The sequence below is a fragment of the Rhopalosiphum padi genome, chromosome 2 (genome assembly GCF_020882245.1).
Source record: "Rhopalosiphum padi isolate XX-2018 chromosome 2, ASM2088224v1, whole genome shotgun sequence".
Taxonomy (NCBI): domain Eukaryota; kingdom Metazoa; phylum Arthropoda; class Insecta; order Hemiptera; family Aphididae; genus Rhopalosiphum; species Rhopalosiphum padi.
Window position 1 is genome coordinate 26,770,637 of NC_083598.1, and position 140,662 is coordinate 26,911,298.

A 140,662-nucleotide genomic window follows, 5' to 3' on the forward strand; every position below is an offset into this window, starting at 1 on the left:
AATAACTGTATGAAAATATTAGGGTCTTTAAATATTAAAAAAAAAAATTACCAAAATCATAATTTTAATAAATGCGCTGTTAAACGATAAAAGGGGGGTGAAAATACTAGTCGGATCACCCTGTATATGTGTATGTATGTATATAGTACCGCGATCGCATCGATCGGCGGCGTTTTACGGTGACGACGTCGGCCGCCGAGCTGGCGAACGACGATGGGCATGCGCCTCGGTCGGATCATGTACACACATACACGAGCACACATACACACACGCGTACGCCTTAACGCCGCACGTCCAGTGTTCGTTGGAATAGTGGGTACCGCAAGCGCGTGCAACTGTTGATATATATATATATACTCTGTCAAGTATTACAGTTCGGGCGAATTTTTTTTTTTTTTCGTTCCGCCGCCGCCGTGCAGTGGGAGCTCCGAGTCCTTTCAGTATTCGCGTCCACTCGTCCCCCGAAGGAATATTATTATTATAGTGTAACCGGTGGCGTACCTCTACACGTCGTCACTCAGTATTTTACGATTATCGGCGAGAAGAAAACCTTTCAGCTACGCTACCGCAAAACGATAAAATAATAAAATATTATATTTTTTTTAATACTGTAGTATATTAAATAATTTTGTCCAATTCGTCGCCAGCGCCGGACCGAAGATTCACAATGTCTTTCTTTCAGGAAGAGAACGACGAGTAAGTGTGATAGTATAATTTGATATACTTAAGATAATAATATTTTAACAAAATTTAAACTAAGAGCCCCGTCATATAGACAACATAATACATACATTATAATATGTATTATGCATCGTCTCTAATAGCAACGTGAATAATGTGTATCCAAACGTGTTCGTTCGTGATCGTATAATCGTATTGTTTATGTTACATATTGTATAATAGTAATATTATACCTTTAATACAGTTGTTTACCTTGCTGACGAGTTATAGACTTATATATCTCATACTCGACATAATAATAAATAATAATATTATCATAAAGCGATTCGTTCCGAAATATATATATATATATAACTACCTACTTGTAACTGTCGTAACTGTTCCAAGTGTATCGTGACTGTATTAATTTTTAATGATAAAATAAAAAAAGAACGATACGATTACATTATTGTATACCTATACATAAATATATAAATTTATCACTTATATATTTTTTTAAATTAATAGATTAATGTCAGGTACACATAATATTTTACTATATTTTATTTAAATACACGCGCAAAAACATTTAACTATATAGTTTGTACGATTCTCGGAAATATAAAAATATTAACTGCAGGTACCTATACCTATAATGCAATAATATTAAATTTAATAATATTGTAATATTGATTATTATATTGTGTAGTTTATTGTTTAAAAACCAATGTAATATAAGAAAAAAATATGTTTATTATAATATTATGTTTGGTAAAATGTGATTATTGAAATAAATATTAAATTATTTTTAAAATTAAAAATGACATAGAAATATGTAAGTACTTTAAAATACTATAAGGTATATTGTTGTAAAAACTAAAAAGTACATTCAATGTAAATTTTAGATATTCCTGTATTAAAATGAATACTTGAAAAAGAAGTAAAAGTAGACGTAATAATGAATTAACTTTTTTAAAAGACTTTTAATAAACTCTTACACAAAAATCATAAGATGTTCTTAACCTTTGATGTCCGCAGACAATATAGAAATAAACAACTAACTAATATAACAATGGAGAGTAAAAATCAATAGTGTGAAAGTTTCCGAGGTTTTGACTAAAAAAATAATAATTCAAATTTTTATTCAAGTATAGGTACTTACTACCAAGCAGTATGATAGTTAATTACTATAAATTTAATTTTAAATTTGCAAGTAACATTGTTAAACATTTAAAATTAAAGTAAATTTATTAGTAAATATTTTGTTTTATTTTAAGTTAATTACAACTTTCTACGCAAAAATTGCGAGACAAGCAAATAATAAACCTTGAATTTATGTTTGTTGTAAACATTGTGTTGAACAACATTATAATGCGTTGTACAGTATACAACGTATAAACATTTACTATAACATAAACACAGTAACTTATTATTAATAATAATTTAATAATAATATAATAAGCCGATTTTGGTATATATGTTTTACAAAAGTTTATCTGTATACGGTATACCCATTCAATTTTATCATGAGACTGACCCTAAGCATTTGGGAGATTTTAATTAGCATCTATGTTGTTTTCATATAATATTACATTTTATTAAACACATAGACTTTCTAGATTATTCAATGAAAATAAATCTTAATATTTAAAAAATTAATGTGGCTAATGTGCAATTAGTCATACTATATCAATTAGTTTTTTAATATAATCTGTAGAGTATGTATAGTATAACGTTATTAACTGATTGGGGTTAAGGTTTAAAAATCATTAATTGTATGCGCGTAATATAAAAATAACAGAAAGGTCGTTGGTGTTACTATGTAGGAGTCCAGTGCTCGAATTATAGGAGGAGGGCAAGGGGCGGAACTCCTTTCAATTATTTTATTTTATTTTTAGGCACCTCTTCAAATTATTTTCATTAGAACGGGAGGACGGGACTTTTTCTAGTTAAAATAACACTGTAATTTTGTAATTTTTATTTCGTAAATTAATATCTATTTAGTAGATTCAATTTAATGATTCTTTTTTTAATGATATATGATAATTATTATTTATTAATAATGCGATCAAAAGCACTAACTAAGATATAGTATAATATCTTAGTCTGTGGTCAAAATTTTTTTATCTATTTATCATTATTATAATTTATGATTAATTAACTTTGATAATCAGTTAACTTAAAATAACCACGTGATATTATTATAGATAAACGATAATCACATCATATAATATCTCGTATTATACTTCTTAAGAATTACCAGTTTAAAGACAAATACACTCAGTTACTTAGAAATTTGGATGTAGTACCTAGATCAAAACAATAAATTGGCTTGACAAGTGTAATATTTAATACAGCGATAGTACCGTCGGGCAACTAGTAAAAACATTTCAAGTTTATGAAAAGCCAACAAATTATACGTGAAACAATACGTGGCTTTTGAGAATTTAATGATACTAACAATAAACTTTGTATACAAAATCTGAACCCTCTGTTAACCGCAATAAAGACAATTGCAATATTATCAAGTGAGCAAGAACGTGATTTTAGTTCTATATGAGCAATTAAGTGACTTTCAAAAGGAATGCGTTAAGTTATATCCATATTTCTTCCCTAATGTTAATAAAATGTGTTAAACGTCTAGTAAAAAAATTTAAATTAGAATCTTATGTGTCATTTTGGATAGGTATGTAGAGGGAAGATATCTGCTGAAATAGAATTTGTACTAAAAGAAATAATGCTGAATTAAATCACATATGCCAAAAATTATGGAATTCAATTTAACATTTTTTTTAATGAATTACCTAATTAGTTAGAAATGTTAATAATGTTAACCATTAATTTTTGTCTTAATAAATGAAAAATAAATTAATATTTATTGTAATTGATGGTAAATTTTACTTGTATTTGTGTATTAAATTTCAACTACCCATTATTAAAGATGGATAGTTAAAGTTGTAGAGGGCGAAGTTCTGAAATTCCTGAATTTGCTCCGATAGACGATATCTTATGTACATTAAAATTATTAGGCTGCAATTGTTATAAGAAATGGATTATTCTTAATTTTCAATTTTTATATTTAGTATTGGTCAAAATAATAGTAGTATTAACAATAAACTTTCAATCAAATCCTTATTATTTTGTCGAAAAAATGTCAATATACAAGTTATGTGATTTGAATATTAAATAACAATTATTGTCACATTTTATGAACACTAAGTGTGTCTACGTGATAGTATAAATAATAAAATATATAACTATATTAGAAACATTCAGAATTACATAATATAATTTACAGACTATATACTCAGTATATTCGTAATTATTTTCTATGCAAATAAATTGAAATCTTTTCAACAAAACATATTTGAGTGTTTCTGAGTTTTCAAGTTTAATATATAAGAGAAAACGTTTTAATTATACTATTTTGCTTTAGTCAGTGTGTGAGAATAATTATTCAAAAGAAATATAAAATATTTTTTTCATTGTACATACTTATTATATTTTATATTAAAATTTGGATATTATTGCAATTGTGCAGTTTACTGTTTTTAAATGAAACGAAATAACAATTTGGTATAATAATATAATATGTACGCTGCAAGTAAGAGCTGTTACTTCTCTAGAAATCTCGAATTTCCTAATACAATATTGTAATTTATAGTTACACAAAATAAACTAATAATACTGTTCGTTTTTATTAAAAACTAACAACACATTGACTGAAGGTTATTGAAATGTATTTCTATGACTTCAGTAATAATATGAACGCGTCAACAATTCTTTTGTCAACACTCATAGGAGCAAATAGTTGCAGTCATCGTTTGGTAGTAGTTTTTAAAACATATCTACTTGCATATATCTTTAATATACTTACTTAATTTAACAAGTATTAAACGGAAAATATGAGTCGATAACCTTGCACGTGTTTAATATAATACAATAATATTATGCTTCTTTCTGTACACTGTGTGTATGCGTATTATTGTAGTTGTAATACAATAATAATCATCATCATTCATGACCAATAAATTCCAGACAATATATTAACTAGTATTATAGCTAGGCCTATACTTAAATAAATTGGCAGAACAAAATGCACGCTTGAACTCTTAACTCTAAGCGTTCTATCTTGTACATACTAGTAAGTAGAAGGTATAGTCGGTATAGATAATAAATATAATAATAATATTAATTAATGTACACGCGAACGCGTATATAGTTTGATGATTTAAAACCACGTGTCCGCGGGTACCCATGAATGATTTAACAAGTAGTAGTCGCCATGGCTGTACGAGGTATTGCATTTATCGTCGAAACGTTTTTAAACACTTACTATAGACGCGCTTGTTTTTGATCGTCCAGTTATGAAATTAATTTTGTAGACGTTATACACGTTTTTTTTATTTTTATAGCGACGATGAGTTTATTATGTGAAATGTTCTTTATTAATAGAGGGCAATGTATAGACTACAGCAATATTATAATATAGTGATCACGATAGTAAATTACCGTTTTGACTAGGTGTTAAAATGCACAACACTGGTACATTATTATACATAAAGATTGAATAAATAATAATGTGAGTATATAAAAGCTTTTACATTATTATGTATAATATACTTACACTTATTAGTTATTTCGATCGAAGAAAATTACATTGCTAAAACAAAATATGTATTTCAGTGGAAGTTGAACTATATCACTTTAATATATTACGGTAATACACATAATGTATAATAATACATAATGGCTGTAGTGCGTGTAGTATGTATATTGCAAAGTTATGCACTTAAATTGACTTTCACTTTTCCAAACTTTCTTTCTTATTCCATCAAACTGAAATTAAAATATTCTGCAATCATTATTACAATTATATTACATACATTTATTATATTATGAAAATATAATTTAGTATATTGATATTGTGTATATTATTGTTAAAATAATATCATTCATACCCCTTATTTAATAATAGTTAATACAATATATAATAAGAGGAACATAAATTATGCATGAGAGTATTATGACTAAATTACATTTGAAAGTAATTATTTTTAATTTTGTAAGCATAATATGTAAATAAATATTTATAATATTTAAATATTTAAATATCATTAATGACTATAATGATTAATGACCAATAAAAAAATAATAGTGTAAAACTTATCTTGATTTCATTATGATTACAGGTATGAAGATGTAAGCACTGTGATGGTGCGAAACTCTCATCTAGATCTCATGGATCAAGATATTTTATATCATTTGGCTCTAGGAAGTGGTTCACATGATCTAAGAGCCATGTTCGGTGATGTTAAGGTAGTTATGAATAATCTAATTTTTGTTATTTTATCGAGCGCAACTATAAAATTGAAACCGCATTTTATTAAAATGTGCATCCATTCAATAATTATTTAGTATGCGTTGTACAACGTTTAAATTTTAAAGTAAATAATTATTCATGGAAAAAAAGGATAAAAAGAGGAAAAATATGCAACCACTCTGCTGTACAATAGTTGTTTTATAGGTTGAATGTATTTCATAATTGAGTAATAAATCACTATAATGAATGAATTAAATTTTAAATAAATAATAAATTATTGCATACGAAAAACAATTTTCAGCGTAGACTGTCAGTCAGCCTATATTACTAAGTTTATTTTATTTTACTATTAATAATACGGTAGGTAGGTTAAATTAATTTCTTCCGTAAACATTGCATTTATTATATTATTAATATTTAATGATTACAATTAAGTTCTGAGTTAATTAAAACTTACCGTAGAACAGTGTAAATAAAGTTCGTGGTATAGATGGGCAATCAGGCAATAGCATAGAATTAAACTAAATGTTATAAAAATGAAACAAAATAAAAAACACCACGTGTTTATTTTTTACTTTTGATTATCCAGAGTACCAACTAAATTCAATTTATTACTAAGAAGAATATTAAAGTTGAAAATTTAAGCATTTTTACTTTTTACTGGATGACACACACATACCGCTCCGCTCAGAATTTAAAATATGATATTATATAATCATTATAGGCATATGCCAACATACACACACACACACACACACACACACACACACACACACACATATATATATATATTATATGTATAAAAATAAAGATTAGATTATAACGTGTATGATAATTTTTCCAAGTATATATTTTATTTACCTTAATGAATATTTTTAATTAATTTAAAAATTGTTTTATATTTTATAGGTTGGTTTATTACTAGTATAGTACTATAAACGTTAGATATAGCTTTTTTTTAAATATTTTAATATTGTATAACTATTAACAATACTTTTTACTATACTTGATAATAATTATATAATACAATTTTTATTTTTGTTTCATATAAAGTAAAAAAAAAAATAATCGAAACAAGCTGCACATTTATCCGTGCATTAATTTGAATAATATAAATATGAAATAATGAAATCTATACTGGTGAACAGTAGTTTTCTTTGTAAAATAAATAAAAGGCTATGCATATTTGCTAGTAACCATCACATTAATCATGGATCTTATATTAAAGACACATTTCAACTAGAATTAAGAATTCTAATACATTCTAAAATATTTTTGATAGAGATTTATGGTTAAGCATAACCATAAGAATTATCCTTTAAATCACTTAATCCTACGACCTTTGGTGAAATTATATTAATCAATTCTATCTTAAATTTTTAAGACGAAGCTACTAATTTATTATAATCTCAAATATACACGCAATGTATAAAATAATTAATTATTTTACGAACATAAGAATGTCACAGTTCCTAATCATCTGGGAATTATAGGTCTTATAAAATAAAAATTAAATACTTATACATCAATTACAGATAATTAGGAATATCCGAGTAAATTATTGACCAATTTATTTTCCTAGTCTAGAAACAACATCGATATCAGTATAATTAGTAATTGCCATTTTTATAGTAATAATAATATAATAAATAAATTAAGCCAGTAAAAATTTTAAAACATCTAACCTATCTAATCGAAACCCTTTATAGACTTAAGATAAATCAAAGATGAATACAAATTAATGAAAATAAATATGGACAATTAGCATTTATACAAAAAAAGAAAACCTTGCAAGTTATAAAAGCGTTCTCGATATTTCTAAATTCCTAATTACTTTTATTAAATTAAAAATATTGTATGTAACAACTAACAATTAGTTATTATGCAGTACGTGTAGTAGAAAATAGGAACGTAATGCATATTTATATAGTAGTTATTAATAAGCTATAAACTAATGAGTATAAAATTATTGATTATTATTGATTTTATTTTTACTACATAAGATGTAATATAATCGTAATTATCTTCTAATCAATATTTATTTTTGATACTTGTTACATGATTTTGAGATATATTTGTTTGCTTATAATAGAATAAAAAGTTTGAATTTTTTTTTATAGTTTGTATGTATGGGTGGGACACCAAAACGCATGGAACAATTCGCTTATAGATTAATGGAAGAAATATCATACAAAATACCTACAGGTACCACGTTGCAGGACATCAGTCGATATTCGTACAGATACTCAATGTACAAAGTAGGCCCCGTCTTGTGTATAAGCGTAAGTACAATATTATTATTATTATAATTACAGTAAACTATTAATTGTTATAAATAAAACCATGTGTATTACCATGTGTATAATATTTTCTACTCGTTGTTACCATCTAAGGAAACCAATCAATTTCCCCGTTTCGCGTTGTTAAAACAAATTGTTTTTTATGTACGGTATTTATTTTTAGCATGGAATGGGCATGCCTTCGGTGGGAATTCTTTTACACGAGATCATTAAACTGATGTTCCACGCGAAAGTCGTAGATCCTGTTTTCTTTAGGATAGGTACAAGTGGTGGTATTGGGCTGGAAGGTGGAACCGTGATTATTTCCGACGAAGCTGTGGATGGAACTCTTCAACCACATTTGGAATTGGTAAGTATATTACGTCTTGTATTTTTACATATAAATGTATAATATTAGTTGAATTGTATATCAAGTATTTCTTCCATGATCGTATCACTATTGTAATTATTTATTTGAAAAATATTACCTATGCAGCAAATTTTGGGCAAAACTGTGAGAAGGAGTTCGGTTCTTGATAAGAAACTGCAGTGGGAGTTAAAATCGCTAGCGGAACCGGATGACCCATACCCAACAGTGATCGGCAAGACTGTATGCACTAGTGATTTCTATGAAGGTATAAATTATAAATTATACAAATAAATTATTATCATATACTATTACTAATGTGCTCCGGAGTCCGGATGTAAAGGCTTAATTGCTATCGCGTTATTTAGTTATCTAAAAAGAAATATGTCTAGACGCCCAGGAATCCTATTAATATGAAAAGCTATTGATTATATTGATATAATATATTCACGAGCTCATGACAATATTATAATATTACCGTATTTAAACTGGTCTGGTAATAATTTATTATTATCAGTTATAGCCTTGGGTATGTAACATATTTATAAAATTGATATCATATTATAAAAATAAATGGTTTTTAAAAGCTTTGAAATATTTTCTCTAGTCTAATTTGTAAGTTAATTTTTTTATGATAAATTACTATTTTTTAAGTGTAACCTACTTACCTACTACTTTTATGTGATATCTTATACATAATATATTTATATATATAAATAATAATATAACAAATATATAGTAAATATTATAACTTAAACAATCATTAATTTCTACAAAATATTTTTAAAATGTCAAATTAAAATAGTCTAAGTTGCTTAAAAGTAATATTTGTTTTTAGTTTTATTAAATAATATTGAACACGATTATCAACCTAAACAGCGTGAAATCGGGAAAAATTGAATTTCTGGTTGCCAGGATAGGATTTAGAATTGTCATATTTTATTTTACATATTATATATCAAGGAAAACTTTTTTTGTATACTTTTATGGGAAAAATCTACAGTCGACCACCTGTTTTAATATCATTTTTTTCGTAACTGAAATTCTTTCACGACTACACACGCACAAATATACGATGGTCAGATAGAGTAAAAACTAACTGGATTTACTAAATGTTATACTCGTAAATCGGGATGAGTAACCGACAAACTAGTCTATTAACAAACTGTATTATTTAATAAATATTGAAATTTAATCGTGAGACAATCGGTGTAGTCATGGACAATAGTTAATAGTATAAACTTTATACCAACATGACATGTTAAATGACTTAACGATTATTGATTCTATAATTTTGAGTTTTGAGTTTTTTTTTATTCTAAACAGGGTGAAGAATGTATTAATTTTACAGTAGTATATGGGGTATTTTAGATTATGAGCAGAGCAACGAATGTATTGATTTTAAAACAATGTATGTTTTTGTGTCTGAAGATACCTACTTTTTATAGTAGGAAAAATTAATTCTTAATTTTCAACTGCAAATTGCAATATATTTCCCTAAGTCTTATCTTTGCTAAGTAAGGGCCTGCTGGTTGCATACTATTTGGAAATATGGTTAACCGCTGTATAAATAAAAAAAAATATATGGCTATACGAGGTACTTTATAATATAGCTCTGCAGCCGTAGTGTCACTCCAACAAAAACCTATAATAATATTAAGCAATTATATATAAAATAAAATGATAAATAAATTGAATAATAATTTTATAATTTTATTTCGAAATATAATTCATAAATATTTATTATTAATTTTTCGTTTAAACATTAAAAATTAAAAATTTAAGTAGAGAATAATTTCCTTTGTGTTGCTTTTATTCAATAAACTTGATGGGTTTTTGAATTCATCTTAACTTATGATGTTACGATAATTTTAAGTGTCGAAATGAAATGAAAACATTTTAACAACTTTACAATATTATGATAATTTAATAATAGTAGTTTAATTTTATATATACATAAAATACAAGAAGTCATAAAATGTTTCACAACTGAAGTATTGTTTGTATAATTATCACGTCTCTTGGCAAAAACAGTAAATAGATTAAAATTAATTACATTTTCGTAGGTCAAGGACGTATGGACGGAGCATTTTGCGACTTCACAGAAGAAGAAAAAATGGAATACTTAGAGAAATTAAAATTCAATGGTGTAAGGAATATCGAGATGGAATCTTTAGCTTTCGCTGCGCTCACGCACCATGCGGGAATTAAAGCAGCCGTGGTTTGTGTCACACTGTTGGACCGACTAAAGGGAGATCAGGTAAAATATTATTAAAATTTCAGTGGTTTTCGTTTAAATAACTGGTCCTTATAAAGTTAAATTTTGAGTACAGGTCTCAAAATGTTTGAACTGTTTTATCATTTCATCTGAAATACAAAATAATAATGGGATTAGGATACCTAATTAATATTTTTACAATCATTTATTGAATTCATATTATACTAATATATGATAGGTATATATAAATATATTATTATGCAGTACGTTTATTATAAATTACGTTTTTATATATATATTCATAAAACCTTACATATGAACACAAATTATTAAGTTTATGAATATTTTATTGACATAAACATACTCGATGTTTGTAAAAATAATAGGAGTATTTGAAGATCGAATAGGTATTTAATTTAGTTTAATTTTTCATTTTGTGTAGCAGTTAGATAATTGATAAACATACTTTAGTGAATAACAATATTTATTACCACATTAGAGGTAAATGAATACAGATGAACAAATTAGAACGGTTATACACATTAGATGACAGGAGGTATCTGAGTCCCCTAAATCCACACCTGATACACACACACGACACACACATACATAAATATCTATATAAGACAAGTATATACGCGTATAATACATGTATATTATGTATAGGTACACTATACGTCATATACACTCCCCAAAACTGTGATTTTCTTCACCTCCTATTATATAATCATCATTCATCACTCTTTTTCTGCAGCTAACAAAAATAAATTTAAAAATTCCTTCTCTTTCCTTAATATTAATTTCCTATCACTGTCGTGTTTATTTTGTATCATCATGTTATATTGTTATTACAAATTTACAACTGTTGAATTATGCGTTTGTATTTACAGATCCATTACCCCAAAGAGGTGTTGGACGAATGGCAGCAGAGACCCCAAAAATTGGTATGCCGCTATATAAAGAAATACCTTTCAAAACGGGGTTTGATTTTGAACAACCATTGTGGATCGGTGAACGTTAAGAGCCCGAGGAGGTTTAAGCTCGTCCAACAAGAATCCGAAAGTTATGACTAAATCAAACGATTCAATATAATACGCTTCTGGACGTGGGCTTCAACACACGATACACGCCTAAATAATGTTATATTATCCTATAACCGTTGACGATAAAATACTACTTATCTATACACGATACTTTATGTATATGATTTATGCGGGTTCGTGTTTAACGACGCTATTTTATTCCAATTATTTCTTCTTTTTAAAGACTTTTTCATACTTAATATTATATTCTATCTTTATATTATACACCTATATATACTACATATACCTAACCTAACATTAAATACTATAATATATTCTACGATATAATATATCCCATTTAAAATATTTTTGAACGTTTTGTATATTAACTATATGTGTATTAAGTATAATTTCTCTTATAATAAAATCTTAGAGTACTAGCGATATTTTAACTGGTAGAAAACTAAATTACTCACTTATATACGATTTACATATTATTTCATATAACCTAGTTTTACTCAGTCATGTAAAACCTACTTGTTTAATGTCTATATATACCTATAGTTAATTATAGTTGTACGATTATACTTGAACATCACGTCTTCGCAAAATTTCATAATAAAAACGGTTTTTTAAACAACGTATATTATTTTATAAAGCCTATGACTACATTATTATTGCTCAAAATTCGTTTGCACGTAATTCCAAACACCAATAAGTAGGCAACTAATAATGATACAAATACAAATTACAATAAACAACCTGTGTTATGTAATAAATTTACTCAGTTCAGATTTTTAGACTAAAACAATAATATTAATGTATTTTAGCAAATTTAGGTGTAATAAAAGTAATTTTAGTATGTTAATAAATGGCACTGTTAAATGTACCTATTATTGTTATACAATTGTAGTTTAGTTGAATAAATATTTTTTAAATACCGATTTTGCAGATCTTAATATCTTATTGGACTTTTTTCAATTTAAATTATTTATTATAATACAAAATGACCTTCTTGTAATAATAATTATTTAGAGGTGATTGTTAATTATTGTATTTTAAAGTTCAGTGTAGCCTCATATATAAGATCATGTTAATTATTTTTACTGTACATTTTATGTAATTACAAAAACCAAGAGAACTGTATATTATATAAAACGCACAGTACATTTTTGACTAAATGTAAAATTATTTTTAACATAATATAACTATTTATGTAAGTGTAACATATTCAACCATATATAATAACTATTATTAGATCGTAATCGTCAATTTTATATGTTATTTAGTTAGAGCATTTATAAATCAACGATTTAGACTAGATTAATTTAATTACCATACATATATATTAAATATATAAAAAAAAAATGTAAATCAACAACCATTACAAATAATATCATACCTATTGTATACATTTTATAATTAAAAATATATACAAGTTTGATAAAAAAAAAAAAGTATGGCATAAAATACCTAGGTGTTATAACATTTGAATTTCGGTTCATCTGTTTCCGGGAAAACCCGAAAATCCTAGTTCATTGATGATATCATCAATCTGTCACACCTACAAATAATTATTTCCGTGGGTAAAAAGGTCTTTTTTTAATTGGTGAGAGAGTGGTGGTGCATCTATTTCAAAATAGTTCTGCTCAATCATACTGTCAGTATGATACTGAGCCCAGCAAGACGACAAAGGCGCTTGAAATGATGAACTACCTATATAGAGCCGACGCTCGACAGTCGACAACATTGATCAATAGAAATTAATTGAACATGATTTTCTTCTTTTAGAGGTCAGAGACCAAAAGTTTTAACAACTGATATCTATTATTTTTAATTTATATCTGTGATTATTTTATTTGAATCACTCATCTTATTAATGTACACACCGGGTGATTCTTTTATCGAAGAACAATCACACATATTTCAAAAAGTTTAAAAAATATATGTATTTATTCTCTCTCTCCCGTTAACAGCCCTGCAAGGACTTAGTTGACAGTAATTTTTCATTCTTTACGATATTCAGCTTTTATTTCATTTTAACTCATAGTATGTTTTATACCTTTTATCCTTCACTACTTATCTTATATATTGTAGCGGTGGTCTTTCTCTACTCTCTTTTTCTCTTCTATGGATTCCTCTATTACTCTTCCTAGCAAATTGTTATGTCCTAGACTCGTAGCGTTTGTCTAATAAACAATTAGGTAAATAACCTTTTCTAATCTCCAGGTCGTTTAGAAAGCATCTTCCTTTTTCTTCTTTACAGAAACCGTCCTTGTTTGGTACACGATTTATCTAATTCATTTTAAGAATTTTCCTGTAGCGCCACGCTATGAATGTCAGTACCTAATTTATTTTCTTCAGCAAATCTATTTTCCTGGAAGTAAGTTGAACTTTCTTTCTTGGAAATGCTCACCGTGCTTGATGTAATCTGCATTTTATTTCTCTCACCATCTTCCGTTACTTGTTACTATACTTCCTAAGTACCTATTTATTTTCATCGACTACTTTTCCTGTAGTCACTAGTGTGTCACCATTTAGTTTTATATCCGGCTTAGCTATTTCGTTTCAACTACAAACAAAGATTTATTTATTTTTATATAGTATTCTTTGTCGTTAGAATATTTCGTTAATCATCTTCACTCTCCGTTAGTATTGCGGTATCATCCGTGAATCGAAGCATATCTACTTTTTCGTTTTGAAATTATATTTCTACTTGTATTAATTCGCTCACTCTGTTAACGGCTTCTTGTGCATAAATATTAAATAAACATGTTGATAAGGAACATCCTCGACATATGATTTTCTTAATTACATTTACGTCTTATTATATATATATTATGTATATTATATATTTAGAGCTATTTATTACGTAGGTAGGTACCAAGGTGGATATATATATATCTTCACCTTGGTAGGTATTATATATTTTTATGGTTATCATTTGGATATATAAATATTGAATTTTGTACGAATAATAATACACTAATGGATCAGTTAATATTAAAATTCAGTTTTATAAATACTATAAAAATATAGAGGTTGATGCACAGTTAAATATTGTTCATATATTATTTAATTATTTAAATATAATGTACCTATTATAATTTAATTCAAATTTAACACATCCATAACAATTATGTGTTATAAATGTATAACATTATGTTTATACATTAACATTCACTTATAACTTACAAGTTCAATTTATGTGATAGGCTCCTGCCGCTCCTGGCTCTGACCACAGGCACCGACCTGTAAACATCATCATAGTATCATACATTGGTGTTTTTAAATATAACGATTTGACGAGATTAACCTGATGTTTTATAATTTGTGGGTTCGGCCACTTTGGTAATTAGTAAATAGTAATAAATAATTTGTGTATATTGTATGGAATACGGATACTCTAATAATAACTAAATGCCATTATGAAATACAAATTCACAGTATTTAAATCGACTTCTAAATTTAATTTTCCAATGTGTGGCTATACTGTGGTATAGTTAACATCTTATCAATTATTGTTTACTATCAACAATATTCTATTTATCAACAAATTAAATTTTCAAAATACAAAAACTGTTTTCTGTATTTTATTTACTTGTTTTAATGTTTTTTAATAATGATTTTAAAACACCATTAAAAATACACAAAAGCGATGAAACTACTTTAATTAAATTAAATTTGATTACTTGATATTTTAATATATTATATATTTTCATTTTATCTAAGTACAGCAAACATCTAACAGTAAGCAACTCAAATGCAAACACATTTTGTTAATTTTATGATATACAATATTGACTATATATAAGAGTTAATTAATAGGAATATTTGATTTGTTTTTCTTCTTTAATTTGTTCGAATTCCAATTTATAATTTTATGTTTAAGTTTTTGTAACAATGTAAAATAAAGTTATTTAATTCAATAAAACAAATGCTATTATTTGTTTTAGAAATGTCTGCTGGAGAAGTGGTTATGGAAGTGCCAACAAGCTTAAAGCGTCTTGCACGATTGGTTGTAAGAGGTTTCTACACTATAGAAGATGCACTCATAATTGACATACTGGTTAGGAATCCTTGTATGAAAGAAGATGACATGTGCGAATTATTAAAATTTGAAAGAAAAATGCTTAGACAACGTATATCTATACTGAGAAGTGAAAAATTTTTACAAACTAGATTAAGAATGGAAACTGGTGCTGATAGTAAGGCACAGAAGGTCAATTATTATTTTATAAATTACAAGGTAGGTAATGTTTTATTAGAATTTAATAGTTTTAAATAAACTAATATTGTCAAATATACATTTTTAGTCTTTTGTGAACATGGTTAAGTATAAACTTGATTGTATGCGAAAGAAAATGGAGACACAGGAACGTAATGCAACAAGTCGAGCTAGTTTTAAATGTGTTCAGTGTTTTAAGACATTTACCGATTTAGAAGTAAGTATGCAGTATGCATAACAATTTTCTTAAAATTAATTTTAATTTAAATATAATTTATTGAGATAAAAATTAACTATTATAAATAGTAACAGGTAAAAAGTATTTTATAATTTTAAATATCATTCAATATTTGCATTTCTTTAAAAAAATAAAAATAATTAAATTTCTATTTGGGTACCTATATTATTATTATCCATTATTGTTTTGTTATATTATTATTAAAAAAGATAATGTATTCAATAAATAATTTTACTAACAGATTTAATTTAATTAATTTAATTCTGAAGCTAAGTATTAATGTATTAATAAATATTATGGTGATGCGCTATGTTAGTTGGTGTAACAATTGGTAGGTGTAAGCTATTTATGTGCCAACAGTATTAAAATGGGAATATATTATAACTTATTACCTTAAGGTTGTAAAGTATAAGTATTGAACTAAAAATGTATAAATATTTTTTAAATTTTGATTTTTAAAGTAAATCTTGATAAAAAGAAGTTTAGATTTCATTAAAAAAAAAAAAAAAAAATGCTTACGGTTACATAGGATTATTATTTACTCAAAATTAAAACATCAATCTGCTCAAAAAGTGTCACTGCTAGTGAATTAATTTTACCTAATTACCATGGTTTGTATTTTATATTTAAATTTGCTTATATGTTAATTGTTTCTTTTTTATAAATTTAGGTTCTTTATAAATGTTTTAAAAAAAATAAATTCTTATAAATTATTTAAGGATATATTATATTGGGGGTATGTTATTTGGTATACCTTCATATTATTTACTATAAAAAAAATTCTGTTTAATATTTAAAGTGATAAGAGTTAGAGTATCAAATATAATTAATACATGTTGTATGTACACCTATGTCTTTTTAAGAAGCATTTTAAATGAATATTCAAACATTTAATTTTTTAGGCTGATATGTTATTTGATTTTCAAACCAATGAATTTCATTGTACTTTTTGTGGGGAATTGGTTGAAGAAGATACTTCAGTTCTACCACAACAAGATTCTCGTGTAATGTTGGCTAATTTCAATGAAGTTGTAGAACCTTTTTATTCGATACTTCGTGAACTAGATGGTATCCGTCTTGCACCAGAACTTCTTGAACCTGAACCTACCCGTATTCTGGGGTACTTGCACTACACTTTAATTAGGATAATTGATATTAAAAAATAACTACATAGTATAATAATTATAAATTATTTTGTAATGTTAGACTGGAATCAGCAACACAGTCTTCTGGCAGTAAACAAACGAATGGTATGGAACGATGGGGGCCTGATAAAATGCGAAATATGGACTCAAATAGTTCTAAAATGGAAGTTACTATTGGCGAAGACCTCCAAGATAATCGTCCAGTTATCAAAGAACGGCCTATATGGTTAACAGAAAGTACTGTTGTAGAAAATACTTCTACTCGAGTAAGAAATAATTTTTCATATTTTATATTTTTAAAGTACATAATATTTGTTTTTATAGTGCATTACATTTTTTTTATGATACAAATTTATTTGTTTTATTTGTAAATTTTATTTCATAAGATAAAATGGTTTAAAATAATTAAACTATGTTTAAATGTAACATAATAAAAATTATTTCTGTAAAAGATTTATTATATACTACATATCTTTAAACCATAAAATAATTTATCAATGGAATTATGTATATATATTAGATTTATCTAATGTTATTTTTGTTATACTATTTTGGGCTGTAAATAGTTTGTTTAATTCCAACAATATCAACCACTCTAAATTGTTATACCATACTAAACGATCAACTATGTCGTAGCAAAGTGAAAGGATAGGTTAATTAAAGATTCCTTGCATTTATAATTTAAATGAAGTCTGTATTTATAATTAAGTTTTTAGAGAATATACTATTATGTAAAAGTTTCATCACTCAATGATTCTTCAATCAAGTCCTCAGTCTTCTTTTAAATGTAGCTAATTAATTTAATCTTATTTCATATTAACATAAAGTTAAATTTTATAAACATAATTTGTGTTCATCGTAAAAAGATATTTACAGATTGTACTAACTATAAATTAAGAAAAAAAAAAAATATTTTGAGTGTCCCATATTTTTTAGTTACTGGTCAATAATAATTCCTAGATACCAATGTTATTAATGTTTTAAGTTTTTTTTTTAATAACGCTATGTAAATTGTTTGTTGAAATTATTTTACATTTTTAATTGAATTTCAACGAGGTTGAGTTTATTTATTTTTTCATGCTTTATCAATTGGTAAATGTTATTGATTTAGTTGTTTATTATAGTTTATTATTCTTAAATTGTGTGTCAATAATTTAAGGTTTTACCATCCTTATGAATATTGGCCTCTGTGTTTTGATGTATTAATATATTGTGTTTATATACTTTTAAAGGATTCAATTGAAATGGACACTAAAGATCAAACTGAAGGAGCTCCACTTGAATTCACTCCTGATGTAGATATAATGACTGTCTTACTGCAGCATGAAAAACGTGCTGATCAAACTGATGGGCCTGGTAAGAAAAGTGGACAGGACGTGGATTCAAGTGATGACGATTTTTCAAAAACAATTAAGAATGAACCATCTATTGGTTCAGGTAATAAAGTTATATTAATTATTTAAATATATTCTGATTAGTAAACATGGAAAATATTTAAAAAGAAATCTATAAACAATATATTGTATTTATATAATTTTTCAATAAATATTTCTGTAATTCTGAAAAAAACTCAAATACTAAAGCTAAAAATAAAAAAATCCATTGATGGTTTGATGAGCAAATTCATAAAAAATAAATTTAGTATTTGTGTTAAAAATGTTAAATAAGAACAGTTCAGTTATTAAAATGTTTTATTTTGGTTTTAAATGTATAAATAATTGTGTTAGGTGTTGAAGAGTTAACGTCAGAAGAGGAAGAAGAAGATGAAGATGTACCTTTGGTCAGTGTGGCTGGACGTCGTGTACCAATTACAGAAGTAGTGAACATGACTGATGCTATTAGTCAAATGACACCATCAGAAAAAGAACACTACATACAAGTTTATCAAGACTATTTCTCTGCGTTGGGCGATTAAATGTTCTGTAATGATAATTTGGTTGTGAATATAAATATTGTAATAATGTTGATACAATATAAATGTATATTTTGTTCTAATTCTAATTTAATCCATGTATGTGGAGTATAGGAAATATTAACCAATTTATTGAATGGATAATATTATATTTTTAAATTATGTTTTGTTTACATAGTATTATATTAAGTAACCTACAAATAGACTGTATTTTTTCTCTTTTATTATTTTGTAAATCGACAAACTATTACACAAGTATACAATACAAAGATCTGAATAGTGATGTACTGGTGTATGGGTAAAACAGATATCTAGTGATACCACTTCAAGTATTTTTTCTCCAAATTAACATATAAATCAATATTTTTAATCATTTAAAATCACAAATGTATTACCAAATTTTTACTATCCCTGAAATATATGTTTTTATACATGAACATTCTACTTAAAAGTTGCGTATATTCCTAAATATTTATTACAGACAAGAAGACATGCACATAATACTTAATAAAATTTAAATAATCTTAATTTCTGTTGTTATGAATGAGCAATATATTCTACAATTTTGAGCCCATATAACAACATGTATATTATATAATAGAAAGGTTAAAGATAATTTTCTTAAAAACATGTATTTACATTCAATTTGTATGTTACTGGTACCTATCTAGTTCTAAAGGTTAACAAAAATTGATAAAATTTTGTATTTTGTTAATTTGTGTCAAAAATAACTAGAAAAAAAAACAATTGAATGACTTCAGATGATGTAGAAGAAGAAGTTCTCCTAATTATGTATGCCATTTCCTCTCATTTTTCTTTCTACATTAATTTCCATAACAACTACTTATGAAGTCTGAATTATCAATTAATACTTGTAATCTATTCACTCCGCTCTTAAAATTAATATAATAAATGCTCTTCTTTCTTACAATAAAACATATTCATAACTGCCAACGCCCATACACCTGTGAAAAATCATGGACTTGCTGACTTCTGAAATAATTATATTTTTTTCATATAACAATAACGGCGTCGTGGACGGCAACTAAATATGCATAACTGTCTATTTTTTTTTTAAACCGGCTTCGTACTAGCCAATAACGATGCTGTAATGATATTATATGCACATAGTATAGCAGTTATACCATACTGTCTTACAACATACCTACACAATAGTCCATAATACATAAATACTGTGATTGTATTGTATGGTTATAATTATCTTGAAACTGTTCATATAGGTACTCAATACAGGTTTAACCAACCCATTATTTTATAAAGTAAATCGACATTTTAAAATATTATGGTACATTATACATAGTTATAATAAAGTTTAACTAAAATTAAAAATAAATAAACGATAACTTATGACTAGTTAATCATTAAAATAAATATCCTTCCACGCGTTCAGATTTAGTGTAAAAACGTTACAATCGATTTGTCTTGTATTAGATCTGTAAAATATATCTAATTAATAATTATTAATGGTATTAGTAATGTTTTTAAATTTTCGTCTCAATATTCTCAAAACGAACAACGAAAGTATGAGTATTAAGTTGCTTACTTGCTGTCGAACGGCATAAATATGTCTTCCGGTAAATAGCGGAGATTAGACGTCGCGCATATTACATTGCCAAAATTCACGTTTTTCAATGTATGTAATTGATCTGAAAACAAAATCTATATTTTTAACTTATAAACTATGCACATACTTTAAATATAATGCTTAGCTTAAGTTTATTTTGTATAATCTAATAAATGCGAAGTGTACAGGAAACTTGTTTTGTATAAAATATATTTAAAAACAGTAACAGCGTATTAAAATATACATATTATATTAGGTGAAAAAATGAAAAAAAAACACTACTATATAGTAGATAAAGATTCATGGATGTAATGTATTAATATGTAATGATACTAAGAGGGTGCTTTTATAAAATTGATAGATAAGTCATGATTCCTAAATATATATTTTAGTGACAATGTTAAAAAAAAAAAATTAAAAAACAGGACAAAATAAATTCAAATTAATATTTATTAAACATTATACATTTTTTGTTAATTTTTCATAATTATGCTTTTATTATTAACTCTATAAGTTACATTGCAATTTTCATCCGAAAATGCAACGATTTTATTTAACCACTCATTATAATAAAGTATATATTAAAAATGTTAAAATATTTGATGATAGATACTTCTTTTAATTTCGTAAATTGTATACATTTTATCTGTACTCCTATTTGTGGGTTAAAATACTAAATTAAAATTGGGACAAGTTTTAAATTTTTATGGTTTGATGTGTCTATCACAATTTTCGCAAATTTAAATTGATTATAGTTTATCTAACATCTGTTGAATGGCAAAAGAAGTTATTAAATTCATAGTTATGGATTTACATTTTGAATGTGCACAGAAAATTATATTTCGTGAATTTTTTTTTATTTTAGATGTTTTATTATCCATAGATCAAAACGAATGATTATGTATTATACGCAAATAAATCCTCTTCCGCCACAATACATTTGTTTTCATTTGTTGAATTACTAAATTACTAAAAAATGACGTTATCTTAGTTGAAGAATTGATTAATACGACCAATAAATGATTTTTTTGTTTTACATCTAGGTATATTAATATCTCAACGATCACTATTTTTGATTGAAAAACTGCTTTACATAATTTACCTTTATATATACAACTTTTCCGATGTCATCATTATCTTTTAAAAATGGAAATTCAACTTTCAAGTTGGGAGTTAATACGTGCTTGCTCTTCGGTGTTTTAATTTAATGTTTAAATACTTTATTAGGATATTATAATTTTATATAATTCCAACTTACTTCGTCGATTGTTGTAACAATACTAAATACTAATGAAAATATGATGATCGAATAACGAAAACATATCTACCTAAAAGTAAACTATTTTAAAAATAACTGTAATTTCCGATAAGGTTACGCTCGCTACTTGACATAATCTATATATAACTCACTGTCATAATATATAAAAAATATTGTTGATAACAAATTTATCTTATTCAGAATGAAATAAAATTGTAATCTGCATATTAAAATTAATTTTATATCTCATTTAATAAAATTAGAATGAATACGAAATAATTGGCATCGATATAAAAAACAAGACAAAAAGCATTTTAGGACAGCAGGAAACAAAACTGAAAAAAATAAAACAGGACTTATGGTCACCCTAATATATGTATAGTTAATATAATAATATACCATAATAAGAGCAAATTATTATACTCGAATAATGTTTTTACACATTTATCGAAAATTCCAAAAATCATAAAATAATTTCTTAAAATAAGTACTAACTAGATAAAATGTTGAATTGGAAAATGAGTATATACGATTATTGATTGGATCTAGTCTTTTAGTAATTTATTAAATAAAAAAAACATAGTTATGTTTATAAATATGATATGTAAATGCTATAAAAATAATTGTGTACCTAGTCTCAAATTATTCATTCATTTATAATTTACGTAGTACATGTAAATATATTTAGGTTAATGAAGTAAATTAATAGTTATAAATAAATGATTTATTATAAAAAAAAGTATTACAAATGTAGTTTAAACATTAATTGTTAAATATTATTACATTTTGTGAACTGTTTATTTTTATGCCTTGTTTTTAGAGTATTAGACTTAGTTAATTGCCTTTTATGTCACCTACAACTGAGATCTGATTATTTTAAGAATAGATCATAAAATAGTACAAAACTTGGATTAGTGGTTTAGTGTTGTTTCAACCAAATTCTTTGTTCGATATAATTGCAATTGTTTAGTTTTTACATTAAAAATAAAATGAGGGAAGTATAAAATGCTAGGGAGTAAATCATGAAAAAATCTATATCGTGTCGGGCTTAGAAAATAATATATAATTTAAAAAAAGAATATATACTTATGACCGGTTTTCGTTCGATAGCGTATATACCCCAGTACCCCACATTATAAATTATAGTTGGTATATATTGGAAAATAGTGCGAAGAGCTCATAATAATATTATCTTCTGGAATCTAACTAAAATAATATAGGATATGCTTAAGTTGTATAAAATTTAATATTTTTCTAAGTGAACTAATAATATATCTAAACGTGAGGTCAATGACAAAGGTATCTTTGAAATATTTTCTAGGGGAGGCGGGCTTTTCAGTCATAATAGTCCCTTTCTTTTGCATGCGTTAATGGTTATGTACGATTTTCGTACTTATCGTATGCAAATAATCAAAGTTCAATGTTTGGTAAAAATAGTTATAACTAATTAGTTATTTGAGTCGATACAGATTATAACTGCAGTTTAAAATTAATAATTTTTCATAAATTTATATTCATTGAATTTGTCATATCTTAGATAATAATAAATCATATTAGTTTTAGTGAACTTAGTAATAATGCTTACCCGGCGTAAAGCTTCCAGGTTGTCCTCGTACGTCGTAAAAGAAACGATCACCAATCTTTTGTCGGTAAAAATTATCGGCTATTATGCACTGAGACGTGGGACCAACCTTTGAACCTTCGGCGGGCATTTCTAATAGTGCACCCACGATAAAATCGATGTCGTCCACACAAGAGTAGAGGGTTTTCAATTTTTGGATGTCCTACACGTCGAGTTATAACAATACTAATAATACATAATATGATAATTGTATTTTAGAAAAGAAATACCAACTTCGTAAGCGATTAAATCAATTAGGTCGTCAAATTCTGTAGCTTCCGGGACTCCACAAACCGATCTCATTTTATTATAAGGCGGCATCCCGGTATCGCGACCTCTTTGTATATCTGCCGAGAGCAAATCATTGCCCCTGAATTTTGGTGTGGTTTGTTGGAATAAGAAATTTGAAATCTGTAATGGGTAATATAGCAAAACATATTTTATAAACTTAAATATTATATTACATAATAAGCTGCAGTTGGCGATGATTAATTCGGTTCGGAAATAATGTAGGTATAATATAACAATAATACAATGTCATATCATGTTAGTTGATAACGGTTAATGGGTATTGGGTAGGTAAATTTAATTAACAAGCATACTTTATACTTTAAATTTTACAGTAGGTTATTTATACCCAAGTGTTATATGACGGTTGTTCTTCACGAGTAGGTGTCTCTTGAAATCCACGCAATAGTCCATCAAAGTTATTTGGTAATGGCAGAAGGTCGGGAATGTTCATCCAATCGGTGAGTAAAACGCGATGGAAGTTGAAGTGGTTTTCGTCTATCATGCTGACAAAAACATCGAGTTCATCAAAAGATAATTAATATAATTTTTGAATAGTTAATTAGCAGGGCAAGATCTAGGTGGGGTGAACCGGGGAACTTGCCCCTGCAGAAGTCTTGGTCGAGGGGATAAGTTAGTAATACTCGTGTTATCGCCGTCTTATATAAAAATAAAACATTGTGAATTTTCATTCAGTAGAAATAATTTTGTGCGTTAGCTTTAATATTAGAGTGATTCGGCCTATTATAGGACTTAACGACTATAATATTATCTGGGGCATCTCATACGCTTTTATTGATATTTTAATTTATAATTAGTTGTTATAAGTTGTAAACAATATCAACTTACTTTTAAGATGCCATAGATATTAAAGATACTTAACCCCCATACCCTACTAAATCAATATCACATTAAGCGTTTAAAAATACGTATTTCTAGCCCTATCCTCGAAATAATTAATATTTTTAAATTTTTTTATACATTTAGTATCAACGTAAATACTTCATATAGTTTTCTATATCAATAAATTTGTTTATAACTGTGTAATCACTTATCAGTTATCAGCAGCTGCCTTAAATCGTATAATACATTTTCTCCGAAGTGTCTTAACCCGACGTTTAGTGTCATCATGGGTATGAGACATTGGCTAGGTGTCTAGACTATGACTGTCTGACGTTGCAGAGAAAATGTACCTTAACGATTGTACATACAGCACAGACTAAAATATATAATATATCCATTTACAATTCTATATATTATATAATTTTAAGCACAATTAGTGTTTTAATTAAATTATATTATAATTTATAAGATTATACCGAATAATATAAGATGAATTATATACAAATTTTAATTAAAAACAAAAAAGTTTTTACTCATGAAAAGTTGTAAAAATGTACATAATCCCTTAACAATCGTCGTTTATATAATGATAAAAATTTAAAATTACTTAAATGATTCTTAGTTATTAGGTAGTTATATTTATTATTATATTTTGCTTATCTATAAATAAAAAAACCGTTTAGCAAACGTTGTTTAAATGTATTAACTTAAATTTATATTTTATATATCACATGATAATTTCATTAAGAACAATATAGTTACTTTAAAACAGTAGGAATTTGCTTATGGAGTATTCGGAACGCACCAGTCGAATGCTCCAAGGTCGTGCTCGGATTTACAGTTTCGTCATATACTGTTTGTCCGAAGAATCCGTGGGAATACATAAACTTTTCTCCTAAAACAATTAAATTGCACACAAACAATGCAAACACTGTAAATATTATAAATGTTAATGCCTACCTAATAAAATTGGCAGATAATGAGTGTAAGTAATGTGCTGAATGACGGCGATTACAATTCTACGCGATTCTTGGTAAATTTCTTCGTCAGACCAAAATGGATTGAAACGATACAATTGATAAGCTACAATATTGTGGAATCTCAAAAACAAGTTTTGAAAAAGAGCTATTGCTAGATTTTGATTTACTCGACTGTCACCTAAAATAAAAAACGAACATTTTATCGAAAATGAAACTTTTCAATTACTTATTTTATTTGATTATATAAGTATTTGTACCAGCAGAATAACAAATTAACGAATGTGCTGACGTGTCACATCGCAATGACGTCCGATTCCTTTGAGGGCAAAATTCTTGTTGACCTACGAAAAAGTCCGATTTTAATCGACCGTTTTTGAAAGACCGCAAGTTTGCTGCAATTTCTTCTCCAGAACCGTATATTTGAGATCCGTCGATGAAATGTGTCGCCTGGACCATCTGAAAATAATTTATTGTTGTACTTAGAATTTACAGCATTTTTCAACCTTTGAGCATACATTGATTAAGTTATTAATGCAATTTTACTTACAACTACTTATCAATATTGTTATAAGTATAACATGGTTAATTAAAGACGGTATCTAAACATGCAGTCTAGAAATGAAAATGAAAAAATATGTACAATGGTTGAGAAAATCAAGTATTTTAAAATACAATATTGTATTTGTTTGTCTAAAAAAAAACATTTACCTAAAATTATTACCTATGGATAGTCCTAAGATAAATATAATATTATACGTGTAGGTCCAAAAATTGAAAAACGTTGGACTATATAATATGATATATGTATTAACTATAATATATAAATTCAATATCACACAAATTATAATATATTATTATAGTGATGAATTTAAATTAATTTTATTGTACTGACAAATGTTGCAGGTTTTAATTGACAGCCTTCGGAAATAGACGTCCGCGCACGGTTAAAATTGATGCACGTCTGTCCGAGTTTTGAATAAGTCGGATCGTTTGCCGGTACTTCAATGACCGCTTGACATTGTGGAGGCACCGGATTGTTTTTTTGCAAATCACAACAATTGCTACCGACTGAAAATTTTCCGAATTACATAAATAAGTACATTTAAGGAAATTAATTACTCGACTCTTTTGTGATAAAATTTGAGTTCAGCTTTATACGTTTAGGCATATATGTTGTATAGGTTGAATACAAATTCCCGAAATAAAATATTACGTTTTCTAATATTTTAACGATATAAAAACTTAAAATGTTATTTACCCATTGACGTGTAATGTATAGTGTTTATAAGTGTTATAAGTATTTTATTTTATTAAAACCTATATGTTTCTAATTAAATATAAATAACTTTGTAATTAGCGTTTAAAAAACATTTATTCAATAATTTTCATGCAATTGTGAGTAATACTGAAGTCTAGTTATTTTTTTTCTTAGGGTCGGGGATTTTTATTCCAGAATTCTTGCATACACAGTGTAATGCTGCATTACAAATTACAATTGTTTAAAAAAAAATTATACACAATTGTAATTTGTTAGATCAACAATGTAGCTTAATTTATTTCGTTACGCTTACTTATATAGTATCTACTAAAATACAAATACGTAATGTTGCAATACAAGAACACGACTTTAAAAATTCTAGAACTCATAATGTTGTATTAAAGTCATGGGTTAATTTATACCTATTTTCCTTTCATCTCTTCCTTTTCATTCTCAGGCTTAAAAATGTTTTGACTTAATGTCTATATTAGTACGTTGTGTACGTTATATGTTTCGTGGAGTGTTATATTTTTTTAATGTTTACCTGAGACGTCGGGTGGTAGATGGGTTGTGTCGTGTGCAATAAATTGACCCCATTCCATAAAAAGGACATTATGATCGTTTTGATACGGAAACTGTTTGTCAAGAAACAATTTCAATTGAATATATCTTGCGTTGGGCAATGGATTGCCGTTTGTTTGTCTACGGAATTCATACTCTCCTGCGAAAAATGGTTTTCATTCTTTAATCGATTCCGAATCATTTTTCAAATGAGATAACACAGAGTAATTCTGTTTACTTTAAAACTATTTTAACAGTATTAATCTTATAGTATTTATTTTATTAATTAATTTAATGTGTCACTTACCATCATCGTAGTAAGCATCAAGTATTCGTAAATGTGGAGTTATAGAAGCACCTAACCACGGAGTTTTTAAATTATTACATGATCCATTAATACTTCGATATTTGGTATTGGAGTCACATGAAATGGTCGGAGCACATAAATTGGCATAATCGTCGTACGTCAAAGCATAATTCGGCGCTAACTCAAACTTAGACATAAAAAAATATAGGTAGGTATATTTAAATATTGAATGGTGTACTTATTAGTTATATATACGATATACATATAATAAATGTGCATAATGTGAAATAATTTGAGGTGTACAGTGTGTTTAACGAGAAAGGTAAAACGGAATATTTCGAACGCATGATTTAGAATTTGATTCGTGTTATTTTTTATAGTACAAAGGACTTAATAATTATTGCATTAATTTTCAAACTATTTCACATTTTCGACACATTTGTACAAATTAAATATTCTTTTAATTGATACGACTTATGGTAGGGGCGGCCAACCCAAATAATATTGTTGTCCACATTGGAAATGCATTATAAACCCATAGGCCTCATACAAAATTATATATCCCAACATTAAATTTGGACACGCTATGCATAAAAATAAACATACTTTGTAAAAGTGTGATAAATCTCGCGGGTCAGGGATTAGCAACCCCTATAGCTTAATAATTATGGTAATAAGATATGTAGGTATATAATTTAAATGACCGAAGGTTAATAACACTGAATAATTTATTTTATTTAGATAATAAATTTATAACTAATAATAATTATGCACATTAAATAATAATGAAAATTAAAATTAAACTTACCAATACAACAGACGTACTAGTAGATATAATATAGACGATTGCTGTACAAATGGTCCTAAAATTCGCCATGGTTATGGTTTGATGTGTCTTAATTGAAGGCATCTATTAGAATGACAATGCCAACGAGTATAAGGTGTTATATATTGTCACCAGTATATTATATTACATTGTTGTTCTTAGCTAACTTATCTGGAAACAGTAGAAACCTATGAATTATGCAATAACTAGATTTTAAACATAAAAAAGTTCCACGGAAAGATAAATTACTGAATGACAAATAGCAACTGTAACAGTCACGTATGTATAACTTATATATAATATATATATATATATATATATTATGTATGTTTTATTATGATTTCGTCGAAATACTATAATAATTGGATAGTAAAATTTCTTTAGGCTTTAGTTTTAATTTCAAATTTGCATATACCACCAATAAAATAAAATAAAAACACATTATTTTGTATACAAAAGTGATCTGTAGTTGTGGATTGTATAACTATACGTTTATGTTTATAGTTTCAAGCGTTCTAACTATAAATAATGAGACGGAAATTTGTACACTTATTGTTCATTAGTCATTAATATTAAATTATTATTAAATTGATTTTAAAATGTAAATTAATTTAAATAACTTAGTTCAGTTACACATTTTTAAGAAAATAATAACTTCTTTAAGTTAAAAAATAAGTTAGTTTTCGGTTTCGTCTAGATTATTTAGGTAACCACAACGATAATATTCTTTTTACCGCGTTCACACGTAGCGTTTATAAAGTATAATTTAAATATTATTAAATTTTATGTTTAATAATAAAATCACACACATTTGATAAAACACAAGATAAAACTGCACACTTTTGGTAGGTTAAAACCGCAGAATTTTTAAAATTGCTGTATCCAAAAACCGCACGCTTATTATTTTGACCACAAAAAGGTCGATAGACAAATATTATTTTAAAATTCTATAATTTATTAATAATTAATAAATTATATAATAATTATTATCATTTAAATTAATAATAAAAAAAAAAATGTAATAATAATAATCTAAATAAAAAAAAATGTATATAGTATTCAAATAAAAAAAAAAAAATTAAAGTTTGATTGATTAAAATCATACTTTATAATGTGTAAAAATGTTAATTAATGTAAAAAAATGTAAAATGTATTGTAAAGTATAAAATTTTTAAAGTTTGATTGGCTGAAATCTATTACCGACATTTTTAAAAAACTTAATACGATCTCCATGTATTAACAATTCTTCATAATTTTTAAACAAGTGCTCCTAAAAGAATCTTATCCGCTATTTAGCAATAAAAATAGTATGCGGTTTTTGTTTATCGACCTTTTGGGGGTCGAAATCAAAAGTGTGCGGTTTTCGAATGCAACCAAATTTTAATACAAAATAAAACTATATATATATCACAAATCAACGCATAAAAATATATAGTTCATAAAACAAAAAAATTATAAATACATTTTTACAAATAACTTAAATTATACATTTTTAACAATATAACTAAGTAAAGTTATAATTGTTTATAAAAATTAATAGATTTATTGTTATGTTGTACCTATTATACATTAGATAGTAGATACGGATAAAATTAAATTAAGAGAAAAATTATGTAATAAGTAAACAAATTTAACAATAAGTCCTAGTAAGTAAGTATTAGTATAGGCCTGCAATATTAATCATGTATATCAACATAGTAAAATAAGTTAGGTTATGATAATAGGTATATAACAAATAAGAGAAGACGAAAAGAGGTTTGGGTAGTGTATAAATGTAAAATATTGTTTTGTGTGTGTACCGTAAAATATATTATTCTAACTAAATTATTTTCTAACATTCCATTCTTTTTAACAAGTTAAAATTAAGTTTAAAAAAGTTACTTTTAACTTTTTAATTAGATACTGCTTAGCTTTGTTGAAATGTTATGTGTAAAATAAAAATGGTTGGAAAGTGGATACCGCTCTACTGTACAGTAGATGTCGAGTCGGTAAGTCACTGTAATAGATGTGTTATAAATTTGTATTCAATGGTATATTATTGTATACGAAAAATGTTTCTGAGCGGAATAGGTTTATGGGATAAATAGGTAATATCTTAAAATAAATCTATATTTTTTGACAATGTTTGTGCCGTAAAGTAAAATTTATAAAAAATAGTTCAGAAATAGACAACAGTTTTTGAAAGTTAAATCTTGTATAGAAAATTACACAAAATATTAATATTTGTTTAAAAAATATTTAACTATTGACATTTTATATTTTAATTTAATATTGAATTAGTTCCTTTTAATTTTTATATTATTTTTTATCTATTAAAAATTTAAAAAATACCATAATGATTCTAAAATTTAATATTATCAATACATAATATATCACAACTACTGACGTGTATGCAGATACATACAAAAAACTCACTCATTGTTTCACTTGAAATCTAAAATAGTTCTAATATAGGTATAAAGTTGAAGAAATAAACTATACAAAAACAACGGGAAATAAATTAAGGCTACAATAATAAATAATATATACATTATTAAATCAAATATATTTTTTTATGTTTATTAGAGTTATGAATACATTTAAAATTTTGTACTATAGTGAGTTTCGAATAATAAAATAAAACAGACACAAATTATAGCACAGAGAAATTAAATTTGGTTTTAATGATACTTTAATCTCTCTAATCAAGCTCTTCTTTCCATGGTTTAAAGTCTATCATATATTTTTCACTGCAACTCCACTTCATTGAAGAATACCATCTAAAATAAATTAAAATACTTAGGTACAATATATTATTTTAAAAGTGTAGTAGATAAGTTATACTATACTGAATACTTTTATATTCAATAATAAACAATTAATAAAATAGTCTTAACATTTATGTATATTATAGTCCTCATAGTATTTTAATTATTATTTTCACTAAAAATTAAACTAAATTTAAAATGTTTTAAGTTATTGACGTTTTAGCTAAGTAAAGATAAGTAATTATTATATATAAGTATTTACGTTATTATTAATAATATAATTAATATTCTTACCCGTTGTCTACTTTGGTGAAGATATTTTTTTGCAAGTTATTAACAGACGAGGTAGTGCATATAATATGATTCAGATTAATTGATTTGATTATTTCAAGTTGATCTAAAAATTTAAGTATAAAATTAAATGAAAACATTTAATAAAAGTATATAAAAATACAAACGTGTCACAGAGACTTAAACACTAGATAAATTGTTTACTTTTAGAAAATTGACCGGATTGTCCTTTGGTATCGTAAAAAAAACGATCACCAACTCGTGATCTATAGAAAAAATCACCAATAATACATCGTGAGGTATTTCCAACCAAAGCATCGTCTTCTGGTGTCTCCAACAAAGCCCCCACGATAAAGTCTATATCATCTACGGAGGAGTAAAGTGTTTCTAAATCATAAATGTCCTGAAACATAAAAAAAAAAAAATAAGTAAGTGATTGAATAACAAACAACATAGTACAATACACTAAATAATTAACAATTAACTGTGTATAAAACTGATTTGTTTTGATACTTAGCTATTAAAGTTAGTAATAGTAGTTTCTATACTCCAATAAATTATAATCACCGAACTCATATAGTAACAGAAATTTGTAAAATAAATTTTTTATCAACTTCTCACTAACATCTGCTGGTATGATATCGCTCAAATCGTCAAATGATTTAGCAATAGGTAATCCACATAATTGTCTCATTTTATTGTATGGCGGCAGACCAGTATCACGCCCCCTTTGGATATCATACGACAGAAGATCCACGCCAATCGAATTGTTTGAATGAAACATTAAGTTCGAAATCTATTCGAAAAAAGAAAGCTATATGTTACTAGGTAAATTAAATAAGTTAACATTGTAACAGTATTCTTTAATTATTATTTATTTAATAATAAAACATTACTAAAGGATTGTATGAAGGTTGACTCAGACGTCCTTCTGTACATAATAAACCTCGAAGTAGCTGGTCATAGTTCGAGCCTTGTTGTAAAAGATATGGACAATTCATCCAGTCTGTAACATTGACTATTTGTACAGTTGTGGAATTTGAATCAATAAACCTAAAAATAATAAAAAATAAAAATGTGAAAATCTTATTCACACGTGATATTTCTATTAAAATAAGTGTATCTTATATTTGTACCTATGTTGAGCTGGTACAATATTGTGCAGTACACGGAATGCGCCAGTTGAAAACTCTTGTGAAGTTGATGGGTTCACAGTGGGATCATATTCATTGTTATCACCGAGCACTTCGTCCGTAGTATAATTTTTACCTAAATAATAGGTTATATTATGACATTACGCATATAAATTTAAAGATTTATACAATGTTGAATGACGGGTAAAATGTTTTTCTATATTCTTTAAATGAGTATAAACCTACCTAAAATTATTGGCAAAAACTGTGTGTATGTAATATGTTGGATAATTGCACCAACGAATCTGCGAGATTCTTGGTATAACTTTTCATCAGACCACAAAGAATTCTCAGATTTTAGCTTAAACGCTACGTAATTGTGAAATCTCAAAAACATATTGTGAAAAAGTGCTATTCCAAGGTTCAAGTTTGCACGCGAGTCTCCTAAAACAGAGTATAACAATATAGGTATGTATATTATAGTACATGGTACGTGGTCAGAAAATAGTGTCAACACATGGATAGCTTTACCGGAGCTGTACAAATATTTGTTGGTATCAGAAGACTTAAAGGACGAACGTGGACAAAACTCCTGGTTGTTATCAAGAACAGAAATTAACGCCCCACCAGTGAACGATCTCAGTTTCGATACAACGTCATCATTAGAACCATAAATCTGAGAACCGTCAATAAAGTGCGAAACATCGTCTATCTATAAAAACAGGTTTACTATTAAATTGATTTATTAGATTAAAATTGACTAGGTATGTAAAAAAAAATTAATTAAAACTAAGTACATAATTTTATCAATGCAATCAAAATATAACTTAAACGGATTAGAAACTATAGATATGGATGAACTATAGATACTTCTAAATTTTATATAGTATTTAAAATAATAATTTATTGGCATACTTTTAGCTTGATAACTATGAAAAAGTGGTTAGGTAGAATATAAACAATTTAAATTGGAACGGCATTCAAGAAAATCATCCGTCGTCTTATTGGTCATCAATATTTAATTAAAAACAAGCTATATAATATTATAGGTATTCTACACAGTAAAGATTTTCGTAATACATTTTCAATAAATAAAAAAAGAAAATATGTACCTAATAAATATTTTTATATTTAATATTTTGGTCATATTATAATGTTTAAGAGATATAATTGTTTAAAAAATCGTAAAATAGTTTTATCTACAACGGAAATCTTAGCAACTATTTGGTTTGGTAAACAATCAAATGTGTAAAAACCAAATAAGAAATACTGAGACTATCAGTGAAATAACATATTAACAATACTAACATGCCTTATGATATATATAGTTATTATTTAATTTTATTGTATATGTGCAGACGGTCCTGTACTCTAGATTATAGAGTATGATAATTTTGAGTGCGATGATATAAATCACGGAATTTTCTATAATGAATAATAAATAATATAATAATAACTTACAAATGTCAATGGTTGTAAGGGACAACTATAGTTGTATGATGTCATTGCCCGAGTAAATCTCATGCACGTTGTGTTGTACTTTGAGTATATAGGATCATCTATGGGTATTTCGATGGTAGCTTCGCATGCTCTTGAAACCGAAGGTTTATTTTTATGTACACAACAATCTGAAAAATGTATTTAAATTGTACTTAGAATAAGCATAAGTGTAATTTAATTACGAATTTCAAGAGGGTAGGTCTTATATGGTTTATACACATTATAACTAATCATATTATTAAATATCAAATGAAAAATGTCATCATATTACCTTCACCGTTTGTATCAATTGCTAAGTTAGAAACATCATGAGCGACGAATTGACCCCATTGCATTAGTAGTTGGTTATGTTTGTCAGGGATTCTTGTTTGTTTATTTAGAAACAGCTTAACTTGAATTTCTCTTGCACTCGGCAATGGTTTCCCATCAGATGATGTACGTAGTTTAGAGATCCCTTTAAAAAAATATATAATTATAGGTGCCTATATACGGCAATAATATAATTATTATCTCAATATATTATTAACGCATAATATTAGTAAAACTCATAAATTATAATTGGTGATATACTTTTTTTTTTTATGATAGTTGTAAAAATAATTAGTTACTCAAAGACATTTTTTTTCCATAATCGTAGCTTATTGCTAATTAACCGACTTTAAAATAAATTTAATTTAAAAATCGTAATGATGTACAATAAAATATTATTTATAATATTTTTCAATATCAATAATAATATATTTTTCTATTTATAAAAATAATTATTCGACTAAGACTTGAACAGTGAACACACTAAATTCTCACATGGTTATCACTTATGGTTAGTACGTTAAGGAACCTTAACCTCCTTTAGCCTAACATACAATACAATCAATTAAACCATGCACATCAATACATCATCATTCACTGCCCAAATTTCACTAAAACTAAAAATAAATTCAACAGCCAGGACAATCTTTACGAAGTAAACAGTCCACAATGAGATAAAAATTATTTACTTTCTTTAAAAAAAATTAATTTATCATTATTAAGATTAGCTAATAACCATAGTAGCTGATGCTATAAATAATAATAATAAATAATAATACAAATTTTACTACAATACTACTAATATAAGATATTTATATACAAATACAATAAACATTAATCATATGACATGCTGTTTTTTCAAATATAAAATAATTGAATAATATTAATATTAAACTTTATTTTAAAGATATGTATAGTAGTATAGTATCTATATAAATTAGTTCAAGTAATAACAAATGTAAAATGGGTATATTAAAATTGTTATTGTAATAAATAATAATACTATTAATATATATCAGACGCTATAATATTAGCGTTGGATTATGTAGTTCTTAAAATTTAATATTTATCAAACATATACACCTAAAACAATATTGCTAATTTGTATCTGGACTTTCTTATATTATTTTCTTATTCACAAAACGATAATAATTTTGTTCATACGTTTTGTAATGGCTAAATGTACCATATGGAAATAAGCCTGCAAAGTGTTGTTTTATATTTATACTATGAAATTCAATTTGGTATAAATTGTATGTACTTTACTCCTGTTAAAAGGTAAAATTGGAATTTTTACTAAACAATAATTTCAGCCTAAAATTAGTAAAACTAGATTTAATCTTTAATGCTATATATACTACAAACCAAATGTAAGTACGTTTTAATAATTTAAATTGACCTACTAATTTGGTTATTATTTTAATTATTAAATGTTTTTTCTAAGCTTTTTTTTTTAAGTAAGTTTTAGCCGTAACTCTAAGTTTTTGATTTGTGGTATACTGGTATTTAAGACATGTGTTTCAATAGAACTGTAGACTAATATAATGCAGAGCATACAATCAATTCTTCAGTCTCCTACAATATTTAATATTACGCTTACATGGATATGTACGCGTGCTGGTGTATTATTATTTTAATATACATCATACACAATTATCTTAGTTTAAAATTTAAAATATTAAACTATAAAAATATTATAATAACGATTTATATTAAAACCTTCAACAGTAAAAATCATCAATACTCTCCCTATTCTATATGTTATGTGGTTGTATATCATATATAAAATACCACATAGATATGAACAATTGTTTAAACAATAATTATTAATTACCATCGCTGTAGTGTGCGTCGACAAGTCTGATGAATGGGGTGTTCGATGAACCCCAAATTGGGTTGTTTGGATTGTTACACGTCCCATTGCTAGTTCTGTATATGTCACTATAATCACACGAAACAATAGGTGCACACTGGTCGAAATACTCTCTGTTTTTCATTGCAAAGTGATCTTTATTTTTAATGACTGCGTGCTGTGACTATTTTAAAGGAGTATAGCTACGTTATTATGAAACATAATATAAATATAAACTATTGAGAAAATATAAATATAATCTATTATAAATGGTTAATATAAAAATCGTTCTTATCAATGTATTAAATAACTCATTGTTACTTTTTTCCGTATATTTTTCAACCATTAATTGTTTTTTTACATACATTTTTTTTGATCTTTGTTTAATGAATATATTTTTTATTTTTTAGAATATTCTTCATCTGTATTAAAAACTTAATAAGTAATTAACGTTTTGTTACCGATTTAAAATGCGTAAAAAAAGATAATAAAAATGCATAAAGTCAATAAATGACTTATCTATTGTATTATTATAACCATATTTTATGATCTGTATATTATTTACAAATTATATTAGCTATGCTTTACAAACATTTTTGAATTTTTCTTACTTTTTCAAAAACGTTTTCCTAAATAAACATCACACGAGGATATAATAATTATAATTTTATTACACTAATACTAGTAGTTTATAAAAATAAACATCTTTCATATTTATGTTTAATTTATTATTTTTATATAGTTCATTAATCGATATCCATCAATAGACACATATTTTATAAATTTACAAATTATTAGATAATAAAACATAACCCATCCATAGAAATACAGCTAAAATATTCCCAATTGACTTATATACATAGTTTTTAATTGTATTATTATTGTTGTTCAATAAATATATATATATATATATATATATACATTATATTGACCTCATTATATATTTATTTTATCAAATTGAAAGAAACTAATTTATGGCACATTCGACCCACTGTAGGAATTTAAAAATTTAAGCTATAATGATAAGAGTTTGTTTAACGGTTAATGTCAATATATTATCTCTGAGTTCTGATAATCATACGTGTAATATAATAAATTAATTTACCTACTTAACAGTGGTTAGGAACAACGTTTATTCTACGTGAATATTAAAGGCAATAAATCGAACTAAAATTATTAAATTGAAACACGTGAATATTGAGATAACGTTTTTATTTTGATATATTTTAATCATTTTATTTAGTGTTATACATACATACATTTAAGTTATATATGTCGCATCATTTTTGTTATGATCTAGGTATTAAAAATTTATGGTTAAGTCATGAATAATATTTTCATTATATTCTATTTATATAAAATATTTTATTTTATAGTTTTTAATAATGGTCGTCTGCTGGTGCTATCTATTGAAAGTGCATATTTAAATATTTTAAAATTTATAAGAACATATTAAGAAAAATTTAAACAGTACTATGATTATAACGATAACACGCAAATAATTTAAACTGTTTTATATTCACCATTAGAATAAATTAAACATCGTTGAATATCTCGATATCTTACTAGTGGTCTGTGCTCTATATAACACAGACTACTTAAATCATTAGGCATTTCTCTCTGTAAATAGTTGTATGCCCTTAGTCCTTTTTTATGAATCCACCAAACGGAGGAAACAGATTCATTAATAAATAAATAAAAAAGAAACGTAACCAATAATATATAATTATACTCCAACCTGATGCAAATATTTACGCACGGCTATATGTAATTATCGTATTTTATTTTACCTGTACAAATTGGTCGTCTAACAAAAAATCGATCACTGACATCAAAAATGTGATAATCAGTACCGAAAATATGAAGAAAATAACCAAAAATTGACTTCTATAGGCATGCAGCGGTTTTGTGTCCTTATCGTTTGTGTGCTGAAGCAGGCCACTGAAAGAACAAAATAAATTATGATGTAGTGTTGCATATTTAAAAACACATTACAGTGTATACTTACATCGTTTCTCCATTCTTGGTCCACGTTTCTAATGCAATGTCGTTTATCATTTCGAATTAAATAAAATAACCATTTAAATAGTTGTTATAAAAGTGCATTATTCGCACGTCACCCAGAGTTTATAGCCAGACCAACTGAATGTACCATAACTACTGATATCTGAACATAGCACACTGTATAGTATACCTACCAACACAAACGGCTGATAACATTTTTTATTAATTACAATCGTATCGATTATTGTTGATAGCTTGCTACCTATATAATCGATAATTATTTCATATACATACTTTTTGTTATACCTATTTGATTATTATTATTATATTATGTAAAAATAATTATTAATAATAACTAATTAATGATTACGAATAATATAATCTGCCATATAGAGTATTTTAATAAAAATGTATAATTATAAATAACAAAATATAGGTAAAATTTGAAATGATTACCCTATATTATATGCTGTATTTTAATATTTTGTTTTAAATTTTAATGTAAAAAGTTAAAATGTAAATAAAAATAAAAAATAATTTAAAAACCTAAATGCATTTATTTTTAAAACGCCGGTCGTATCGGTTGTTTTTTTTACTGTAACATATTTAGAAAAACAATTGAGAAAATCGAAAATTGGCTTCCGTTCAACAACAAGAGACAAAATAATTTTTGTACTGACAAATTGAAGCAAGAATTTTTGATGTATTTGACTTTCACATAAATTATCAAAAATTATGCGATTACGTGGTACAAATATTAGGTAATTTAAACAATGTATTTTATTGTAATGTCATGCAATACAGTGCATAATAATTTATTAGGTGCATTTCATAGATTTAAATATTGGAAAATTAATATTTAATAATTAACAATAATATTATATTATTGTTATAAAAACAATAAAATGGGTAAATATAATATGGCGATCTATATTATTACTGTAGGTACCTACAATATTTTATAAGCTGGATTTTAATATATGAATATCAAGGAATTTCATTTTGAAAGGTAAACGTTCATTATTATTATATGTACATTGTACATTTGTACACCAAAGTCTAAAAATACATAATTATTAATTATTATATATTATATAGTTTATAAAAAGTAAGGTATGTATAAGCAAGTTAAATAATAATAACGTATATTTCGATAGTATTTATATAATTTGTTTAAGCATACCAAATAAATACTTGGACATATGCATCTATATAGAACTTATATAGATTTATGTATTTCTCGTTGAGTTCTATACGACTATACTTACACAGGTAGGTATATAGTTTTATATGTGGTGCGTCAAAACGTCTTGTCCGGAAAATGTCTATTCGGACAACGACCGCGCGCGCGTCCTCCCAGCTCGTGTATGGCTCATATACACCGGGCGAAGAAGTGTTTATTCCAAACACACCATCAATCTCCTTCAGCAATGACCCGAAACAATTATTTAATTTTTGTTTTAATTGGTTGGCTCCCGGGCTGCGGTTATATATCCGCGAGAGGAAAACGGAATAATATCCCGAGTGTGTGTACGCGTATATACGAACGCCGAAGGGATACCCTGCAGGTTCTGTGCTGGGTGTTTCAGGTTGACAGCGCGCTTGATCGATGACCATAACTCCACGTCCTACACATAAAACACTCCCCCACCCAACATCTATCCATATTATATGCTTTTCCTCTTACCCTGTATCGTCACATGACGCCCACGGACCATCCCCGCTCGCGCACATGCACTATCCTGCACGGTGTATACTTCTCCCTTGCACGACTCACACGCGCGCGCTATAGCTCCTTCACCCCCCCCCCCCTACCCCCTTGCTACAATATTACCATCAGCCTCCGGACGGTGAACAAACCACTTCACCCCAACCTGGTGTATAATAATAATAATCACAGATGCCGGTGATCGGCCGTGTACGCGTGGGAGCAGAGTCCGTCGATTTCTATGCCCCCAAAAAAATATCCCAAAACTCAGCAGTGCAGTTGTTTTTGGCGGTCTTTATTTGCGATTGCCTAAAAATAATACAATTAAAACACGTTAATATCGCAATATTATATTATATACGACTATTATGTATCTTGGATTGGATATGTTTTTTCGTCAAAATTACCTCACAAATTTCAGCACTGGTTTAAAATAAACGTTAATATAATATGTACATATTAAATGTATAATATACCAATGAAAAACTCTTTTTAGTGTAAAGACCGTATAGGGATCACTATTCTATAACATAAAAATAAAAATAAAATTGTCATAAGCTGTATGTATGCAAAGCTTGTCCAATCAAGAGTTAACCGTTTTTAATGAATATAATACGAATAATAAAATATACGAAAAACATGTCAAAAATTAATAATTGAATCATATTTTTAAGAATAATTAAAATAAAAACAATTTCAAATTTATACATGCTGTTGTTTAAAAATGAATATTTCTTTATCCGCTGGCCTTTTAATGACTCGGGTTATCAATCGACAATCCATGTTTGACTGTATGATTATATAATTGATAATCATCATACTCGCATTTAGTTATCAATATTAGTTACTGGTTTTCGTAACATGCAATGTTCGATTTGAAAAAGTAATAATATTTTAACTGTAAGTCTGTAAACATCAAACAAAGCATTAAACAAAAGGGCATACTAACATCATTTTGCATGAAATACAAAATAATTAACCATAATAGCCAAACATTATGGATAAAATCGCTAGAAAAATGATTAGTCTTGAATTTAAAACTTATAATCAGCATTATGAAATTTTAATATTTATCAATTTTTCTTTAATATAAATGAAAACGATTAGGATTCTTAATACTTTTAAATTCTGAGCGGAGCGATGAATCTTAGTTTTAAAATTATGTATGTTTATTGTTTATATTTTAGTGTCCATCCTCAGCTTTTAAAGCAGTAAAACTATATTAAGTCTTTAGTTGGTTTCTGGTAGAATATTAAATAAAGCAGGTATTTTGAGGGGTCAAAAGTAAAAAAATTCCTACTATTCCTAGTACTTTTTAAAATAATTAGAAGTAAATTCAAATAATAAAAAAAATCTATTAAAGTCTTTCTTAATGTATTTATAAAATTATTTTCTTAAAGAGATTATTAAATCGTTTAATAAAAATTGTAAAAAATATTGTACGATATTTTTATCAAACATAAATCTAATGAAAACCAAAAATAGTCGATAACATCGGTTTATAAAAATTTTAACTATTTTACCATTACCTATAATTATGTCTTTAAATTACGTAATTTAAAAAAAATCCAATCTTTTTTTGCGTAAAAAATTTACTATTGTTTCTTGTTTATCCTGATTATTTAATAAATAACTGTCAAATTCCTACTTTTGAATCTTCAAAGTATAAATTTGCTCTAATTTTCTAGTAGAAACTTTTTTTGGAAGGTTATGATAGCAATATTATTTTCTATTAGGAAGATTATCTTATGAAAAAATAAAATTGTCTAAATAAATCAACATTTTTTAAATTATTCATGTTGGAAAATCATTTATCAATTTTAATAACAAATTTGTAAGATAAAGTAGCACCCAAAGGTTGCAAAAGCTTATTATGTATAATTATATCGTATATAGGGAACAGAACAATAATTAGTGAGACGTTTAATTTTAATTTTCTTCAGTTTAATAAAAGGAAACAGTAAAAGCATCTATAGTTGCAGACCAGACCACTATACAATAATACGACCGTTATAACATCTGATTACTTGATTAAATATACAAGTAAAATATTTTTTTTAACTTAACTAAAAATAAAATTAAAATTTCAGTAGAAAACCAAACAATTATTTTCGATTTCAGTAATATCAATATCCATTGCACTATTAAAAAATATCTGTATACATGTAGAGACGCAACCGATATATGTAATTCAATTGAACGTGAACCAAAAGAATGTCGATCACACCCACTCGTAATGTATACGGATAATAAAATATCGCTCAAGCCTCGGGGACTGCATGTCAAAATAACAGGACGTACGTATTAAAGAGTTTTGCGAGTATCGTCACAGTCCACAGAGGTGACCTTTTTCTTCTTTCTTCTTGTATAATATTATGATGTGCGAGAGGAGGAGACCGACAAGTATGTGTGTGTGTGTGTGTGTGTGTGTGTATGTTTGCGTAAAAACAAGACTCTCTCAGGACGTCCCGCGGTGGGAGGGCTTGCGTGCGCTATCGTGAGACTCGTCTCGGATGTCAGGTCGTCCGTGGACTAATAGACGTTTAAAAATACAGATATCTTCGTACACGCACGTTGGATATTATTATAACGGGCGTACCTATATATGTATGTACTGTCCGTGTGTTATTATACCAGAACGAGTGCTGTCAAGTCACCTGGTATAGTATAATAACGTGTGCCAAGAGACACATATTATATTTTATGTTATTATACTATCATTGTAATCGCGGTTTTTACTCTTCTAATGGCCCTGCCATCTATATACATGTATTATATTAAAGGCATATGGAAATTATTATATGATATATTTATATATAAATAATATACAGTTTATATTATATGACACGTTATTGACGGTTCCTTTATTCTCACGTCCTCCTACTCGTCAGAGGTCTTCACGAAAAAATTCGTGAAATATACGTTGGACGTCCTATCGTTATTGCAGGATTGCACAATATAATGTCTGTTATTGCGGACGCCGGAAATTACAATTGATTTGATTTTTATTTATAAAAAACAGATCGCTGTAGTTATAATTCACATATTATTTATCATAAAGCATTACAGTGAAAACGATAATCAATTTATTTAAAACATTTTTTTTTTTTTATGTCAATAATTGACTATATTCTCTTTAGAATGTTATTGTTATATGGATAATATATACATTATACAATACAAATACAATTTTTAAACATATACTATACAGGTAAATAACTAAAATAAATCTGTACACGAGATATGAAACAAAAATAATTAAACTCTGATGTAATATTTCCCCTTTGTCTGTTTATGATTTTAGTAAATATTTACTTTTGGCGCAGCTGCCGTTGAGTCAACTTTGACGTAATTTAAGACATATATTATGTGTTTATAGATAAGCTAATGGACTTGAGAGCTATAGTACCTAGTTACTTATATAGCAACTATAAGTACGTTGAAAATAAAATTTTTCTTTTATATTTTCCAGTATATATACAGTGAAACTTCCATATAATATTAATAAGTCTCATTGAAAAAAAAAATATAAAATAAAGACATTTTTTCAATACAATTAAATAAATTTTATCTGCTTTGATTTGATCCTCAAAAAAATTGCATAAAATGGAAATCTTTTATATGGGAGTTTCAACGGGCCTACAATTAATACTTCCTATAAATATTATAGATACAGCATAATTAAGGTTCAAAAATTAATGATAACTCATCACATAAGTGTAATCGGTTTACTGGTTTTGGAATTGTATCTAAAGACCCATTTTTTGTAGTTTATTGTAACTTACTTTACCCAGTAGAATACAACGTTGAAAAAAAAAACGATCATTTATCGTTTTGAATATACAGTATATATGACGTTGGACCTATTCTGAAATACAAAACACTTGTATTATACTGAATACAATTGGTACAAATCTCAGTATCCAAAGCTATGAATAGATGATCATGAACTAAAAAAATATGTTTAAAAAGGTACATATTCGTCCCTTGGGAGCACACCTCACATCAGTTATACTACCCTCCACAAAACGCCCAAACTCCTGGACAGCACCGTATCGAATTGCATACTTATTTGAATTGTCGAGTTATGTGGGGTAAATCCCTTGGGTGAGACACAGAAAATTTGGTGGTCATGCTAAAAGACACGACCGACGACTATACCCCTAAAGCAAAAATAATTTTTATACATCGAAAATAATAGTTCTTTTATGTATAAATGTATAATAGGTACATATGTGAGAATATAATACTATAGTAACATACAGATGGTTAAAGTTGGTTTATTATATAGTATTGCATAAATATTTAACTTGGTTGTATATAAATTTATATCATTTTAATAGTTTAATGATAATAAATAGTTAATAATATTATCTTTGTATAAAAAGTACATTTTAATTTTTTTTAAATGTTTTTTTACTTGTAATTTGTATCTAGGTAGGTATAGTTTATTTAATTTTTAAACATCTAATTTACTTTTTAGAAACAGGTGTACTAGTATTTATTTTTTATTTTTACTAATTAATTATTTTTTAAAGGTTTACAATAAAATCTATAAATCTATAAATAATTTATATTATAATTACCTTAGTGCAAATGTACCTATCTTACAGCTTTTATTTAATGAAAAAAAAAATTACCTTTGTTTCCACTTCTACAAACAGCTATAATATTTTGTGTCGGTTTAAAGAGACACCACAGAATGAGTAATGGTCGTCTAGTGTAATTTATTTTGAATCAGCACGTTACAATGTATTGGTCAAACTCACGTACCTATATTTTTAAAACAATCTTATCAGAAAGCTAAAATTACGAGATTTAAAACCAAATTAGATACTAACATAAAAAATATATATGTCAAATCTTTAACTCTAGGTTAATCATATAATTATATTATTATAAATTCAAAAATATAATTTTTCACAAATTTATAAATGTTTTAAACTTTAAGCATTCATATCTAATAATAGTATGCTGTTCATTATGGTTTACGTATAGAATTGTGAAATAAAAAGTGTCACTAGTTGAGTATACCTAACTATTATAATATTAATAAATAATTGACTATTAGTACATGAAATCCCATCGATTCAAATAAAATCTAATACATTATTATTGATTATTAGTATTTTTTTTATGGTGTTAAGGTTTAACAAACGACAAGTGTCTTATTAATTATTAATTTTTTATTTTCAATATTAAAATACTAATATAATATAACAGTTATTTTCTATTTTTTTCATCATAGAAAAGATTGTTTAAACATACAAATAATATAAGTAAGTAATATTATACAAAAGCATAATTAAATTAAGTTTATTTTTAATATATAATATATAAATATATTATAATATTTATATTTACTCGATAGATTAATTTCTTGGCCTGAAATGAATAAAATTCATAATAAATAATAAGTTATTAATAACTAATAAAACTATTTTTGGTTAATCGCGTAAATAATTTCCATCTCATTTTAGTATTTTACAGATATTTTTGTAAATAATTAAATTTCTGTAAACTTATTTTGTTTTACTTATTTACAATATTTATTATTCAAATTTCGTATGTAATAATACGCGTTTATGTAAAGAATATTTCGCATACAAATATAATGTCGGTTAATAATCATAAATGATAAAAGTCATTTTAAATCTTGTAGAGAGAGAAATATTGACACCATCGACAACGTGATAAACTTTCATATAATATAATAAGTAGGTACCTATAATTTATAAACTATGGTGTATAGTATGCGTAGTATATAATATAGCTTTAAGACAAGCCAATTTGTCATGACAAAATGTGGGCTTACATTAATTTATGACTCTGGACTGTCAGACCCCTTCGGCGCGAACGCTCTTAATTAAGCCACATCCCATAGCCGGCTTTTGACGATGACTTTCCTAACTGGGGTGTGTTTAATTATTAGTGTTATAAAGCCACATAGACCGTTCCAAACACATAGTTTTGTAATATAAACGGAAACACGTACTGGGTTTATATCATGACACAGTCGTTTTTCTAATTCCTACAAATCTATATAAATATATAATATTGTATATTGTATATACGTACGACTCGGCGGAGTATAATATATTAATAAAAAAAATATAAGACATGATTAAAATAAACTAAATAAAGCAAATACAATTAACCATAAACACGTTATAGATTTTTATAGATTAAAAAAATACGTTGATTTACGATTGAAAGGCGATATAGTTGAAAATTAATTTAAATGTTTGATTTATTTTACAATTAGAAAAATTATTATTAAATGTTATAAATATATATTCATATGCATACAAAATATGAATGTTTATTTTATTTTTATTTGTCCTCTTTTTACTCAAAAACTACTAGATTGTTTTCAATCTAGTAGTTATATCAATCGATTCCTTAAGACTCGGAAGTTGGGGAGGGATATAGTTTGTCAGGATTTCATTTTGCAACTCATATAAGTTGCTGTAGTATTGTTCACACATTTTTTTTATCACGATAATTCAAGGTTATAGGTTAGGTCAGGTACAGCTGACAGCTGAGATTTTTATAAAATTAAATATACTCAAATGATTTTGATGATTCGAGGAAGGTTTATAGATAAGACATTGAAACAGTTATTTTAAGGTATAACTTACCCGCAACAATTATAAATAAAATAAGTTCATGCAAGAAAAAACAAATACTTATTATTATTTAGGGTCTGGATTTCAATGCTAAGTGCATATTTTTTTGGTTGATCTTGACAATGCATTCCAAGTATATAATTCATTTCATATAACGGGTGCTTTAAAGCTGAAACTTTTATTTTGCATATTTCGAGGTTTTTTTCATTTTTAGAGCATTTTTTTTGTATCTGTTGGGTAATTTAGTTGGCTTTAATGCATATTTGTTCAATATACTATACAAATATAATTTAGTCTATTTAAAATATTATCTAAAGATGAATTGTTTTCTTGATATTTAAGTTGTTTTCGTTTAATAGTTTTATTGAGTAAATGTATGTTTAGGATGAACTGTTCCAAAAGATATTCGTGTCATCATTATCACTGCATCAAGTAATATTTCAAATTTCAGTTTTTTTTACTATAAAAATAGATAAAGTTTTCTACTATGTACATTTTTTTAACATTTTATTAAGGTATATAAGTAAATAATTTATTGTACCTATGACCCCAACGTCTGATAATAATGATTATGATATGTTATTAAGTTGACTAGTTGACGTTTTAATTCTATTTATCAAACTCCTAGAAATTATAAATAGCAATCGAACATATTATTACATCCATATAGAAATGTTATATTCAAATCAACGGTAACAGTGCTATATTATAATGAAAGGTATGACGAATTACATTCGATTTAATCGAACGACACTCGACAATTGATTATACGTCGCGTGCACTGCACTGACAACAGTGAATAATATAATTAATTTGCAAGCGTAATTTAATAATATATTATGTTACTATAAAATATTTAGTTATCGTCAGACTTTGTACACGAATGTTTAGGACTCTCCACGATAGAGGTCTTAACAGTGTTTTAACTTAAACGCGTACGAAGTCTCCATAAATTCGATCATCTGCGATATGCTGCAGTTACAGAACTAGCTACAGCACATTCTATAAGGTACGCGTGACATAGGTACATATGTCACTCTAAATTATTACACTATAATTTGGTACATAGTGACTGCAACTCGGGCGAGTTCTCCGGACGACTAAAAACGGAAAAAAAGGAAAAAGATCGTAGAAAATATTATATTATTATGTGTTCTACTACGCAGTGCGTCGCGCGAGGGCCAACCGAAACACAAAAACCCGTCAGTTCAATGTATACGCATTTAATAGGAGGTGGCTGCGCGGTACACGAGAACAATAAGAGCAGCATCATACACGACGGTATAAGGGACGGAGACTCACACGCGTGTAAGTATAATATTATACTGAAATGTTAACGTGGAAAAATGAATTGAAATCTAAACCTTGTGTCGGCGGCATATATCACATTAATATTTGAGCGAAAAACACCACCCAAAGCGTAGGCCGCAATCACACGCGCACTATATACTGTATATATATATATATGCCCACTGTTGTATAATATTATATTTTGTAATAATATAATATAATATTATGTTATGCCGAGCACAATATATTATAATAGAAGTCCGACCGGCGCGACGACGGCGGCGGTCGCGGAGGGAGTGCTACCGCTTTTGACAAAAGACGCGCCGCGAAAAGTGGGTCATATATGCGCGGCGGTGCCGGCGACGACAACAATAACATCGACGACAACGACAAGCGCAAGAACAACAAGAACAACAACAACAATAGGATAATATACGACACCTAGGCCGATCGCTCCGCCCGCCCATTGGCCCGGAATCGGCGGCCGGCAAACAATCGATCACCGGCGGCGGCGGTGACGATCGCTCACGCCCATCCGCGGGATGCTGCGGCCACGTGGACCGGGCAGCGCGCGGCCATTGGCCCGGCCGTGCCCGATGGGTGTCGCCGTACCGCGCGCCGCGGCCGGACTCCACCCTGTCGGCGGATCGCCGTAAACCACGGCCGCGATACCGATACAGCGGGCGAGCGCGCCTCACGGAGGAGGTAACCGCGCGCAACCAGTAGTATGACGATTCATCGCGGCGTTTATCGTAATACCGATAGGTGTGGGTAACCGCCGGGCAGTTGTGTACCGCGATAGTGAGCGATATACCGTCCACGTCCAGTTAGGCACGTACCGCCCGGCCGCACGGTACACCGTTATAATATTATTATCATTATCATTACATATACCGACTGATTGACCGCGCACGGTAACAGTATATTATCATTACACTTAAAATAATATTATCGTCGTCGTCGTTCTAGCGCCGCCTTGGTCAGTAGTGCCATACAGTACATTACCGTTTTCGTCGCGATCGCGCGTTCCGTCCGCGTTAATTTTTCGTGCCGCGAGTTTCGGGCTAGTTTTTTTTTTTTACCTGCGAGTTTCGCGCGCGCGCCCGCTACGGTGGTATGCGCCGACCCTGTCGCCACTGCAGGACGAAGTGATGTTATCGATGAACAGGCCTATTATCTATCAGGTGGGTACTGCCAAATGGGGAAAACACTAATTTTATTCTTAATGGTCATCACTCGTTATCCGTTAATGACCGCAGCAGTACGTATAAAGGCGAAGGCATAGCCTGCAGTTGTGTGGTGAACAACATTTGTCAAATTCAATAAATTGCTTATATCATTACAGAAATTTATCTCGAATTTAAAAATTAAAATTTGTATTAATGTATTATCGTAGAATTTTTTTTAAATTAAATTGTTAATGACTTAGCTATGTCACATAACATTGTCATCGTTTAAATACCTTGCATATGGTTTGAAATATGCTTGCCATGATACACTGGGTAGGTATAGTTGCTCTACCTAATACATATTAGAAAGTAATATAATATAACAGTATACGCTTGCCACGACACAAAATAATATGTGTTAACCACTATAGAACAGTTTTGGGAGAAAAATACAAAAAGGTTAAAAGTTGATAGGAACTTTTTGAACTCTTCTCTCATATTTTGTACTTTTTATATTTTAACTGGAAAACAGTGAACATATTTTAGGCTCGGATAAAAAAAATACCAATATGTTTTTGCATTGGATGAATTGCGCATCTTCGTCAAAATCTATATTTTGTTTTCAAATTACTTTAAATTTAACTCATGCTAATAAATACCTGTTGGTATAGGTACTAATATAAATTATTAGTTGTATTGATATGAATATCGTTCGAATATCGTTCACCTAAAATATATTTTTAATTTATAATAAACATAATTACGTACGTGTTAAAGTTAATTTAATCTTAAATTATAATTTATGAATTCATTACTACACTTAAAGTTAAAACTATTATCATTTTGTAAATAGGAAAATCAATCTAACCATTCTTAACTAGTAACTAGGTAGGTATACATAATAGAACAGCAAAAATTGTTGTACAATTTTGGTTACGCTATAAATGTTTTTAAAAAATAAAATGTTTATGAAAAATAATATAAAAATACATGTTAAGCCTACTACAAATTTTATAACGATTTTTCATACGTCATAGTTTTTGTCATACATTTTATGCTAACTACGGAAATTATATTATTATACTTTAAAAATGTATTGTGGTGTGGAATTAGATTGAAAAAATATAGGTATGCTTATAATGATTTCCCTTTAAAAATAAATAAAAAATTCGCTTGTTCCATTAGTTTTACAGTCATGTTTTACAACTAAACTTTTCTATTAAAAAAGTTTACGGAAAACTGTCAAAACTTGAAAAGAAACAGACATTGTTAACGTGTACATTATATACTTTGCACAAAAGATTTGTCGTATTCCAAACAGATAAACATCACCTGGATACATCAACATCAAAAAGACATATTATTGTAATCCAGTGACAGTCAATTTCAGTCTATTCATGCATAAAATCTGACATTTGTTAGGATAGTAAATTCTTCTCTAGAGGTACACGAACATCTATGTATACGCGTTTTACTATACCACTCTATTACCACAATAATACCCACAGCAGTCAAATCAGTTATATCAGCGTATAAATCGCATATTTATATAAGTATAACATTGCAATAACATTATTCCTATTAACCGTAATAATATATGTGTAGTTAAATCACAATTTCCTAACTGAGGAACTCGCATGGTTTATTAATGTTTATCATATATTAACAATGTATATTGTATATACAGTACAATCCGCTACCTAACCTGGGACACATGGGCGGTCACTTATTTGTCCCCATTATCCGACTGTCCCGATTAATAGAATAACTAATAAACCGATACATTCGTTCGGGACTATGCAATCTGTCCCTATTAAGCGGTTGTCCCCTTTATGCGGTGTCCCAAATAAGCGGATTCTACTGTATTATAATTTTTGACCGCAAGTTTTACCTATTATTGATTTTTTTTTTTAATACGCCATGTAATTATAATGTATTTTGTACAAGCATGTAATACACTAAGCATCTATATTTGTCGAGTCTAACATGCATAATTAAATTATCATAAATATACGAAAGTAGTTAACAGTACAATTTACATATCAATCTTTTCATGATAAACGTTTTAATATAATATTATGAAGTATCTAAATATATTTAAGTAAGTAGTATAGTAAGTACTTGGTATACCTACTCACATGTATAATATAGATATAAACACAATAAATTAAGTGTAACTATATGTTGTAAAAGATACAAGAAAAAATATGTTAGCATTTATAAATAATAACAGAAATTGAAATGTTTATTTTAAATATCTTTTTAAAGAAAGTAGATGATACTAATTAGCTGCAAAAAGAATATTATTAACACAATAATGATAAGAGCATTAATATTTTTATAATTCATTTTACAACTAAAACAAATATTATTGTTTATATACAATATCTAAATAAAATAAAGATAAAATTTAACGATGTATGCGGGTATGCATCTTGTTTATTATTATATACTAATACTAATGCCTAATGGTATTGGTGAATACTTATAAAACTTATACTATTAATTAGAAACTAAAATAATATTCACCCTTTTTTAATGCCCTACATATTTATATCGATCGTTGTATACAACTGCAGCTGATTAAATTAATATGTTTAATGTAGACGCATAAATTAAGACGTTGTCATGTTTAAATACAACGCGAAGTTATAGATAAAAAAAAACTTAATGGACATTCACTTGTTAATTTGTTCAAATCGAAATTTAAATAAAATAACGAATTCTAAATTTACTCTTTTTTACCTAATGAAACACTAAAATCAAACGTATGCAATAAATATGTAAAAATGTATACAAAAATAATAAAATATATTTATAATTATTTTAATTTTTTTAATTTTTTTCCACGCTCTGTTAGATATTGTATATGTATTTTTGCGAATAGATAGATTTAAAAATCATTCAGTTTGATGAATTTTGAATTATGACGTATGAATCATATTATTTAATATCGATATTTTTAATTTAAAAATAGAATATAGTTTATTATTTAAATATTTAAAAAATCTATTTTACAGAAAGATTATTGTTATACATGATAATAATACCATGCAGATAATAGGGATACACTCTATATAGCAGCTGCTTTTAAGTAAAAATTACAACATAACACTAAGATGAAATGTCCCTATAGAAAAAATGCATTAATACTCTAATCATTTAAAATAATTAGCTAATAAGGAGTAATAAAAACCAAAAATAATTATTAGGTATACACAATCCGTACAATTTGATATGCATTGTATACATAGAAAGATATTATTTTAATTTTTCAAGTACGATTATTTGATATTTTTATATGTGGATTTTTAGTAAGCTGAATTTGATTAATTTGTCTTAAGAGGACGCCATACCCGCATGTGTTGTCTCCGTCTTACTAACGTACATCATAACAAATTTTCGTTCAGTAGAATACACTTTGTGATGTTAACTTTAATATTAGAGTAAATTTACCTATTATCAAATTTAAAGCTAAGAATATTATCTAGACAATGACATACTTATTAGTTATTATTTTATTGATATTATCATTTTAAAGTGAGTTATGGACATATTAAAGTTGTAATATTTTGCATAGCTGTACTCACCTTAAAATAATAATATCATTAAAAGCATATGTCATTGCCTAGATAATATTCATCACAAAATGTATTCTGCTGAACGAATATTTGTTATGATGTACGTTAGTAAGACAGAGACAACACATGCGGGTATGGCGCCCTCTTAAGTGATCGTTAAACAGTCAATAGTATTAAACACGAGGTATATAGAATACGTTATATTATATTATTACTTCTCGAATATATTATGTATACAATATTGTAATAATTTTGAAACAAAATTTAAACTTACATATACAAATGCCATAAAATACATTAATATTTTCATTATAATCTTGAGTAAAAATATAAATCCACACATAAAATGGCTTAAAGTTCATAAAAAAATCAAAAATCGAATATTCAATAATAAATAAAATTCGATTTACTTATATATATAATATATATTAAATACGACAGGGAATTTATGACAAAATATATTGTGCATTGCTAGTAGCAATTTTCACAACGTGGAAGTAAGTCCTGCATTGAAATCCTAACCGACCAGCAGCTGATATTATAATATACTATACATTATAACTTACTTAATATTATAACCAGTGGCGGGGCGAAAACTGACCAACGGATAAAAATTTATAGTGATAAGTATACTATTTTATTACGATAAGTGGGTAAAAAATATGACAGTAAATGTGCCTCAGTGTTAGATTCTAGGTGGGTGGATACAACATTAGACTGTATAGCCATTTCACGTTTACCACGCCACTGAATGCGTAATGGAAATATTAATATTATATTATAATGTAATACTCGCGGTTGTATGTACTTTCGCAGACGACAAACATGGGAATGCACAACAACACGTGCGGCGGCGGTGCGGTCAACGGTGGCGTCGGCGTCGGCGGCAGTGGCGACATGATGTCGTACGCTACGCACACGCCGGCTGCGGCCGACGATTATTACGGCGGTGCCAGCGGACTGGTGGCCGACTACGACCTGCCGCAGTGTCTGGGCGGCCGGCCGCCACTGGAACCTGCGTACGCGGCCGAGTGCGGCGTTTACTACGAGAAGAACGCGTCGGCGGCCGACTACCGATCGTATTACGGTGGTGGTGGCGGTGACGGTACTTACGATCAGCTGGCGGCCGACGTAGGGGGTGGCACTTACCATGCCCATCACCAACACCACCACCATCACCACCAGCACCACCACCAACACGGCCATCACAATCACCAACACTCGTTGCAGTCGGCCGAAGCGGCCGTCATCATCACGTCGTCGGACGGTCTGAGCTATACAAACTTGGACTGTAACGGCATCGCGGCCGCCGTACACGGACAAGATTATGGCGCGTACTCGGACGATGGTAGTGTCGGTGGCGGCGGTGGCAGCGGCGGTTACAACGGTTACGGTGGTCATCACCATCGGGACAACAACGCTGTCCGTAACGAGCCGTATTGTGGTGGCGGCGGTGCGTCCGTGGACAACGCGTTCTTCAACATGCACCTGAACCACAACAACGAGCACTCGGCCGCTGGACGACAAGCGGTGCAGCAGCCACGACCGCCGTCCGCACAACCTCCACCGCCACCGGTCCAGTCGTCCGCTCAAACCACGGCCACCGTGGCCGCGGTACCGCTTCAACTACAGACCGCGCCGACGTCCGGTGACGATCGGTGTCCACGCGTCATCAAGCAGGAGGCGTCCTCCGGCGGCCAGTGTTACGGCGGCCGAGACGGGACGTCGCCGTACAGCGACGACGCGTCTGCGTACCACACCACGTTGATCGCCGGCCAACCGCAGCAACACGTCCAGCAGCAACAGCAACATCACCACCACATTCATCACCAACAGCAGCATCACCAACACCAGCACCACCAACCACAGCAGCAGCAGCAACAACAGCAGCAGCAACAACACTGTGGCCGGCAAAACAGCGGTGGCCAGCAAAAGCACGGAGCCGCCGCAGCCGCAGCCTCAGCAGCCGTCCAGACGGCTGTACCCACTTACAAGTGGATGCAAGTCAAACGAAATGTTCCTAAACCAGCTGGTAAGTGTTTTCCGTTTAAACGTTATGAATATCATAGGTAATACATATTATTATACATGAACAATCACTTATTGAAATGCACGTGATTTTTAATCCATCCCTCCACTGAAATCTGAAAATATATTTTATTATAACATATATGTTTATATTACATACTTACAATGACTTAAAGTGCGATTATATTTATTTACGAGTACATGCACAATCGGTCAGATGACTCGGATGCGACACTAAAATGTAAAAATTGAGTTTTATAATATTATTATTCCATTGTGGTATGTAGGAAATGGGGATAACCAGAAACGTCTTTTGGCCATTTTTGGAAGATAAGAGGATCTGGAACGTAGTTTAAGCGGATGGGGTGAGGAGGGAGTATTACTTTATCGAACGTCGCATTACATAACACCGTTACATATTTTATGTACTGTGGATTTACTATGACTAGATTTTACAAATAATTGTCTATTTTAATTTATTCAATAATATATTATACATACATATATATTATATATGACATACCTAATTATAATTATTTAAGTATAATTTATATATATTTGATCTAATTGATTGTGAAAAGAAAAAAAAATATATAGATATTATTTAAAAATATGTTATTTTGAATACATTCAAAATAAAATAAGGGTTAGCAAATACAACAATCAGAATTGGTACTCAGTTAATAAATTTAATTAAATAATTTAAGTTCTACAAAATTTAAATAATTCGATATTGAAAAACTGATAGAGAAACAATATTATACTCGTAAATATTGTTGTTTATATTAATATAGAATATAATTATATACGTTTCTGAGTAATAGTTAAATCTAATGGGTACAGTAACTTTGTTCAGAGTAATAACGAGTAAATAATAATATATGTTTTTACAATGATATAGGTACGTACACACTGTACTGAAAATAATACCGAAAATCAGAAATTCGTGTGGTCATTACAAAAAACGTCAGATGAAATATCATATGATGATTTTCATTTTAATATTTCACCTTAAACATATTTGTGAGTGATATAATTGTTACGTTTTAATTTTAAATATAATGTCAAAATGGTTGTTACCAGTGGTGGGTTTAAGATTGAGTGATAATTGGTAAAAACAAAAGAGGCGATACGTGCGATATTTATCCGTGAGTCGTGTATACCTTTTACAAAACATTTTCACTGTAATTCAGGTTAGTCCAGCCCACAGACAAAATACAAACAGGTGGGGGATTCGTTGGTATTGCCGAAAAATTAACGTTAAATCCACCACTGGTTGCCATAATACGACTAAGACACGTAAAATCCACGTTAAGATCGTTCGAGGCGCAATAATAAAATTAATTATTATTGTAATGGCGTGCGCTTAGAATTATACGATGAAGGGCGAGTTGCTGTATCGCATGCATAATATCGTATATAAATTGACTAACGAAAGATATTTACAAAGAATCTGGAATACATCATATACATTAATACGTGCATGATGTATATAGAGAAGAAAAATAGACAAAATAGTTGTTCATTCTTATGCAGTTTTAATATTTTAAGATTATTATTGATAAGGTATCTCAGAAATTTAATATTTTATAAAAAGAAGTCCAAATAAATAATAATCCATTGAACCATCAACTTATAAAGTCTTTAGAATATTTTCTTTAAAAATACCGAACGGTGAACAGTGAGTATGAATATATAAGATTTTAAATTTTAAACGAATTACACCCGTGTAAATTCCACTATATATTTTTATCATTTTTCATAGTTCTGATATTGTTATTTCAAATCTTCTAAAAAACGTAAAAAAAGTACATTTGTAGATAAGTTGTATATAAATGCTTTATCCATGAATTTCATCGTGTAAAAAATAGAAAACAAATCATGAAAATTATAAGGTCAAAATATAATATGTAACTGTTTATTACTTTGACATTCTTGAACTTTGGTTAAAAAAAATATATAGATATATCTTAAACGTAACTGATTCTGCGGATAAAGAGCAGCGGGTTGCAATCAGTGGCGTGCGCAGGAATTTGGTAGGGGGGATGTCATAAATAAAAATGTATTATTTTCAATCTTTATTATTATACAAAAAAAAAATTCAATCAAAGCGGAAATTCATCCTTCTGGCTTTTACACTAAATTCATCAATTATTTGTTCTGTAAATAATGGAATTTCTCGATGTATGTTCATTAACGCCAATCCATTTAACCACAACTGTCCTGTCGTATTTCTTAAATAAGTTTTTAAACGTTTAAGGGTAAAAAAAATTACACGATATTTGTTGATGTTCTCATAGACTTACACTATCGTTTTGCCATAGATACATTTCTCCCCTGATTTGCATTTCACTGCAGTCTAATTCATCTTTGTATGTTTTAATCCGAAGTTTAAAGTCGTTGTCTGTGTCTGAATGAATTATATATCCTGGAAGAAGACGGCGAAAACATTGTAACAACTCACGGTGTTTTAAAAATGCACCCTCTAGTTGTGTTAAAAAATTGTCCAAGAATGGTATATACACATTGGACCTATAGTAGTCTTCTGCTGTAATATTTCCATTTATTGACCTTTTCTATATTCTGGTTAGCATATAAAAATCAATATCCAAATTTTTAGTTTAAACAATACCCGTTATTGATAGATCTCGTATTGCCGCCGGCCCATCGCTCAGACAACAAACATCGTTGTTATGTAATTAAAATAACTATCATTCGAGCGATTTTTAAATAATAAATATTAATATAATTCACTAACACGATGAGCGGCACGCACGAAGAGTGTGAAGAGTATTACCGACTGCGGGCGTCCGAGATCACGGGACAGTTGGCGTCGTGGTCGCGGTCTGCGGCCGTTCGGGACGAGTCGTTCGTGAAGCTGTTGCGGACCAAAATCGAGCGGCGGGCGCGTCTCGCCGACGCTGTGGACCGGACTTCGCGGAACGCTGTGGCCGAAACACGGCTGGCACTCGAAGCTAACAACGAGCGCGCGGCAGCCGCGTCGGACAGAGCGGCCGCCGAGCTTGAGCGTTTCGCGGATGAATTGCGGCGGACCTGCTATGACGGTGGCGAGGCCACAGCTGTTGAGTTGGACGCGGAGAACCAGCGACTTAGCGAAATCATAAATCTGAGGCGTACAGCCCTTGAAAAGGCTACGGCCACTGGCAAAGCGGCTGGCGATCAATTGCGACAAGACCAGGCTGTCAACGACCGGATGACGCGTAACTTGATGACCACCGCTTTAGAGCCCCAAGAACCCGCAGCTTCGCAAGACAGTGGATCTGAGGCGCTTAGTGCTTGCAAAGGCCGTAGTTGGCGACCGATTTCGCCAGGACTAACCTGTCAACGACATGACAGCGCATAACACGACGACTGCCGTGCGCGCAGCCTGCATTTGTGCAGCAAAGGGCTGATGACGTGTTAAATTTTTTTCCGTGTAATGCTTTCAAATTATAATATATTTTTTATAATTAAAATTTTTACTATACCTAATTACGTATAAGTACATATTTTGTGCTTTACAAGTATAATGGTAGATGAACACACAACGCGGTGGCCGATTTGAAGAAGACTCAGTCCGCTAACAATAACGTTACAAAGCGCTGAATGAAATAATTATTCAGGGTTAACGCATCGTTTTCATTATTTTACAAATATTTTTAACCACAGTTAATTTAGCTCCTTTGATTATAAATTTATAAACAACTAACCATATGAAGTAATTAGGCATCTATTTATAAAATTCACATTCAAAATTATAATCATAAAGTTTTATTTTAAACGAAATATTCATTTTGAAAGTTTTAGCTTGTGGTTTATGGATAAGATAAGAACGAGTTTATAAACTTATAAAATTTCTTTCTGCTTTCTGCTCTTGTTGAAAAATGCCTATAATTTGTAATATATTTTATAAATCATCGACGATATAGATAAGTATACACTATACACTACAAAATACAAATAAATGCATACATAATATAGTCTATATGCAACTGATATGCATTTAACGTTTTCGATTTCCTACGGCTGGTGACCAACTGTTAGACACTCGATAATTGTCACTTTAATTTAACTATAATGTTCTAGTTTTTATAATTTATTATTAAAATAAAATTAATTTATAATATTAATTCAATATCATTTTTTTATAACCCCCCTCTCTCCCACGAAATTAATACGCCACTGCGTGCGATTACTTACCAAAGTTTCTCTCAGAAGTTAAGTCTTATCTCCGACCTAGGATACTCAATACTTATTCAAAAGCAAGGTTCACAATCACAAGCGACAAAATTGTATTATATAAAATGAAAATAATATTGTGAATTAAAATTAATCAATACTTGACGTATTTATATTTTATATTTTTATTACATTTATAGTTTATAATCACTTTATACTAATTCACTTGTAATGAATTATTTTAATATTTTTTCAGCAATTATTTTGTATTTTATTTGCTTTTATTTTTAATAAATTACTGATAGTTTGTAAGTATTGCACGTTGCTATGTTCGATCTATGATTTTTATTGTAGTGGTATTATGCAATTATCCCATGGACGCACGCCGTCTATTATAATATGGGATGTATAACCTACATATTATGTGTTGTGTATATTGTGCCTATATCTCTATTCACTACGCAGAGGGTCCGGTCGGAGTTTACGCAATCAAATATCCATTTCACGGTAAAATACTCATCGGCAGCTAAACACATACAAAACGATCGCCTGCGTGTAATTCGATACGCATATATAATATGTCCCGTGCATACTAGGTATCTGGTATACAACGTAAACGTATTTCCTATGTTTCTCTTTATATATATATTATACCTCATAAATATAATATCATCGACGTCAATACAATTTTACTATTTATAAAACGCATTAAGCGATGACCACCCTTACTGCCATCCACGATATTACATTCTGTGCATTATATTATTATACGACGTTATTACGATTGACGCGTACATACACGCCGTATAATAACACTATTAAAGCACGCAGTCTATAACAAATGGACGGTACGAATGGTACGATGAAATTGTACATGCAAATGGGTAATATAATATATAATATCATACCGTTACATAATATTATTATAGTATGCGCGGCGTATCATATAGATCAATTAATTTACATAGGTGGTACGGGTGAGCGTAACTGAGTGATGACACCGCCGCTTACTGTTTACATCGGAAATCCTAGTGGTACATTTGGTCGAATAATATACAAAACAGCATATTATATTTACTATGTAGACAAAATGTCTTGTACATAGATAGGTGATAGGTGTTGCGTTAGGTATAGCTTATGGGTTAAGTCTTAATAATATATTTATTTTATACTTCGTGTCTATACTCCATTGTGCCAAATAATATATGACTGTGGGTATATACGACATAGTATAAGAATGAATATATTTAGCTGTCTTAACACACGTATATGCAATGTCAAGGTATCGAATTGTAATTAATAGGATAAAGTTTTATGGGAAAAGTGCGTTTAGATCAGTTCAAGAATATCATGTTTCAAAATAGAAAATCGTTTGGATTGGTTTTTAGTTATTATAAATGGAACAAAAATGAAAATGAAAAACGAAAATGATCGATTTTTTTTATAAAAATATACGATATATCATATATGCAATATATTTCCAACATCCTCTTCGTATACAAAATAAATAAGCTTGGATTTTACAAACCGAGTACGTAAAGTTTAAAATAATGATAATAAAATATTCTTAATAATTACCGTATACAATTAAGTTGGCCGATGCGTATATCCTACTTTTATGTGAGTCACTCGATGTGTAATTCTCACGGAGGACGGTTACAACGGCCAATTAAAATACGATATAAAGAACATGACACGACGTAGCTGTCACCTAAATCTATATATGATCCAATCGCAGTAAGTGCCATCCAGGTGATCATCGAACATCAACGGTAACCTGTATGATTTGTCGATAACATGAATTGTCCAATAGTAGTTTCTCACGGGTACGCGGACATAGCAAAAATTGAAAAACGCGTTTATGAAATGGGCAGCCAAAGATCAGGTTAAAATCTCAGATACAAAACTGTAATACGTAGGTTTATCCGTCACCGGATTGGTCACAATAATTCATAATGTTTGTATACTTATTAGTTATTATAAAGCTATAAATTATTTTCATAACTATTTTTATCATAAAAGAATTGATTTTAAAGCATTTGTAACTAATGATTACGTTATCATTATTATTAATTTTTTTTTTAAATAACCCTTGATATTGGAGCTTTTGGGAATCGCTACATTTGTTATAATATTTACTTATTATTTTGTTTCTTAATAAAATACACAAATTACATGAATTAAATAATAGTATTTTTATGTATTTTATTACTCAGAAAACGTACTATTTTGTAAGTCATTTAAGAGTTCGATATAAGTATTCTTTATTCTTTCACACATTAACGTGGGAACGTTTTTCATTAACCCTATCCTGCGGGCTTGCAGGCAGCTAGTACATATTATAGGATATTATGATGTCATGCCGGTATTACTGTCGTAATTTCGAAAGTTAAGTCAGAAACACCACGGTAAAGAATAATATAGATATCATAGGTTTATTATGTCACATCATATTTTAAAAACAGTTTCCGTTCGCTTTGTTTAACCCCATACCCAATACTCGTATTATTATACACGGGGTAAACAGTGGTACCGCCTTATAAAAATGTTGATCATTTTAAATAGTCGTACATTTTCATCCCGTTTTTCTAAAATTCTGATCACCCAGTACACGCGTGTGGAACGAATGTAAAAAATATACATGTACCTAAACCTATTATATATAATAAAACACTATGAAAATATTTTCGATACTCGCCGGCCCGCCGAACATGATATTATAATAATAATAAATAAATATATACCTCTACCTTTGTGGCTTTGTAATGCTAACTGTAAGAAAAGAATGTCGCACCACGTGACACGTCTGATGCTATATTATATTTATACATTATTATTATTATTATTATTATTATCGTCGTCATATATATAATACCATATATAGCTGTAATAGGCTGCTACGTGGTTGTTTGTGCGCGAGTCGAGTCGCGGAGATCTCGAAATCCGTTCTCGGCGGGACATTCTCGCGGATATATAATATAATATTGTTATTATCATTGTATAAACGATTTTTTTCCTCTGCGTTCTCATCATCGTCACCCTCCTCCTCCACCACTTGTCACGCGTTATTCCACTGGCATACCTGCCACAGTGTAAGACGTGTTTAGAATGTTTATATATATATGTACACACACACCTATATATTATGTGTATACAAGCGGCGGCGATGACTACTTATACGTATGACATGAGCCGATTTTCACAATGAAATGGCGTAATTTTTCTACGTTTCACATTTTTTTTATCAGGACGAACACGATATAAATTATTATAGTCCGCTGTCAAAACAATTTGATTTAATTTTAAACGTCAATATATAGATATACGTGGGTGGGAGCGCGATAAGTCGGTTACTTATTATATACAGAGCTTAAGCGGATTTATCGTGTATAATATTATAATGCATATTATATATTTAGTATATATGTATTTAGTGTTTTAATGTACTATTGACTATAAAATATAATAATGCTTTGATGGTCCATAAGAATGAATTACGTTCTCAGTATTTTTTAATATTATACTTTATAAATTATAATATCTATAGGTACTATTTACTGGACCCAAATGACTAAAAAATACCATGTACAATATATAAAACATATGCCATGTAATTTTGAGTTTTGACATTTTTGCGTTAGAAAGTATAAAATGTTGATAAATTAACATTTTATATTTAATAAACAATTAATAAATGTATAGAACTGCTTTGAATGATTTAAAAACAACTATAATGATGCAACTAGTTTTCCTAGAAATATAATATTATCTTAAATTTAACATGTTTTGCACTTTACAATAAGGTATTTACATCTAAAATATATCCATCAACATTTAACATATTATTAAAAACCTAGACCTAGTGTAAATATTATATTTTATTATTTTAATACTAAATATAACAAAAAATTGTATGTTTTCAATACGAATAATTAGCATGATTTTGCTGAACCTACCTTTATGTTTATTAATTGTACATAATTACTATGGTTAATAATTCGTGAAAGTTGTTCAAAAATTGTGGGGCTGATTTGCGTAGGAAAAAACTCGTGAACAATATTATGCGGAGTATTTTTCGAACGGAATATTAAATAATTATACGTGTTTTAATTAGAAACACCGCATTGGAACAATGACGACCGTTGATTGTCCGTTTCGTGAATGGAAAAAAATAGAACTGTAGGCTCTACACGCCATATAACAAGTATATACGGTGCATTATAATATGTTATATATAACTATATGTATAGCCACTTCTGTTTTTTTTTCATTCGAATTATACATTCGAGCGCAACGTTTTTAATTTTTGTTTTCACCCTCGTGTGCGTACTGCAGAGTACTGACCTATAGCTGGTCTACGCTCTTATTTAAATAATATCATTTTTAGTCATCGGACACTAATTATATAGTCCCCGCTTAAGAGGTCTCTCTTATCTCACTGTGCACAACTACACATTTATGTATAAATATATATGTATAAACACGCGGATTTTATTGTGCTTTCACTTAAAAATAAAAAACACAAACACACAGAGGTTCTACGAGGGTGGCACGCAACCTGTCTTGTAGTCGATATCGCTTTGGGTCCGATAAGTTTTAAAAGTGGTTGCATATAAGTGCAGGTTTTTAGACTACTTGTATGTTATATTATATAACTTATATATATATATATATACCTACAGTTATATTATACGCTGGAAATTCTTGTGAAAAGAGTAAATAGGCATATTATATAAAATACGACGGGATTTTGAAATCCCTATTTTGTATAGCATATATATATAGATTTATATACATATATGATATAATTTATACTATATTATTATAGAGACGTCCAAACCACAGAATTCATCGCCACGGCATACAATAAAAAATATATATATATATTTACCTTACCCTATCGTTGTTATAGAAATCTCACATAGTATTGTGTTACGTTCAAATGTATAATACAATATATCATATACATACATACAAACTTCGTACCAAAAGAAAGTGATCCGTCTTGTGTCAGAACTTCGCGTCGGATAAGGAACACGGACACAGGAACCTATAAATATATACATTCAGATGACGTACAGCTGAACTAACGCGATCTTATATTATATTATACTATAGGTAATACCTTTGAGAGCTGTTGTAGGTCATAAACGCACTGCGCACTGTGAAGTGATTTTGAATGGCGAATATTAGACAAATTTAAGTTTAAATTGTATTTAACATTTTAAATAATATACAAAATCCTTGTGACACACTTTGTGTACACACTTATTATAATTTTCTAAAATATACTTTCTTATTATTTATTACTATATGACAAACAATTATATGAGTATATCGCCACAAGGGTTATAAACCATAGTAACTTATTTTTATAAAGTATATATAAGCTAGTGGTATACCGGTATAACAATCATACATTTTTAAATTAAAAAAGAGCATAGAGAAAATTATTTTAAATAATATAAAGCAGATAGGTAGTTAGATTAAAGAATATACGTAAACGACTAAAAAGTCCAAAAGTGAAATTCGTTAAGTATTAAAATTTAAAATACAATTAAAATTGTTTAAATTCATACGGTATATTAATTTATTAATGGATAACATTTTTAAATAAACTAAATAGTTTTTAAAAATTGGAAAACAACATAAATGAGAATAATAATTGTATTACCAAAATATTTTAGTAGGTACATCTGAATATAGATGTGAACGAAGCTCGTTTCATCGGGCTTACACTTTGTCGTAATTTCACCTATTATAGCTGAATGCTGATACTTAATTAACTGTAATGTACAATTGCATTGTAAATATTATTAAAAGTAAAAAGATTTTATAATATTTGTATCAATAACGGTGCTTTGTATTACGTGAAGTATTTTATTTCAAAAGTTGTTAAAATCCGAAGTTAGGTGTTTATAGTATTATTACTTATTAGTCATAATTGGTAATTGCTGGTATACATCAGAGTTGCTGGCTAGTTAATCATTCATTAGAATAAAATAATTATGAAAGAAAAAGAGGTACGCAAGTAAGTACCGCTCTGCTGTTAACTTGTTAAGCTGCGTTAGATGTCGAGCGGGTCACTGTTATAGGTGTGCTAGATTTGAATTCAATGAAATATAATTGTAAACGAAAAACGATTTTGAGGGGAGACATTGTTTTATGTTTACACGAATGATATGTTTGACTCCTCAAAGTACCGACTGCATCATGTTTTCTACTAGAAAACTTCCCAAAATTGAAAATCATATTTTTATTGCCCCAAAAAGTGATGACAGAAAAAAACACGTATCATGTAAAATCAATATATTCATAGCTCCGATCAGAAACTAAAATAGCATTATTATTAAAATGGTTTAAATAATATAACTTACAGCATCATTAAATTGGCACATAAAGAAATAAGTAATAACACATACAAAAAAAAATAATAATACGATGAAAAAATTAAAATTAAATACCTATATTTAATTTATTGTATCTATACAATGTTCATATATACATTTAAAATGTGCTATCGAAAATCTAAACTTCTATTAACATAAACAATTTCAGAAGATTTTAATTTAATATTTTTTGTAATTATATTTTTTTTCATACAATTTTAAGTTGTATGATAAAACATTGATTATCATCACTGTAAGTTTTATTATATTTTCAAAAACATGTAGGTACAATATGACCTAAAAACGCATTAGTATCTTAAGAACAATTAAAACACCAACAGATTTACCCGAAACATATACCTCTTGTATATAATTTAATTTATTTATATATCTACAATTTTAAACTGTTGTGTTTAAATAATATACGTATTATATTTTATCAGAAGTAATAAGATTTTTCATTATTTTTTTTATTTTCTTCGTTCACCTTTTTCCGTATTCTACAAGAGTGGCGGACGCTCATGTTTATATTAAATTCATATACGTATATTATACATATTATATTAAAAGGGAATGCATGCATGTATATAAACAGGACGTTGCCCCTAAATCCTCACCACCCCGTTTGCCCTTAACGTTTCTACCGTCACATCGCACTGGAGGTATGGTGGAGGGAAACTCGAGTCGACAACCCGAAAACGAGACCCTCTGCACACCATCACCGGTTCTGACTTTTATCCTCCCTGGTATATCGCGCGCGTATACCATTAACCAAATTGACTGTGGACGGCCGCCACCTTACATATAACCCTCCATACTCCTTTTGCCACCCCTCATCCAGCACTCGCCGAAGAGCATAAACAAGACGTAAGTCGTGCGAAAAACCTTCCCGAGAGGGATTGACTTACATGTATATATATATATATATATATGTGTGTGTGTGTGTGTGTGTATTTATAATATTATTATATGTATATAATAAGCGCTATTCGATAACCAACAGCGAAGTGCTTTTAGCGCCGAATAAACGCCTGGGAAACGTTATTATACATATAAACTATATAGGCGATTGTTTTAATGCTTTATTAGACGCGAATTTTCGTGATTTTTATTCTTTTTTTTGTTTTAGAAATTGGGAATGTAATTTATATAATATACACCTTAGGTATTTATCTTTAATTTATGAACAAAAATATTATATTAATTAGCATAATTTATAATATCTATTTTGTATTTTACATAAACAAAATCAATCTAACAAATTACTAATAGAAAAATAAATTACTTACTCGTATATGGTAATACGGATAGATTATAAAAATCCTCAGAAATAGAGGCCGATATACTATCTCCTCTAAAAAAACAAAGTGATTTAACAAATTCATTAGAATGATCTACTCAATAACTAAGAACACTAAAAACCTACAATGTGCTATGCAGAGCGATTTCGCGGGTTTTAATTTTTGTATTGTACTTTGATATTACTTTATTCTCAAGTATGTTTTAAAATTTTAAATATTAAGCAAAAATAATAAAATTCTTTTAAGTCGTATATTAGTGAAAGTGTGGGAAAGGTAGGGAGTTATAAAAAAAATATCTTGCGTATTTATATCATCAGTGCAGTATTGTATATGATTATCAGTATAGAATAATACGGTGTGTATAACACACGGTATTTTGCTATCAAATTAGGTTGTATATAGCTATAATAGTAACAACTTATAACTAGTTATAACTTATAATTAATAACCGAATTAAGATTGGGAAAAATATGATAAAGTAATAAACCAGAATCGTTAACAAGTTTTAATGTAATATAAGCCATTGGCAATTATATGATAGTATCATATTAATATCATTTAAAATCGCAGTACTGGTGAGGCATTAATCATTTGCGTTTTGATAATTATTTCGATTCACGAATACCAGACATGGCGGGTAGCCACGATTACATCACTATGTATCATTAATATTCTTGTACGTATCATTTGTAATTGTAATTTGCATCGCCATTAAAAATCGACAGCGAACCAGTTTGGCGACTAAACAGTACGGGTGTTTGTTTAGTATAAGACGACGTGCGAGGAAAGCCTGTGGCCTGGAGGTGTCGAGAAACTGAGACGGTCAAAATGTAATATTTTACACAGTATCGTGTCCTAAACACGTATTTGGTCCAAAAAAAAAAACAAGTATCGCCGACTCACTGTTGTATAATAATATTAATAATAGTAAAATATTAAAATATAGCGCAAAATTATGTTTTAAAACGACGCTACAATGAATACAGAAAAGTTTTGTATTCATATAATATGTGTGCACCTATATTAATTATACTAAGGTAATAGGTATTAATCAGTGGTGTGGACTTGATGCGATGGCCACTTTTTACATCTGCGTATTTAATTTAGATACACGCGTGAATGCATTACAATGTTAGAGAACTGTAGCTTTATTTTCTGTATCTTATATATATATATTATATATACATTAGACATACACCAGTGGTCGTTATTGATATGATTATTGTATGGTGTTTTCTTTCTTCTGAGAAAAAATTATTATTACATTCATGTTTTTACAATATTATGTGTTTACTATGCATTATTTATTTTAGTTTAAAATATTTGGGAAAAAGCTCTAAAAGTTGATGTTCTCACAAAATAGATTGGAAATTAAATACCGATTATTACTGTTTTATTATGAATGTTAATTAATTTGATAATAATAATAAAAAAAATCCCATATTTATAGAAATATCCACTATTTCATTTAATCTACAATGCTCACCAAAACAAAAAAAAATATAATATTTAAAACAGTTATACGATTTCTAGAATTTAATACTCACACTGCACTTGGATAATATCAACTACAATATCTATAGCAGGGGTCGGCAACCTACGGATTGCAAGCCGTATGTGGCTCTTTCGATTTAAGTTGCAGTTTTCTAGGTTTATACGCACAAATAATTATACTATATTTTATTATATATAAAAAAAAATATTTTATCATAAAAAAAATATATATATATTATTTATCATTATATTTTTGATGCATTTAAGAATATGAAATACCTGCACAGGCCATCGTAATCAACTAAAATTAAAAGCGTGTACAATACATACAGGAAACCCATATTTTTATATGTTATTATAAACTACTAGCAATAAATGATTGATAATAAATTATTTATAATAATATTATTTCGCGTATAAATTTATTTATTTTAAATCGAAAATCAATTATACATAAGCAAATACTAAAAAAAAAATTCTATATTAAAAATATTGAGACTATCATTTTTAGTGGCTCTTTAAAAATTGGGAAATTATGTAAATTGTAGCTTTTGGGTCTGCTGTCTCAAAAGGTTGCCGACCCCCTGACCTATAGTAACTGTAACCATAATGATTTCATATAGACACTCATCCAAATGTCAATGATTGCATTTCACCATTGATTTGCGTGGGGGAGGTAAGGGTGAGTTTATGAATAGTGAATGAAATCACATCAAGAGATTTTATCGTTACAAACATTTTTTTTTCTTCAAAAAATCTTTTATCAAATACATTATTGTTTTATCGTTGGTAAACATTGTGCGTTTTATTTCATATTTCAGACAATCTATTTTATTTTAAAAATACCTATCCAAAACAAAATGTCGCATACACGAGTTACTGTATACTAATAATAAGTATAATACTCGTAATGGTATACCATGTATAATATATCGGTATACACTACCTTCATATACTACTTACACGATAAACATTAAACCGCGACATTTCGGACGAGGATCGTGTGAACGTTAATAATAATAATAATAATAATAATAATAAAATAGAATTCTTTAAAAAAAAAAAAATTAACACGGCTGCACGTCCCCCGGGTCGCGGATCGGACTGACAGACAATAAACAGTGTACTTATTTCGAGCATTAGCCCATACTCTAGCGTCGTGTGTAGCCGTCGTAGTGGAGTTTCGTTATCGGTCACCGACATCTGACAGGCAGTCGGCGCTGGTGGCCGGTCGGCCTGTCAAGTGCAGTACAAGTGCAGTCATGGTAGTATATATATACACTATAGTACAGTACAGTATATTTTATGTATATTATTTTATTATTATTATATGTAGGTAGGTACACGCGTCGTATAATATTAAAATAGTAGCAAGTATATCCGCGTGAATATTATTTTGCCATTGCCGTACATACACACGCACATGTGTAGACCGTAGATATAGGGTAATGTTATTTTTATTATTTTCTTGACACATTTCTTTCTTTATATATATCTATCTGACCAGAAACCACGATCATTGCGTTTTTATATAACTCGAAGGACTATTAATCAAAATGTATAGCTACATAAAAAGGACTACATTGATTTCCCGCTTTTTTTATATTATTACATGATCACTTATTTAACTTACCAATGCAGAATGTTTGTCCGTAAATTTAAATTTACGTAAACACCATATATACCTGAATATTATAATACTACAATATTATAATATGTATATATAAAGTATATCGTTTACATGTAACTAACGTTTTGATAAAAGTATCTTGGTTATTATTAAAATTTCAAATACCTATATACTTATATTAATTAATAAAATAAAAACGAAGTGTTTCATGTCAAAAATATTTTTGGTATAATGAAACAATTAGTTTTTTAGTACATATATATGTACTTAACCACATTTTTGATTGTCAAATAAAAACTAAATTATATAATAGATACATTACCCTATGTGACATACCTTTCTAACTTTGCCTTATATATAATATATACTTGTATATTGTATAATTTAACATGGTCAGTTGGTTGCGGCGCACCACTGCAGCGTTTGTCACGCGAACCATTGAACCACAAAAATCGTTTCAAATGAAAAAACACCAAATTAAAATAAATCGATACAAATTAAAAGTTCCGAAAAATATACTTCCCCGAGAAAAACAGTGATCGTAGATACCTATATACATGCGTTATGAATACAACTCTATGTATATATATAATTATTATCATATATTGTATGAATCATCTTAATTGAAATTTAAAATAATGGATATTAATTATGCCTATTGTAATCACAATTCACAATTCACAGATATCACATTTTAATAACAATCGTATAAGTAAAAAAAAAATATAATGTCGTCACTGAGTGAACGATTCTATCATTTTGTCACAACCTCATAAATAAAACAGTCTGGTTGGCTTTCTAATGGTCAGAGAGTACTTTCCCATATAATGCTAAATCTGTGGAACTAAGTTATTCGTCAAGCACATCATCTCAGACTGCCTAAATTACATATACAAGATCGGTTGTAATACAGAATATCCCACAGGTTAGGTGACACTGTACAAACCACATCACGAAAACAAACTAGACGGCTAGACCTAATCCATTTTCTCAAACAAATAAATATATACAACTTAAATTTAAAAAATAGCATCATGTCATCCAATTGTAAATTTTAACCTATTGTAGAATATCACATAACTAATGGCCTTTGTTGCTGATGTTTATTTCGGATCAATAAAAAAAAAGACAGTCTATTCTTGGCAACCAAATTTTTACACGAAATAGCTCGTCTTAGCCACTGTTCCAGACACACGTTCAGTTGACTTTGGGTCACGATTCAGTACTTAGCTTTAATTTAAGTCATAAAAAAATTTTAAAAACAGTGTTTTAGTCTTTTAATTCTTATAGCTAAAGGTAAGAAGCAATTCATTTATTTGTCATATTCTATTCTATAAAATTATCGAACCAACATTCAACTTATATTACTAAATAACTCATTATACATTTTAATTATTAAATATAATATCCTATTGTGTACTTTTATAGCCGTTTAATATTGATATTAAAGTGGTATGCAATCCGTAAATTATAGTATATTTACCTCTTGTATAGTTGCATTTACATTATAGACATATTATATGCGCAAATCGTATCCTTGGTGATAAAATTCAAAAAATGTAATAGAACTATGAAATTCGAAATTTGTTCTTCGGAGTGTACGATTATTGGTACAGATTAAGTTTTTTTTAACAGTTATCGTATGTTTTCAATTACATTTTTCGGCTTTAATTATTTTTTTAATGATTATTCTAGCAATGCCCCCTTCCTGAAACTAGCCAGTGTCGTCGATGGTAATTTTACAGATGTTACGTGTGGTTTCGAATTCAAGGCTTTTTACCAAAATTAACTAGAATTTATAACATCAAAACCCATACATAAACTAAATGCATTTTTTGTTCAAAATGGAAATATTTATTTTTCGTAATAATAATTGTATGTGATGTCTTTTTGTACCTATGTATTGTTTGTGGTTGTTTTAACTTTCTAGTTTTTAATTCTTTAGTAGGTAATAATAATATTATTAAACAGAATATGTTTTAAATTTTTAGAAAAATAACATTTTATGATTTAAAATTTTAAACAACTATAATTTATAAAGTTATTTTATAAGTAGATATTAATCATATCATAGTAGTATTTTATGAAATGAAATAATATTTTAAGAATTATATCCTATAAATGAAAATATATGCTATATATTAACTTTTAAATTCAATTTTGGGGGGGAGACAATGAATATTTTAATACCCGCACTGAACCAGAAATTTGGAAATTTGAATAAATAATTTGAGTAATAAGCCTTGATTTTAATGCTATTTAATTATCAAATTTTTAAAAAATAAATATGCTCATATCACACGAAAATATAATATAATATATCCATACACTACTACATAATTTATACGTTATAATTTGTTATAATATATTATATATATATATTATATATAGCGTAGATATCCTTCATTTGTCGCAGATAGACATTAAATATTGTATCTCTAATATGATAAATGTATCTAATGGACTTATTGAAGGTTGTTAATATTATTAAATACCAATAATTACAATAATAAAAATAATTTATATTACTAGTACGATAGACACATTTAACTTTTAACCATTCCACGCCCCACACTAAAAACAATATAATATTATTACATAAAATATTATAACTCTCAAAAAAACACACTGTGTTTATGCACATCACATAAGTACATAACGTGTGCAGATATGAAAATATAAAACTAAACGAATTTTTAGTGCATTTATAGTTTAAATTTTTACGCTTTCTTTTAGGCTTTGTGGCACGTGATTGCCGCGAAGGCATACACAACAAGCTCGCTCTTGCTGTACTTTGTCGTCGTCGGTAATAACCCGTACCCGAACTAGGGAGAAAAATGGTATAAACGTTAAGTGGTACTCCGTGTAAATTAATCACGGTTCAGATGATCGCCGCACTCGCGTTTATCGTTTAACACGTAATTTTTTTCTTTTCCCTTGTATCTATACTCGCCACACAAACCAGTTTTGTACATAAAAAATATAAATAATAAAATTCAAACCTAAACCACACAACGATCAGCGGTAACCAAAATACCAGTTGCTCATATAGATATACATATACTAAATGTTACGTACGATGGTGAGTGTGATATTATAAAAAGCACAGAGCTTACGCCAATTTATGTATGTATATAAACATATTTAATATTTATGAAATTACCTATGGTATATAGTATATTAATAATACATAATATATTGATAAATTGTATTAATTATTGTACTCGTGACTCGTGCAAATTTATAAAATAAAAATGATCTAGAGGCGGCAAATCAATATCGACGAATAGTCAACCCTATTACTGTACATGTACTACGTAGGTATAATAGGTATATATATATAAAATTTGTAGTATGATAAATAAATAAACAAAACCACAATAGTTATGAGCTCGATATTATCTATGGACAATGGGCACCTTTTCCATGATATATCCTCAAATCCGTGTAAGTTTATACTTACATTGCAGATAATATACCGTTCTCCGCCTGCACCATTGCCACTGTCGTTGTACCGGTATAAGTGACGTGTAAGCGCGTCTTGTGTACATATATGTGTGTATATATGGGCACCTAAAAACTATGATATATCATGCGTATATCTGATATTATAGTGGTCGTCATGTACACTCCTCTATACGTATGTGATATTATATTATGTACAACTTCACTACGATCCAAATACGATCGGACAAACTGGTTTCCGATACGAATGTTTGACGTGTGCATTATAATATTGTAATATACATTTTAAACTCGTCTCAGACCGCGTGCGTAGTAGGTTGTTGGTATAAAGTATAGGTATATTATATGTATTATATACGACATCGCGACCGTTCGGGAGAAATAATAATAAAAAAAAAAATGAAAAATATTATAAAACTCAACCGAGCTACAAGCCACGCGGGCGTATATATTATAAAATATATAAGGCCTGGGAACATGCGCGTGCTTGTGTGTGTCATTCACGTTGTGCGGACCAGAAGACTTTGGACAGTTCAGATAAGGTTGAATGGGAGAGCTCTAGAAGCCATCGGTTCTTCGCTGCTGCGCGCGTACGTACATATTATTATATATACATATTATGTATATTGAACAGATACGAGAAAATATGTTATCCAAAAACGGACGTGGTGTAAAAAAAACAACGATGACGCCGAAGAGGAGATAAACATAGGTACGCTTGGCCGGTTTATTAATATTACCGTATATATTATTATTTATTATACGTATATATGCAATAATATATTATAAACGTGGAATTATTGACGCCGCCGTCGTTGCTGCTGCGGTATTCTTTTTTTCTTATATAAAACTCACTGTCAGCGTCGATTACAGGCGCCACGTTTCACCGCGCGCGCTAAGGACTATAATACACGTATTAGACTTTATATAGGTATATATATATATATATATATTATAATATGCGGTTATGGCTTACATACCAAACGATATTTCGAAACTATAGGTATATTTCACATATAATAAGCGTGTGTGTGTCTTTGTTTGTATAATATACGAAACCGATACGTCGATTCAAATATCGTTAAGTGATCGGACGGTGAATACCTCTTTAGAGCTTTAGCCAATACTCTCTGGGTAAAATAGGTGTGAAATAAGATAAGGTTTGACTCGCGAGTCACACCGATTTATTATATATACATATACTATGTATAATAATTTAATATGCATATTATGTTTAAAAACAACTAGGTTTTTCCCATCGCAGGTATTTTTGTCGTGCAATTTTCCGTTCTCTTTTCGGTTAGAAGATGAGCCACCGTTAATGTGTGTGTGGTAGACTATATTCAACGATTTCGATTTGAAAATAATAAAACATCTTACGGAATGATTGCACTAGTGGTGCACTAGAAAAACGCGCGCTCGCTGGTATTAGAATGTTGAAATCACATATCATAACACAATAATTAAAAGCAAACGAGACCGAATAGGATGAAAAAAACAACTTAATCTGCTGTCAATCTGTTATTTTTTTTTCTTCAGAAGGCTATTCAATACATTAATATGAAATATGCGCGCACAAATATCAACTACAGCAGCCCACCTTCAGGCGCGTAATTCTTATATTTATGTACTTATATAATATATATAATATATTATCTATCTACATGTGTGTGTGTGTGTGTGTGTGAGTCTGTGAGTGTGAGTGAGTGTGTTATATTAAATAGGTATGTGACTAATGTGACTACTGTCTATATAATATTACACATCTATTAGACTAACCTGCTTATATATATATATTAATAACATATACACATAGTATCTGGTATATAACTCAAATTTTATACGGCGATAATATGGTTATAACTAGGGTAAAGAATTTGAAGTATTTGCATTTTTTCATAGTAGGTTGTAGGAACTCCAAAACATAGCTCATCTAAAACGAAATTCATTTCATACATTATAAAGTTCAAGTATACAATATTTTCATATTTTCATTTGTACTTTATAATGATATTACATGACTAAATGTATTTTTGGTACTTTTGAGTCAGTTTTTTTAGATTTTAGATTTAGTTAAACAAAGATAAACAACTATAGATGTAATTATACACAGCAATAATAAACATCTACACAAATAAGTACTTTTAGTAATTATGTCATCATATTCAAATAATTTAGGTACATATATTCAAGAGTATCTATAAGTTAATAACATTTTTACTAAAACATTATTAACTCGAACATTTAATTTAATTTTATAATTATTTATTGGTTAACCGTTAATATATTTCATTGATGATAAAAAAACATGTATTTGATAAAATAATTTGAAATTAATATTTTAAATAATTTTAATAAAATATTATTTGAAGATCAATATATATTTTGATTTATTTTTATTAAGTTGGGCTTTTTTTATGATGTGCATACGGTGCAATAACATAAAATTACATAGAATATTGATATATTTACCTGCTAAAATTGGACAGTTTTTTTTTACTCTCGTGATTATAATATGCTGTAATTATTGATAGCTTTTGAGTAAAAAAAGATAACAATACACAAATTTAATATTTATATTAAATTAAAAGTAAAAAAAATCTTTGCCTTACAATAATATATTTAATTTTACTAGATTTTAGTGAACAAGAATTATATTTTGTCGAGGCATCGGTAAAAATTGGTTGGAGGTCCTTCTGTTGTCATTGATGGAGAATGAATAAATATTGTAAATTGTATTATAACTGTTGAAAAAAATAATAGCTTTTAGTAAACAATATAGATCAGTCGATGTCGACATTAGCCAATCAAACCCCAACACTATAATAAGCAAGTAGATAAAATATTTTGTTTGGCTACCTTTAAATAGCATCATTAAATATACTTATCGCATTATAATTCAATATTTTAGATTATTTTAATTAATCATACAAAACAAATTAGATAAAATAATTTAATCATAACAAACTTTTTTAATTATATCCTAGCACTCGGGCGATACTTCGTTATATTTTCTTATTTTTATTTTACCTAGGTAGACTCCAACCAAAACCAAGACCAAAATAATTTTTCATTGATAATATATTATCAAACTTTATCTATATACCTACTGATTTTATAGCTAGCAGAGCGAGATTTCAAAATTATTCAGTATTAATATCTAAGTATACCAATTTAATATATAATTTCGATTTATTTTATTAATTGTACACATTTGTTATTATATTATTATACATGAATGCATTAATAAATTATGGTTTTATATAAATTTAACTATACCCTATGGTCCCTATGAAAACAAATACAAATATTATATAGTTACAGGATTTTGAATTTTACTCAAAATCGATGAAAAACTTTTAGATGTAATCTAATGATATTTTAAAACATTTATGATATATTTACGACAATGCACATTTTTTTTTCGTACAGGGAAACAAACAAAATTCGCGTGAACTCGTCATTATGGCATTCCATCGTGCAGCACGATCATTAATTATATCTAATTATATTATCTACTCCATACTTAAATCTACTAAAAATCTCAATTTAACTTACAACCGGTTCATGATGTACCCTGCAACCGTGAACACATAACATAATATTTACATAGGGTATGATATTTCCAAGCGGTTTTGTTCGTCCACCGAATGGAATTTTTGTCCGTCGGGGTTGTGCGTAAGGATCGTTCGCACATATATATATATATATATATATATATACGGTTATCTGCAGCAGTGGACAATAACTGCTGCAGCGGGACTGTTTTGAAAATTGTACAATTAATTCCCTCGGGAGGAAGAGATTAAATTCTATGTATAATATTATTGTCTGAGAAAATGCGTCGTCCGTGACCTAAGTGTATACACACACACATTCATATATATATATATATATATATTACACATGAACACGGATTGTATCATATATAGGTATTGATATACACACGCGCGCGCACATATATATATATATATACATTATATGCGTGGCTACGGTGTACAAAAATATCGCCTGTCAAAATATTACACGACGTTCATTAATAAAGGTCGCGTCACCTGTTGGGCCAGACGCTGCTTACATACTGTGTACCGGGTGGTCGCGGTATTGTCGTCGTACAATTTTCGGTGACTCGGCAGATATTTACACTTGCTGCAACAGGGAACTCTAATAGCATGCAACCGGTGGTGGTTTTTTTAAACATAAATACCAAAACTCCTAAATTGCGCACAATAAATATTATAATATAATAATAATGTTAAAAACTTGTTCAGGTCAAGTCTATCGGGTGTCTATATTTAATGCGTGTATACTATACTGTAACCTATATTAACGTGGTTTTTTTTTCTTAATATTTGAGTTGGAAATATACACCCGACTCTATACAGAGTGATCCATTAAACATAATTATCCCCATTCTATCTATTAATGCACTTAATCGAATTCTGTCGTCGTTGAAGAAATACAATTTTTTAGTAGAATATTGTCGTGCTCATAATATTCTAATTTTATTGATCAGAGCAAACTGACTGTAATTTTTGTGGTTAGTAAATGCGTAAAATGTTTGTGATACATGAGTATTAACGTGAAAGACGTTTAAGGAATTTTGATTCGATAGTTCATCCAGTTCAGGACAGTCAATTTGAGAATTGAGTAACTTGCATAGTCAGAGAACATTATTAAACTTTCTTCACTTTAAAGTGATTTGAGATTAAAATTAATTGTTAATTGTTCGAGGGTACACATATTATAATATATTTGTTATATGTCAATAAATTTAAAAATCCCAGCCCGTATTTTTCTTTGTATAATATGAGTGCATAGAATTTTAATAAATAAGGCCAAGATAATCGATAAATTTTTGATCAGCACTTTTTAAATAGTAATATTTTAGCAACGTATGCTCGAAAAGATCGATAATAGGTATTATGTATATTGTATATATAATGCAGTTTGCTTTTTGCAATTTAATATTTATACACTTTATTATGATATTAGGTACATATTATTATGTTTTATTGTTAATTATTATTGTGTACAGACTAGTTTTACCTATCGTCTAATCTGAAAGTAAATATGCGACCTTGAGCGTAGTTTACTAGTTTATAAAGTAGGACGATTAGCGAAATCCAGTCTTATAATATGTCAATTGAAAATAAAAATATGACGCGTCGTAAAAGAAACATCAAACACGGCTACATAATATTATAGTTCAGAAATATTGGATTACATAATAAATTATTAATGTACGTCATCGTGATGTACCATTAACATAAATATTTAAAGGCAGGTTTTAGTAATCCAGTTTCTGAAAATCCAAGTCAAAATTCCAGCATATTCAAAAAGATTAATTTTGATTGTATATAAAATTATGCTAAAAACATTGTATATATCCATAAAAGCTATAAACAGAAGGCCGTGGTTAATATTTCATATTAAACACCGCTACATTACCGGTTCGCATCATATTATTATTATATTATACTCAAGTCACGTCGTTCCTATTACAAATGCACACTGACAACTAATTAGTAATTACCTTAATCAGAAGTCAGACGTGACGTAATTATACAACAATAATATTTAATAACCCCGCGAATAATGTTTTCATAATAGAATATAATTATTATTATTTATTAATGGAATTAAATTTATATATTTTAATGTTTATTTACATGTTTAAATGTGTATAAATATATATTATATATACATACCTACTATTAGTGCGATTTAAATCACAATACTCGTCATCTTCAATTCCGTTCAATAAACTTTAAACGCGTAGGCATACAAATATACAATACCATAAACGTTTATAGAAGTACGTCCACTTCGAAATTGACAGTAAGTTTATATATTATATCTCTCAATCTGTTGAAGGTTTACAATATTGAATATTCGATATTGCGTATATGCGTGAGTGTTTGTATCTTTTTAGATTTAAATCACGTTATACTTGTATATACAATATTAAATTTGCTTAACATTGATTTGGAACTGTGATAGGCGTTCAGCCCTATAACTCCTATATACCAAAAATAAGTAATTACGCGATTGAATGAATGAGGATCTCCATCAAACGGGTAGCAATAATTTCCTGCACGATGATTGTGATTGAAACGTTTGTTCTTATTGAGGTGAATTTGTGATGCGTTGTTTTCCAAAACATTTATTTGCACATTTATTTTTTAATATAATAAATAATAAGTTATTACTATAATCACCATAATAATAACTAATAACGATTTGTACATAGGTATGACCATGTGCATTGTGTAACCAATACAAGTTACCATGATTTTGAGATTTTTATTTGTTCCATTGGTGGCAATGTACCTACGCCTATTAAAATTTAAAAAACACATATAATAAGACGCTATAAACCATATTTTGTATTGCGTATGCTGTTAGACCTGCATAAACAGTATATAATATAATATAATATAATATAATAATATGTGTAGTCTTTTGGACTCCAAACGAAATGAATAAATCACGAATGAATGAATAAAGATCAAGTGGGCGTCGAGAAAAAGTGGTGTTTCCTAAGCGGTTGATTGTTTGACGGAAGCGTTCGTTGAGGGGTCGAGACGGCCCCAGCGCTCCAACGGTTATGAATAGCGTGTTGTTATGGGGGAAGGTGGGAGGGGTGTTAGACAGCAGATGTCCTCCGTCCTGTCCGCGAAAGGGTTGTGATGTATCGTGTGTCAACTTAACTTTAATTCGACGCGTTATTAACGCTCGTGTTAATATTAGATATCTATGTATATAGGTGTAAATACACACAATCTATATACAATATAAACACACACACACACACACACATATATATATAATATATTACTATAAAAACGCAATGCGCACAGGACTCGGTTACATGCGTTTGTTCCGAAATTTTTTCAATTTTATAACGACGGTCGTAACGGTTTATACAACATATTATTAAATGATTCGAACCGATGCTGAACCCAAGTAAAATATGTGAGTGATATGTATACAGGAGCCACCTCCTTATAGCGTTTATTAATTTTTTAGAAACGACGTGGATACATAAGCACAGTTGTAGGTGGGGCTGACAGGGGGAGGGTGCACAGGATCTTTATGTTTTATTTGCTCCTCCTCAAAATAACATGATTAGTTATTTCCTTAAATTAGGTTACATTTAATTTACGTAATGTATAAGAAATTGATGGACTTGATTTCTAACCGGAATATTGAAAAATATTTAAAGTATCAACTAAAAACTCAATGTGCTATTGAATAAATTTGCAAACAAAGACAGGGAAATTGATTTTATGTAAATATATAGATATTTACTATTAGTCATTCTTTTGTAATTTATTTGAAATGGCTTTGTATTATTTTAGCTCACTCTAAATCGAAGAGCTAGTTGTGCCATGTGCAAGGTAACAATAAATAATACACATAATACATGTGTGTGTCAGGCGTCGGCTGAATGTTCAGACATCGATTTTATTTTATTTTGTTTTTCCACTAAATATTTTTCATATTATTATTAATCAGGACAAAAGTTGAATCACCACGGAACAACTTGCTACTTTTGGTAAGACTTTACGTATAAATATTATACCTACATAAAGCGTGTCAAATTTATTATTTTAAATAGTACATTAAATATTAAATGTGCATAAATATTAAATATACAGTATAGGCAGTACATAAGATTACATATTTACGTCAGAAATCGTTTTCAACAGCTGCATATTTAATATTTGTTACTCGTTTTCGCTTGATTTATCGTGATTTGTTGTCGCTTTTGATTAGTTTCATATATTAGTCAGTATTATCAGTTATCAGTTATCACAGTTGTCCAAATGCTACAAAAACCGCCTCGTAGTAAATGTAGTCACCGATTTTTAACATGAAAATTCATATCCATCGCACTTATAAGAATTTCACTGTGTGCCAATTATATTTGTTGATGGGCTCTGGAACGCTGGATGATAATAATTATAATGATATATACTTTTATTCATTTATTTATGTTTTAAATTTTAAGCTAAAATTGAATTATGTGCCATAATCCTAATACTTACCATATTATATAGGTACGTCACTGTACAATAATTAATACAAAATAGAGTAATATCTATGTATTGTGTCGATTGATATTCTACTAAAATTGAACTTGAATATATCAATAGTATTATTTAATTTGAAACGAAATTCAAAATACAAAAAACTAGTAGTTTATTCGTTCTAGAATATTAAATACGTATTAGTTTTTACGTTACATTTTCCATCATATTTTAAAATAATTGTCAAAATATAAAAAACACGTGTTATATTAAAAATATATATTTCAAATAAATTCAGTGATGTTTAGCACTGTTTAATATTTAAAAATCTAATTAATGATTTTTTTTTAGTATTAATAAGAGTACAAAATATAATATAAAATACTATAAATTTAAAACTATTAGCACATGTCAACAAAAATAAATTAGATGTATTATATATTTATATGATTATTGATGTTTATAGTCTTTATACAATTTACAATACTACTCGGATAATTCTATTTACAGTTTAACATATTTTCACGGGTTGAATATAAAGTTATTTACAGAATCATACGACTGTATATCGCAATATAATAATAGTTAAACATACAAGTGAATATGTGATAAAAACGACTAGTGGTGTTGTTACTTATTATTCGTTAAAATATTTGACTTATTTCAACTCCTTTTATATAAAATCAAGTATTTGACACATTAAATATAAAAGATTGAGCTTACCGACTATAAAAATAAAGATTATAACATGATTGTTTTGTGATTACAACGATCTATTTAGAGCAGTATAATTGAAGTCCGGACAGTTTGTACTTTCTATGCACCCTTCATTTCGAATATTTAATTTAAATTTGTTTGTGATTCACTCCCTTTGAATTTACCCCAAAATATAACAGGGGGTGCAGGGTACACACTGACACCCTCCAATCGTGGTTTTATGGAATCATACCGATGCCAAACTTTGTACATTCAATAGTGGAAAAAAAATGCTTGCTATTGCTCTCACTATAAAAAAAGTTATTCATATTTCACACATAAGGTATACAGATGAGATATGCCAACACGTCATTATTCCTACTAAAAGTTTGAAACCCAAACTGTTAGTTTATATTGTTAGTACTCGTTCGGGTAAAAAATGTTCGTTAATGCTCCACCCCTAAAAATGTTATTCATATTTCGTGCAGGGGTAGGCTGCCAAGGGATATGACAGTACCTCACTTCCATTTAAAATTTTTGGTTCAGACGACCCAGACATATGCCATTCGTTTATGTTTGTAGTTCCGCCATTTTGGGTTCTATAGTAAGTTATCTTTTGAATTCTCCCCTAGTATTATCATTGGGGGATGTAGGGGACGTGACAGATCTTCTAGCCCTTATACATTTTTAGGCTCAGACCGATGACCGCTAATTCGATTTAAAACACTTACAAAAACAATTTTACCAACAGTTATTTTTGAGATACTTAAAAGAATACTTTGGTTATTGATTTATAAAAAGTAATTACATTTTTAATAATAAAAATTGAAAACTCTATAAAAGCGTAAAACATACATTTTCATAATTCCATATTAAACGAGAAATTGTAAACATATTTTTGAAAATTGTATTGTTTAAATAATAATATAATACACACTTATTAAAAAATAAAAAACTATTTGGAAGTTTTTTTCTGAATTATATAAAGTGCTTAAATAACTAAAATCCATTTTTGAAATAAATTTTACTAGTTTTCTTCGTATTTGTTCTTTATACTTTATAAAGTAACCATCATTTACCGAAAAATGGAGATTAAAAAATGACATTTCAAAAACTATAAAATATATAATATATAGCAACACAGGCTATTGATACATATGTTAACAAAAAAGAAAAAGAATAAAATAACTAATACATTTCATACATTTTGAATCTTAAGTAAAAGTATACCTCTAAGAATTGTTTCGGTTGATAACATCCCTGTGGGTTTGCATTGGCGTTACGTTTTCGGTTTAAATATTGTGATATCTAAACAATTGCATGAATGATCCGTTTGATGTCGGGGTACAAATTTCCAGTGACTCCGAAATGCGATTTTTTTTTACATTTTGCTATACTTACTGAAAATAATCTAGGTTATACAATATAATACTCAGTAAATACATAAAGGTCAATAATATAGGTATACACTATGCATCTATAATGTTCAATATAGTGTATTTTTTTGTATCATATTGGGCAATTGCGTTCTACCGTGTTAATTAAATTTAAACACGCAATTAATTTGTTTAATAACTTGTAATAGTACGTTTACAATACGCGAGATCACACAGTTATGGACTTGTTATTTATTATTATTATTATTATTATTACAGCACCATCATATACTTGTATTTTAATGAAATTTCTTTAGTGATAAATGCATAACACTACACATAATACATAAATAATAGTCTAATATTTCAATTGATTAATGCCATACAATAATACAATATATAATATCGTCGCTTAATATATGCATAATACATATTTAAATATGCAGCGGTCATTTCACAAAAGTATTTAACATATTATAATCGCACAATAAGAACCGCGATACATTTCGACGTCTTATTGTTTGCACGTGGTGTCATAACGCCGTTGAGATTTATTTCGCTTGTAATCAGCTGAGAATACGACCAGAGATTCTCGCGTAACTGCATCTATATAATATACTTAATATATATAATAGGACATAGGTGGTACACCACTGCACACACTCGCATTAGCCCCGAAGACATTTCGGTTTCTGTCCACCCAGTCATCAATCACAGACAAGGGATATTAAAGGAAAACAATCCCCCCAAGCAGCGAGTGTGAGCGTGTGCTTTGTGTGTGTGTGTGTGTTTAGTTCCCAGTTTCTTTTGACTTTTGTACGTATATACACGTCGTGCGTGATGTGTATTATATACCAGGGAAAGCCGTGTATACGATTCCCGAGAGAGTTGCGGTGACACTTATGGTTATCGGTGTATACGCACGGTGTACACGAATATCGTATACGTATATGTGGGGTACAGGCTACTCCGGTTCGGTTGATTCCAATACGTGAAAAATTGACATTTTCGTTTAGACCCTCGCGAAAGCGCGACGCTATATAATAATAAATACATACAAACACACTTACATACTAAGCGATACAATACAATATATATTTTACACGTATAATATTATTTATTGGACAGCAGCGGTCAAAGTCGTGACTCAAAATAAATAGCGAGTTATTACAATTTTGTAAATAATCTACACATAATAATAATAATAATAATACCTAATATATAATTGCGTAAAAAGACACATAAATATATAAAAAAATGTAATTTATTTATATACTTAAATCCTCTTCAAATTCATTCTAACATACAGACTATAGAGTATAGGTATTAGTTACAACGTTATGTGTGTAAACCACTTGCTTCTCTGCAACATTACGTTGATCACATAGTATTATTATGTGATATTATAAAAAGCACTTAGTATAAGTATTGGAAGTTTATTTTGACTTACCAAGTTGTTTTAAAATATATAACTTGCGTATACATATTACTGTTGTACCTACCCAACCCCTCTAAAATATTAATACATAATAATAAATAAAACTATATTAATTAGGTTATAGTGTTCTATACATATTTATCCCATATATTTAATATAATCTCTGACTAATTAATAAATAAATCATCATCCTAGCAAAATATACTTTGTCTTATATTCTCATTGTATGTCCGGCGACGCATGTTTAATTTAACAACAACAGTAAAACTAAAAATATAATTATGCGTATAATGCGCCTGTCAAAATGACTTATCAGTTCTTATAATGTTTAGTATAAAAACCGGTCCTATAGTAAATTTCTAGGGCTAAGGATTTTATTCGTTATAATAGTGATATCTCTTATTAAAAGCAATATTGTGTTTTATATTATTTACATACACATATTATATAGGTATAGTTATTTATTTGATTGTATATTCAAAAAAATGTAATTATTATTAGTTATGTTATCAATTATATTTAGAAATTTTATTGTGTCCCATAAAAATATAATATACTATACTGCATTACTACGAGTAATAATGTACTATATATTATATATATTGGACACAATAAAATAAACTATACGATATAATAATATGGTTAAATGTATAATAGCCAATAGGCAATAAGTATAGGCAGATGTTTCGAAATAGTTTATTATTATCACCCATTTTTGATTATAGGATGCGTATCGTTCACTTCATCCAGTTCATCCAATATTTATGAACAAGCGAACGAAAACATTTCCAGAACCATATGTCCATATATTATATACTATATTGTATTATTATAATATAATATGATTTTAGACTTGCGTATACACGAACTAATTTTTCATCACAGCCACACGTCACGAACTATTTCTATGATATATACGTTGCGTATAGGTACTCGCGTACACATATTTTAACACGCTAATATTATTATCGGCTATGGCTACTACATATGATACACACGAACTGCAGTGTCAATTTAATAATGTGAAAATCGTGTACGTGTACCTACATGCGCGTACTGAATTTTGCGATGTACAACAGCAGGTTTCACCGTTTCCTACTCGTCACGTGGACAGCAACGGGCCGTATAGTTTTCCCATAATGTAATGTATAACCGCAGTTTTTTATAAACACACATAATACACACACACACACACACACACACACACACACACACACACATAAACATTATTTATAATATCTTATGATACGCATACCTATGGGCTATGATACGAGTTTATAATAATCCAACGCGTTATCGTCTCCCTTACACCGATGCTCTTAATATTTTGATTTATCAAACGTACCATCTAAAAACTCTCAAGAGCCAATATGAGATATGACTATACACATTACATTAACAATATAAATATTTAATTATAAATTATGCGATGTATGTTTAATAAAACATGACCCATACGCGTTTATTATATTTATATATAATAATAATTTAACGCGCGTTATTGCGTCAACTACAGCCTACAGGTATACAATTTAATAATAATTATTACTGCCGATGAAACAATATAAAAAAAAACAAAACATATACCTATTTATCAATTTTTTTATTACAAACCATTCATACAAAATCGTATACTGCATTATTATTCCGTTAACGTTGTTGCGGAAAATATATTTTGGATAAGTACATAACAAATATTTCGTTTAATAGATTGTCAAATTTTATTTATTTCTGCTGCAACAATTTTATTGAAGTACCGACAAAATATTATATACCTATAGATTTCACTAGATTTATAGTTTTATAAATAACTAGATATTATATTATAATAAATTTAGATATTACGTCGTATAATACAGTAATATGCGTATATATTATAGATTATTGGTATCTCGACGATATTTTATCATCTAATTGGCGGAGACACGTGAAATAAATAACAAAAACGAAAACAATATATTCTTGCGCAAGTTACATGTAGTAACGGTCGTCGTTTTTACAAAATGGTCGAAAGACCATAATATATCTACGCGGAGTTTTCTGGATAAAAGCGAAATGATTAAACAGACGTGAAAGCTGTACGGGCATTTTCTCTCCCTATCCTATTTGGAAAGTATGTTTAGACGAATCAAGACAAATCCGTCTTTTTTAACTGGATGGTACGAATTAGTGTCTGCGCCCCGAAAATAAGTGATTTATCAGAGTTTCACCATCGGTCATTTAGCTTAAGGGAAGAGCGCAGATATAAAGTTTAAACGAAAAAATGAATTCAGAGTTTTAGACAAAGTATATATACTATGTATATAGAAACGTACATTTGGCATTGCTTTTAAAACTTTCCCAAACGGTTTTCAACACTTTAGGCTGTTCTTACACTATATATACCTGTTATGTGATCTCTGCAAAAGTAAAACACATTGCTGATTTAATAATGTGCACATAATATGTCGTGGTGGACCTTATGGATAGCCCAAGGGATATGGTATTTTTTTCGAATCCCAACTATAGCAGCGGTCATTAAAAAGCAACCCTACGGTTCTCGTTTATTTGGCCCCTGTATACAAGTCAAATGAAATATATAATATTCATCAACGATATAATAATTGAAGCGTTTATACATTTTCATCACTTTTAAAAAAGCCATTCGTATAGTTATACAATCATCACAAATAAAATACATCTACCTACTCAAATTCTGATAAATTACGTCGACCTGTTATAGTAGAATAGAAATATATAGATAGGTAGCTTTTAACCGCACAACAGTGCGTTATACCTGCACCGCCCAACTCATTCGGTTTCCCACACAGCCCCACAAATTAACCAACGATCTTAATTTTAGTTTTTTTGTTTTACAAATTATGATACAGTTATTAAGTTTTGCTTCATAGCCTAACTTTACTACACTAAAGTCTCGATTATTATACGTATTAAATGGTGTATGATTCCGTTTGAATAATTGTGTGTTTGCAAATAATGACATTAAAATTATAGTGTATATTATGTACTTAATAGCGAGGGCTAAAAATAATCTTAGTATTAGCATTATAATATGATTTTTTTTAAATTTAAATACGGGTTACACATTTTTTTTTTATTTGGTTTAAGTTATACACAATCTGTAATAAAGTAGTAGGTAGTAGTAGGTACAATAAGAGTATGAGCTATGTGAAAAAAAGAAAGAAAACATGAACAATTTGAATGGAGAAGTCACCCATTGATGACACTTCATGGGTTACACATTTAAAAAAAAAAAAAAAAAAAAAAAAAATATGTTACTTTATGATTGTGACTTAAGTTAGGAATCTAAAGAAAAAGAGTCAAATATTCAATTATAACGTTGTTTTTTTATACGAGAATGAAAAGTAGGTTCAGATTAGCATTCAATAATATCATGTTTATTACTTGAAAAATAATTGACAACTCGTTTTAAATATTTTTAAAAGAAATTTTATTTGACATTTTGTTGGTGCTACACCAACAACAGCTTCGTGAGTCTCGATTATAATGTATTAATGTAATGTTTTATTATAATCAGAGTGGGTTTTAAAACAACTTAGGTTTATAGTCTATACGAGTTTTAGACATGGTAAAAATATATTTTTACTATGAAAAATGATAGTGATAATTCATCGTTGTAAATATTATTCTCAATTTAATAATAGGTATATAATATCATTAACGAGTTGATGGTCATCGCTTGTCTTTATCAGTTATTTAGGTAATTTTATAATAGGTTCCATGACATAAATTTTGTGTTAACGCTATCGATTAGCATTATTAATTATTGTCGTTACCAAAATTCTACCCATAAGTTCTAACGACAAGTTCTACATGAAAAAAAGTATTGTCATGTATTACAAGTAGTAATTTACCACCCTAAATGTATACTTATATAATTATTGTGTTACCCGTACTGTTCCAGTGATGAAAACCGAATACCATCATCACCATCAACACCAAATGCAGGCGGCCAACACGGCGGCGGTGGCGTTCGGCGGCACTCAGTCTATGATGTCGGCGGCCGGTCACCACCAAGGCCTGCAGATGTCGGCTGCGGACGCTTCTCGCGTCGGCGGCGGCGGTGGACAGCAACAACAGCAGCTGCAAAACATGTTGAACCAGTCACCGGTTTCCGTGACCCGTTCGCAGGCGATCGGCGGCGGCAGTGGCGGTTGCGGCGGCAGCAGCGCGGCCATGATGCTGATGAACAACACTGGCCGGACAAACTTCACCAACAAGCAGCTCACCGAGCTGGAGAAGGAGTTCCACTTCAACCGGTACCTCACGCGGGCCCGGCGGATCGAAATCGCGTCCGCGCTGCAGCTCAACGAGACTCAGGTGAAGATATGGTTCCAGAACCGACGGATGAAACAGAAAAAACGGCAGCGGGAGGGCTTGCTGCCGGTGGCCCAGCAACAGCACCACCTACAGCAACAGCAGCAGCAGGAGACCATGCACCTGAGCGGCGCGAGCAGCACCAGTAACTCGCCGACCGCGTCCTCGAACGTGTAATGTCCGGACCACTGCGCACAGGATCCAGTGGCCGCGAATTATAAAATAATATAAAAGCGTGTGACCCAGCGGCACACATTACCTCCTACCTGTGTACTAATCCTTTGACGACCGTTTTTAGAGGTTGTGCCGACGCGCGTTTCATCATAAAATTTGTTCATCAAAGGGTTATCATACGAGACGACGATAGATCAAATTGTGCGCGACCGCGCTGTTGTGATCCGATTGTGAAACGTACACACGCGTAAGATCTACGTGGACATCCGCCGCCCACGCGTCCTCGACGTCGTAGATTCCGCGACACCGTAGTCTGTAGTAAAATAATAACATTATACCAACCGTTGGTACTATATCATAACAAATCTGATGTACATGCGTTTGTATCTACCCGATTTTCTATATCATATTTTCTGGTAATCTGGTATATGTTAAATCTGATTGCCTAACTCTAATCTATTCATCTATCATATACCTCAAAATATATGCAATAGAAATATGGCTTATTATAATATAATGGTACTATAAAATATGTGGTTGTGTATAATCATTATTGTTGTGTTTTGTGACTGGCACCTGTTGAAGAATAATAAAACGATTTGAGTAATAGATCGAAAACCATGATGTGTTATACTACATTGTGAAAATAGTGAAAATAAAATATTATATTTAAAAATTATGCAATATTAATACATACAACAAAATTAAACAACTATGTGATTAAAATTAGATTAAAATTAAAAACAAAATATCTTCAATTCTAACGTCTAATATATACTGATATCGATCAAGAGTATTTTTTTTTCTAATATGCCAAACAATCGCAAAATATCAAAAAACATAACTAAAATATTAAAAATAACATTTTAAGTTACATTTTTTATTGAGTTACAATAATACATTTGTTATTATATTTAGCTAGGCATATTAATTAAGTGTAATTGAAGGCATTTTATAAAAACACATGAAAGTGCTAGAAAATCGTTCATCGTATATCAATTATTAATTACGTATTTATACATAATTATATGGTATTTGTTAAATTATATCAGTATGGAAAATAATAAATACATTATTCATTTTAAAAATCACAAAAACGAGTTTATCTGCTATTATTTGAAGAAATCATAAAAGTATAATTTTAATAATAATTATTATTGTATAGCATTATAGCATAAAAGTGATAAATCATGTAAAAATAATGTATTACCACATTTCACAATCGGCGATCAAAACGCGCTTTTCAACAATTAATCTGTTATTGTATGATGGCGGTCGCGTTTTCTTTAGTTCCTATATAATATTTGTATTATTATTATTATTATTATTATTATTATATTTATATTACATAATTACATAATTATAATATGACTTATTACGTGTTTAATTATGTAGTAATGCATATGTAAAGACTGTACAGTACCTATACATTATACAATTATGACTATGTCATTGCACGTATCTATCCGAACAATTTTAAATTTTAATGATATACACAATATCCTCCAGTACAGTTTTTAATTTTTATGATAAATTATATCATAGAATATTCGTTAAATGTCTAACCTATTCGTAATGGCCTATATAGGTATAAATGCGTTTATTATATTTATTACTGTACCGCAAGAGTTCGAAAACAGTATTTCTACTCTGATTGCGATTTACTGAGATTAAAATCTAAAAATATTAATTAATCGACAATTTTGTATGGACTTAATATTTTAACAATTTGTAAACTATATTATACATTTGTAGTGTGAAAGTATCTATTCAAATACGGTGTATTAATTATATTAAGTATGTACAATGGAGATTCTAGAACATGATTTCGAATAATAATATGTAATTCCATTCGTGTTATGATTTATATATAATACCTATGTATAATACTATGTATTAATTGTGTTGTACTATTTGTAGTGAACGATATGTATTATAAAATAAAGAAAAAACAAACAAATCATAATATATTACTTACTAAATGTTTTTTTTTTTTACAAATCTACGATAAAGTGGAAACACCCAATACCTCAAACCAATACCTAGACATATTTAGACCTAGATATTTTAATATAAAGTTTCATTATTTATGTTATTAGATTTTTTTTTTTTTTTTTAATACTTGATTTTCAAGCGTATGCAATACACCACTTTTTTTCAAAATAAATAGCAACCATCCTTTTTCAACACCAATTATTTTTCTCTGTATTGCTTATGAAATTTAGTAATCGATCCAACCTCCTTATAGTAATTTTGAATGTTGAAATATTATTTGAATGTCCAACGCGTTAAGTTATTATTTTTAATTGGTATTATTAAACTAAGTATAACTAAATTTTTTGTAAGACCACATATTTGATTATATTATTATGGTCTAATAAATTCTTGAAAAACAGAATTGTAATATACTATAGTATAAATAATGTAATTTGTAGATTGTAGACGTGTAGACATTACATTATTCGCAATTATAGGCCACAAAGTTATTACAAAAACTAAGGGAGAAAATAATAAAGTTTATAAATATGTTTCAAAGTATGACAAAAAATGGAGCGAAAAACTTTAAAGGTTTGTATTATTTAATAAGCTATATTGGTTCATAGTTCAATATTATATTTATGCAACAACATTTTAAAGTATATATAATTAGACCAAGACGATGAACGACAGTGATATTTTGCTGTAAAGAAAAAAAATTTAATAATTTATAAATATATATATATATATATATATATATATATATTAAAAGTAACAAATTTTAACAAAACTTGATTGGAAAAATTAATATCTTACGTTTAAAAAATATTAGGTACCTATAGGTGTATATGATACCCGACTACATCGCATTATTTCAGGTAAACATATTTTTGGACGACGAAAGTTTTAAACACGCATTATTTATTTATTGATATAAACGCCTAAAAGGCTTAAATACAACTAAGATAAATTTACAATAAAGACTTAATATTTAAGAACATAATATTATAACATTTTATAATTTTTAAGTATTAATAATAGATTTAACATTAAGTAACAAATGTACAATATCAGTTGAATTTACGAATAAAAATTTATAATAATTTGTATGATATTTACGTGTTGTTTCACACCGGTTGACTCGATAAAATAAACAACGTCTTGCAATCGGCGATGGACCTGAACAGGATGCATCTATTATGTATAATATATATATGGGTTATAATATATAAACGTTTAGGTGCCAAAAACGTTCTTCAAGCCCGCTCCGTTTAGGGACCGGAGGCCAAATTTTTAACCAGACACGCGCACACATAAATAATCTGTATGTATATACATTATACGTGTATGTAATAATACGCATACACGCCGCCTCCTGCCAATGGCGTACGAGCGAAGGGACGCCGTCGCCGTGGACAATAGAGATCGAGCAGCGAGAATTGAACGACTCTCATCGTCCGACGGACCACTTTTTCGTCTCCTCTGCCACTCGCCACTCTCTCGTCGGCCGATCATCGCAAGGGGCCGAAAGCAAGCAATAGGGACCGGACATTTTAATCTACCATTATGTGTCCCTGCTGCCTGTCTGCACGCCTCGCGTATATTATGTACATATATATTACACACGCACACGCGGACGTGCGGATGACTTTATCCTTGTATACGCGTCGATATAGAGTGAGTGAGAGAGAGAGAGAGCGAGAGAGTATGTTTCGTTGGAGAATGTCGGGTGAGTGCGAGAGAGTGTCTCGGATAGTTTTGGGGAGGGTGCGATAGTGTTTGGGGGGGAGGGTGAAACACTCATACACGAAGTATAAAAAAAAAAATGAGAGAGAGGAAAAAAGAGTAAAAATAAAACACAATGGGGGTCCGCCGGTCACGGCGTTATCGGGGGAGGTTGCGGGCTGCAGGGGCGAACAGGCAGTGGCAGTGAGTGGCAGTCGGCTGATAATAATGATGGATTATGAGAGACCCCGCGCCCGCGAGAGTTTCCCCCCGGGGGCGACCCAGTGCATGTGCGCAGAAAGTGGCGTGTGTATTATTATTATTATTATTATTATTACACACACACACACACTTTTCCATATACACACAGGGACCCGCAAAAACCTACGTCAAAACTGCTCTACGACCTTTGCACGTCGTGCCAACAGCTCCCACCTATATATAGTACGTTTAATATATGTATATATACCTATAGAGCTATCGTGTTCTATACATACGACGCCGTCTGTTATGTTATTATTATTATTATTATTATTATTGTTATATTTTTGAGAGAATTTTTCGGTTATTTCGATTACATATTTTTTTTCGCCGTTTCGTTCGCCCCTTTACCACTACCATTATTTCGCGCGTTATTTTCATCATGCGATGTATTTTGCAAGAGCGCGTTCGAACTTTCGAACTCTTTAATGCAACCACGTGATGTGTTTTGATAATATACTTATAATAATAATGCATTGTAATATACGCATTTATATAAATATACCTGGATATGACGATGGATCAGCTTGGCACCATTATAGATAATCGCACATTTTATACATTCGTACCGAACAAACATTTAATTGTTTTTCTTTAGCATAACGATATACCTATATCAGAAAAATTATCAATTTAAAGTGTAATCCAAATTACATTAAGACTTTAATTTAATTTAAACTTTAACGCTATTCTAATGATAATTAAAACTTGTAGGTTAAAGATTTTTATTTTTTTGTATAAGTTTAGGTAAGTCTTTTATAATTTATCGTATGATAGTTAACTATACGTCTATATTATTACGAATAAAGAAATATCCGCAAGATCGTTTTATATGCAATTGTTCATCAAGCGATACCAAATAACGTTTTATAAGTAAAAATGCGTTTAATTTTAATTATTTTTATTATATCTTATAAGAAAGCATTGGTATTTAATTTTAGAATAATATTTATTTTATTATAGGTATCATGATGAAATTTTAAAATGCCAAACGTTGACTTTTAATATAGTAAAATAGGTAAAGTTTAAAATATAGTTTAACGGATTTATTTAAATATCCTTCACTGTATAAAACTATAAAATAAACCATATCCAATGTACTTAAGATTTTTTAAATGTTTCGTTAGGATTTGTACATATATACAACGCGAATATATTTCCGAATCGAGTTATGTAAATAAAATATTTATACGTTTATGGTTGTTACAATTAACAACCTAATGTAAAAATAATCCAAAGGACTTTTAGAATGCAGTGTATTACCTTTTAATTGAAAACGTTATATTGTAATGTAGTACCATTGATTATAAATATTAGTATTTAGTACGTGTTATTTAGCGTGTTACAGACTAAGTAGGTAGATAACTATAGTAGCAATGTTTAGACTACTCAAAGTATAAATGCAGTTAATTTTCAAGCATTGTTTAAAGATAATAAATTTAAAAAAAAAAAACGATTTTTTAAGTAGTGTAAATTCAATGAATTAAAAAAAGGGAGTTGCTGTGTGTTAAATTTCAAAAGTACTTCGTCATGGAGTAATATATGATTCAATTTTAGTTCAATGATAATTCATTACATCTTCATACAAAAAACTGTTCTTAGTGGAAACGTTGTGTCAACCACTATTTCTAAGAATATTTTTTAATATTTACGTATATTGTTATATGTATAAATAAATATCACATTTTGTTAAAATCAGAACTTTAAATGAAAATGTTTCTTTTATAATTTTAGGGTTTTGTATTATCATTTAATGAAAAATGTTGAATTCGATTTTCATACTTTTGATATTTAAAATAAAAATTGTATGCATTCTTAACTTCTTAGGAATCAAAAATACCAGCTAAAATCTAAATCTAATTTGCTAGAAACCACTATCGAATTTTAAAATGAATGCAATTTTATACAATAAAAGTGTCTTTGTTTTATGTCACTCTTCACGCACAAAAAAAAAAAATAAAAAAATACAAATCATTGTAATATTGTTAATTGTATACTCTTTATTTATAATACACGATTAGTAGAGTTCAATCTGAAGTATTCCACGGTTACTATCCCATTATAATTTATAAATAATATTATAAAATTATAAAAAAAACTTCTTTTATACGATACAGCATTGCCTCGTGAAGAATTAATAACGTGTTAAATTAACATTCCAATTAATTACGAAAACCAACTTTATAACAAATTATAATTGTTGATCTAATTTTTTTTTCTTTTATGTATTATAATTTGTAATATAAAGATTTTGGATGAATTAATAATAACTACTATTTACACTAAAACTAAAAAACAATAATATATTTCATTTAATTTATTCATAATATAATAAAACTGTGTTTAAAATTATCATTAAATAACTTGGTAACAAATTATTTTGAAGAATGATAGCATTAAATATAATAAGGAAGAATGATATAATATCTTTAAGAATTTGATATCTATACTGACTATACTAGTCGTGAACAAAAAACAATCCGTCATTTTATCGGAAATAGCTAAATATTGACAAATATTTTATTCCTATTCCGGTAATGTGTAAATACGCGTGCGAAAAATAATTTAACCACTTACAGTCTATACAATAATACTGTTACACTATAGTCTGTAATGGGGTTTTAAATATATGTTGATCGTGAATAATGTTGACTGAAACCTTAAGTAACCACTGATTATAACAAAATAAATGCTTTTCAATAACTAATGTAATATAGTGTAGTCCTTTCTGGGATTTTAAAACGATACTTTTGCTACCTCAGTTGATGCTACTGCTGAGACTCAAGTAAAATAAGAGGTAGACATTTTTTTTTTTGAGAAATTTGATTTGTTCGTTTATCGCAAATTCAATATACTAGCAGTATAACAATACATATATATTTCCATTTTCTATTACAACAAATTTCAATTACTTGACTTTGGTAATTCTTAAATATGAAACACTTAGAGAATACATTGAATATCTTTGTAATCTATACAAATATTACTTAAAAATAATAAAAACGTTATAACTGTTATTAACACATTTTGAACTTTTTCCATATTTATATTCTACAACCCTGGATTAAACTCATGTTAATTTGAATTTTTATTGAAAATATGTTGTTATTTTTGAGTAAAAAAAATATAAACTATAACTAGTGTGTATTTATTATTGATAAATATTTTTAAAAAAGCTAATCACAATTATTAATGATATAAATACATGTTTAGTATAATTACAATTAAGAATAATATAATAAATTTGATAATTTTTGGCAAGAATTAACCGATATAAAAAACGAGATTATTATATTAACAACTAAATAATAGCGATATAAATGTATAATTAGAAATTATCCATATGGAGTGTTCGCTCAAAATTTTTTGGTGCGTAATGATTTATCATTAATTCAAATTCAATATAGTCATAACAATGACCCACTTGAATGTGTAATCTCATATCATTATTATACTCTGAATAATGGAATCATTAAGTATCTCTATACACGGTGATTCTTTTATAATGAACCACTCATTATTTCATAAAGTATTCATGTTTTTGAAAATATTTTTTACATTGTTTCAAGTTGTTAAAAATCAACGTTTATTTAAAATATAATATTTTTAAATATTTTTTATCCTTAATTTTTTTAATTTTTTTACTTTTTTGAATGATAATATAGAGTTTTAATTTCATATTCCAAAGCAGAATATTTTTCTGAGTATTTTGATACATAAAAATCGAATTTAGGACGAGTAGTTTATGAGTTATAAGTATTTAAAGTTTTGATTTGCTGAATGGAGTGGTATGGGGTTACCCTGCAAAATGTTTGTCCTTTACCTACTTCGCTTGTCTAAACTTTAAATATGTATAAATCATAAACTACTCGCCCTAAATTCGATTTTTATGTATCAAAATACTCAGAAAAATATTCTGCTTTGGAATATGAAATTAAAACTCTATAATGTCATTCAAAAAAGTAAAAAAAAAATAAAAAAATTAAGGATAAAAAATATTTAAAAATATAATTTTTTTAAAAAACGTTGATTTTTAACAACTTGAAACAATGGAAAAAATATTTTCAAAAACATGAATACTTTATGAAATAATGAGTAGTTCATGATAAAAGAATCACTCCGTATAGTCAATGATGAGTTACGCTTGACACATAGCTACTATACAGCAGAGCGAGTATGCTGTTTTTTAAATTTGTTTGATGTATATTGTATATTGAAAACATTTTTTGTTCTTTGATAGAAACAATTGAAAATTGAATACAAGGTGGTTCCTTCTGAGTTTTTTTTATCAGTAGCCAAAATAAAAACCAAAAATATATTATCGAAATTTTTACATGCCATAAATTAATTTTACAATAGGGTTTTGAATTTTATTAATTATATTTCATATAAAAATAAATTAAATTACTTAACAAAAAATGTATTTGTTATAATCAATATACATTAGGCATTTTTTTTATCAGGCATCAATGTGGTAATTTTCGTCAGTGGACCAGTTTGTGACATAATAATTAAGTCATTTTAGTAATTAATTGATAATATATGTATACGACGTCCATTATAACTTGTATTATACAAAAAAAATGTATTTGACATTAACTCATAACATTGTAAAGATGATTGTGAAACAAAGATGAATTAATATATTTAAACACTATTTAAAAATATTCATGACCACAACATTTTTATTGTATTTGTGTCAAGAATAAATTTTAATTTTAATTTAAAAAAAAATAAACCGGGACGAGGAATAAGAAATCTGGTAGGTTGTAAAACGTAAATATGTCGCATCCACTTAATGTAATCATATTTTTCATGAAATGGATATCCATTTCATGAACAACGATCATATCGTGTAAGTCAAATTTTAGTTCATGAAATGGACATATATTTTATCCATTTCATGAAATGGAAACTCTTATTTTACACTTTGTGTAATTTTTTTAATTAATTACATCAATAGGTAACTTTTTGTGAAATCGAAATAATAACATTGATACGAGTACACGAATCTAGTATCTTTAAATTGTAAGCATTAAGATACTAAATAGGTATTGTAGAACTTACTGTACTATACTAATAAGTAATATGTTATCGACACCTGTTATCGATAAATAATCGCATCAATTGTATGAGTGTAATAGCACTCTGGAAAGTTTTTATTTTTATTTTTATATGATGCCAGTACGTTCTCTGACTTTATGCGAGCCGTATATTAACGTTATTACGAGGAATACAATTTATAAAATGGAATTTGATTCATTTGCTGAGTACTATGAAAAATTAAATGCCTACTATGTAGGCAAACCCGGGAAAAAACCACCCACCCAAAATGAGGTTCAATTAATAATTCAAGAAATATTAGCTGCCAAAATAAAAATGTAAGTAATTGTTAAAATATACAAAATATTTACACTTCAAATAAAATTATAACAATCAGCCATCAGGGCTTGTATTTCAAAAAACTATTTTGTTTTATGTTATTTGGAATTAAGAGGACGCTATACCCGCAGTGTTGTCTCTGTCATAAGCTTCTATATCTATAGCCGCTACGCTGTCGTGATGTTATTATTACGCGTATATTAATATTATTAAGCCTACAATTTATACGGGAAACCGGTATTTTTATGAGCGATTCACAATGTCACACAAGCTACGGCGTTGCAAAGGCGTATAAGCTATCCATATACCCGTTATAATAACATCGCGAGTTCGTAACGATATATTATAATAAACTATAAAAATAATTTTAATAATAATTAAAAATATATTTTATTGTTAATTGTATATATAAAAATAATTAATAACTAGGGTTGTGCATTTAATGCACTAAAAAACCTTAAAAATGCATTTAAAATATCAAAAAAATGCAATAAAATATGCACTTAAAATGCAAAAAAAAGGAATATAAAATGCCAAAAATTACCTACTAATAACTTAATCTGGAAATTCGTGACTGATAAACGATATACCACAATAACTTATCTAGTTGTCTAGCAATTGCCTTATTTTATCGAATCGTTATCTTTACCCGTATATAGCTTATTGTGACTTGTGTAAAATATTATTTAATAAAATATATAAATTTGACATAATATACAGCCTGTGTAAAATAAAAAAAAGTGTTTTCAAACAAGTCAATTCATGGCATTTGATTAAAAATACTAAAAAAGCAAAATATGACCTAAAAATGCAAAAAAACGACCTAAAAAATTAAAAACGTCAAAAAATGCAAAAATATGCAAAATAAAAGTTTCATAGATGGATTCGTAGTTACATAATTCAAATTATGTACCTTCAAAGCTATGTTTTACAATCACCAAAAAAAAATGCACTTTTCTATAAATTCACAGCCTATTAATAACATTATCTGTTATATAAAGTTGTGTGTTTAACCATAAATATTTAAACAATATTTCTTTATAATTTGGAATTTACATTATTTTATAGTGGTAAAAAAGAGAGGCGAGATTATTATCTTATCAAAACATATGATGTCCTGTGCGTTACAGATCAAAAGTTTTTGATTTATAAAAAAACTGATGAAGATGAAGACATAAGGTAATTTTTGATTTGTTTTTTATAATTTGTATTCTGTATTGTTAATTTAATTATTTTAACAGGTACGTTGTACCATACGAAGAGTTGTACGATCGTATTAAGGATTTTCACATTAAAACGGGACATGGTGGAATTGTTAAATTACGTATGTCAATGGGTCATAAATACAAAATTCCGAGACCAGCAATAGAAAAGTTTTTGTCTGTATGTGCAATATGTAATTCCAAGCAAGGAGCAAATCGGAAACTAGTTATCAAACCAATTGTAACTAAAGATTTCAATGAAAGAGGCCAAGTCGATTTAGTCGATTTCCAGTCAACACCTGATGGTAAATATAAATGGATCATGAATTATCAGGACCACAATACAAAATTTTTATTATTGCATCCTCTTGAAAGCAAACGAGCTATAGAAGTGGCGAACAAATTACTCACTATTTTTCTTACATTTGGAGCCCCTAAAATACTTCAGAGTGATAATGGACGAGAATTTGTTAACTCCATTATTAAGGAATTAAAGGATCTGTGGCCACAATGTACGATAGTCCACGGCCGACCACGTCATCCCCAAAGTCAGGGAAGTGTTGAAAGAAGTAATCAAGACATTGAGAATATGATTCGTGCTTGGATGAAGGATAACCAATCTAAAAAATGGTCGGTTGGATTACAATTTGTACAGTTTCAAAAAAATTCGTCTTTCCATCGAATAATAGGACGATCGCCGTATAAAGCATTATTTGGATGTGATCCGAAAATTGGATTGTCTTCATCAAATCTTCCATCAGAAATAATAAAAAAACTAACCACTGAAGAACATCTTGAAGAAATTTTAAATAATATTCAACCTGAACATGAAAAAGAACAGATTACATCATATTGTAGTATTTGCAATACAGAAATGTTAACTGAGGTTGAATTTGCCGAAACTATTATTTGTGATTTATGTAAAACTAGTGAAAAAATAAACAAACAACGTCAACTTGGATATCAAGGACAAGAAAAAGCAGCTGAAATCATGTTAAAGGTATCTTTTTAAATCATTGTACCTATTTAATCTATTTTTTATTTAAAATCATTGTAATATCATTGTCTTTAGGTCAGCCAAACAAGGGTTCCTGATTTACAAATTGGCGATTGCGTCTTAATAACAGTACCTAAAGTAGATCGAGGACCGTCAGATCCTGCCAATGTAATTGCAGTTATTGTCAATCAGAACGAACATAAACTTCACCAACTCGGAACTCAGTATGGCTTAGTAAAAGGGTGGTACAATTCAGCAAGTTTAAAACCCGCGACATCTAATTTTTTAAAAATTACCGAAGTTAATAATGATAAAGAACTTACATTACGTGAAACAGTTTCTCATATTTCTGGGGGACAAGGTTTTTTAAGTTGCATTTGTAAACGCCAATGTGAATCAAAACGTTGTGCTTGTTTTAAAGCTTCGGTAAAATGCAACAGTCGTTGCCATAGCTCTAGTATTTGTAAAAATAAGTAATAATTTATTATTTATATAAATAATATATATATAAATGTAATAAAATGTACTCGTATCAATGTTATTATTTCGATTTCACAAAAAGTTACCTATTGATGTAATTAATTAAAAAAATTACACAAAGTGTAAAATAAGAGTTTCCATTTCATGAAATGGATAAAATATATGTCCATTTCATGAACTAAAATTTGACTTACACGATATGATCGTTGTTCATGAAATGGATATCCATTTCATGAAAAATACGATTACACTAAGTGGATGCGACAAATATAATGTAATGTAAAAAGCAAATAGATTAATTTATTTTAAATAATACAATTGTTTACAGAATTTGATAATTTTATCGCCTTAACATGTAAATTGTATAAAGCTTGATAAAATAATAAAATCATATAACAAGACTTTGTAGTCATTGTCATATGTATTGATAATGTAATTTTCTTTCTCTTGCTCGTGGAGAAAAAGCATAGATTATAAAAAATATTATCTACGTTGTCTATAACATAATTAATCAACTATTATAATAAGAAGTTATCAAAATCGTAATACTAAAATTTGTTGTGATGTGTAAATTATACGTATCTATTAATAAACAGGTAAACAAACATTTTATCGGCAATTTTCTTTTTTAAGGGCGAACTTCGAACCCATCGGATTCTTCCGGTAACCTAACAAACAGTTATGAGTGACTATCATATTACATGAATACAATATATTATATGCTACTACATATAACGTATTCGAGTCGAGTCCAGCTCATGAATTGGATTGGAAACGTGTTTCTGCCTGTTTCCAAAATAATCCTATACCGCTCGGAACACTCAAGTTAGCATGATATTAAAAAAAACATGTTCACTATTAAATACGCGTCCATGATACGGACGAAGGGCGCAAATAAGGGTCAATGTCTGTATATATATATAAATATATCTTGAAAAAATTTGACTGATCGGCCTTGGCTGGGAGGGGGTGGGTTTGGCAGAGACTGTCGCAAAGGGACGGATCGAAAAGGATTCCGTGCAGTATTATACGTTATACGCGCGTGCAATGTATATTTTACTTACTATATCCTCCTAGTCGGGCGGGATAAGAATAAAACATGTCAATCGGTAAAAACGCGCGCAATAATAGCGTTCATTGTGCGCGGGCGCGACGCGTACTCGTGGCCGGTGAAATTGCCAAAGAAATCAAAAAAACACCCGTGAGGTACGAATATATATAGCGTATACCGCATACCGTATTATGTACGCCACCGCCGGTCGAGTCGACAAAGGCTGCCGAACTGCCGAAGACAAGCCGATCCATCATACATATAGAGACGTCTATATACATAAATATACGGCGGGATACTGTGTGAGTATTGGTGTACAATATATATATTTACACTCGCCGTGTATACGGAGGACCGTGTGCTGCAGAAAGGGCAACTGCTATATGGCGTGTTACAAAATGTCCAACACGGTTTTTGTATATCGCATCCCGCTAAATAATAGTTGTATAATATAATTTTATTTATATATATATATATATAGTATTGCCGCTGTCGTCGCCACGTGGGAATCGAGACAAGACTGTTTTGTACTTTTGTACATCGTCGACAGTGCTTCCGTTCCAGTATCTACGAACTGTATAGGTACCTAATAAGTATTATTATTTTAATATTAGTTAGTTGTTACTCGTTTTAGTAGGTAGTTTGCCGTTTAGTATCATAAGACGTCAAATGGGATATACTATGCATATAAATATTATAATATTAAAAACACACCAGTGATATTTTATAAATTCTTGACTGTAGTATGCATTTTGATGCTATAACAACAAATTTAAAGCATTTCTATAGACTTCTACACACTTTAAAAGTTTAAAGTTTAAATCCTTCAAATATTCTGCTCGTACTATCAACGAAGTATTAATAATATATTAATAACGAATTGTAGTAAAAGTGTTGATTTGAACACAAGAAATATCTTATCTTTGCACACAGCAAAATTTAAAATAATTATTTGTCATATCAGAGTTGGACATTGTCGATAAAGTTAATGACTAATAATAATATCAATTTACAACTCCACTAAAGAAAGACAAAACAAGATTAAAATATAATATATTTATTTTCCCCATACATATATTACTTAGTTTAGTAGCATGTTATCATTGTTATCTCATAATTCGAGTGGATAATAATATTTTTGTGTATATTGTATTTATTACTTTTTTATTTTATAATAAATAATAGTATACTGTTATAAAAAAACGAATAATAAAATGAGTATAAGCCACTAGCCATAGCAAAAATCATTAAATTCTGTCCATTAACACCCAGACTTTATTGTTTGATCATTTAATAATTAAGTTCTAATTAAAAAGAAACTATAGTAGTAGATACTTAATGAAATACTCAGAATCAGTGGCCAATTGGATGTAACTTTATTAAATGTAAGGAAAATACTTTTAAACTTCTTTTCACATTTATTTTGTTTATTATATTTTATTATAAATGTAATTTAATTTTAAAAGTCACTAGGACTAGTCAAGTAACAATTTTACAAAAATAACAAGAACCCAAATAATTTTAAATATATGTTTGAAAAAAACGATAGGTAAATCTATTTTGGATCTCAAAATAGTTAAATTAGGTACTGCCTAACAGTATTTTATGTTAAACTGATAATTAATGATATTTTCGTTTATTGTCTAATGTCTATTATGTTTCAATCGTTTGTTATTTTCTTTTACGTTATCTGTTTCAAACTTTATCGTTAACCAATATGTTATCCGCACGCTATTGAATTCAATCGTTTTTTAAAGGATTAACATTATGATAAAAATTCATTAAGTTTTGATGCTCTGAATTTTAAGCAGAATATATTTTAACATCGTTATTCAATGCGCCGTGATGACCAACATATATTGAAATATTGTTTTATAAAATAAATTGACCCTTTTTGGACTTTTGGAATTTCGGCAATACTTTAATTGTTATTGATTATTATTGATACCGAACAAACTTTATATATAAATAAACTATTGAGATAGTAAAACGAGTATACGCGTAATCACGGTTATTAATAATAACGAGTCATTCGTATGATTAAGTATATAGGCACTATATACTCATTATTTTTATATTTAATATTTGGTTTATTATATTAATAATACTTATAAAGTTATTATATTCACATAATATTATATATTATGGTCCATTATTTTATATAATAAGATCTATCAATAGTGGTGATACTCAAGGTCAGGTTAGCCAAATTCGCCAATGTTTTCATATAGTTCAAAAGTGCAGATTTATACTTTTGTATCTCTATATAATGGGATAAAAGCGCAAAAATACATTTTATTGTCTAATACAATATTGTACGCGTTATATTTTAAGTTTCAGTCTAAAATGTTATGCTCATTTTATTTAGTTCTCAAGTATAATATAGAATTTCTATTTCAAAAATAACAGCTGTGATCGAATTCAATTGAAGTTTAGTTTATTGCATCGTATTTAATTGTAACAAATTTTATGATTACGAGAAACTATACAATTTATATAGTTTAAACCTAGAGAAAATAGAATTTTTAGTAACTGTAGATTTATAATTATTTAGCTTATTATCTGACCTTATCATTTTAGTCATTTTATTTTTGATTGAAGTAATTTGAGTGAAATGATTTAAATCGTATAGCAGATATCTAAAATCATTAAAAAAATTAACAATTGCAATGTCATAAATAAAGGTATACAGTACATTGTGAATAATTTTAAGTAGGTACACACAACACCCAACAATAGCAAACGGAGATATATCTTGGCGAAGCACAGATTATTCATTGACAAATAGTTCGTGACAACGATAGCATGACTAAATGTATTTTACTATTTTGAAGCGACCAAAAAAAATTGTTGGCTATGAACAATACAGAACTATTACATGATGTGTAATATAACCTAGGTATGTCTATAGTATAAGAAAATCTGAAAATTCATAAATTTATATACAACATTAAAACAAATTTCTACCATACTTATTTCATTAAACGAACTCATCCAACAATAATTAATCAATAATTTAACTGCACATAGAAATGAAACATTTTTTCAATTAGATAAAGATGAGTATCTCGTACAGGAAGCTTCCACAAATGTGTTAGTGTGCATAATAAGGGACCGTAGGTTCTTCTAAACAAATTTTTAGAATTACGAAAATCGAAATGTTTGATACGAAAGGCTTCGAAAAACCATTTTTTATTTTTGAAAAAACTCGTGTATAGGTTTTTGGGGGTGAAAGATTTGTTTTTGAACTTCGAAACTTTACACGCATTGTTAGAAGTGTTGTCGAAACAGTTTACGCGCAAAAAACGCGAAATTTTCGATATTTTTTTTTTATTGGCCTTTGTTACTTTTTGACGATTTCGCCGTACTCCGTAAAAGACTAATTTTACGTATTTTTAAGTGTGTAGATCGTACGAGAAACTTCCACAAATGTGCTACCGTGTATAAGGGACCGTTACTTACAACCTAATGATACCTACCTATAATATTATATTGATTTATTTTGCACCGTTGTAAGTCCATGCACTATTTTTGAGATAACCACCACAATATCGTCGAATAGGTAGGTTTATTCAGCCAACGTAGTAAAGAACTTATAATATTATGAACAGTTATAAAATAAGATTTCATAAAATGTTAAATGTTGATGTAAAACGATAGTTATAATACAATATATTAAATTCAATAAAAATTAAAACTCTTAATACTGGATTACTTCTTTTGGTAAATGATAGAATTAAAGACGTAGTTATGAGTATATAAGGAAAAAGTAATATTCTAGAACATCTTAGAAATATTAAAAAAAAATTAAATAGACATAACTATTTTGATTTAAACTTCTAATCATAAAATTAACAAAATGTGATTGCTGATTGGTCAAAAAAGAAAAATATAATTCGTTCAAGAAATTATAATGAAAATATCAAACAGAACGAATAATCTATCATACCAATTTTATGAAGATCGTGTCATTGAAAAATTAACCAAAAACCTTAATAATTTATGTACGAGTAATAACTTTATAATTTAAAACTTAAAAGAAAAACTAATTTTTGGTGTATTTCAAGTTTGCCTCTACGTGATTATGAGTAATACTAAATGAACCAGTGGCGTAGACATGACTTCTGAAGGGGAGGGGGGTCAAAAAAAGAAAACGGCATAGCTAAATTTAAGTGGAAAATCTCAATCTCTCAAAACTTTGGTAGTAAAATATAGGAATAAATAAAGAACAATGAATATAATTTGAATTGATTCAAAAATCACATTAACACACTGTGATTATCCACCTCCAATACTCCATAAAATCAAAGCTTTAGTATTATAAAATGCTACATCATACAATATATAAATAAAATAAATAGTAATTAGATTAACAAATCAAGTTTTCTTTTTTTTTTTACTAGTCCGTCTAAAATTTTTTTTGCTGTAATTGAATATTTCCATAAAATACCATAAGTATTTGGCCATTTAGCCGTTCTTGTAACAAATACATTTTCATAAATTCCGTGAGTGTTTCTTTTTTTAAATTTCAGATAAATGAATGATAGATATATACTATGCACTATGTATACGCGGAGAACTTAACCCGTAGCGATAATGATCTCATTTCTCATAACTTAATAATAACGATAATATCCGATAACATTTTAAACACAGACTCACAGTGGAGGCCTAGTCCTTTTAGTCGAGCCTTCATACATATTATATATTAAATAGAATTATCTTTATAAATAATGAAATAAGCTATAATAAAATTTAATCATTGTCGTCATTGACCATTTCGACCAAATAAATATTACTTTGCTACAAATAAACTAAAATAAAATCATAATGGTAATCAGTATTGACAAAATTGTAGAAGTTCAGTAGTTCGATAGATCATAATATCAAAAAATTACATTATAGTACATACTGTATAATGTAAGGAAAAATAAAAAATAATAAAAAGCCAATAGTGGGATCTGATCCCTACGTCACCCCTTGTATAAACCACTGAAATGAACTGGGGCACAAACTGGTCATAATTTTTTGCGATGCACTAAGATACAGCACTAATACAGCCTATACAAATATAATTGCTTGATTCACTTGGAAGATCCCCTAACATAATACACGCCTACTGTACATTCCTTTGTTGGTTTGCCTAACCTCGATCGAAATATGTGAAAAAGAAAAATAGTAATCACTTAAGCAATTTTTTTTATCCAAAACTATCCTATCAGCTAGAGTAATGGTGTTTAGATTTTATGCACTAGAATTCATTTGCATAAACCCATGGTTAAAGCCAGTTGCCCATAATGTATAACGAAAGTATATATAGGATTATAATATACGCAACGATATGCTGTGACTAAATATAGCTTTTACGTTATAAAGTCAGCATAAATCTATTATAATAATTAATAATAGTTATAAGCTAGTATATAATATGTACCTATATCTATTGAGTACAATTTGTTTCCAATGATGACTTTTTTCCAACACGCCTTAGTTTCATTTCTGATCATTATACTATTTTATTTGATAGCCAAATTGTTGGCTAAAACAAAAAAAAAATGTAATACATTTTATTAATATATTGGTTATATTCGTATAAGTATCATAAGTTATATGCACACATTTAAATATTAGATGGATAAATTATTAATTTTTTATAAAAATTGATATTATATTGGTATTGATGTTTTTTGAGCATGAAATTATTATTAAAACGTTTAATTATTATCTATTTGAAAAATCTAATGAAAATTAAACCAATATTTTGAAATTGATTATTCATTTTAAATAATAAATAATACTTTAATTTCCCTAAATTCAATCTGATATCAATATCGTGTACGAAATGTAAATTAATATAATATATAATAAATAATAATCATCAGTAAATATTGGATTATGTTACTATAAACTATTAGGACCACTAGTATTCCTCGCATAATCAGTAAGTTTAATTGGTATTTAAAATATGAGTTAACGTCCTCGACGTCGGATGAATTTTAAATGCTAGGTCAAACATTACAATACAAATGTGGATTTAAAATTATAAGGGTTTACTAAAAACGTAATGTTTTCATCTCATTTTTAACCGAATATCTGAGTGTAGAGTATTTATTTAAGGATGTGTGCATCTTTTATGTATATTTATATATAAAAAAAAAAGGTATTTGAGTGTTGAGAACAAAAATACAATAATTCATAATACATTTGATATCTTTTTTATAGTTGAGAGTCACCACTACCCATGTGCCATGTAGATAGGTACTATAGATAATAGATACCTCTTCTCAAGATGGATATCCACCTTGCCTCTTTAATTATTTATGGCAATGCTATTGATATTGCCGATTCCGAATTCAAACATGGAGCGCTATCTATACTTCAAGTTAAATAATACTTTGCCCGGTAGTCGTATTCAAACACACTGATCGGACAACTAGGTGGCAATACATAAATGATTTACAGTCACATTTTGTTTAATAAATTGTGGAAACGTTCAATATAAAAGCGAAAAAAATTAAGAAAATGGAAACTTTTATGAAACTCCAATTTTGGAAAATCGAGTGATATAAGCTGACAGACTGTCTCAGTTTAAACCTCAGAATAGTTTTTCGTACATTACCTATAGGTACAATAATAATATAATACATCCATTACAGTGGCCCACTCGACACCTAATGTAAATTAAAGAATATATTTTTATTAATTCAGTTGTTCATTAATAAAAATAAATAATGTTAATATTTATATACATTTTTTTCAAATATCTTAACTTTTATAAATTATATTATTTTATTAAAAATAATATGTTATGAATATTATGATAGTATTTGTTTTTAAATGTTATTTCTGCATATCATTAAACATAATTAATATTTGATGTACCTAAAAATATATTAAAGTAATAACTATAATAAGTAATAGCAAATAACTCGATCATATTATAAAATTATATTATTTAAAAAAGGGTAACATCTCTATGTTTTACTTAAATTTATTAATGAAACTGAGAGTAATATCGTTGATAAGATGTAATTCTTACATACGAATGCATAAGCATAATATATTCAAAATAATACTGATATTATTAAAAAACTGGTACAACGATATCAGTGGCTAAATTTATAACCGCGTAAAATGCTTATAAATACTTTTATGGTAGTAATCGTTTGACTAACAATACATAGATGGCGCTCGTATATACGAAAACAATAATAAATAAAATTCTTACATTCTAATAATAGTGTAATGTAACGATCGAGCTATAACAAGCGGCAACTTAAGCAAGTTTGAGATGCAATTATAACAACTTAGATATTATATATGTTAATTGACGTATATTATTCATCAATAGTGTACATAAATATAATACGAAACGAATATAAGGTAAAACATTAAATATCATTGGAAATTCTTGAAGAAGTGAAGTCACGTCAAGTTTTGTCAACACGTCTTCAAATATATGTATCTAACATCTTTGTGAAAATTAATAATACTTTCAATTTTTGAATTATTTATAAAAATTAAACCATATAGATTTTAATATTTACAAAAATAGAAATGTTGACTTGGTTAACCAAAAAAACACTATAATTTTTTATAATTCATAATATTTACATACCTAATTTATAAAATTTTAATACAGAATAAATTATTTTACTTTAGAATATCCTATACTCCTATTTCTTTACTTTTATACATATTTATATTAATTTTAAGATATTTATGCTACAAACATATTCATAATATACCTACTAGACACCATGTCCTTTTCGTAGTTCCTGCGCACATTATCAACTATGGCAGAGATAATCCAATAGACCGCATGACGCAGTTAGTCAATGAGAGCACCATTTATCATGAGTCATAATTATAATATTATAAATTATTGTTACTACTTGTATTATATTTATATTTATTTTATCTTACCTAGCTATAACTTATTATTATTGAATTATTATCATGCTTAAACCTATATATGTTATTTACATTTTAAATTGTTGTGTAGGGCTTCGCCCGTTAATATAAATATAAATAAATAAATAATGACCAATTAATAGTAGCTAGAAATCGTCAATTAAATGATATAGTAATAATTATAAATTATAATACAATACATGAGATTAGTTTTTGATAAAAATTGGTTCAATCTATCAATTATTAATAACAATATAACTATACTATAATAGAACATACGTGTATAATATAGGTTGACAAACCGCATCTGGCCTATGCAGTGTATTATATACACTACATTATGTACAACTAAAAAATTTAAAATAACGTCTTGCATATTACGAAAAACCTGTGGGCTATGGATGCAGGCACGTAAACAAAAAACAATTTGGGTGGGGGGGGGTTGAACCCTGTATATGTGCCTGTTTAGATATAAAATATACACATTTGACAGGTAAGTTTTATTTTAATTTTTAATAGGTTAGTAATTCTCTGAAAACTGGCCAAAATCCGTGACGAAGCTCGCAAATATTCGAATGCACTACAAAACATTTTACCTAGGTACATATATCACAACCATGGTATAAGGTCTAGCTGTAACCTCCACTGTGGACCGTGGTCCATATTTTATATACGTAATACCTTTATTTACGAGATTGCGATATTGCTGATCAACTATCAAGCCCGATTATAACTAATAAAGTGAGTATACCTTATTTGTATTCAGTATTAAATTATATTTTATAATTTTAAATAAAAATTTAAGTTGTATATACGTACATTTTTTTGAAAGTAGGTAATAACATATAGACTAATAGTATAATTATTTATAATTTATAAACATGCAATAATAAACATTATCTTTTTTTCTGAAGGTCCCACCCTCCACTAATATAAAAAAAGTTTAAGGTGTTCAAAGAACTTCTATGATTATAATTTTTGGTATTTTTCATGCCTATATTAGAGCCTTTTGAAATGTATAATAAGGCCTCGCAAATCCCACCGTTGTCACTGCCCTCCCCCCCCTAAACACATATTCCAATCATTGATGCAAATACCTGTATGATGTGTATCTATACGCATGGCTGTTTGCCCTTTCACAGTAGAAAAGTCGTAACGATATTATATTCTGACTGACAGCTCGTATTGCCTCGCACAGTGACGGGTCGTGAGGGGGGATCCGCCCTCTCCACACAACAGCAGCCATGTTTGACATGTTCAAACGATTGCATTCAAGCTCGTTGTCAGCGTCTTGGCGATCGTTTTGGCAGCAGTTGGACGTATAATATTAAGAAGTATTATTTCATCATTCTGGGCCCGATATATTTAAATAATCATATAATATAGTCACGCGAAGAGAATCATAACATACCTAAATTTACTTATATATTAAAATGTAATTATAATGTCTAAACTTTATTGTGTAAGATCAAACTGAACTTATTTATAAGTTTATAGCAATCACGTTATGGTTAAAAAAAATAGTTTTTGTATTTTATATCGTCACCAAAGAAAATTTAAAAACTTTTTTTAATATTATTTTCAAAATGTCAATAACCTTGAAATTTTTGGATCATTATTGAATGCCCATTTGATAAAATGTTTGATTAGCCCCCATAAATAAACACATTTTAAAATGTTAATCCAATATTATAAGTACTATAATATCGAAACTCCAAAATAAAAATAGTGTTAATATTGTTAAGGTATAATGATCTATTTAGGATTGGCTATACTTTTATTGTTTTAAAAAAGTATAAAACAATTTTTATGTTTGACGAACACACATCCGCCCGTTTCACAAAATATGATATTATCTAACATTATCGCCAGGTACGGTCATATATACATATAAGTAGAGTATTATTTTTTTTACCCGGAGAGAGACAATAATAATACCCTACAAACGCTAAGTGATTTTTTTTTAACGGAGTTTTCACATTTATGTCGTATATTTCCTTATACGTATACATAGTAATACTGTTGTATGTATGTATATAATTTTCATAATTATGTATATGTACCTTACTACCACAGTAGGTACTGCCTACCTAGCTACCTAATCATTATATTTCAGTTTTTTTGGCTATAATTATTATTTATTTTATTATTCGTATTATATAGAATAGAAAATGAATGCATGTACCTATTGCTGTAATTAACTATACGAATAATGTATATAATAAATTATTAAACTATTCTAATTCTTCTATAGTGGAATGTTATGTTCTATGGAACATGTATTTAATAACAAACTTATACTTTATAGTATGTAAATATAATAGTCGTATATTTTGAGTTGTTGGTGTCTCGTTTGAGGAAAATGCATAGATTTAAATTTCAAAAATTCAAAACGATAATAATTCACCTCGCCGTAATACTACGAAAATAAGGTCACTTAAATTAAGTATAATATGTATATGGTTACAATATTATATTAGTATATTATTTTATAGTTATGTATAATATTATTATACGTGAATAATAATCGGTAATAATAATAATATACACGATGGTTATAATAAATTTATATTTATAATATAATATTTTATGAATTAAAATTTAAAAAACAGTGATGTTTACATAGACTATATTAAATAGTCTATCACGTACACTTTTTTTGTTATTAATAAATTTCACTAATACATCGGAAATCACTAATTAAAGCTTTAAAAATGAAAAAGTTTTGAACAATTATTATTATTATTATTATATAACGCACCACACACAATAACACTATATTATAGCATGTATATTGTGCATTAGTCAAGTGTATGAAATGCATAAAAGGTATAAGGATTGTATTATTAAGCCACGTATATACATTATACATAATATAATATATAGGATAAAACAATTACTTAACCCTTCGCTCGAAAAGGGACCCTTTTCGATGTCCGCGCGGTTAATGGAATAAAATTGTCTCGGTAAAATAATAATTTTCTTACAACACAATACAATATATTTTATTAAAACATATACTCGCCCACAAAGTATAATAATACCAGGCATCATGTCAAATTATATTAGCACTTAACAGATGCGTGCAAAATAAAAATTCATCGTTTTAAAACGTACTTTTTGTTTTTTACAATAGAAATTTACATATTAACGTACCTACGTGTGTACTTACGTGACACGCGCACACTAATAATATATAAGTCGGTATAATAAACCTAAATTAAATCTTGTTGTAAAATATAATAACATACAAGCTGTAAAAAGCAAATTTATGGGTTCTTAGAAATATTATTCGGATATACAGATTTTAATCTGACCGACTGCGAAAAATTCAAATTATTCGAATAAATCTTAATTTTTAGGTGCGTGTATAATAATTTTAAATACTTTTGATTTAATTTAATACAATTATAGATTAATACCACGTATTTACCATGCTGTTCATATTTTAACCAACTGCCTGATTATAGTAAAGCGAGTTCGTAATAATATTATTACTACTTATAGTCATAGTAATTCAATTGAAAAGCCGGTTAGGTTAAGTTAGATTATTTCATTTATTATTTAAATAGAATGATGTCTTTGACCTCTGTATATTTACTAATAATTTTGTATAATGAATAATATGGTGTATGTTCAGATCGGCATTACAGACGATAATTTTTCATTTTGTAATTGTTGGTTATAATGTATTTATTTATTTGAATTCAAGTATAATAATTTAATACCGACTGGCTTATTTTTATAAAATTTTTAATCAAACTCGACACTTAAAGTGCGTACGGGAAATACGATGCGCGAACTATATACGATATACCAGCAATATATTACCTTTATACATATACATTTATGTACCTATGTATATATACCTATACATAACGTTCCGCAATGTTCGACGTTGGAACACCAGCCGATATAGGTGTAAATTGTTTGATTTATTATTAATGAACATAGTTTATATGGGAATAATTATTATTATACATATATGTATATACGAAATGCGTGTGTTATAATAATATTTTGCTTTTACCATAATTAGCTGCCGCCGTGAAGTTTTCGAAAAATGTGTACACGACAACGGCCATATACTAATAGTAATAATAATAATAAACTCGTTCATGGAGCTTCGATTGAGTTTACCTACCGTCAAACCGCTCAAAATGTTTGAGGGGCGAAAAAAAATAAAGTTCGATCGCACTTTTGGACCACCGCTGTATCTACAGAGTGTGTACACGACGAAGAGGGAAATATGCAGAACAACTTTAATGAAAAAAAAATCGTAGGTTTCCATGTAGGTAGAGTTGGCCAACAACACATTTTTTAATTTTTATTTCATACAACCTGCAACGACGATATGTATGTATAATAAATCATGTTAAAAATACTGTTAGTGTACCTATATATTGTTATTCTTTACTATTATTATTATTATTTATTATATCAAAAGAATATAGGATTTTAACAATATAATATTGATATAGTGGTAAGTGGTATACATATAATATTATTATTTATTTACTTAAAATTCAAAGAGACAATGTTCAATTTAAAATATAACTTGTGAGTAGTATACGATATAGTTATCTGAATATAATAATTTTTTATTTTTAATATTTTTTTATTTGTTTTAAGTAATTATAATTATTTATCAATATCATCTTGACTTTTGTTGATAAATTTAATAATATTGACTATGCACAATTTATTACAGACTTAATTTAATTACCTATATAGGTTATATAATATATATATATATATATATATTGTAAATAGTATATTATGTAAAATTACTAATATTAAAGTCTAAAAGATTTCATAATATTATAAATTGTAATAATAATATTGTTCTAAACAATTAAACTTTTTTGAGTATGGGCAATTTTCAAAAAATCCAAACATCCTTTTATGCAATAGATCAATAACCAATAACATATAAACAACGACATCATATCTATATTATATCACCTATATCTGTGTGACAGTGTTTAAAACTAATGTAAATCACTAATAAACTGCAATTACCGGTATTTAAAATGTTGTTTAATTGACAATTGAGTTTTTGAGGTATTTTATCGAGGACTATCCAACTAAGTGTGTATAATATTATATAGTCTAGGAAACATACATAATATATACACTTGCTCGTATTATAACTATGTTGTATAGTATTCATACGAACATATATTTTATGTATATTTTTTTTTTTAAAAAAATGTTTATCGTAATCCAATTTTAAAGCTTACGTGACCCACTGGTTTAAAACCATTGCTCTATATTATAGAGTTTATAAACATTAATTTATTTCACCGGATGAGGTTATGCAAGTACATTTGAGTCCCGAATCTATTTGTCTACATATAACACAAGTTGCAATACATATTTTTAACTCATACTAATCAATTATTATTCCTTTATACTAATGGATTTCTTACAAATTTTTAATGTTTATAATTTTTATTCATATACCTAAATTGGCTAAATATATTTTTAATAAATATCACATATTATTAACGAACATGTTCCGGACGTGATATTCATGGTATAAATAGGTAATCAATATAAAGAGAGGAATCCAAAGTCGCTAGAGTTCACAATGTTCACATTACACACATACATAATTCTACATTTTTAACAAAATGTTAAATATCTGTTAATATTTAATTATATTGTTAATAACATCTTTTTTTTGAAATGTTAATAATAATAAAATCGAACTTAATTAAAGTTTATACATTAAAAAATATAATATTAACAATAATTGAAAGTTTTACAATTTTGGGATAGATTTATCGTATGGGGAAATTTAAGGATTGCTACTTACGGTATTCTATACATTGATGGTTTAGTGTAGTAAAGGTAAGTGAAGTGAATTGTTAAGAATTTTCCGAACTTGGTCGTATTTATAGCAGTTAATCATAGTATTTTATATTAGCGTTGCAATAGTTTATAATATTGTTAGTGTAATGGTGTCACAACTAGCGCAAATGCGCGGATATTAAACTTTTAATAAATTATCTATTTAAAAATGTATAGTTTATCCTAAATACAATTTTAATGTATTTATGTAATATTTGATTGTTAGAAGGGCGCAATTTGGAATTTATTTGGCATATTATTATTTATAAGCATTTTCAGATTCTTAATGATCGTAAATATTCTGAGCTTGGTGATGCGTATTGTTATATACGTGCAATGAATAAAATATAAAAAACAAAATAATAAAAAATTAAATAAAATCGCTAAGATATAAGCTGTATTGATATAGTATTATGTAATATGATGAATATAATAATATTAGAAATAATTATAGTCCCTTTGCCTTCCAAGTGCCACCCCTCTCCCTCCTATCACCACCCTGAAATTAACCTGCACATCCGCCCGACTGTTCGTACGTCTGATTGTATATATATATATACTCGTTAGATCGGTCAAACCCGACACGTTATTATGTATACACGACGGACAACACAAGTACACCTACCCATATATTATTATACGATATAATTCGGACCGCAAGAACTGTCTTCGTGACTAATGATGCTAAATTACGGCGCGCGGTAGCGTCGTCTGTCTCTCATTCGCTCACTCACTCTCTCTCATTTGCGAGTGTGTATGTGTGTATGTGTGTAACGTGTGTGAGTGCGTATTATTCCCTTTGAAATAATGGTGTTATTATTTTAATAACATATCGGTGAAAAATTAGAAAAAAAATACGAGAAGTATATGTGTTTATATCTGAGTATGTGTGTACGCATAAATATTAGTATAGTTTGCAGAGAAAACGAATTTCATACGAATGTATCAAACCGTAGGATATAATATTTTTTCGAACCGTATAACTCCACTTTGTTGTACACTCTCATTTTTTACATTTTATTTTTTTGTTTTCCCATGAAAGATTTTTACCCAAAGCTTTTCTTATATTCCACTTTTGGGTGGTATACTGTATATATAAATGTATATATATATATATATACTATTACCACCTGTTACCGGCAATCTCGACGCTCTAGTTTTGGTCGACATTACGAGATTATGATATCCACGTACGCGTATTATATACATTATATACGCACGCCGCCGCATATGTGTATAGGAGACGAAAGCCGCGTGTGCGATTAAAATACAATTTTGGTTACGTTACAGTGCCTCCCGCCCGCCTTTGCAGCCTGCCAGCCTTTGCCACTATGTATCGAGCAGCTGCTGTCGTGAATGCAATACGCGCATATAATATGTGTACTACATATATATCTCATACATTATATATATATACGCGTGCACACTCACACATGCTCAATGTTCATATATGAATTATAATATCATATGAGACAATAATAATATGTGGTGAGTAGTGACGGTTATACCCTTTGGAATTGCCGATTAATTAAGAAAACATAGTGAATTGTACCAGGTATTATTTTATTACCGATAACGCTAGGTTTGCATAATATAAATTACATAGAATTACAAAAATATAGTATTTTAGTGTATAACACCTCCCCCCCCCCACATCAACCCAGGAGATTTAGCAATTTTTTTGCGCTCAAGTACGGTTTATATTATTCTTGGAACTCCCCCCTCTTCAACACCTTGGGCGTTTTAGTGTAAAGATATTCGAACGAACTAAAACTAAGTCCTATCATGTCACAGAGTATCAACAATGACAAATCACCACCATACATATTTATTTTATGATATTTATAAACATAGTACCAAAATACTTATTTTTAAACAAATATACAGATTGTATTTTAGAAAATAAAATCTAAATAATTTTTATTTTTATTATTGCATTTATTAATAAACTTAGTTTATTAATACGCTTAAAATTAAACATAAGCTCTTAAATTACTTAAAATTAATGTACACAAAAAACACTGCAGTACGTACAATTTTTCAGATTTTAATGGTCATGTAGATATTTCAGATAATATTTTATAATATGTTATAAGCGGAGATATATTTATTTAATCATAGATCATCCATCAATACCAATCTAAAAAATTATATTTTATCTGGTTGGTTATTATATTTTATTAAAATTAAATTGAAAAATTATTAAGATCACGCATTTCATATTTTCATGTTTGACAGTATACGAGTACTAAGTATCTTCAGTTCATAATAATTATATAGACAATTATGTATACAGGCATACAAATAAATATGGAACACTGACAATGAATCTAATACATCGAACAAAACTGAATATCTATTACAAATTATTTATGCATTTATTTATTCAGATATTTTATCAAAATATGTTCGGTATTGATTATAAGTCCAAGAATAATTAAATACTTAATACTTAATAATTTCGGCAAAATATAAATCAAAACATTTTTAATAATTTAATTATTCTTATTTGAAGTACAATTTAGAGTATATACTATACAATGCATAAAGGATATCTTGTGATAACTTTTTTAGATTTGCTAATATTTGCTGAGTTTAGCCATTTTATGTTGTAAAAAAAATTGGTTGTCATTTTTTACATTAAACACGAATACACAATTCATCTGATTATTTCCACGGGGGTTTTAATGAAAATTTAAAGCACCACGTAAAAGTCATCGAAGTTGTCGTATAATTCAAAAAAAAGGTTTTTTATTTACTATAGACAATTTCGTATATTATAATATTGTGTGATAGGGTAATATATGCTTTTGTTTATCGTTCTTACGAGGTCAAAGCGCACCCGTTTATTATTATAATACATAGGCCCATTTCTTTATAAAATCACTCTAACGCCCTTCCTCTTCCGAACATACCCAGCGGATTCGACATGTCCACCACACGCAATAGTCGAATAACAAACAAACACATACTTATATGAATATTTATTATCGAAATTATCATAATAATAATAAATAATAGGGATAGATATAGAGAAAAATAGTGAGAGAGAGAGAACATGTTTATGATATTATTATATTATTGTACAAAGTTTAGAAGTACAGGAGGGAAGAGGATTGATGTGAAAGAAACCTTGATATATAATATATATGTACAACTATCAAAAGTTTAAATTTATTTAACGTTTATCTCCGGAAAAGAAAAAAATGTAAAATTATTATACCAACGATATTTGCTGCTCAGGGTTATGCCAGTGTATGCATATAATAAACAGAGCTTGTACATAAAAACGGAGCAGATGACTGGACCGATGCCAATATAAAATAAAGGGCCACCCTATATTATATACATATATAAATATAATATATAGACTATGCCCAAACCTAACCCTATAACCAGATAAAATTTGATAAGAGTAAGAGATCAAGTATTTTTCATTTTTTTTCATTTTATTTTTTTATTGTTTTTCGACAGTCTTAGAAATACGACCAAAAAAATAAAAATAAAAATAAAATAAAATGTAAACATTGATACGGTTTCAATATTTCTCAGATATACGAAGTACCTACGCTCGTTATTATTACCATAGCGAGTAACGAAGCACTATATTTAAACGATTTACTACACACACAATACATATGTAATGCATGTTAATAATACATTATTATTTATTAAATATTATATGCCGTATCAATTTTGTCACTGGACAATACATAATTACATTTTAATCATTAACCTAAAGTAGGTATATTGTACCGAAGTTAGAAACAATTTTTCCATCATATTATATTAAACAATTAAGCCATTGTATTTATATATTGTAATCTAAAATGTTTATTACTTACTATAGTTATTAATTATTATTAAAAAAAATTACATACAACTTGTATATTATTTTGTAAATCTGAATTCTGAACATTCTTTTAAAATAATAAATGTTTTGCTTATTATATAATATGCATTCTAACAATTCATTAATTTAACAACCTAACATTTTAACAAGTTATGTACATATTACATATAGGTAACTATATTTATGTAGCTCCATTCTAAACATACCCTCCACTTATCTTTTATTCCTTCAATTCTTTTTGAATAATTCTTGTGTACAATTGTATTATAGTATTATACTAAATAAACTTAAGTTCTTGAATCCTGATATTCTATTTGTTATTAAGTACTATTTAAAGTTGATTTGTGCTCTTATTTAACTTTCAAAATATGTGTACGCTTCTCCTCTTTAATTATCTATTCTAACGAATTTCCTTTTAACTCAGAATTAGTATGTAAATGTCGATTATTTTATTAAACTCGCAAAATTCCAGAGTGTATATTTTGTAAAATTATTATATTACATATTTAAAATTAATATACAAAAAAACACTAGAGTGTATAATAAAGACTAAAGAGTAAAGTTACATTATGAAAGTTTTCCATAATCCAAATAAAACTAGACTACATTGTATTGTTTATAACTTTGGGTGATTCAAACTTTCATCGCGTGTTTTTAAAATACCGAAAAATATAAATTGTCGTATGAATTGACTACAATATTTGATATATTTACCATACACTGTATATAGTCCAACAAAATACATATATTACGTTAAAATAATATGCGAGTATAATTCAGTTCTTAATTCGTGTATAAAGAGAACAATGCAAAATTTTATTTTGAGGCGTCCGATAGTATCAACTATATACAGCTTATACAATAATACAATAATATTTTAATGCGTGAAATAAGTGCATGCTGATCAAAGTATAATATAATACAGTATATAGACTATACAGAAAACGTATATTCATGTATACATAATAATAAAACAAAATTGGTCGAACAATGGCACAATACGAAACTTCAAGACATCCAATGTCATTAAATTAATGTGCTAGCTCAGTTTTAGCGAATGGCAACACACTCACATAGAGGGTTCGTCGTAATAATAGTATTTCCTTAACGAATTTCGTGACAGCCCATTCACCGGAAACATATTGTACGCCACGAATAAACAGGGTAGTTTCCTCGAGTACACAAGCTAACTTTATAATACTCTACCTATATTATTATATACATTATATATTCATATACTAATTTATATTGGCATTCGTTTGGCTTAAAGATTAATTTTATATAAATAAAAAAAATGATACACAAAAACCATAGCTTAAATAAATTCGTAAAATTATATATACGGTATTCTATAATATATTAATATATTATATTATATTATATACATTTAAGGTGTAACTTAAAATTCGCATCGACCCTTAAAAGGCCATTTAACTTCTATTGCGTCCTCAGCGATATATTTTATTTAAGCCTTCGCCCTTCAAAAGCATTTGTGACTTTTGAACGTACGCCAAATTATACATCAGCTGATTTTTATCTGTGATAGATTGATTCAATATATTATACAATAAAGTATAAACGTAATTAGACGTTTTAAAATTGTTAGCAATAACATTATAAATACATGATATTATATAAGTACTGTAAATCATACTTACGTATACGTATAGTTCAATATAATATATAGGTGCAAGATGGCGTAAGTCCAATAAAAAGATCTCCAGGCATTATACAAATATTCTAAATTCTATAATTTTTAAAATTTTAATTAATTGTTTGTTGTATTAATTATAATAATTATTATATATTGTATTAAATGCATAGCATAATATAGATACATAAAATATGTATCTTTTACGTGGAGTATTTTTATTTTGCAAGGAAGATAAGTGATTCATTAAATATAATTTAAAAAATATAAACTTATAGCAGTTTTTTTAATGGATTAAGTTGGGTATTTAGACTAGACGAAAAATAATGATTTCAGTTAATTTGTTGTGATTCAAAAAATATATTATTCGTTAGGCCATCACAAGCTTATTCGCATCCATCCATAGTACGTCAGTATTGACATACCTAATTTAATTATTATTATACAATATGAAATTGTATTTTATTTGACTTAATTGTTTTGTTAGTCATATTATTATGATGATTTATCAGCTAAGGTCTTTGGTTTAAACATATTTTTATAATAAGTCTACCCAATATATATACTAAATTACATGTTTAATAAATATATATTTTATATGATTTGTCTTAAGCAAAAATTGTTTAACCTAACATATAATAAATAAAAAAAAATTCTGATATAAATATAAAATATAATATTATATATAATAAAATACTTCTAGAAATATTGTTTGACAGACTCGAGTCACTCAAAATCGTTTTTCATGGTATAAAATGATTTATCATTGAATTCAGATTTAATACGTTGTTACAGTGCCTATACTCAATTATAACATACACTCGAGATCTACTTTACAGTCCTATTTTTTTATGATTTTATTTTTTTGAATAGTTATTTACTCATAATATTTCTGTTTTTCTTATATTATATTTCATATTTTTATCTCATAACCTCAAATAGTATTGTTAAAATATAAAATTATTACACTTTCACTTGTATTCAAACATATTTGAAAGTATAAAATTATTAATTTAACATAATTTTAATTTTTTTTTATTATTATTTTTATACTATTAATTTATACTTATTGTAGAAAAATTGTAACATACGAAAATTACTAGTCATAAAAATTACTAAACATACAAATAAACATATACGTATGTTTAATAAATATATGTTTTGTGACCACAGTTAGGAGTTAAGTTTAAAGTGTTATGAACACTATGTAGTGTAAAATAATAAGAATTTTTTAAGTAATACAATAATTTATAAGGCGTTTTTATAAAGGAATATAATTTACTTTATGGTAAATGGTTTGTTGAACATCTTATGCAACATACTAGATAGATATAGGTACAGTGCTTTTTTTTTTTTTAAATATTTTAATTGGATTATTTCGAAAACGAATATTTCTGAGTGTAAACATATTATTGTTATAGCAGGAAACACTTAATAATATTTAGACATATTTAACAGTCTTTACTACGCGATTACTGTCCGTACTGCAGTTTAAGGATACCACTTTAATAGGGTGTCTATTTTGAACGAGTTAATTTATTTTATAATATAAAATAAGTTGCGTACTACTTAACGGAGTTCTATTTCAAATGGTTAAATTTATAATAATAATATTACGCGATTAATGGTTGTAAACAGTAAAGACGTTTATATACATATATATACGTATACCTATTATATGCAATATGTTGAGATCACCGACGCGTGTCAATTATAAATACCCAGACAGGTATATTATAATTTAATAACTTAGTATAATATAAAAATTTATAAATTGTATTTAAATTTAGTTAATTACGAAAATAGTATAAATAATGACTCAAATTGTAGATAATATATAGTGTTTAAGATATTATCATCAGTAAAACGTTTTGTTACAATATTAAATAATCTAGTAATGTTAATAAGATATTTATTAATTGTAATTAATCCCTTATACCTAAATAATATCCCTTAAGATAATACAATTAGGCATTATTTTTAGTATTGGTTGGAAAATATTAACTATTATTAATAAAAAAGTAACTTTATAATACACTTTTACTAAACTTGTTAGATTTAAGAACTTCCAACCACTAGGTACTATCACAATCACATCTTCCATCTTTAAAACATTATATTATATGCATATAATATATTTTCATTATTTCTTAAATTGTATTCATTTTGTATATATTTTAATTATTAAGCAAAAATTATTATTTATAAAAATTAATATGGTATTTTTTTAACGTTAAATGATTGTAACATTATTCTTAAGTAAATATTAAGTAAAAAAAATAGTAAATTCATTATAAGATGTCACATTACTATTTTGACACCTATTGGTAATATGTAATTGTTTATTTTATTGTATGCATATACTATACTTCACCAAGTTCACCACACAAAACTTTTAGAATAAGTAAATAAATATTAATTAAATTCGTCATTTAACTGATAAATAAATAATTATACAAATATAAAATAAATAATTATTATTGTTGTGTAAATTTTGTAGTATTTAGCGATATTGAAATAACAGAATTATAAATGTTCAATAAGTAATTTAATCACAGTTATTAAATCAACAGTTATTTAATTGTATCAAAATATACGAATTACGAGTATACACTTTTAGTTGTGATTTGCAACTAATATTTTTAGATTTTCTTTCATATACTTACCTATTTTTAAGTTTTGAATTTTTATTAGTGTTACTGGGATTAGTATATATTATCCATCCATCCATCAACTCTAGAGATTTAAGAAGGTGAGTAAATTACTATTATTTGATATTATATACCTATACATTATATTATTAAACATTTTACACATTTAATCTCTTTTGAGTTGCATGGTCAATGTTTTCAGGAGTTCTAGTTCTTAAAAAAGAAAGCTATGAAAAATTGAGTTTTTACTGTTAAACATTATCGTTAAGACGAAACGGGTACAGTTTATTTCCCAAATACAGTTTAGAGAAGTTGGCTAAATATATGAATTATCCAATCCTTTTATAACGAATTGTACTGAGTAAAATCACTAAAATCCAATTGAAAAACCAAAATAAACGTGTGTGGCATATGCATCTAATTTAATTCGAAATTGTCTTTTGTATTGTAATTTGTTGTATAACAAAGTAATTAGATAATATAATATAAAAGTTAATAATATAATTTTAAAACCTAAGTATAATATTATATAATATTGTAAAATGGAATTTATAAATATAAAGAACCAAGACAAATTTTAGAATTAAAACAAATGTAGTTTCATGCCATAAATTATATAATTTACATTGTAACAAAGTAATGCTGTTAAAAAATACTTATACAATTTTTTATCTGTTAAAACAAAGTATTCCAAACTTATACACACACAGGTCTACAGGTTTATAGATAAAACCAGAATAGTAGATAGAAATTAAAAAATAAGTTTATGATCTAAGTTATTTCTACTTTAAGATAATATGTTGATTGTTATAATATTATATGCCTGCTTATATTATGAAAAATGAAAAAATAATAAAAAAGATTCAAATAGATATTCTTTATTATTTTACAATGATTTTCAAGTAATGAATAATTGTGTTTGTCTTCTAAACACTTCGTGGGTTCACCATGGAACCGCTCGTTTAAACTTTATATAGAGCACATCATGAATAAGTAATATTTATTCAGTATCCTAGACACACTATTATATTATGTAGGTTTTAGGTAGGTACGACAGCAAAAAGTCTTAATCATGTTCGTGTAACATTAATTATTATAATAAACGTGCGGCCATCGTGTATTATACTTAATAGTTATTATGTTTGTTAACAGTTTAATTACAATTTACAGTTGACTCCCGGAAGCGCCGACGACGCCTATATCGTAGACACCTTAAAGAAATAGTACTTAAGCGAATTACTTGTCTTTTTTTATAGGCTCTGTGGCGGCAGCCGCAAACGCGAAGCGGACGACCGCACAAGACGATCGAGCGTTACCTGCCTAAATACGTATTCGTTTATAATTATATGATACATTAAATTAATATAAAATTAAACTATAAGGAAACATTTAGTACATTTTATACGATCTACATCGTGGTTTACAAGAGTTTTTTTACTATTATTATTATTAGAAATAAAGGCCTCAATTTATAAGTCATTAGTCCATATTTACATTACAAATAATATTTTAACTTAACTGACTAGAGCTTATGATATTACTTTAAATTGGGTATATATTACAATGGTAATATCATAATATTATACTTTGCCATCTATCAAATATCGATACCAATGTTAAAAAAATAACTGGTCCCCCAAGTGTTTTCTAACGTGAAGGATTTTGGGCAATATTATAGAACAATATGTTGATCTATACGAACTACGTTTGATACAGTTGGATTTTCTTTTGTGCTTAATTCGATAGATGCGAGTAAGTTTGGTTTGTTTAGTTCTTGTTTTAGTGACAGTATTACTCGCCGAGGGACGGCCCCCTGTTCGGCCAGTGTCACTTTTCGGCCAAAACATACCGTTTACTTTTCGGCCACTGTTCCTTTTCGGCCAGCACAGTTTTAACAACTTATGAGTTATGATTGTATCCAAAACTATGATTTAAAAAAAAAATATATTACCTACTTAATACTTTATGAAAAAATAATAAAATAAAATAATATAAAATAACAAAATGTTACAATAAAATGTTATAATATAATACATTAGTCAAATACAAATATAATAATAATAAAATATGCATTCAGAAATTTTATTTCTTATAATTATATGATATTTGTTTGACAAATTTGTAACGACATATTTTATTATTTTTATAGTCTTCAATATAAGCTTCATTTCGTTGATTTTAGGTTAATACCTATATAGTTAATAGTTATATCAATTAATAAAGAATTATAATTAATACTTTATTAATTTTTATTCGAATAATGTATTATATTATAACATTTTATTGTAACATTTTGTTATTTTGTATTATTTTATTTTATCATGTTTTCATAAAGTATTAGGTAGGTAATAATTAAAAAAAAAAAAATCACATTTTTGGGTATAATCATAACTCATAAGTTGTTAAAAGAAAACTGTGCTGGCCGAAAAGGAACAGTGGCCGAAAAGTAAATGGTAAGTTTTGGCCGAAAAGTGACAGAGGCCGAAAAGGGAACTGTAAGTGTTGGCTGAAAAGTGACACTGGCCGAAAAGGGAAGGGTACATTTTGGCCGAAAACGGTGACGCCCCTCGTCGAGATATATTGGTAGGGATATACCATTTTTTGTATACACATTTTTAATTTCCCCGAGTTTGTTTATGATTGGTAGTCATTCCTAAGTATAGCTTTCCATATCTCAACAGTTTCTCACGTATTCTTAAAGTGTATATTTTATGGTACATTTACATTTATTTAAAATATTTTTTGTCATTTTTTAGCTCATTAATATCCGAGCCCTTTTTTTAAATTACATCCTAACGAATAAAATTAATATACCCAATTGTATTAATATTCTATCAACGCGTACCTACTTGTTAATTGTGTGAACAAAACACATAGATCCTATGATATGAAAATTTGTGGTTTTACAAAATCGACGTGATTTATAAACTTGTATAATATATTTAAATCGTGTTAAGGCCATGTTGTTTTATTTTATCGTTGTCCGTGGGGTTACATTGTTACAACAATAAATAGGCAAGTACTCGAACTCGAGTAAATTACAATTGCGCGTGTTCAGAGTTCAAACTATTTTGAATGTTTGTTTTTATTATTAGATCGCGCGTAGTTACCACAGGTAAGACATTTTACACAACTAAAAACAAAAATGTAATCGTTAGAATGATTGGGGGAAAATAGTATATTATATTATCAGCTAATTTACCAATAATCATCATAAACTTATTTTAAAAGTAATATAATAAGTAACAATATCATACAATTTGTAAATTATTAGAAAAAAGTACAGACACTATATAAAATACGTATGTTATAAATTATAATATACGAGTATAAAACCGACATCGGTTAAAAAGCACTGGGAGGAATCGGTTAGTGGCTTAATTTTAGAGAGAGAAACGAAAGGATGTTTTTGAGGGAGTAGCTAGTATTTTTTTGAAATTACATTGTTAAATAATAATTTCTATAGCCATATTAAACATCGAAAGTGATCTTACTTTTACCATCAATTATGATAATAATTTAATAAAATAATTTTCCAATTCCAAGAAGAAAATTTAAATTTTTAAATTTTTAATCTTATTTTAGTACAAAAACAGTTTTTTTTTAAACTAATGTATATTTTTTTATCGCTTCTGGACGGAAAATCACTAAATACGACGACTGCCTTTGTTTACCGAAATAATTTTTGCGGTCTGGCAGAAATATTTTCATACACGTGTATAAATTATTTGCGCGTAAAAATGGATGAGACGAACCCATTGTTGTTAAACGGCCGTTATAAGCAGTTTCTACTGTAGTTGTGTGAACCGTGCTTTCATGCATCCGTCGTCGTCGTCGTCTTCGTCGTCGTCGTCGAAACCGTAAGAAAATACTGCGCGGCGGCCTACTACACACGCTCAGCTAGTCCGCCGGCACAGATCCCGCGCGACGACCGTTTGACGTTGATTGATCGATCGCCGCCTCTGCCGCCGCCTGCTCATCGCTACGCCGCGGCACAGCCGGACGACAGTCCGCGCGTATATACGTTATATCTACTCGGCTATCGAACAATATTGAGCGCGATTGTATACGTTTTAAGTGAACAATTGCAAACACTGCTGCTTCGGATCAAAGAGCTGTGCTCACACTCGGGAGAAAAACCATATAATAAGTATATTATACGATTTATACGTCATGACGTACTATAGTGAGTGTATTATCCCGGTTCGGGTCTATTAAATTTGGTCCCAGGACGATGGACATCCAAAATACTCAGTCGTCGCGAAGCCCCGACAACGAACTAATTAAATACATATTCATATGTACCCAGTACAGTCGATTTGAAGTAAGATTTGAACGTTGCAGCAGCGTGACATTTGAATACATAATAATATGAAATTGTAATATTATCATATTTATTCAATACATCCATTGACTTTTATATACGTATCGTAGATATACGATTATATGGAAAATCAAAACCAATGTACATATAAATTATTTTAATGTTATCCACAATATTGTGTGTAGGACTGAGCGTATAGGTACAATCGATACAGGTACGTATACTCGTACCTAACATAGGTTATACCAAACATAATATTATGTAATCAGTTATGTAATTTGAATTTAAAAAAAAATATATAGGCTGAAATTAAAATATTTAAATTATGAGAAGTGTTTGAAGTGTATATTTTGGTTTCGATAGGCATTACTTAACACTTATTTGAAAAAATTATAAAAATGCCAATGATTTTTGAGTCATTAGATAAGAAATATTAAGTCCCCAATCGATTTAATTTTAACATCACAATTCACGATATAGAATGCGTCTCTTTGCGCCATCTTGTACGTATTTCAACCTTGATCTTACGGATTGTATATATTCGTGGTTTAATCTTTAATTGAAACGTATTGTATGGAAAAAAAATATTATGTAGCAGTAAGTTTAAAGGTGATGTATTGACCTTAGAGACTCAACACTATTTGAGTTCACTATAAAGTATAATTGGTCCATTATTATTATATAGTGACGACTTTAGAGATATAGAAATAAAAAGCCAAGGTGATGCAATAGGGTGATTGTATTTAAACAATTAAACAATAAAAATAATTTTCAACTCTGTCAGTATCTTTTAAAAACGGAAATTCAACTTTTATGTTGGGAGTAATTAATACAAATAAATTCTTTAAGATTTTCTCTTTAGAGATTCCACTTCCACTGTATATGTTACGTTGATGATTGTTGTAACAAGACTAATGAAATGAAAACATAAAAATAATCAATTTCAATAACAAATTTTATTTTGAAATTTAATTTAAGATAACAAAATTATCGCCGCTTGACATAAAGATAAATTATAATATAAATAAATTACGTATTTTCCCCGATATCGATTCTATTGTGGTTATTATTGAAACAGTAAATAATATTTTTGTCAACAAATTTATTTTAATCAAAAATAAAATTAAAATATGTAAATATATATAAATGTATAATGTATAATATATGTTTATTAAAAAAAAAAATAGTACTAATTAGTATCGAAAAAAAACATTAAAACAAAAAGCTTACTGAAAGATTTGAAAGAAGTTCTTCAGGACAACAGGACACAAAGATAGAATAAAGGAGAATCCAGTAAACAACAATACAGGTCACCATTAGGTTAGGGTGAATTATAATATGTATGTATAATATTCTTGAGGATTTTATTTATGTATTCATATTTAGAAGATAACAAATATGTATAATTGGTACTTAATTGGTAATATCAATAATAAAAAAATATTACCAATTATGTACCAACCATATGTTATATATTTGTTATATTCTAAAAATGAATAAATAGATTAATATCTTCATGAATAATACCGCCATGAATAAATATTATTATTTAACCTATATAATCACTTTAATTATTAAAATATTTAATACTTACAATAGAACAATAATTATTTTAATATTTAAGTATAAAAATATTATCATGATATTAATAATAAATGGTGTTCGTGATGGATCAAATTATTTCACTTACCGATTATGTTCGAAACTAATTACTATTATAGTCTTATATCAAATTATAAATGTCTTTCACTAAAGTGTCCCATTTCAAGTTTTAGCTAAATGAAAGTTTTGACAAATTTGTTTGCCCGGAAATTGCGTGGAATGACAAACGTCGTGTTGCGTCTTCGACGTAAATATCATATGGCTAAAATATAAGTACCTATATGCCATACTATTCATAATAACTAGCATAAATGCATGATTACCTAAAGTGGTTATTTCGTGACTCGGAGACCTAACGTGTATATTTTTAAAATACATAGGTACAACACGCCAGTTAAATATTTTACTATTAATAATTAAATTTAATATAATATATGACATGCGATTTAAAATCGAACACGTTGTAAGTATGATGTATTGATGTATCTAATATCTATATTCTATATAGTATGTGTATGGTTATATTTTATAGTTAGTCCATTATATTAACTCGGTACTATTACTTTAATATGTATACATATAGATATATTATACACATTATGTATTTATAGTATACACTTTGGAAAACAGACAACATAAGACCGCGTGTGGGGGCGAAACATAGGTATAGGTACTATGTATTGCCAAGCAAACGCCCAATCACGAAAACGCCATTTGTTGTATTGGTAAAAACCGATTATAGGTACGTGTAATTTTCCCGTCAGCTAACATGAATATATACCATAAACCATATTAATCAGCTTCGTTTTCAAGACTTATATAATATAGACTATAGTTACACACAGTGATTCGCACCAAGCACGCTCATCCTTTTTTCTTTTTCAACAATATTATAGTTATTCAAAATTTGAGTTTTGAAATTTTTAAATAATGTTCTAAAGATCATAAATTGATTAATAAGATGTTAGTCTAAAGATCATAAATTATTATCAAATACTTGAAATTTTTTATAATATTATGGAATTTCTTGTACAGATATGAATTTCTGTTTTTAAAAATAAATGTCATACCCTTTCTTTTATTATAAATTATTTGGCATTATCTGAGAATGTTAACGTAATATACGTGTTATAAAAATCCGAACAAGTATTGAGTTATTTAAGTTAGTGTACTAAGAATAATAGATCCATAGAATGGATTCAATACTAATGGGTGATGATTATATTCGAGCAATCTAAGTATTTAACAATGTATATTAATCTATTAATATTTATAAAAACTGTTCTGCAAATAAAATAAATACTAGATTCGATATGAAATCTGTTTTATATTTTTGTAAAATAATTTTTAAAGAGAATTTATTATCATTAATGATATTAATATAAACATTTTAATGACTGAAAAACGTACTCGTTTTAATTTTGAATTAGATATAGGTAACTAAATTTAAAAAAAAATTGTCCACTATATTATTTTTAATAAAGAGGGTTCTATTTGAAAAACGGAAGTTTATATCACAAAAGGACACTTTTTTAAGTAATACAAAAAAATGTTAAAAATTTAAAGTACATTTAAAAATTCCAAAATTTTTATTATTTTTATTTTTAAATTAAAAATGTGAACATATTTGGTGAATCAGTCTATATAATGTACCTACAATGCACATACTATGTATTATTGTATATGCCATATGAATATAGTGTACCTACTATACTTATTCGACTTATTATTCTCCCATTTATACCAGAAACATATCATTTCCAGCTCAAGTCCCAACCAAGGTCCAAGATTAGCATATAAACTCTTACGACTTACATTATAATAATATGATAAACCTATACATATATGTACAGCTGATATTTGTATTGAATATAAAATATTATAATATTTTAAACTATTTGCAATATACTCGCATAGCAGTATAACACATAATAATAAGATAGTGACGGCGGGTCTTCATGAGAGTTTATTTTGTAATACGAAATCCCACTTGAACGGTAGCGCAGCAGTAGTGGTGGTGGCATTATGATTGACAACTTGTCAACCTCAAAATAAACGGAAAAGTTAAACGAATTTATTTTGTGTCAAAACCGATAAAAATACAGTAAATAATATCACGCTCTAATACTGTAGGTATAATACTATATAAATATATAATAATAATAATATTGTACGTACATATACTACAATAGTATGTATCGCGGCCGACACACTACGTGGCGAAATTATATTATTTTTACTGTCGTTGTTTCGTTTGCGGCATAGGCACATTTTTAATGGTATATTGTACACAGATATGGTTTCGTAGATTCACAACGTTACAAACTTACAACTAATAATATTAATAACAATAAATTTCATCAAAGCACACCACACACACACACACACACACACACACACACACCTATATTACATTGCACATATACCAGGACGACAAGACTACTAGCCGAGTCCATAATAGCAATATATTATTATATTATTACAATGAAATATTAAAAATCACCGCCGCCACGGACTTCATTCATATCGTTGTTACTTCCATTCAACAAAACGTCGACCGCGCCGCACGCATTCTTTGCTTTTTCTCATCACCGTCGTATAATATTATTATCGTCACTCCTTCACGGCACCGCCACGCCACAACAGTAGTCCTCGGAATCTTCTTGTATGGTCCGACATAACTACGACAGCACGATTCGTATTACGAGCATGGTATACTACACAGAGCCATGGGTGGTCAGCTTTGAGGGGAGGGGGTGGGGATGAATGGATTACGATACAATAATATTATACCTACCCTCGTTGGCTTATTTTAAATTGATTAATGCGACTTCACACGTTAGATGAATCTTTGTTATAAGTCATTGACTGAACTACGCATATTATAATTTATAGGTGAAACTCTTTTTATAATCTCACAATTTATTAGCTATATATAGCTATCGATGTAGTGCGGATGCTCTTGTTATTGTCTGATATGCGTTTTAATAATTTTCAATTTTTTCAATACAACTAATTATTTATTTATTTACTTTTACTCATTATCCTTCTAAAATGTAAAAGTTGACATTAAATACAATTATTCTTTTTATATAGTATGTTTGTTTTTTTATCTAATAGCTTGATTTATGCAATATATATAGTTTGTCTTTAATATAATAAAACGTACACTATTCATATTGAATTCAATTAATAGCTAATAGAATTAATAATGTATTTTTGTTTATTTTATAATATTTCTAATTATCTCTTCATTTTACGAAAATCCTAGCAAGGCCTTTAAAAGTTCAAATAATGCCAAAAATATTTAAAAATATCCTATAGGAATTATTATGTATTTGCGTTCCTATACAACGAAAAACAAAATTTTTTTGCGATGTTTGAGCGAACTTCCATTTTGCAAAGGATTAAGGACCAATAACAAGTTCCACGTTATACTCCAATGTTATGTCATTGTAGAATATTATTGTATACCATGTACCGCGCATAATAACCTAAAAAATGTCGTATATTACGATAAATAAACGTTTCTGGCTCTCCCATCTCCACCCCACGTCGAGAAAGTAACAATTCGTGGTACAAATATATAGGTGTGCTCAAAAAACGAATTTAATAATAATACAATATCAACGACGAAATACGAAATTATAATATGTGTGTATGTAATATTATAATTTATAATATAATACCTACATATATATGTATATTAATATAATGCGCTGATGAGTTGGTTCGTGATACGATTCGGTCGCTGTGCTCACTTGACCGGTTAATACTTTTGGGCGTTTTTAAAATAAATTTTTTTTCCGTTTCACACAAATCTCACACCTCGGCGCGTCGGCGTCCGCTCCCGCGGCTCTTCGCATCCATTAAAATCATTATCGTCGCGTCGCGGGCATCATTTTTTTTTTATTATTATTATTATTACTATTATACTCGAGTACCTACCTATATACATAATATTATACGCGTTCCGTCCGCCGTGTAATCTCAAACATTTTCATATACCTAAACGCGCGTTCTCTATAACCTACGACCGTCGCTTCGCGGGTTTTCTTTTCCGCCGCGCCGCCGCTCGGATGAATAATTGAGCAATACACGGCACGAATAATATATATATATTATTATATATTATTATATACGCGTACCTACATATCGACGTAGCTGCGAGCTCCGTGTACACGATGTGCAGTGTAGGTGTACCCATGTTACTTGTAAGTACATATGTGTGTGTGTGTGTGTGTATGTGCACGTCTATACACGCCGGACAAATTGAATTATTATTGACCCGCCGAGGTGCTCACTCCGTGTGTGTGTGTGTGTGTGTGTGTGTGTGTGTGTGTGTGTGTGTGTGTGTGTGTGAAACAATGAGCCCATTAGCAGTCCGTCGTAACCGCGTGTGCATGTATATATACATGTATATTATTATACCTGCGTATGTAATAACTTACATTATATAGGTATATCGTATCGTTATAATAATATAAGTGTCTAATACATATATATAAATATATAGTGCGCTCGCGTTGCTTCCATGCCCGTCGGTACCGCCGACGACTTCACCCAGCGACGTGCCCGTCTGTATAATATTATTATATATATTTTATAATATACCTCGCTGCACTCTTTGAACCGGACCGCCTCGCGCGACCGTTCCCCGTACATATTATTACATTTTCGTACACCTTCATACATGTAGTAGGTACATAATATGTAAGTATGTATATACACATAGGAGGCACCTATACCGTGTACGCATAGGTACGACTGGGCGCTGTTTTCGTGGTCGTCGTCGTCGGGTTTTTTTTTTTAGTAGCCGTGTGAGATTTCTGGTTTTCGACTCGTCTGTTCCATTACACGCGTATTATTATTACGCGCGTATAGGTACATACGGCACCTGTATAATAATATTATTATTATACTGCGCGCACCACTCTTCCACTGCGCGCACGGTGCACTTACACACACACACACACAACATTATTGTATTACATGTATACGTGTATTTTTTATCGTACAACATTGCATATGTGCCTGCCTATAAGCGCGCGTGCAGTGTACGCCATAGCAGTACGATATTACGGACATACATACATACATACATAGTGTATAATATTATAGTGTAGGGTGGAGCCCTGAAAAATGATAGCCCGTGTCCACGTCCCGTTTCACAGCGACGACGGTAATAACAATAATTATTGCACGTACGCACGCACACTACGAGACTACTATTGCAATGGTGTGCGATGCGTTTTCTGTTTTCGTGTTCGTACGTATAGTCTACGTGTGCTGCCGCGGCGTACATAGGTAGGTACCTCTATATATAACAGTGGCTGGGTCGTGTGACGCCATTTTAGATATCTCGTTTCCTCTTGGCCGCCCACACGTGCATACGCAACACACATGTACACAATATTATGTGAATATAATATATATATACATGATACATAGGCACCTGCGGTAATGGTATACAACTAGCTACATTGTGTATGCACGTATATATATATATATATTATAATACGTGTTCAGCACGATGGCATGCTAATATTATGACGTGTATGCGCACGATAATGTATGGTATACCGTACACGCGTAGTCGCAGCATATTAATATATATACACGTAATATTATATTACACACGAGTACGACCCAAGTGTCAACGACGAATTAATTGTAAAAAGACTCGGTCGAATTCGTATAATATATACTATAACGGCCGTATTGTGTTATGCGATTGCGTTATAGCCGCATTATATTGTGCATTTACACCCATCACCTATTATGCCCGTATCTGAGCGTATTATAATAGATAGGACAACTCGCCACTTATAAATACGCATATAAACAAGTTTGCAGAGGCTGTAGATGGTCTGCAGCAGAAATCCTTCAGAACCACGCATCACCTGGCGATACTGTAACCGTCACGTGCAGTGGCGCTGCACTTCTAAACGTGGACTCGGGCCAAATGAAAATGCATATTATTATTTACAAAAGCTCACATGCGTTCTACAGTTTTACCTCGTATAGTAGAACAATCTGCAAATGTTTAATTTGTTGATACTTCCGAAGGAAATATCGATACCACAATACAATTAATTAATATGATTACACGTCATTATATACATATTGTCCTAAAGTCTATAAGCTATACAAACAAGTATTCATATATCCCTTATTTTCATTAAGTTATCATACATATTCTGTTATAAATTTCCAATCATAGCCGTTCGGGTCTCGTCGACATTTTTACAAAAAAAATCGTCAAGCCGTAGCGGGTTCAGCGCCAATTGGCCCCGAGTACATATTACTTCTCATTAAAAACATATAAAGGTCAATATTCAATACCAGTCAAACTGCAGCGCGTAATGTTTTCAGCGGAACGCAGCTTATTACGTCGTATTATTTCGAATGCCATCGAACGCGCGTACCTATATAATATTATATATACGTATATTATTTTGCCGTGGAAAATCAGACTGGCGCGTACATATTTTAACATTATATTTACATTTGGCACTGACTACACATGAATAAACCAATAAGACCGAGAATAAATATACGACGGTTGTTATTATCCTAAAACCGTGAAAGTTTTCGCCTGTGCGCAACTTTGACGGTATGTTTAAAAGTTTTGTAAGAGGTTTCAAAGCATCCCAGCGCGCCGTGCAATATGCGAATATACCCCCATAATACGTATATATAAGCATATTAAGCACGCGGTCAATAATATATTATACTCCGTGTACAAGACACGCTCTACTATCACAAATCACAATGATATTATTTTATATTCTATCAGCTATCGCGGTGTTGTGTAATACTAACTAAAACAGATATATGAGTATATGTGTATATTATTTAAGTGCAATTGACAAGTGTAATTATGTAATACATGTAACACAATGTATACTTCATATAGTTCATAGCCAAAAATCATAAATCGTTTATATAAATAAATTGACGATGAGCTAAAAACCTTTTTTTTTCGTGTGTATCTGTGTTCATATTACTGAATAATATTGTCTTGCTTATTTTGTTTTCTATTTATTTATTTTACATTGTACACTTACAACACTTTGTTTTTTCTTTCTTTTGGCTATTATAGATATAAAGGTAGACATTATACAGGTGCCGTAACTCATTAGAGTTTAACTATATAATCCAAGTCTACATGATTTTCAGAAAGTTATTTTATTAGGTACCTCTACCTATATGTACATCAAGATACGTCAAGAACATTTATTAATTATATTGCAAAATATTTTTTCGTCAACAATATTGTAAGAGTTATGTTTAGAAATTATAGCGCGTACGTAATGTTCTTTGCACTCACAAGGCCTTCTTGACCACGTTTCACTTAGATGTATTGCCCGAAAACTGTAAAAATAATATTACACAACGACAACGCTATATTCGATAGTAGGTAGAGTTTGGTATGCGCGTGTACACACTTGTTATATATAAGTATATAATATATGGGTCACAACTTTGGTGTACGTTGTAGCACAAATGACTTTTAAAAGTATCATATTTGCAACCCTGACATATATATTATATATATAGTAGGTATGTACACACAGGATAAAAGTTTTGTTATTCAGTGTTTATTAGAAATAATTATTTTTTTAAACTCGAATTAAATGTGTATCACAAGGTTATCTGAAAATTTAAGATATTATATTGTGCTTAATCAAGAAAATTGGAAAATTTTTTTTTTTTTTTTTTTTTTTTTTTTTTATTTTTAATCTAGAATTTATACAATCTATACTACAAAAAGTACAATAAGCATAATGTATGTTTAATTAAGTGCAATAGCTTGAATGTCTTGAGAGAAGAAACCGTCCAGTGAAGATACTTCGACTTGAATTTACAATTATTTAGGTGTATTCATATTATGTTTACTTTATAAGGTCACGGGGCCATTGTCGTTTAAGTCTCCTGGTGGGATTTCCTAATTGGAAAATTTAATACATTTTGTGAAATCTATAGTAATTTTTATGTCGTACAGTGTTTATTTTTTATTTTTAATAAAAATAAATTACATTGTTAAAAATTTAAAATCAATCAATCGTTATCATTTATTTTATATAATAAAACAATATTTCATAAGAAAATCTATAAATTCAAAAAAATTAATTAAAATAATATATAAAATAATTTAAACCGTACCGTGCAGCGTTCACGGCCCTATAGTAATGCTGAAACGTACATATAGAATACTATACCGCACTAACGTTTTATACCGTCAATTACGATGCATTTGACATAGTATAATATAATAATAATAATAATGATATTAAACGTGTATTTTAGTGTGTACATTTAACCGGAAAAAAATCACATATACACACATGTGGTGTCATGGGGTCGTGAGTAGAAGGCATTCGATACGACAACTTACTGTATGCAGGATATATATACACGAGAAGAACGTGCACGTAAAATGACGTAGCATTTTAGGAAAAACGTGTGACGAAAACGGTTGTCGGCGTGAGGCGGCGGTGTCGTATATTATATAATATATTCTATGGTCCCACGCATATAATGGAAGAATAAGACGTGAAAAGTGTGTTTTAATGCTTTTATCGCGAGCGCGATCTGCGCGACCTTTTAACGCGCGCTTTACGCAATGTATCAATGCATGTATGTGTATACATACGATAAAAACCAACGATAGTGTAAAAATATAAAATAAATAGATACGTAGTTGTTCCAAGCCAGCAGTGTAATCGAAGCAAGTACGTATTACGGATCGATGGAAATAGGGATTGTCTGAGGTTATTGTATTAAAGTATAGGCATATCAGACTTGTCTGTGGTGTAACTGTAGTGTGAGATATTTTAAGTATTACATTTATCCGTTTGTCTAAGCAACTTTTAATCGAACATTTCTCGTCTACACGCCGACAACTAAATAGCAACTATTATACGTAGTTAATTGAAGTAATAAATAAAGTACTTATTTTTGGGGTGAAGAGAATAAAATTGGAACAAATACCAAAACAAATTTTAATCTTTTTAATTGATAAATTCATACGTGCAGGGTCTTTGTTTATGTAGAAATCCCCTGGGTAGGAAATTAATGAGGATTATTAAACTAATATTAGGCACTACATTTTATATACACCTTTCATTTAAAGATGTTCATAAACATCTGAAATTCAATTATTAAACAAACTAGATATTTAAATGAAAAAATAACTATTTTAGTTATTTTTGTATAATTCAAAAATTACAAGACTTGAAATATAAATAGAGGCTGACTCAGCGTCTTAGTTCAAAACTGTTTTTATTTGTGCAATGATTTATCGTTGAATTAAAATTGAATGCATTTATTATTCAATGATGACAATTGTCATTGGCATCATCATAACTTATACTGTACATACCTATCACATCATATATATAAATATAGATAAAAAAAAAAATAATGATGTACCTAAGTTTATTAAATCAATTAATTAAAAAAATGAAAATGGGTTGTATCTCATTCATTAGGAATAATAGGAATAGATTTTTAAGTTAAAAATTAAAACACTAAATACAACTAACTGACCAAAAAACAAACAAATAGCCTTATTAGGTAATTAGGTACATCAATTTAGACACGCAAATATGGGCAAAATATATATATTAGTGACTAGTGTATATCATTTTATTATGAAAGCAATTTCCCACGGGCTATGTTGGGTAATACATTAGAGATAGTGAGTGAGCGTGTGTATTTGTTTGCATTGTTTTATATTAAATTTTCAAAACCAACTAATAAAATATCATTATAGCATTAAGCTTATGTTGTTTTAAAAGTATTTATTATGGTTTGTTTAAATAAAACATACAACATTTAATATAAAAAATAAAGTTTATAGTAGTTTATATTCAATTAATTGATGTACATTTTATGGCTCATATAATCCATCTAACTACCAATATTTTATTTAATGTGAACAATTATTTTGATATTTTATCTTTATCTATTAATTATCGTTATTAACAGTGATGACATGTAATGATATAATAGTATTGTTGCATTAAAATCAATCGATAAGTAACTAGAAAAC

At 28.4% G+C, this 140,662-nt stretch overlaps 7 protein-coding genes across 7 annotated transcripts; 5 read left to right on the top strand and 2 right to left on the bottom strand.

Annotated features, from left to right (window-relative positions):
- Positions 1–258: 258 nt before the first annotated feature.
- LOC132921418 (uridine phosphorylase 2) lies at positions 259–12,813 on the top strand. Its single transcript, XM_060984439.1, has 7 exons — positions 259–696; positions 5,853–5,979; positions 8,104–8,265; positions 8,447–8,632; positions 8,759–8,897; positions 10,696–10,889; positions 11,738–12,813. The coding sequence occupies exons 1-7, from the start codon at positions 668–670 to the stop codon at positions 11,918–11,920; spliced, it is 1,020 nt and encodes a 339-aa protein (XP_060840422.1). The 5' UTR covers positions 259–667; the 3' UTR covers positions 11,921–12,813.
- A 2,612-nt stretch (positions 12,814–15,425) lies between these two features.
- Positions 15,426–19,829, top strand: LOC132922500 (general transcription factor IIE subunit 1). Its single transcript, XM_060986059.1, has 7 exons — positions 15,426–15,619; positions 15,826–16,118; positions 16,186–16,314; positions 17,238–17,455; positions 17,542–17,746; positions 18,713–18,917; positions 19,208–19,829. The coding sequence occupies exons 2-7, from the start codon at positions 15,828–15,830 to the stop codon at positions 19,393–19,395; spliced, it is 1,236 nt and encodes a 411-aa protein (XP_060842042.1). The 5' UTR covers positions 15,426–15,619; positions 15,826–15,827; the 3' UTR covers positions 19,396–19,829.
- A 125-nt stretch (positions 19,830–19,954) lies between these two features.
- On the bottom strand, positions 19,955–29,004 carry LOC132922501 (peroxidase-like). The gene is made up of 12 exons (XM_060986061.1): positions 28,902–29,004; positions 28,094–28,280; positions 27,770–27,946; positions 26,860–27,035; positions 26,225–26,423; positions 25,948–26,145; positions 25,750–25,882; positions 24,494–24,650; positions 24,091–24,267; positions 23,821–24,019; positions 20,957–21,059; positions 19,955–20,846 (listed from the first exon to the last, which is right to left on the bottom strand). The coding sequence occupies exons 1-12, from the start codon at positions 29,001–29,003 to the stop codon at positions 20,768–20,770; spliced, it is 1,887 nt and encodes a 628-aa protein (XP_060842044.1). The 5' UTR covers position 29,004; the 3' UTR covers positions 19,955–20,767.
- A 2,441-nt stretch (positions 29,005–31,445) lies between these two features.
- On the bottom strand, positions 31,446–38,925 carry LOC132922179 (peroxidase-like). Its single transcript, XM_060985544.1, has 13 exons — positions 38,760–38,925; positions 38,542–38,692; positions 36,734–36,935; positions 34,862–35,044; positions 34,552–34,718; positions 33,622–33,802; positions 33,337–33,534; positions 33,094–33,226; positions 32,854–33,010; positions 32,583–32,753; positions 32,162–32,360; positions 31,961–32,063; positions 31,446–31,678 (listed from the first exon to the last, which is right to left on the bottom strand). The coding sequence occupies exons 1-13, from the start codon at positions 38,807–38,809 to the stop codon at positions 31,600–31,602; spliced, it is 1,974 nt and encodes a 657-aa protein (XP_060841527.1). The 5' UTR covers positions 38,810–38,925; the 3' UTR covers positions 31,446–31,599.
- A 10,173-nt stretch (positions 38,926–49,098) lies between these two features.
- LOC132922307 (AF4/FMR2 family member lilli-like) lies at positions 49,099–91,649 on the top strand. The gene is made up of 3 exons (XM_060985759.1): positions 49,099–49,566; positions 53,949–55,164; positions 89,090–91,649. Exons 1-3 carry the CDS (start codon positions 49,534–49,536, stop codon positions 89,677–89,679), a joined length of 1,839 nt encoding a protein of 612 aa, XP_060841742.1. The 5' UTR covers positions 49,099–49,533; the 3' UTR covers positions 89,680–91,649.
- Positions 57,627–58,524, top strand: LOC132922308 (uncharacterized). Its single transcript, XM_060985760.1, has one exon. It carries the CDS (start codon positions 57,922–57,924, stop codon positions 58,522–58,524), a length of 603 nt encoding a protein of 200 aa, XP_060841743.1. The 5' UTR covers positions 57,627–57,921.
- A 7,237-nt stretch (positions 91,650–98,886) lies between the features above and the next one.
- Positions 98,887–101,697, top strand: LOC132918924 (KRAB-A domain-containing protein 2-like). Its single transcript, XM_060980283.1, has 4 exons — positions 98,887–99,020; positions 100,090–100,200; positions 100,263–101,223; positions 101,296–101,697. The coding sequence occupies exons 1-4, from the start codon at positions 98,887–98,889 to the stop codon at positions 101,695–101,697; spliced, it is 1,608 nt and encodes a 535-aa protein (XP_060836266.1).
- Positions 101,698–140,662: the final 38,965 nt, after the last annotated feature.

Excerpts from the sequence above, each read along its gene's own strand:
- LOC132922307 (XM_060985759.1), top strand. The coding sequence starts at position 49,534 with ATGTTATCGATGAACAGGCCTATTATCTATCAG. Across the intron at positions 49,567-53,948 it reads ACAGGCCTATTATCTATCAG|ACGACAAACATGGGAATGCA; the intron begins GTGGGTACTGCC and ends GTACTTTCGCAG. Across the intron at positions 55,165-89,089 it reads AAATGTTCCTAAACCAGCTG|TGATGAAAACCGAATACCAT; the intron begins GTAAGTGTTTTC and ends GTACTGTTCCAG.
- LOC132922308 (XM_060985760.1), top strand. The coding sequence starts at position 57,922 with ATGAGCGGCACGCACGAAGAGTGTGAAGAGTATTACCGACTGCGGGCG.
- LOC132922501 (XM_060986061.1), bottom strand. The coding sequence starts at position 29,003 with ATGCCTTCAATTAAGACACATCAAACCATAACCATGGCGAATTTTAGG. Across the intron at positions 26,146-26,224 it reads GTTAATTTGTTATTCTGCTG|GTGACAGTCGAGTAAATCAA; the intron begins GTACAAATACTT and ends TTTTTATTTTAG. Across the intron at positions 24,651-25,749 it reads CAAATTCCTACTGTTTTAAA|CATGATAGACGAAAACCACT; the intron begins GTAACTATATTG and ends TGTTTTTGTCAG.
- LOC132918924 (XM_060980283.1), top strand. The coding sequence starts at position 98,887 with ATGGAATTTGATTCATTTGCTGAGTACTATGAAAAATTAAATGCCTAC. Across the intron at positions 100,201-100,262 it reads GATGAAGATGAAGACATAAG|GTACGTTGTACCATACGAAG; the intron begins GTAATTTTTGAT and ends TTATTTTAACAG. Across the intron at positions 101,224-101,295 it reads CAGCTGAAATCATGTTAAAG|GTCAGCCAAACAAGGGTTCC; the intron begins GTATCTTTTTAA and ends CATTGTCTTTAG.
- LOC132922500 (XM_060986059.1), top strand. The coding sequence starts at position 15,828 with ATGTCTGCTGGAGAAGTGGTTATGGAAGTGCCAACAAGCTTAAAGCGT. Across the intron at positions 16,315-17,237 it reads AGACATTTACCGATTTAGAA|GCTGATATGTTATTTGATTT; the intron begins GTAAGTATGCAG and ends TTAATTTTTTAG. Across the intron at positions 18,918-19,207 it reads TGAACCATCTATTGGTTCAG|GTGTTGAAGAGTTAACGTCA; the intron begins GTAATAAAGTTA and ends TAATTGTGTTAG.
- LOC132921418 (XM_060984439.1), top strand. The coding sequence starts at position 668 with ATGTCTTTCTTTCAGGAAGAGAACGACGA. Across the intron at positions 5,980-8,103 it reads CCATGTTCGGTGATGTTAAG|TTTGTATGTATGGGTGGGAC; the intron begins GTAGTTATGAAT and ends TTTTTTTTATAG. Across the intron at positions 8,633-8,758 it reads TTCAACCACATTTGGAATTG|CAAATTTTGGGCAAAACTGT; the intron begins GTAAGTATATTA and ends TTACCTATGCAG.
- LOC132922179 (XM_060985544.1), bottom strand. The coding sequence starts at position 38,809 with ATGATAAACGACATTGCATTAGAAACGTGGACCAAGAATGGAGAAACG. Across the intron at positions 38,693-38,759 it reads ACCAAGAATGGAGAAACGAT|TGGCCTGCTTCAGCACACAA; the intron begins GTAAGTATACAC and ends TTGTTCTTTCAG. Across the intron at positions 33,803-34,551 it reads CCTTACAACCATTGACATTT|ATAGACGATGTTTCGCACTT; the intron begins GTAAGTTATTAT and ends CTGTTTTTATAG.